At 39.0% G+C, this 118,821-nt stretch overlaps 1 protein-coding gene across 5 annotated transcripts; it reads left to right on the forward strand.

Moving 5' to 3' along the window:
- The first annotated feature begins 43,384 nt into the window (after positions 1 to 43,384).
- NPL (N-acetylneuraminate pyruvate lyase) lies at positions 43,385 to 109,689 on the forward strand. 5 transcript variants are annotated; one of them, XM_007480931.3, is made up of 13 exons: positions 43,672 to 43,810; positions 53,466 to 53,498; positions 53,862 to 53,936; positions 79,013 to 79,086; positions 80,622 to 80,709; positions 91,034 to 91,091; positions 93,787 to 93,862; positions 103,067 to 103,159; positions 105,039 to 105,187; positions 105,334 to 105,380; positions 105,808 to 105,892; positions 107,620 to 107,659; positions 109,378 to 109,689. In XM_007480931.3, the coding sequence occupies exons 3-13, from the start codon at positions 53,869 to 53,871 to the stop codon at positions 109,527 to 109,529; spliced, it is 930 nt and encodes a 309-aa protein (XP_007480993.1). In that variant the 5' UTR covers positions 43,672 to 43,810; positions 53,466 to 53,498; positions 53,862 to 53,868; the 3' UTR covers positions 109,530 to 109,689. The 5 variants fall into 5 exon arrangements, with proteins under 5 accessions (XP_056671606.1, XP_007480992.1, XP_007480991.1 ...); XM_007480929.3 differs by lacking the exon at positions 53,466 to 53,498 and having other exon boundaries at positions 43,407 to 43,810; XM_016429997.2 differs by lacking the exons at positions 43,672 to 43,810; positions 53,466 to 53,498 and adding an exon at positions 46,486 to 46,870.
- The last annotated feature ends 9,132 nt before the right edge of the window (positions 109,690 to 118,821 follow it).

The following is a 118,821-nucleotide window of genomic DNA, read 5'->3' on the forward strand; positions in this document are numbered from 1 at the left end:
CAGAGGATATAAGGCTATTCCCACTCCTAGAGAGTATACAATCCAATGATGGAGATAAGATGCCTATATATAAAAGTAACAAATGACTATAATATAAATAACTATAATATAGCCTATAATAACTATAATATGAAATGTGACAACTATATAACAAAGACACAAAATCTTAAAAGATCCAAGAGAGGGGGCAGCTGGGTAGCTCAGTGGATTGAGAGCCAGGCCCAGAGACGGGAGGTCCTAGGTTCAAATCTGGCCTCAGATACTTCTCAGTTGTGTGACCCTGGACAAGTCACTTAATCCCATTGCCTAGCCCTTACCACTCTTCTGCCTTGGAGCCAATACACAAAATGGAAGATAAGGGTTTAAAAAAAAAATAAAAGAGACAAGAGAAAGATGAGAATATATTAGGTTGGGGAAATGGGAATCTAGAAAGGCTTCATGAAAGAAGTGGTATTTGATCTGAGCCTTGAAGGATATACCTCTTCCTTTCAGGGGATGAAGATAAACAAGAGAGTATTGCAAACATGAAGAATAGTGTGAGAAAAGTAACAGAGGCAGGAAAGCAAAGAACAAGTTTAGGAAATGGTAAATGGATCAGATTGAGCACAAGGCATCTAATGGAGTCCCCAAACAATCTGCAGGGATCTAAAAAACACTATCCACAAGCAGAGGGTAAACTGTGGGAGTAAAAACACCGAGGAAAAGCAACTGCTAAACTACAGGGGTTGAGGGGATATGACTGAGGAGAGACTCTAAACGAACACTCTAATGCAAATACCAACAACATGGAAATGGTCAAGAACACATGTGATACCCAGTGGAATCGCTCATCAGCTATGGGAGAGGTGGGGGCGGGGGGAGGAAAAAAAATGATCTTTGTTTCAAATGAATAATGTTTGGAAATGACCAAATAAAATAATGTTTTTTAAAAAAAGACATCAAATGGAAAAAGTTGTATGAAAAAAAGTTATAATAAGATTGTGAATGGCCTTGAATGCCATGATAAGAAGTTTGGTCAAGAGGGTGCTGGTAAATGTTTAAAGACCCACTTTTAGGGTGAAAAAAATTGTATGCATGACAAACTATTTTTTTTTCCAAAACCTTGCCTTAGTAAGGAAATGTCTAGGAATTGTCCAAACATGACACAGCTAGAAAATGTCTGAAGTCAGATTTTAGATTTTATTTTCTAATCAATAGGGAACCATTGAAAGTTGATGGGTAGGGGAATGATGTGAACTGGACTTTAGAGAAGGGGCTGGATCCAGAACCAGTGGGACAATTTAGGAGTATATTACAATGCAACAGGTGAGGAGAAAGATCCTGAACTATAGTGGGTTATAGAAGGATGGAAAAGAGAGACTATAGAGGAGAAATATTATGTAAAATCAATAGGCAGCAAATTATTCAACATGTGGAATGATGAACAAAGGGGTCAAAGATAAGCCTGACGTTTCTGTCCCGGATGGAGTCATCCACTGAAAAAGAGTCAATTAAATTGGTCTGGTAGCATAAGAGACTTAGAAATTCTTTGGGACAAAAATCTATCATGATGTGTCACGCTATATTTAGAATCTGTGGGAATTTTTCATTTCCTAAGATCGAATTTTTGGAATTGATGCTGAAATCCCAAAGGATAAAATAGAACTGCTGACATCATATTCCGTTCCAGCTGCTAACAAGAAGGAAACTCCAAGATCAAGTGGAAACAATTGATCTGGAACCTCTATCTATTACAGAAATGTGAAAAAGAAAAATTTCTAAATAATAAGAATATATTCCCATCACTGAGGATCTGACAAAGAGCCTCAAAATTTTTCAGCTGAAAGTGACAGCAACACCCCCTGAGTTTTCTTCCAGTCTGAAAAATCCAGTTCCATAAGTGAGTAACTCCACACAGATAGCAGCCGGACAGGACTCAGACATTCTGATTGCACATTGAAAGTAATGTAGTGATGATGAGTTAAACTTGTAAAAATCAGAATTTTCTACATGTATAACTTAAGAGTGAAAGTTAGTGTGATACAGTGGAGAAAGGACTGGCCTTGATGCAAGGGTTGTTGTTTCTTTAAACCCATGTAAGACTTTACATTCATCCCTACTGAATTTCAGCTTCTTAGATCAGGCCCATCATTTTAGTTTTTTGATATATTTTTGGTTACTGACTCAATAGAAGTCAGTTTTCTTCATGGTTAAGGAAGGAGAGGAGTTCACCCAGTGTGTAGGGCAATGAAGGCTTTAGAAAGGAAGATAAATTGGAGGTATAACTTTCAGGAAGAAAGAATGGGAGCATCTCAGTCTTGGGATATATGTGTACATAGTAAGAATTCAATTAATTGAATGAGTGAATGAATGATTGGCTTATGCTTCCTTTTAGACTATTTGGTGCTTTACCATTTATGAGGATTTTTTTTTCCTGATAGCTCACATCATCTTATTAGTTCTGGAATCTTTTCAAGGAGTTTGATAAGAGAGAGGGAAAAAATGGGTAGTCTAGCTAACAAGCAGTATCACTATTGTCCAGACACAAAGCCTGATACATGTAAAGGTTAATTCACTCTAAAAATAGAGAGAATAAAACTAGAGTAGAAGTCTTGTCCCTTCTAATCCAGAGATGCTGCCTAGCTCAGCAAACAGAAAAGTTTCTGGTAAGACATATGCAAGGAAAGTTTTCTAGCTCTTAATACCATAATAGGGGACTGGCTTATTATGAAAGTCCAGACTTTATGAGTCTTACTGCAAGCTCTGCCCAGTGCAATGCCTTATGTGGACTTTGGTGTTCTCTGTCTGCAGATGTGGTAAGGGAAGGATCTGGACTGGCTACTGAAACTGAATGCACCTAAAGAAGACTCCCATAAGGGCAAATGGACCTCTTTCCTATCTAGCTACATTGAAGTGAGGAGGGGGAAAAATCATTATGAGCCTCCAGATGAGGAATGTCCATAGGCCCTCTCTTACCCAGCTCATAGGTCCCAAAAGTATGTAGTCCTTTGTTGCTTCTGGCTTATGTATATATACACATATATATTCTATTAAAAATATTTAAATTTATTTATATTTATTTTATATTATGTAAATTTATATTTATTTTATATATTCTATTTAAAATATTTCTATTTCTTTATATTTATATTATATATTATAGTATCTAGATTTAAATATTTATTTTATATATTCTATTTAAAATATTCTTATTTCTTTATATTTATATTATATATATATTATATATGCATATATAATATATATATAATATTATATATTATATATATAACCTAGAATGGATCAACTCTAAGAGATCATATCCTGATGCAGCAAGGGAGTCACTTACCCAACAGCCATACTATGTTCAGAAGTGAACTTGGCCGAGCAAATGCTTTGTAATAACTACTCTAAGTTTTGCTCCACTTCCCATAGGGCCTGAAGTGTTAATTAATGAAGGAGATGTTTTAGTACTTTGGTTTTAGTAAATATTGCTCTATAAAAACTAATTAATTTAATAATAATGGGTACTCATTACTGCATCAATCAGTGATATTGAGGAAATCCTAAATGTAATTGGAAATGATATTGGAAAGAATACACCAGGGTGGGAGGCTTAAGCAGCTATAAGAAAAAATCTTCATTGCCTCTCATGGTCAATGTGAGTGGGAATTAGGGTAAGGATTTCAACAACTAACAAAGTATAATTAGTATCATATATCAGTTCAAGGACACCTAGGGATCTATCTCTCCTCTATGCATTCTTTACATCTCAAAAAAGGCAATATATGATCAGTATGCACAAAGTCACCAGCCTACTTTAGACCCTCAACATCTTTTACCTGGATTATTTAATAGGCTCCTAGCTGATTTCCCTGCTTCCATCTTCTCCCTCTACAATCCTTCTACCCAAAACTTTACAAAGAATCTTCCTAAAGCACAGGTCTAATCATATCTCTCCTCTTCTTAAAAAACTTTGAAAAACTGTTACTTTCAAAATAAAATACAAATTCCTTAGCCTATTATTTTTTAATCAAGCATTATTTCCTCCCTTCCATATCCCTCCATACTAAAAAGAATAGAGAAATAAAAAGAGGGAGAGAAGGAAGAAGGCAGGGAGGGAAGGAAGCAGAGAGGGAAAGAGAGAGGGATAGGAGGAAGGAAGGAAGGAAGGAAGGAAGGAAGGAAGGAAGGAAGGAAGGAAGGAAGGAAGGAAGGAAGGAAGGAAGGAAGGAAGGAAGGAAGGAAGGAAGGAAGGAAGGGAGGGAGGGAGGAAGGGAAGAAGGGAGGGAAAACTTTTGTAACAAATACACAATCAAGCAAAACAAAGTCTCATATTGTCCATATCCAAAATTGTATGTCTCATTCAACACATGTAAGTCTATTATCTTTCTATTGGGAGAGAGGTTACATTCTTCATCTTTGTTTCTATGGAATAATGGTTGAACATTGTGTTGATTAGAGTTCTTAAGTTTTTCCTCTATTTCACTATCTCTTCCTCTCTTTCTCAACTACTAACCGACCCCTCCCTCCCACCTACTTTTTGTTCTCATAAGCCCTACTTGCAGATCAAACTCTGAATAACTGATAAACCAGTCTCCTCCCTAAAAGAGGGCAAAATTTAATATATGAATAGCCATCCTCCCAAAATAGATAGAATCATAATACAATAGAGCTTAAAGGAATTTTGGAGTTCATCAAGGGGATTTTTTGCATTTATAATGCAAAAGGAGTTTTCCCTTTTTCAAGGATTTCTCCACAGGGATTCCTTAATGTATTTCAAATATGCTTAAAATTTGCACTCAACTTTTCAATAACATATCTCTTGTATCAAGTGAGGTAGAACTATGTTTGGCTATTAAACATCCTTCTCAAAAGGGTTCTTTTTATCTTTCCCTTTCTTTTTCTCGAATGAGAGGAATTCCTATGGTTCAGCATTTTTCTCGTCCAAACCAGTCTTATTTCTACTCAATTTCCCATCATACATTGGTTGAACACAACTGTGCTGGTATGATTTGAAACCTTCCCTGACAGCTGCAACCCACATTAATCTACCCCTTCACTGAGCTCCTATTGTACTTATTGTCTGTACCACACAATTAGCACTTTATTATATACTGTCTTGTTCTCTAATTGTCTGCACCACACAATTTAGCACTTTATTATATACTGTCTTATTCTCTAATTGTTTCTTGTGTTTATGTCTTCTCTTCTCATCTAGATTGCAGAGCTGGTATCTTATCTTCCTTTTATATTCTCCATAGGAACTAGCACAATCCCAAAAGCACAATAAGACCTCAATAAATACTGGCTAGTTCATTGATTGATTGATTTTAAATAGACCCAATAACTTCTAGACAATATTTTTGATGAATTGCAGAAAACTTGTTTGTCACTCCCAACTCTTCCATGGCAATCTTATCTGTATTGTGATTCTGGCAAGTAATATAACTTATGCCTCAGTTTTCCCACAAAACAGGATTAAAATAAGGACAGAACTTTCCATAAGGCACTATTGGCTAGAAGCATCAGCATCTTCATCTAGAGATATTAAATTGTCATTATTAATTCTATTCCTTGTTACCTAAGGAAGAGACAGAAATAAAGACTCTACCCATACCAAAATGTTCTTAGCACCACTTTTTGTGATAGCAAAGAACTGAAGCCAAAATGAGTGCTTATGGTTTTGGAAATATCTGAACAAACAATATTAGATTGGGCAGCAAGATGGTATAATTGAGAGTCTGCCCTCAAGACAGAAAAACCCATCTTCCCGAGTTCAAATTTGGCCTCAGATACTTACTGATTGTATGATCCTGGACAAGTCACTTAACCCTGTTTGCCTCAGTTTCCTCATCTGTAAAATGAACTGGAGAAGGAAATGGTGGACCACTCCAGTATCTTTGCCTAGAAAACCCTAAAAAGGGCCACAAAGAGTCAGACACAACTAGAAATTACTCAACACAATAAAACAACAGTCAAAAGGAGACCAAGTCCAAACTCCAGTATTCCTACAGAGGAAATAGCCCACAGTTGTCATAAGGATAAAAATATTTTTATTTTTATTTATTTATATTTAAAACATAATATTATAGTGCTTTGTAAACCTTAAAGCATGATTTAAGTGCCAGCTATTATTATTATCTGATGTAATATTGTGTACAAGAAGAAATAAGTGTAGACAGAGAGAAACACAGAGACTTGTATGAATCAATGCAAAGTGAAGCAGAACCTGAAGAATAAAATACAAATCACAAACTATAATAACTGCAATAAGGAAAATGAGGAGAACAGTAAAAGGAAGTCAGTCTCTGCTATAATGACCAGTCTCTTTTAAATTCTTTTTTTATTCTAAACTTAACAAATACAAAATAAAGTGGGCATTTCTATATATACAATAGAATATAAAAAGGAAGGAAGGAAACAAGTATTTATTAAGGGTCCAGTTTGTGCCAGGCACTGTGCTTCACAAATATGACCTCATTTGATACTCATGATAACCCTGGCAGGTTGGGTTTTGTTATTATCACCATTTTACACTTAAGATGTAGCATACCCGGCATATTAGCATCTTGAAAGTATGATTGGTGTATTGATATTGTATCTTATGTATTCATATACCAGACTCATGGTCATGTTACTTATTGATTATTATATTGCCAAATCTTCAGTCCAATGGTGAAAAAAGAATTCCTGAGCAGGACATTTGCCACAGGGTCCTAGCTCACACCTTGTTAGACCACATTCCTTTCCAAGTCACATGTTTGATTAACTTCCTCCTTTTTGATCACATGATTGTCAATTGAGCCAATGTTAAAGCCTATACTATGTCACATGTTCATCAGTTACCTCCCACTCCACATTCCTAAAGTCTCCAATAAAAGTTTGAGGGCACATGTGAAGCTCTATCTAAAATCCATCAAAGGAGCACGGCAATATATAGCCAGTATTTTTTAACTCCTTGTCTCTGATTCTTTATTCCTTTGTCTCTCTCTCTCCTCTGTCTATATTCCCTCAGTTTCCAATCTCCTTCTCAGATGTCCACCCACGAGAATGTTAAGATGTAACTACAGGAGGTTACATAAGGAAACAGAGGTTAAGCATACTAGAATCACAACAGAGCATTTCATTGATCAGAATTCTTAAATATTTCTTTTAAAAAACTTTACTTTCTTTCTCAGTAACAATTCTAAAACAGAAGGACAAGGGCTAGGCAAAGGAGATTAAGTGACTTGCCCAAGGTCATACAGCTAGGAAGTGCCTGATGTTAAATTTGAACCCAGGTGCTCCCAACTCTGGTCTAACACTCCATCTACTGTGCTACCTATCAGCCTTTCCTAAATCTTTTCCTTTTGATTTTGCATCAGTTCATTTAAGTCTTCACTGAAATAATTCCTTTTATCACTTATTGTCCAATAATATTCTTTCTTGTTCATATATCATAATTTGTTTAGCCATTCCTCAACTGAAGAGCACCTCCCCCACACACATTAGTTTCAAGTTCTTTGCTGTGATTTTTTTTAAGTCACTATAAATATTTTTAAGCTTTTCCTCATATTTTGATCACTTTTGGGAATTGGCCTGGCAGTGGTATCACTGGATTGGCATGACCAATCTTGGCCCAAAAGAAGGGTGAGACTACAGGGACAGAATATTTCATACTCTCAGATATGGTCTCTGTGGCACTTGCTTTGATTAACTGATTCTCTGTTACAAGTAAGGGCTAGAGGACTGATTTCTAAGATGAGAGCATAGTGAGACCTAGAGGATCCATCAGCTCCTTCATTCAGTGCAGGACTGAATAAGAAAGCTAGGAAGGGGACAGCTGAGTAGCTCAGTGGATTGAGAGCCAGGCCCAGCAATGGGAGGTCCTAGGTTCAAATCTGGCCTCAGACACCTCCCAGCTGTGTTACCCTGGGCAAGTCATTTAACCCCCATTGCCTAGCCCTTACCACTCTTCTGCCTTGGAACCAATACACAGTATTGATTCCAAGACAGATTCCAAGGCAGAAGCCAATGGTTTAAAAAAAAAGAAAGAAAGCTAGGGAAACCTGCAGATCTCTGAGTGGAGACAAGACAAGGGAGGCAGACTGCCCATGGCTCAAAGCAGCCCAGCACCACAACACAAGAGAATGACAGGCCAGCAACCAAGGTCAGACCAGGGGGCCCAGACTACTCCTAGCCAAGCAAGTCACACCAGGAGAATCCACGGAGACAGAGCCAGATGGCACAATTTTGGCATAATTGATATCTGGTTAGCACTTGTCAGGAACACAACAATTTTTGATGGAGAGGACTCCCTGATTCAGGACTATATGGCAGCAGAAGGAGCCAGAAAAGGTCCAATGGCCTAAATCAAGATTTAAGGAGGCAGCTAAGCAACTCAGTGGATAGAGTCCCAGTCCTGCAAATGGGAGTCCTAGGTTCAAATCTGGTCTCAGATACTTCCTGGGCTGTGTGATCCTAGGCAAATCATTGACCTCCATTTGCCTAGTCCTTGTCCTTCTATCTCAGAATTGAGGAAAGAAAGAAAGAAAGAAAGAAAGAAAGAAAGAAAGAAAGAAAGAAAGAAGAAGAAAGAAAAGAAAGAAAGAAAGAAAGAAAGAAAGAAAGAAAGAAAGAAAGAAAGAAAGAAAGAAAGAAAGAAAGAAAGAAAGAAAGAAAGAAAGAAAGAAAGAAAGAAAGAAAGAAAGAAAGAAAGAAAGAAAGAAAGAAGAAAGAAAGAAAGAAGAGGAGGGAGGAGGGAGGGAGGGAGGGAGGGAGGGAGGGAGGGAGGAGGGAGGGAGGGAAGGAAGGAAGGAAAGAAGGAAGGAAGGAAGGAAGGAAGGAAGGAAGGAAGGAAGGAAGGAAGGAAGGAAGGAAGGAAGGAAGGAAGAAGGAAGGAAGGAAGAGGAAGGAAGGAGGAAGGAAGGAAGGAAGGAAGGAAGAGCCCAGACTCTAGAACTCCTACAGAGGGAATAGCTTCAACAGTCACCATATGCAGGATCAAGCAAGAGCAGCCTTTACCATCCAAGAGTATAGGAATGAACAGAGGCTAACCCAAACAAACCCAATACAGAAACTGAGGCTCAATATATGACTAAACATTTTTAAAAGTTGAATATGAGGATAACAATGGGAAGATGGCAGCTTAGAGGCAACAAAAGTTCAGACCTCTGAAAACCCTTCCTCACCAATTAAAAACAAAATGCTTCAAGGTAACTGAAAACCAAATCTAACAACAGGACAGAGCTAGGGAACCCTCCTGCAGGACTCAACTTAAAAGGTATGCCTCCCCCAAAAACCCTGAATTCTAGAACACTTGGATTAAAGGGAAGGAAGAAAGAAGGTTCCAGGACCCCTCCCCCACCAAAAGTGTTGAGCCTCCAATAGTGGCTGAATCTCTAAGTGGGCAAAGGTACTAGTCTAGAGGGAGTACCTTGCTGGCACATCTGTGCAGGCTCAGGGCATTGAACAATGGCAGTAGTGAGGCAACTGTAGAAGTACAGAGTAGGCAACCTAGTTGTAGCCATGACACTTCATCTTAGCCCCTTCTACCCCTTCTCAAGATTTTGGCTTCAGGGCACATTCAGCTCCACAAATCAACTCCACCCACACTCAATCTTATCAAAAGGGAAGATAAGAAGCCTTCAGAGGGTGGAAAACTCAAGCTCTAACACCCCTCCCCATAGACTTCTCTGAGAGCCTCACTGACTAAGCTCCAAGGGCGAGGCTACAACCTTAATAGCAGGGTGGGAAGCCCAGCTCCTTTTCAGCTTCTGCTGCCAGATGGGAAAGATCTGACATCAGGGCTCAACCTGATCAATCAGCAGAGCAGAGAAGAAGCCCCTTCAGGACAGAATAGCCCAAATCCACAGATTCAGCACATAATCAAAGGAGCAAGATTACAGGCAATTACAGGGGATAAAGAAGGAGAAAATATGAGTAAACAACAGGAAAAAAAAAGAAATTACCATCTACAGCTTCTATCCAGGGAATAAATAAAGAGCAATTGAAACAGAAGAGAACCAAGAAACACCAAGCAAAAATACAGAAACTCCCAGGGAATTGGACACAGGCTTTGGAAGAACTCAAGATACAATTTTAAAAAATTAAGAGAGGCTAAAGACAACTGAGAAAAGAACTTAAAAAGCAAAATAAGTCATCTGGAAACAGAAAATAGTATCTTGAAAGCCAAAATTAACCAGCTTGAAAATGAGGAAAAGGGGATGAAAAATGAGGCAAAGAAGATGAAAGATTAGGGAAAGAAAATGAAAGATGACCTCCAAAGAAAATCAGATCAGAAGGAGAAGGATTACCAAAAATCTAGAGATGAAATTCAGTCTTTAAAAACTAGAATACAACAACTAGAAGCAAATTACTTTACAAGGCAGTAAGATTCTATAAAACAAAATCAAAAGAAGAAAAAAAATGAGGAAAATATGAAGCACCTCATTCACAAAACAACAGACCTGGAAAATAGAGCCAGGTGAGATGATTTAAGAATTATTGGAAAAGCATGGCAAAAGGAAAAGCCTAGACATCATTCTACAGGAAATTATCCAAGAAAACTGCCCCAAAATTCTCAAGCAAGAGAGAAAAGTGGAGATTGAAAGAATCCACAGATCACCTCCTGTACTTAATCCCCAACTGACCACACCCAGGAATGTTATAGCCAAATTCAAGAACTGCCAGACCAAGGAAAAAATATTGCAAGCTACTAAGAAGAAGTCATTCAGATACCATGGAACCACAGTGAGGATAACACAGGATCTGGCTACATATACACTGAAGGACTGAAAGGCATGGAATATGATATTCCAGAAAGCAAGGAAAGTAGGTCTACAACCAAGAATCAACTACCCAGCAAAACTGACTATATTCTCACAGGGGAAAGTATGGTCATTCGACAAAATATAAGAATTCCAAGAATTTGCAAAGAAAAGACCAGACCTCAACAGAAAATTTGATGCTCAAGCATAGAACTCAAGAGAATAACCAAAAGGTAATTAAGAAGGGGGGGGGGGTAAAAAACCTTTTTTAAGGGACCCAATTAGTTAAAAGTATTTGTATCCCTATAAGAAAAGAAGATATTGGTAACTCTTAAAAATTGTTATTATCACCTGGGTAGCTAGAAGAATTATACTTAGAGGGAACAAAGACAAACTATATAAGATGAAATTATATATATATATATATATAAGTAGAGGTTAAAAAAGAGATTAATACTAAGAAAAATGGGAAAAGAGACAAAATGGGATAAATGTATATTTCATAAAGAAGCACATGGCGGGAGTGAGGGAGAACACCAATACATTGGAAGGGTAAAGGGGTTGGAGACAGGAAATACTTAATTCTTATGAGCATTGAAATTGACTCAAAGAGGGAAGAACAATCAGATCCATTGGTACAAAAAATTGATTAACACCCTATAGCAGTGGTTCTCAACCTTTCTAATGCAGTGACCCCGCAATACAGTTCCTCATGTTGCAGTAACCCCAAACCAAAAAATTATTTTGGTGGCTACTTCAAAACTGTAATTTTGCTACAGTTATGATTCGGAATGTAAATACCTGATATGCATTATGTATTCTCATTGCTACAAATTGAAAGGTTGAGAACCACTGCCCTATAGAGAAGTAGAAGGGTAATGAAGGGACTGGTGGGGAGGGAAGTAATATAAGGGAGGGAGAGTGGGGAGGAGGATATTTTTAAAAGACCCTAAAGAAAATTAAGAGGGGAATAAAAAGGGGGGAGGGAATCAAAATAAGGTTGGGAATTAGGGGAACTGATTAAAAACAAAATATTGGTGTAGAAGGAAATAGTGAAAGAAGAAAGGACAGGACTGGGAGTGGAAATCAAAATATTGGAAAATACACAGCTGGTAATCATAACTCTGAATGTGAATGGAATGAACTTACCCATTAAACACAAGCAAATAGCAGAGTGGATTAGGAACCAAAATCCTACCATATATTGTCTACAAGAAACACACATCACATGGAAATGGGTTCGAATCAAGAACACATGTGAAACCCAGTGGAATCACGCATCGGCTAATGGGGGGAAGGAAAAGAAAATTATCTTTGTCTCTAATGAAAAATGCTTGGAAATGATCAAATAAAAAATTATTTTAAAAAAAGAAACACACATGAGGTAGGTAAACACATACAGGGTATAAAGATAAGCAGATAGAGCTAAATTTATTGGGCATCAACTGAGAAAAATAAGGCAAGAGTTGCAATCGTGATATCTGGCAAAGCCATAGTAAAAATAGATCCACTTAAAAGACATAGGGAAGGAAATTACATCCTAATAAAAGGCAGTATAGACAATGAGGAAATATCAGTACTCAATTTGATGAATCAAATAGTATAGCATCCAAATTTCTAAAAGAGAAACTACTGGAGCTCAAGGATGAAATAGATAGTAAAACTATACTAATGAGAGACCTAAACCTTCCTCTATCACATCTAAATAAATCAAATCAAAAAATAAATAAGAAAGAGGTAAGAGATGTGAATGAAACCATAGAAAAATTAGAGCTAGTAGATATGTGGAGAACAATGAATAGGGACAAAAAGGAATACACCTTTTCAGCAGCACATGGTACATTCACAAAGATTCACCATGTACTAGGGCATAAAAACATTACAAACAAGTGCAAAAGAGCAGAAATAATAAATGCAACCTAATTAGACAACAATGCAATGAAAACAATAATTAGTAAGGGTACATAGAGAGGCAAATCAAAATTTAATTGGAAATTAAACAATACGATTCTCCAAAATTGGTTTGTTAAAGAAAAAACCATAGAAACAATTAATAATTTCATTAAAGAAAATTACAATGATGAGACATCCTTTCAAAATCTATGGGATTAAGCCAAAGCAGTACTCAGGGGAAAATTTAAATCCTTGAGTTCATATATTAACAAATTAGGGAGGGCAGCGGTCAATGAATTGGACATGCAAATCAAAAAACATGAAAGCAAACAAATTAAAAATCCCCAGAAGAAAACTAAATTAGAGATCCTAAAAATCAAGGGAGAAATTAATAAAATCAAAAGTAAAAGAACTATTGAACTAGTAAATAAGACTAGACGCTGGTGTTTTGAAAAAACAAACAAAATAGACAAAGTACTGATCAATCTAATAAAAAAAAAGGAAAGAAAACCAAATTAACAGTATCATAGATGAAAAGGGAGACCTCACCTCCAATGAAGAGGAAATTAAGGCAATCATTAAAAACTATTTTTCCCAATTATATGGCAATAAATATGCCCATATATGTGATATGGATGAATGTTTACAAAAAATATAAATTGCCTAGATTAACAGAAGAAATAGAATTCTTTTTTTTTTAAACCCTTACCTTCCGTCTTGGAGTCAATACTGTGTATTGGCTCCAAGGCAGAAGAGTGGCAAGGGCTAGGCAATGGGGGTCAAGTGACTTGCCCAGGGTCACAAAGCTAGGAAGTGGCTGAGGCCAGATTTGAACCTAGGACCTCCCATCTCTAGGACTGGCTCTTAATCCACTGAGCTACCCAGCTACCCCCAAGAAATAGAATTCTTAAATAATCCATATCACAAAGAGAAATTGAACAAGCCATCAAAGAACTCCCTAAGAAAAAATCCCCAGTTCCAGATGGATTCACAAGTGAATTCCATCAAACATTCAAAGAACAGTTAATCCCAATACTATACAAACTATTTGACATAATAAGCAAAGAAGGAGTTCTACCAAATTCCTTTTATGACACAAATATGGTACTGATTCCAAAGCCAGGTGAGTCAAAAACAAAGAAAGAAAACTACAGACCAATCATGCAAAAATCTTAAATAGAATATTAGCAAAAAGATTCCAGCAATGGATCACGAAGGTCATTCATTATGATCAAGTGGAATTTATACCAGGAATGCAAGGATGGTTCAATATTAGGAAAACCATCTACATAATTGACCATATCAGCAAGCAAACTGACAAAAATCACACAATTACCTCAATAGATGCAGAAAAAACCTTTGACAAAATACAACACTCATTCCTATTGAAAACACTAGAAAGTATAGAAATACAAGGGCCTTTCCTAAAAATAATAAACAGTATATATCTAAAATGATCAGCAAACATCATCTGTAATGGGGATAAACTAGAAGCCTTCCCAATAAGATCAGGAGTGAAATAAGGATGCCCATTATCAACTCTATTATTTAACATTGTACTAGAAACACTAGCAGTAGCAATTAAAAAAGAAAAAGAAATTGAAGGTATTAAAATTGGCAATGAGGAGACCAAGCTATCACTCTTTGCAGATGATAAGATGGTCTACTTAAATAATCCTAGAGAATCAACTAAAAAGCAGAAATAATCAACAACTTTAACAAAGTTGCAGGTTACAAATTAAACCCATATAAGACATCAGTATTTCTACATATTTCCAGCACATCTCAGCAGCAAGAATTAGCAAGAGAAATTCCATTTAAAATCACCCTAGACAACCCATTTCAGTAGCAAGAATTAGAAAGAGAAATTCCATTTAAAATCACACTAGACAATATAAAATACTTGGGAATCTATGTGCCAAGACAAACACAGGAACTATATTAACACAATTACAAAACACTCTCCACACAATTAAAACCAAATCTAAATAATTAGAAAAATATTCATTGCTCATGGATAGGATGAGCTAACACAATAAAAATGACAATCCTACCCAAAATTATTTACTTATTTAGTGCCATACTCATCAAACTACCAAGAAACTTTTTTACTGAATTAGAAAAAACCATAACAAAGTTCATTTGGAAGAACAAAAGATCAAGGATATCCAGAGAAATCATGAAAAAAAATGTGAAGGAAGGTGGTCTAGCAGTACCTGACCTCAAACTATACTATAAAGCAGTAGTCATCAAAACAACATGGTACTGGCTAAGAGACAGAAAGGAAGATCAGTGGAATAGACTTGGGGTAAGTGACCTCAGCAAGACAATCTATGATAAATCCAAAGATCCCAGCTTTCGAGACAAAAATCCACTATTTGACAAAAACTGCTGGGAAAATTGGAAAACAGTATGGGAGATACTGGGTTTGGATAACATCTCACACCCTACATGAAGATAAACTCAGAATGCATGAATGACTTGAATATAAAGAAGGAAACTATAAGTAAATTAGGTGAACACAGAATAGTATATTTGTCAAATCTTTGAGAAAGGAAAGATCTTAAGACCAAGCAAGAGTTAGAAAAAAATTACAAAATGTAAAATAAATAATTTTGAGTACATCAAATTAAAAAGCTTTGTACAAACAAAACCAACACAACCAAAATTAGAAGGGAAGCAATAACTTGGGTGAAAATCTCCATAATAAAAACCTCTGACAAAGGTCTAATTTCTCAAATTTATAAAGAGCTAAATCAATTATATAAAAAATCAAGCTATTCTACAATTGATAAATGGGTAAGGGACTTGAATGGGCAATTTTCAGATAAAAAAATCAAAACTATTATTAAGCACATGAAAAAGTGTTCTAAATCTCTTATAATCAGAGAAATGCAAATCAAAACAACTCTGAGGTATCACCTCACACCTAGCAGATTGGCTAACATAACAGCTATGGAAAGTAATGAATGCTGGAGGGGATGTGGCAAAGTAGGGACATTAATTCATTGCTAGTGGAGTTGTGAACTGATCCAATCATTCTGGAGGGCAATTTGGAACTATGCCCAAAGGGCAATAAAAGACTGTCTGCCCTTTGATCCAGCCATAGCACTGGTGGGTTGGTACCCCAAAGAGATAATAAGGAAAAAGACTTGTACACGAATATTCATAGCTGTGCTCTTTGTGGTGGCCAAAAATTGGAAAATGAGGGGATGCCCTCTAATTGAGGAATGGTTGAACAAATTGTGGTATATGTTGGTGATGGAACATATTGTGCTCAAAGCAATAATGAACTGGAGAAATTCCATGTGAACTGGAACAACCTTCAGGAAATGATGCAGAGTGAAAGAAGAAGAACTAGGAGAACATTATACACAGAGACTGATGCACTGTGGTATAATCGAATGTAATGGACTTCTCTATTAGTAGCAATGCAATGATTCAGAACAATTTGGAGGGATTTATGAGAAAGAATGCTATCCACATTCAGAGGAAAAACTGTGAGAATAGAAATACAGAAGAAAAACAACTGATTGATCACATGGGCCTATGGGCATATGATTGGAGATATAGACTCTAAATGATCACCCTAGTGTTTGCAAACATCAATAATGTAAAAATGGAGATTTGAACCCCAGACTTCAATCCCCAGAAGTCCTTAGTAGTTCCTAGAATTCCCTAAAATCTCACCTGAGTCCTCACCTGAGCCGAGAACACAATTTGTATTTAAACTGACTCTCTACCTACTTCAGGTCTCTCAGCTTCTGCTTCTAAGCACACGCAGGCAAGATGTGAGTGGCTGTGAATGGGCTCTGTGCCCTAAGCACATGCTTTCTTATTTTGTATTTTCTTTATTTCTTAATTCTAATAATCTTTAATGAACCTCATAAAATATAATACTTTTAGTAGAGAAACTAATTTAATTTTTACAGTTTGGCTAACCACCTTGGTTGTGACGAAATACCCTCAATCTTCTTAACTTTCCTAAATCTTTTCTCTACTGTGACTAAGTTCAGCTTTTAATAGCTACTGCCTAGATTTTTTTTAAGCCACGTTTTTCCAAGGCTTTTTAGCAAGCCTCTTGACTCATATCACTCCTGCCTGCCTGCTTCCTGGATCCTGGCTCCCGGCTCCTGCCTGCTGCCTGCTTGCCACTCACCTGGTCCCAGCCCTGCTCACCCAGCTGCTGCCTGCAATCCGAACCCAGATTGTTCTCCTGGTCCCAACCCGCCTGGCCCCAGCAACTCTGGCCTCCAAGCAAATTGCTCATCACCCCAGACCGAGGACTCATTTCCACCAGCTGGTAAAAAATGGGGGTGATTTTTCTTTAAGTTATGATTAGCCTCCACATGGCAAGGGGCAGGGGATAACAAAGGGGGGAAAAGAGGAGAAAGAAGAGACTTTTCCAAACAGGAACTTACAAGCATGGCTACTTTAAAAATATATCTTTTGACTGTATTGATTCTTTCACTTAACTCACCTGAGAATCAGGGGGAAAATTCAACTCCCTATAATTCTTTAGCAAAATTTGAGATTCCAAAAATCCACCCTTACTATGGGGAGGCAGCTCAATGGCTCAGTGAATTGAGAGCCAGGCCTAGAGACAGGAGGTCCTTGGTTGAAATCTAGCCTCAGACACTTCCTGGCAGTGTGGCCCTGGGCAGGTCATTTAACCCCCATTGCCTACCCCTTACCAATTTTCTGCCTTCTGACAATAGGCATCTAAATTGATAATTAATTTTTAAAAAAAGGAACTTTAAAGATACTGGAGGTTATATATTTTAAGGCTTTTCAGACTCCAATGTTTTATAAAAATTTCTGTATTCTATTGTATTTTACTGATTGTTTTGTTTAAGATTTAATTTTGTGGTTTTAAGTTCATATATTACTGCATTCAATACTATTCTGTTACACTGAATCATTTTAATGTACTGGGTTTTAACTACTGTTATATTCTGTTGTTTTTCCCCTATAACCATACTGAACAAACATTATTGAGTAAGCCCATATAAAAACAGCTTTTCTATTTTTGACTTTGTAAATTGTCACATAAAGGATAGATGGACTCCATCAGAAAATTGCTACAATTGTATAACAACCTTTGGAAAATTTAATGAGCTAAGTATCTCAAATTGATTTTAAGTGTTCTTTAGACATGATTTTTAGAATTTTTTTTAACAATCTCTGGTCATTTTTCCTTCCCCTAACAGGAGGTAAGGCCCATTTTAGTAGCTGAAGTGAAATAAAATTATAATCCCCAACTCCCACATTTATAAAAAATGTGAATGGAACCTGGGAAGTTAATCCCAGGGCATTGTACCCCCAGAAGACTCCCAAAAGAGGAGCATCTCTCATTTATAACTCTTCAGCTCACTTTACAGAGGTTTGAGGGTATAGTTGATTGAACATTTATTTGTATGTATACTTTCATGCCAAGGGGGACTGCCCCCTAACTGGTTTTTTGTCAGTGCGTCTACCAATTATTGGTTTTGTTCTTTTCCTCTTATCCTCAAATTATTGTAATCGTTAAGTTGATTGTATTTTCATGATCCTTTTTGGGGAAACCTTTCCCAATAAGAATCAAATGGGGGAAGGTAAAAATAGAGATATGAACCCCAGATTTCAATTCCCAGAAGTCCTTGGTAGTTCCCAGAATTCCCTAAAATCTCACCTGAGTCCAGAACACAATTTGTATCTAAACTGACTCTGCCTACTTCAGGTCTTCTCTCAGCTTCCGCTTCTAAGCACACGCAGGCAAGATGTGAGTGGCTGTGAATGGGTTCTGTGCCCTAAGCACGTGCTTTCCTATTTTGTATTTTCTTTATTTCTTAATTCTAATAATCTTTTTTTTAAACCCTTACCTTCCATCTTGGAGTCAAAACTGTGTATTGGCTCCAAGGCAGAAGAGTGGTAAGGGCTAGGCAATGGGGGCCAAGTGACTTGCCCAGGGTCACACATCTGGGAAGTGTTTGAGGCCAGATTTGAACCTAGGACCTCCCATCTCTAGGCCTAGCTCTCAATCCACTGAGCTACCCAGCTGCCCCCTCTAATAATCTTTAATGAACCTCATAAAATATAATACTTTTAGTAGAGAAACTAATTTAATTTTTACAATAATATGGAAAAAGGCTTTGATCAAGGACACATGTAAAACCCAGTGGAACTGCACATTGGCTACAGATGGGGAGGGGAGAGAAAGAACATGATTCTTGTAAATAAGGAAAAATATTCTAAATTGACTAAATAAAAAATTTTTTTAAAGTTGAATATGAGGAAGAGATACTCTGGATCAAGAGAAAAATCCAAAAAGTTAAGCAAGAAGAAGAGAATAATTCTCCAAAAGATCAAAGTACAGCTGCAAAGAAAAGAATAACATGGCCACAAGGACAATAACAGCACCTGGAAGAAATTAAGCAAGAAATATAAAATGTAAATTTAGCAGAAATGAGTTAGGGAGGAAGGAATGAAAAAGAGAATGGCTAACTTAGAATAGAAAATGTTAAACTATCCCCAAGAATGAGACTCCTTGAAAATAAGATTAAGACCAAGATTCAAATACTCAAACAAAGAAAGATTCAGTTTAAGTAAAGCCTTCCACATGTATATCCATCACAATTTGATGCAGACAGGAAGGTATCTTTTTCTGGATTCAGAGGGGGTTACTATAAATTTTTTTTCCTCTGCACTAGTAGTGGTCTTCTCATTATTTGGGAGGCAATCCCAAGCAATTAGACTTGAAACTGGAATTGGAACCCTAGCCAGGAGGGTGTCTTGAGAATGTCTCATGGATCTGTATTTGGCCATGGCCTATTTTTTTTTATCATTGGCTTGGCTAAAGGCTTTTAGGTTCAGCCAAACAGAAAGCAATAATTACAGGAGACAATAAGAAATATTAAAACAAAATCAAAAGATTGAAAAAAAAACATAAGAAAATATAAGGTATATACTACCAAGAAGAGACTGAGTGGGGAGGGGAAAGGGGTAGATAACTAATGTAGGAATAACTAATATAAAAACTTAAGGTATCAATAAAACTTATTTTTTAAATAAAATTAAAATCCTTGTTATGTTGTGAGGGACAATACATGCACTTCCAAGAAAACGAGAAAAAGGAAGGGAGGAAGTGATAAAGAAAGGAAATGAGGAACAAAGGAAGGAAGAAAGAAAGGAAGGAAGGAAGGAAGGAAGGAAGGAAGGAAGGAAGGAAGGAAGGAAGGAAGGAAGCAAGGAAGGAAGGAAGGAAGGAAGGAAGGAAGGAAGGAAGGAAGGAAGGAAGGAAGGAAGGAAGGAAGGAAGGAAGGAAGGAAGGAAGTGAAGAAGGAAGTGAGAAGGGAGAGAGGAAGGAAGGGAAGAGAAGAAGCTTGCTGTGTACTTGGAATCAGAGAACCTTGGTTCAAATCCCAATTCTGCCACCTTGGGCAAGAACCTTTCCCTTTATCCAGTCTCAGTTTCTTTGTTTGCAAAATGAAGAAATTGAACTAGATAGATGACTTAGAAGGTCATATCTCACTTAAGGCATTTAATGATTTTTTGCAATATTGCTTTAACAGATTTAGATATTCATACTTGAGGCTTACCAAGGTATTCTTATCATTTTCTTCATTTTTAGGGCATATCAAACCTGTGGTAATAAGTACTGTTATTAACATTAGACAATAATACCTCTTTTGTCTCATGAACTAACTAGCTAAAGAATGCCAATTTAAACTATGACTTACTTTTTGCTGCTCAGTAGGTATAGGGTGATGGTTAACCCAATTCTTTCCCTCTCTGGTCAAAGGGGCAGCTATATTTAGGTGTAACTCTCCTCTTCTCCCCATCATCAGGGTCACTTCAAATAAACAAGGGGAAACTGTTCAGCATACAGCTTTAACAGAATCAAGCAAGGGCCTGTCACTTTTCCCTGTTCTGTAAACATTAGAAGAAATGATAATTGGGTTGGCTACATTTCTCTGAATTTGAGGGAGATGTTCTGTTCTGCTGTACCAACTACTTTTTCCCTAGCATCAATCAATATATTTTTCTATCCTGGATGTAACCTTCTGCCCTTGGGTTCTTCAGCTGACCAGCACCAAGTGAAATGTAGAAAGTCAAATAGTTGTTTCATTGGACACATTCCCAGAGTAGAACTAGCTTAGTCCAGTATGGAGGATCTGGACCAATCCTGGATCATCTCCATTCCCCAGGATTCTGTCATGGCCTGGGGAGATGAATGGTTTAGTAAGACTGAAGATAAAGATTAAGTAAAGCTTTCCATATTTGTACTCATGCTGACATCCATATCAATTTGATGCAGACAAGAGGGAATCTTTTTTGGATTTAGTGGGTATCTCAGTACCAGAAGTGTTCCTTCTTCCTCAAGGTATTGTGGGAAGCAGCCCAATGTAATTGGAATAACCCTAGCCAGTTCCCCAAGGGGGACATCATTAGAAAGAGTCTCAGGGATCTGTGCTTGGCCCTGGGCTAGTCTATGTTTTTAATCAGAGGTTTGTATAAAGGCTTATAAGCTTAGTATAAAAACCATAGCATAATGAATAGAGAGCTACACTTGGAGTCACAAGTACTTAAACTCAAATCCAAGTGGACTGACACTCAGAGAAACTATGTATTCCCTTAACCTTTAGCCCCATACAATTGGAAACATTGACTTGGACAGAAGGCACTTTGTTGGGGCATCAGGGAAAAGGATGCAAACCATAAGATACCATGATAACAGAATTGTAATTGGGAAGAGAAACTCCCTTTCTAAGGCACAGAAGGAGATGACCTCTTGGATGATGGCTGGTAACTGCAGAACAAGGTTTCTAGAAATATAATCCCTGTGATTTGAGCTTTGACATAAATGAAATTGGGAAAGTCACATCCTAGGAAACTGAACAAACAAGAAGTTATGATTGGTGAGCCATTGTCAGCTACTTTCAAAGTTCAAAATCAAGAAAAGACTTGAGGGCCACAGTAGTGAAGAAGAGCAAATGCTTCAATTCCCCCCCCCCAAAAAAAAAAGAAAGAAAGAAAGAAAGAAAACAGAGAAGCAGCTAGGTGGCACAATGGATTGAGTGCCAGGTCTGGAGTCAAGAGAACCTGGGTTTAAATCTGACCTTGGACAGTTCCTACTTATGTGACCCTGGACAAGTCATCTACCCCCATCTGCCTACCCTTACCCTTCTGTCTTAGAGTTGTTAAGTAAGACAGAAAGTAAAGGTTTAAAGAGACTAAGAGAGACAGTCAGAGAGAGAACCCAGAAAAGCAGTGATGAAAAAGAGTCAGCATGCTTCCCTCAAGAACAGGTTGTTCCGAACTCACATTATTTCCTTTTCTTAACAGGGTTACTAAACTGTTAGATGCAGGAAAAGCTGAAGATAAAGTTAGCCTAGATTTTAGGAATCATTTGAAAAAGACTGAGAATGAAATGAAAGTTCGTGCCTATGTTTTCTGAACTGGCTGAATGTCTAGATGCAAAGTCATCTTGGTAGGAAGTCACCAATGCAATCTAAAGGATCTTGATCCTGAGCTATTTGGTTTGGGGTTTGCTTGTTTGAAGTTTGAGGTTATTATTGTTGTTTTATCAATGACTTGAATAAAGACTTGCAAACTCAATGTAAATAACATAGCAGAGTACATAGAGAGCTGGATTTGGAGTGCAGACCAACTCAGCTTCTGTCTTGCTTTAGTTACTAGCTATGAGACTCCTGCAATTAAGCCTCAGTGTCCTCATGTGTAAAGTAATAACAATGACAATAATAGCACCTGCCTACCTCCCACACTTGTTGTGAGAACTGAACGAGATAACCACCGTAAAGCATTTTTATTCTGATTAACACATGGAAGCCAAAAAAGCCAAAGTGATCCTAGGCTGCATTAAAAGAAAGATAATATCCAGTCCTTTTAGCCCTCCTGTACTCTGCCATAGTGAGTTGGTAGTTGTTCTTTGTACTTGAAGAGAACTAAAATGACATCACTGGTGATGTTTTTTGAGCCTCACATAAATTGGATTTAAGAGAAGCATAAGTTGGGCAGTGGTTGGCCTCACTCTCTCTTCCTGGGTCATTGAGGTCCAACAAAAGGCAAGGCAACTGGTAATGGTCCAGGCGCAGTGGAGGACCTTAACTTCTTTGATGTCTGGGTAGAGAGGCTAGGGACTACAAAAATAGAATGTGGTATACATGCTTTTGTTTATATGTGGGTATGAGCATAAGAATGGCAACCACTTATGGGCTGAGAGGGCTAAGGGCATGAAAGGGGGTCTCTCAGCTGTAGATCTATGCCAATATGAAAGTTCAGGTTTAGATCTGGGGGAAACTGACCCCTTGAAGAAGGATCAAGCTATTTTTCTAGCATTCTTGCCCTTCCCCAGAAGCCCAGGAAAAATGACTTAAAGCTGAGGTTTTGTCTTATGTCTAGGGGCTCCCAAAACAAAGAGTAGAAAAATATTCAATGTAAAAAAGTATTATCATTTTTGTCATTATTAATTCATTCATTAATAACATTGTTATAACTGTTATGATCATTAAAATATAAAATATATAATTTTATTAAATTATATAAAATTATATAAATTATAATATATATAAATATAAAAATTCTATAAAAATATATATAATTATATTTTAAAACATTTTTAAAAATCTGGCCTAGGTGATTTCCTCCATGCAAAAGAAATGCTAATCATCATCACAGCATACATTGTAAGGACTTAAAGCAGGATGCCACAACTTATAACTATTATTGCACTCTTCTAAGAGGTTAATAAGACTTAAAAGCATCAGAACACAAGAAGTTTGCAGAACTTCTGAATAGGTATTTTTATATTACTTTTCATCTTTGTACTTTCTCCCTCAGTGCCCATGACATCTGGAGAGCTAAGCACAGGTGTGGGCTCCTCTTTCTATTGTTGGTCATCTCAAATAAATAATGGATATAGAAAGTGCATATCTGGGACCAGCTGAGGATCTAGGACCTTTAAACCTCTCAAACTCACAAGGCTGCCTCCAAGCCTGGCTATATCCATCTGAGAATTGAAATTCAACCACCTATTATATAGGAAATAACAGGACAAAGAAGTGACCAGAAGCCCAGACTCAAGTACTTCTAACAAAGTTCCTGCTCTTGCTGCCTCATGGGAGCAGTCATTCTACTAACTGGGTAGAGAAAGCCAACCCTCCCCAGGACCACTCTTCTCATAAAGTCCTAGATTACAGGAATACCATCTGGAGAATCAAAGAAAGAGAGAGAAACAAAGGGCAACGTCACTTCTTTTTTTTTTTTTAGATTCTCTCTGAGTAAGAGGCTTTTCCTGCTAAGTGGCCAATAAATAGATTGTTGCATTGTCTTAAAACACTAATCCTTGAAAATTGATCCCCAGCTGTTCCCAGAAGTTGTCAGAGGAGCACTGATGCTTGGTCCTTGGGATGATCCCAAAGGGGCATGTGATCCATGGGGTACAATCCCAACTAAATATATGTATGGTATTTACAGACACACATATATGCATATTTGCAATTCTTAGAGTCCCCAGCCCCTCTACCCAAATATGCATGTATGTGTGTGTATGTGTGTATACATACTGACAAATCCCCTCCAAGAATTTAAGCTTCTTGAGACTAGAGACAATTTCATTTGAATCCTTTGTATCCTTAGCACTCAGCACAGAAAGTATCTGGCACATAGTAGGCACTTACAAAATGCTTTTTGATTGATTGATTCAAAAAATTGCAATATGTCTAATTTCTACTATTCTGGAACAATGGTGTGATTTTCAGTTAATAAGTGATTTTTTTAAAAGGGAGATAGAGGGGAAAACTGATTGAAGAAGTCCACCATTTAAATGCAGGATTGGGAGTGGGGAGGTACCTGGCCAGCCCTTTAACATTTACTGTGAACTTCAACAAGTCATTTCCCATCCATAAATCTTTGTTCCATTATCTATGAAATCAGATCTGAAATTCTATCACTAATGTCTTTACATAAGATATAGGAGGAAGTGAATTAAAGAAGGAATTTTCTATGGCTTCACTGACATCTAGTGGTGAATTTCTCTTTTTTGGCTTTTCCAATCTGCAAATCATATTTACAATTCCATAGGTTTCTTTTCTTTTCTTTTCTTTTCTTTTTTTTTACTCCTTACCTTCCATCTTAAAATCAACTGTATATTGGTTCCAAGGCAGAAGAGTGGTAATAGCTAGGCAATGAGGGTTAAATGAATTGCCCAGGGACACACACAGCTAGGAAGTGTCTGAGGCCAAATTTTAATCCAGGATCTCCCATCTCTAGACCTGGCTCTCAATCCACTGAGCTACCTAGCTGTCCCCAACTCCATAAATTTATAAAGTTTTTGGAAATCCTAAGTGCAACTATTATTCTCTCAAATCAGCAGGGCATCATTCAGCAAATTTTAACATTAGAGAAATAGATTTCTAGCAGTACCCTACTCAAAATGATATTTTAGAAACCTAAGGAGAACCATGCCCTTTACACAGGTTTAATTTTCACTTAAACGATAATATATCTTGAAATAGGAAAATTTTACTTCTGTTATCATCAAAGTTACAGATTAGTGAATCATAAGTAATTATAATTAAAATATTGCTCATTTTCTCCTCTTTCTGATTTGCTTCAGAGGATTCTGAATTCCTCATCTTGAAATCTAATCATTTAGGGGCAATCATTTAGGTAGCATAGTGGATTGAGCTTCAGGTCTGGAGCCAAGAGGACCTGAGTTCAAATGTGACCTCAAACACTTTCTACTTGTGTGACTCTGGACAAGTCACTTAACCCTGACTGCCTAACCCTTGCTGCTTTTCTGTCTTAAGATTGATATTAAGACCGAAGATAAGGATTTTTTTTTTTTAAAGAAAAAATATCTAATCATTTGGTACTAAATTTCTCAAGTAATCTGATGTCTCTCAATGGGAAAAGATATTTGCTAAAACAGATATCTTCAGTAATATATACATAGAGCAATTCTTCCTAGTCTTATTCATATCTACTTTCTACTTATCCCTTCATGCCATAACCCAGAAGCATAAGACTTTTTTTAAAATAATGACTTTATTTTTATTTAATGCTATTTCTTTCAATTATCAAACATTTTCTCCTCCCAACTCCTCCCCCAACCCTTGTAATAAATCAATCAAAACAAATCCTTATATTGATCATGTCCAAAAAATAAATATCTGGTTCTTCATTCTGACCATCACCTCTCTGTCAGTAGGTGGGTAACATTCTCATCATCAGTCCTCTGGAACTATGATTGATCATTGTTTGCTCAGGGTTCTTAAATCTTTCAAAATTGTTCATTTTTTTAATAATGTTGATTTTATAGTATAAACTGTTCTCATAATTATGTTCACTTTACTCTGAATTAATCCTTTCAAGTATTCCCAGGTTTCTCAGGAGAGAAACCATCTCTTTCTTCATTTCTTAGAACACAATGCTATTCCCTTTCATTTATATGTCATAATTTGTTCAGCCATTCTTCAATTAATAGGCACTCTCTCCCTTAGTTTCCAATTCTTTTCTCTAATAAAAGAGCTGTTATAAAAGTTTTTGTACACATAGGACCTTTTCCTCTTCCTTTGATCTCTTTTGGGTATAAGTTTAGCGATGGAATCCCTGTGTCAGAGTATAATTCATTGCTTAGTAACTAATGAGGAATACTTCCAAACTGTTTTCCAGAATGGCTGGAATTCACAGCTCTATCAACAGTATATCAATGCACCTTTTATTCTACACCTCCTCCAATATTCATCATTTTATTATATGGGGCCAACTTTGCAAATCCAATAGGTGTTATGTAGAACTTCAGAGTTGTTTTAATTTGTATTTCTCTAATTATTAGTGCTTTTGAGCATTTTTTATATAGCTATAGATAACTTGCATTTCTTCTCAGGAATTGTCTATTCATATTCATTTATCACTTATCAATTGAAGAATGACTCTTATTCTTATAAATTTAACTGCTTTCCTTGTATATTTGAGAAATGAGGCTTTTATCAAAGAATCTTGACACAAAGGATTTTTTTTTAATTTTTTCCCAGTTAACTCTCTTCTAATTTTGGCTGCATTGGAATTATTTGTACAAAAGCATTTATATTTTATGTAATCAGAATTGTCCATTTTTTCTTCTGTGCTCTTCTCCAGCCCTTACATGGTCATGAACTCTTCCCTTATTTATAGATCAGGAAAGTTTCATAAGATATTATTAAGCTATATCTAAAACCATCAATAAGTATCTGCAGTGGGAATAAATTAGAAGCCTTCCCTATAAGATCAAGAGTGAAGCAAGGATGCCCATATTATTTAACCTCCATTATTTACCATTGTACTAAAAACACTAGCAGTAGCAATTAGAGAAGAAAAAGAAATTCAAGGGATTAAGATAGACAATGAGAACACTAAACTATCACTCTTTGCAGATGATATGATGGTCTACTTAAAGAATCCTAGAGAATTAACTAAAAAGCTAATGGAAATCATCAACAACTTTAGCAAAGTTGCAGGATACAAAATAAACCCACATGAATCATTAGCATTTCTATATATTTCCAGCACAATTCAGCAGCAAGAGTTAAAAAGGGAAATTCCATTTAAAATCACCCTAGACAATATAAAATATTTAGAATCTATTTGCCAAGTCAAACATGGGAATTATTTGAAGACAACTACAAAACACTTTCCACACAATTAAAACTAGATCTAAACAATTGGAGAAACATCGATTGCTCATGGGTAGTCAAACTAACATAATAAAAATGAGAATCCTACCCAAATTAATTTACTTATTCAGTCCAATACTTATCAAACTCCCAAGAAACTTTTTACTGAATTAGAAAAACTATAACAAAGTTTATCAAGAGAAATAATGAAAAAATGTGAAAGATGGAGGCTTAACAGTAGTGGATCTTAAACTGTACTATGAAGCAGTGGTCATCAAAACAATATGGTACTGGCTAAAGAAAGGAGGATCAGTGGAATAGGTTTGGGGAAAGTGACCTCAGAAAGACAGTCTATGATAAGCCCAAAGATCCCAGCTTTTGGGACAAGAACCCTGTGTTTGACAAAAACTGCTGGGAAAATTGGAAAACAGTATGGGAGAAATTAAGTATAGATCAACATCTCACACCTTATACCAAGATAAATTCAGAATGGGTAAATGACTTAAATATAAACAAGGAACACAGAATAGTATATCTATCAGATCTTTGAGAAAGGAAAGATGTTAAGACTAAGCAAGAGTTAGAAAAAAATTACAAAATGTAAAATAAATAATTTTGATTACATCAAATTAAAAAGGTTTTGTACAAACAAAACCAATGCAACCAAAATTAGAAGGGAAGCAACAAATTGGGGGAAAATATTTATAACAAAACCTCTGACAGATCTAATTTCTCAAATTTACAAGGCACTAAATCAATTGTACAAAAAATCAAGTCATTCCCCAATTGATAAGTGGACAAGGGACGTGAATAAGCAGTTTCAGATTTAAAAAATCAGAACTATCAATAAGCACATGAAAAGTGTTCTAAGTCTCTTATAATTAGAGAAATGAAAATCAAAACAACTCTGAAGTATCATCTGATACCTACCAGATTGGCCAATATGAAAGCAAAGGAAAGTAATAAATGTTGAAGGAGACATGACAAAATTGGGACACTAATACCCTGCTGATGGAGTTGTGAATTATTCCAACCATTCTGGAGGGCAACTTGAAATTATGTGTAAAGGGCTTTAAATGAATGCTTGCCCTTTGACCCAACCATACCACTGCTGGGCTTGTACCCTAAATAGATAATAAGGAAAAAGACTTGTACAAAAATATTCATAGCCATGCTCTTTGTGGTGGCAAAAAAAAAATTAGAAAAATGAGGGGGTGTCCATCGATTGAGGAATGGCTGAACAAATTGTGGTATCTGTTGGTGATGGAATACTATTGTGCTCAAAGGAATAATGAACTGGAGGAATTCCATGTGAACTGGAATGACCTCCAGGAATTGATGCAGAGTGAAAGGAGCAGAACCAGGAGAACATTGTACACAGAGCCTGAGACACTGTGGCACATTCTAATGTCATAAAGTTCTCTATTAGCAGCAAGGAAATAATTCAGGACAATTCCGAGGGACTTATGAGAAAGAATGCTATCCACATCCAGAGAAAGAACTGCAGGAGCAGAAACACAGAAGAAAGAAATTTCCTTGATCACATGGTTCGATGGGGATATGATTAAGGATGTAGATGTTAGATGTTCACTCTATTGAAAATATTAATAATATGGAAATAGGTCTTGATCAATGATCCTTGTAAAACCCAGTTGAATTATATGTTGGCTATGGGGGTGGGAGGAGGGGAGGGAAAGAACATGAATCTTGTAACCATGGGAAAATATTCTTAATTAATTAATTAATTAAAAATAAAGATATTAAGCTTCAGATGACTGAAGTCATCCAAAGCACTAGTCTTTGGAGATTGTTTTTGGTCTTGACTTTCATCCAACTTCTTAGCTATTCCTCTTGGCTTGGTGTCATCTGCAAACTTCATTAGCATGCCTTTGCCTAAGTGAGAAGGATCTCACAGTGGATCACAGAGCTAAAGCTAGGAAAAAAGTACCTTAGAAACCATCTATTACCTCTCATCTTATAGATGAGAAAACTGTGTTCCAATGGAGTTAAATTGTTTCTTTGAACTCTCACAGCACTGATATAGATGTAGATATAGATATATAACTTATTATTATAGTATTTGAATCATACTACCTGATGTTGTTACTTAATTTCATTTACATAGTTCTACCTCACAGGCCAGGTTATAAATTTCTGAAGGGCAGGATCAAAAAATTTCACTAAGCCGTGAAGAGAAAGCCACAGCTCATTAGCAGCAAACTATAAAGACTGAGTATATATTAATATATATGATCCCTTCTCCAATTAATGAGTTTTTTCCAGAACTCCCATTTTGATGAAGGACCCAGACTAGTCATCCTGCATTATTAAAACTTCATCATTATTTCCCATACCCACCTCCTCTCAATTTTCAACTCCCTTTTATGTATTATTTTTATCCATTAAAATTTAAGTTCCTTGGGGGCAGCTGGGTAGCACAGTGGATTGAGAGTCACTCCTAGAGATGAGAGGTCCTAGGTTCAAATCTGGCCTCAGACACTTCCCAGCTGTGTGACCCTGGGCAAGTCACTTAACTCCCATTGCCTAGCCCTTACCACTCTTCTGCCTTGGAACCAATACATAGTATTGTTCCAAGACAGAAGGTAAGATTTTTTTTAATTTAAAAAAAATACTATGTATTGGTTCCAAGACAGAAGGTAAGATTTTTTTTAATTACGTTCCCTGAGGACAGGAATTATATTTCTTTTTGCTTGTATTTGTATCCCCCAGGATTTTGCACAGTGCTCAGCACATAGTTAGTACTTAATAAATGCTTATTAACTTGAATTGAACAGTTTACTATTGTAATCAAGTAAAAAAGATAGCAAAATTAATCTGATACATTTAATAAAATGTATTAACTGAGCTTCATGATAATTAAGCATAAATGGAAAACTGGGGTTCTTATAAAGATAAATAGATCCACAACAAAGGAAAACCAGGGTGATCAAATCTTACCCACATATTCAAGAGGGGATGCTTGAGGCTGCCAACTCATCTTTTTTTTCCAGATTGCATGTCAGTACAATTTTCAATCATTTTCTGACATTTTGCAATCCACTTTCTCCCCCTTTCTCTCACCATCCACAAAATGGTAGATAATATGACACAGCTCTTACATGTGTAATCACATAATATATATTTTCATGTTCATCGTGTTGTGCAAGAAGACATTTATTGATTATGCTAGAGAAAAATCCATTAAGGAAATAAAGTGAAGAATGGCATACTTCAATCTGCATTCATATTCCATCAATTCCTTCTATGGCCTTTCCCATCATGGATCCCTTGGAGTTGTCCTAGATCCTTGCATTGCTGTTGTCATCCAATGTTGATCATTGTACTTTATTGCTGGTACTGTCTATAATGTTCTCCTGGTTCTTCTCACTTCATGTTGCATCATTTCATATAATTCTTTCTAGGTTTTTTTGTGATCATTTTGTTTGTCATTTCCTATTGCACAACAATCATATACCACAACTTGTTCAGCCATTTCCCAATTGATGGACATTCCTTTGGTTTCTAGTTCTTTGTCACCACAAAAAGCTGCTATAAATGTTTTTGAACATGTAGATCCTTTTTCCCTATCTTTGATCTCTTTGAGATATAGACTTCGTGGTGGTATTTCTGGGTCAAAGAGTATGCACAGTTTATGGCTCTTTGGGCATGATTCCAAATTGTTCTCCAGAATGGTTTTATCAGATCATAGCACCACCAACAGTGAGTGTCCTAATTTTTTCATATCCCCTTCAACATTCATTATTTCCCTTTTTGGTCATATTAGACAATCTGATAGGTGTGAGGTGGTACCTTAGAGTTGTTTTAATTTGCATTTCTCTAATCAACAGTGATTTTGAGCATTTTTTCATACGATTATCAATCATTTTAATTTTTTCATTTGAGAATTGCTTCTGCATATCCTTTGACCACTTGTCAATTAGAGAATGCTTTGTATTCTTATAAATTTGACTCAGTTCTCTAGATAGCTGAGAAATGAGGCCTTTGTCAGAGACACTTACTATAAAAAAAATTTCCTAGTTTTTATTTTCCTTCTAATCTTGGTTATATTGTATTTGTTGTATAAAATCTTTTTAATTTAATGTAGTAAAGGTTATCTATTTTACATCACATAACATTCTCTGTGTCTTATTTGGACATAAATTCTTCCCTTATCCATAGATCTGACAGGTAAACTATTTTATGCTCCTCTAATTTGTTTATGGTTTCACCCTTTATTTTTAAATTATGTATCCATTTTGACTGCCTTGGTATATGGTGTGAGGTGTTAGTCTGTGCCTAGTTTCTGACATACTGTTTTCCAGTTTTACCAGCAGTTGTTAAATAATGATTTCTTCCAAAAGTTTGTCTCTTTGGGTTCTGAGTCTTTTTCTAAATCTCCTGATATAGCCCCAATTGTTGTTGTTTATCCTTCATTTTCAATTTCTAGAAGAAATGATAACATCACTGGTGATGTATTGATCTGTGAGTGAATTGGGTTTAAGTGAAGCTTCATTTTTTCTCCCAGAGTTATCAAAGTCCAATGGTAAGATAAAAGGCAGGACAACTGGTGGTGGCCTAAGATGAAGCAGATAACTTTGGCATCTTCCACATATGACTCATAGCTCATAGCACTTCAGCTGCCTTCCTGGCCACTGGATCAAATTGTTCTCATCAACTCATTTCTACTGGAAGAAGTCTTCCCCTTCTTGAAGCAGACATCCCCCTAACTCACTGATAGATTTGAAACCTGCTGTTACCCTCTACCTAGTTTAATCTTATTTCAGAGACAGTTTTATTGAAGTGTGGCCATTGTGTATGCTACAGTTTCTTGGAACCATAGGTGAGAGTTGAGTAAAATATACCAAAAAGTATACCAAAGATGGAACAGTTCTGAAAAGGGCTTGGCAATGAAGGAGTTGAGTAGATGGCCTTAAGGATTTGGAATGAATGTTGTTTGTAAAACTGCAGGATATACAGCTTCTATTCCAATGATATAGGACAGGTAGATGGCACAGTAGATAGAACACCTGCCCTGACATCAGGAAGACCTGAGTTAATGTCCAGCCTTAGGCACATCATCTGTATGGCCCTGGGCAAATCACTTGACCCTGTTTGCCTCAGTTTCCTCATTTGTAAAAAGATATGGAGAAAGAAATGGTGAAGTGCTCTAGTATCTTTGCCAAGAAAACTCCAAAAGGTATCATGAAGAGTAAGATATAAATGAAAATGACTAAACATTCCAGGGAAACGGGCTATGTGATAAGCTGGATAGAAGAAAGCCTGGGGAGAAGGAGAATCTCTTAAAATAGGGATACAAATAACTACTATTGTACAAATAAGCTGCTTTTGTTTAACTCAATGAGATTGGGTGCCAGGATTTGGGGAGAATATTGGGACAAAATCTTTTGACAGAACTTCACTAGTAGAATTCTTACAAAATCAGTATACCTTCCCTACACAACTAGAAAAAAAAATATTTACAGTGTTTTAGACTGTTCGTTTCACTTTGTGTCAGATCATATAAGTCTTCCAGGTTTTTCTGAAATGATCCTAACTCAGATCTTTCAACTGTACCCCACTAATGAAGAGAGTTTAACCAGAAGTGGCTTAATCAAGTTGACAAAGTTAAAGAATAAGACCTTGACCTTGAAGACATCCCCTTATTCACCCTCACTGAAAAAATGAATTACCTCTCTTTGGCAGAGTATAATAGAGAGTACTCTTGCCCTGAGTTTTTGTTGGTCCATTTAGAATGACTGATTACTATTGATGGAATTAATTCATATGGACCTAAGTTACTCCTTGGATTTGATCTATAAAAGGGAACAAAAGACAAGATTAGAGATCCAAAGAACCTGAATTTAGACAGAGAGCAGACTTAGGTGCCTAAGAGGGAGACTCTACTATCTGAAGAGCTCTCCCACAAAAAGCTCCTCAGCCTCAGAAATGACAATAGCCAGAAGCATCAGTGAAGTGACAAGAACTCCTGAGCAAACAGCCTCCTTGGAAGATGAGAAGTAAGAGTCTTTAGCTTTCATTAACAATTCCTGATCACTCTCTGCTTATTTAGTATTCATGACAAATTCTTGCAGGATTTTGCCATATTTTTCCATTGCCTGCCTGTGCTTAGATTTTCTAAATCTGTCTTCTTAGAATTAAAGTTGTACGATTCCTTCCTTTCTATCCAAGTTGGTGTCTTTAGACAATTTCTCCTTTTCCTCCTCATTGAAATTGTTTCTTTGAGTCTTCAGAATTTCATTCTTGAGAACTTTCCATCCCTAAGTTTCAATAATTTCTTTCCCATCAAACATTTCCTCCTTGTGACTGTTAAGCAAATCCAGAGTAAATGTTCCCCTCATTTCCCCTCCCATTCCTGCATAGGTTCCCCCCAAGACAAGCCACCCCAGGTTCCAGATACTCTATAGATTTGAATATACTTAAAAACCTTAGCACACAAGCCCCTACTGTCTTTCATTTCTCTAGAGAATATAATTCAAAGCAAAGAGAGTTAATGAAATAGCAAAGTAAAAGAAGTAGTTATCTAACATGTCCACCATAAAATTTTCACTCTCCTATAAATACACACCATCATTGTGAAGAGCTAAATACTGTAGGGAACTTGCATTAAAAGAAACATATAAAACATAGGGAACCTAGAACTATTATATGGTATGATCCAGAAATCCAAATTCTATTCTAAGACACTGTCTTCTAAAAAGCAATTCTTAGAGGCAGCTAGGAGGCTTAGTATTTTGAGAACCAGGCTTGGAGATGAGAACTCCTGGGTTCAAATCTAGATCAGATACTTCCCTGAGGTGTGACTGTGGGCAAGTCACTTAACCCCCATTGTCTAGCCTTTACCACTCTTCTGTCTTAGAACCATTTGACAGTATTGATTCTAAGATGGAAGGTAAGGGTTTAAAAAAAATAAAAAGCAATTCTTAAAAATAATTTATATCAGGGCGGCTAGATGGCTCAGTGGATTGAGAGCTAGGCCCAGAGACAGAAGATCCTAAGTTCAAATCTGGCCTCAGACACTTCCTAGCTGTGTGACCCTGGGTAAGTCATTTAACCCTCATTGTCTAGCCTCACTGCTCTTCTGCCTTGGAATCCAATACACATTATTAATTCTAAGATGATAAGTAAGGGTTTTTTTAAAAGAATTGTTGATGTGCATTATGATGTCTTTGAGGCACTAAAAATATCTTACATTGGCTTCTCTCTCATTCATTAAAGATAGATGTCATTCAGTGATGGATGTGTTTTATTATATATAAATTCTTTGAAAACTGATCCCTCATAAATGGTCACTATACATGGTACATAATTTTAAGCATTTATCCATAGTACTATCTCCTCATTAGTAAATTCATTTAGGACACCAAATTTCTTCAATCACCAGGTTTGATTTGGTGAGTATAGAATTGGAGTTGGGAAGAGCATTGAATATTCCAAAAAGAAATTCTGTCCAGTTGGAGAAGTTCGATAAATCCTTATCCATTATAGGGAAAATATTGCCTAAAAAATCAATTATTAAGAATCAGAGCATCCTGTCTCCTGAGATGGAGAGAGGCACTGGAGAAACACCAACGAACTATTATTCATTAGCTTTCTTTTTTTCTAGACTCCATGCAGATCATCAGCCTTCAGTCATGTCAATGTTGAACATATGACAACACAATTGAGTACATATATGACAACACAGCTTGTTTATTCAAAAGAGGTACATCACTGTTGATGTTTGACTTTTCCCAAATTAACTTAGTCACATAACTTTGAGGAACTTGGAATATAATGACAGAGCCAAAAGAAAATGCTGGGATGGGAATATGGAATATCACCAGGATAAAAGTGGAAATGGAAAAATTTGGGAGCAAAATAGGGGAAATTAACTCCATTTAAATCTTTATTGGATCTAATTGGTATTTGGGGATATATGCACAATTTCATATCTGATGTTTTAGAGGGAAATTTTCTAATGGAATAGAACACAATTTAGGTCAAACTATCCAAGGCCCCATTAAGCTTTCATAAAATGCTCTGATCATTAGAATGGATTTGGAAGACATTCTGCTGTCATCATTAATCCATTCCCAAACCATCTCTTATGGTAGGTTACTTCGGCTAACTGCTAATCCTTTCCATTTTAATGTTTATTCTAATTGCCTTCAGTTTTCAGTATTTTTGCTTACCTTGTCCTCATGTTTTAGGGTCATTTCCTATTTGAGACTTGTTTCCCTCCATATATTAAATATAATTTTTCTAATCCTTACCTCCTGTCTTAGAATCAATATTAAGTATTGTCAAATTGTAAAAATTAAGTATTAAGTAAATTGGTAAAAGTGAAGGCTAGGCAATTGGGATTTTGTGACTTGCCCAAGGTTGCACAGCTAAAAGGTAACTGAAGTCAAATTTGAACACAGGATTTCCGGTCTCTAGTCCTGGCTCTCTACCCACTGAGCAACCCAGCTGCCCCAATATAATTTTCTTTTTACCGAAATGTTTGCATAAGTATAATAAATGAACAATATGTTATATAAATAATATCTAAGATGAATTATAATAAATTAATAATATAGAGTATAAATAATAATATAATAAATTGAATGATAAATGTTTGAATAATCCCCAACCTTTCTGGATAATGATTATGAATCACTCATGTGATACACTGTGCTTCCCTGACACAATGTTTTATCTAAAGTAGAAACACAAGATAGCTTTTCAGCATGCTTTCTTTAGAGATGCCACCAGGTGGAACTCTATCCTTGAGCTGCCCCAATAAGCTTACTAGAAGACACAGACGCGTCAGATTTGGCTTTTGTCCTGCGGCTTCCAACTTTGATCTTGTGTAGACTAGGAATGAAATATGAAAACTTCCAAAAATAACTCATAGCTTATGATTCACTTGCCTCATGCCCCAGTTCTCATAAGGATTCTGATCTCCTTCCCAACAATAGATGTACACTATATGTACCTTTATTAATGCAGAAACAAAATTAGCAATGTGGCTTTGACACAGATGATTCTGACTCTCAAAACTATATTTCCAGTCTTAGTATATTTCTCTGGAGCTCCAGACCTACATCACTAACTAAAAATTGGACATTTAAAATTGGACATCCCACAGACATCTCAAACCAAGCATGTCCAAATTAGAAATCGCTATTTTTTCTCCAGACCCACTTCACTTTCAAATTTCCATGTTTCTTTCTTCTCTGCTTCTGACTAGAGTACCACTAGAGGTCCACATTCACATTCTCAGAGTCATTCTTGACTCCTGATTCTCCCTTTCCCTGCTTAACCAATAAAATCATTGTATACCTAAAGCAAGAAGGTATGACATCTAAAAATCTAACTCATCTTACAGATGAGGAAACTGAGGCCTAGAGAGATTAAGTGACTTTTCTAAAGTTGCATAGATTGTAAGCACTAGAGTAAAATCAAGAACTCAGGTCCTCAGTGTCCAGAGTCAGAATGCTTTTCATTATTACAATGGTTCTCAACGTGTGGTCTGGGTTCCTCTGAGGGCCCATGAGTCCCTTTCAGAGGGTCTTTGAGGTCAAAATTATTTTCATATTAACATTTTAATTTCTAATGCAGTAGCTATTACAGATACAATTCTAACATAACTAAAAGGTCTTTGGAGGATTCTTAATAATACTTTAAATTGTAAAAAATCCAAAGACCGAAAGGTTTGAGAGCTACTGCACTATAGCATGCAGCCTCCACTACAAGACATGTCTTGTTGATTCTTCCTCCCCAGCAACTCTTGCATCTGTCCTTCTCTCTACTCACCCAGCCCCTAGGTCAGATTTTTATGACCCTTCACTTGGACAATTACTATTGTAGCTTCCCATGTCTCTTGACCTCCATTTCACCTTCATCACAACTGCCAAAGAGATGTTTAGAGAGCATGGTCTGCCCATGTCTTGTATCTGCTCAATAAATTCCAATTGCTATCTCTTGCCTCTGGGATCAAATATGAATTCCTGTTTGACATTTAAGACCCTTTACAACCTGAAGCCAATCTACCTATCCAGTCTTATCATACTGGAGAATATTAGCATATTATCTCATTATTCCTCACTTGTGACATTTTTACAGCTAATATTTATATAGCACATTGAAATTTGAAATTTGTTATTGTAGTTCAGGCATCTCAGGTGTGTCTGAGCCTTCGTGGTCTCAATTGGGATTTTCTTGGCAAAGATACTGGAATGGTTTGCTATTTCCTTCTCCAGTTCATTTGACAGATGAGGAAACTGAGGCAAACAGGGCAAAATGACTTCCCTACAGTCACACAGGTAGTAAATATCTGAGGTCAGATTTGAACTCAGAAAGAAGAGTCTTCCCAACTCCAAGCCCAGGCCTCTATCCCCTGAGCCACCTTGCTGCCTGAAGTTTGCAAAGCACTTTACAAATATTATCTCATTTGATCCTCACAGCAACCTCATTATCCCCATTTTCAAGTACTATCATTATCTCCATTTTTCAATATGGGGAAACTTGGGCAGACAGAATTGAAGTAGCTTGTCCAAGGTCACCTAGCTAGAAGGTACTTGAGGCTGGATTTGAACTTGGGTCTTTTTGACTCCAAAATGAGATAATATCTCTTAAACAAAGTTTTGATATGGTTTATGTGTCTAGGATATCCCTAAAAAGGGAGTTGCAAAGATATTTTTAAAATTAGGGTTTGCAAAATTATCTACTCTTCCACATACCCACCACTATCATGGACCCACATTCCCACTAATACCACCCACTACAGGGTGAAATGCCCCTGTGGCTTCCAAGGGAAAGAGATGTTTTCCTGGAATTCCTAGTCATTACTCAGATAAGTGCCTTACCCAGGATCACACAGTTAAGTAGCAGAGGCTGGATTTGAACTCAGAAAAATGAGTCTTCCTGACTTCAGGCCTGGAACTAGCTGCCCCAAATAGTTTATGCCTTTTTATAAATTGTTAACTAGAAAGTTACAACACCATTCTGGATTTCTCCTGGAATAGTATGTTTCTATACTTTTGACGTTCTATTATCAAGGAAAGCAGAAAACCCAGTAAAACACTCCATACAAAAGCCAAGAAGCTTAATAGTCTTGGTACCTAATTTTCATTGGCTTTGTCATCTCCAAAGCTATCAACCTATATCTCTTCTACCTTTTCACAGCCAAATTCCTAAAAACATTATCTATCCTTGTTTTGAGCTCCTTATTTATTCTCTACCTTCAAATTTTACTCCAGAAACAGCTAGGTGGCAGAGTATAGAGTGGTTGACCTCAATCAGGAAGATAATTCAAATCTGATCTCTGACACTTAATAGCTGTATAATCCTAGGCAAGTCATTTCACTGCTCTCTGCCTCAGTGTTCTCAGCTGTAAAATGGAGATAATAATGGTATCTATCTCCTAGGGTTGTTGTAAGGACCAACTGAGATAATATTTATAAAACAATTAGCACAATGCCTAGAACATAGGAGATGCTTAATAAAAGCTTGTTTCCTTCTTCCTTCTTCCTTCTCCCTCTCCTTCCTTCCTTCCATCACTTAACTGAATCCTGCTCTCCCCAAGAATACCAACATTCTCTTATATGTCAAATCCAATGACCATTTATCAGTCTTCATACTCCTTGGAATTTTTGACACTGTCTTTCTTCTCTTACTTTCTGCAACACTGCTCTCCACTGGTACTCGTACTTATCTGATAACCCCTTCTTGACTACCTTTGCTGGATTATCAGCCATATCTCACCTATTAACCATGGTCATCCCACTCCCTCCAAGTCTCTGTCCTAGATCTTCTCACTTCCTATACTCTCCTTGGTAATATTATCAACTCACATATATTTGTTTATTACTTCTCTACTGATATTCCCAGATCTATACATCCACCCCTAATCTCTCTGCTAAACTTAATTCCTATATGTACAATTGACTGACCATCATTTGCCTTCGTATCTCATAGGTACCATAAAATCAACATGTTTAAAACCTAACTCAATATCTTTCCTTCAATACCTATCCCTCCATCAAACTTCCTACTTCTGTTGGGGACACCATCATCAAGTTTCTAATGTTTACCTTCCCCAATTTATCTTCCTCACAGCTGTTATGCTGAGATTCTTGAACCACAAGTCCGGCAAATCTAGTTCCCTTCTTTAAAAAATCTTCAATAGTTCCCCATTGCCTCTGGGATAAAATATAAACTTCTCAGACTGGCATTTAAAGACTTTCACAATTCAGTTTTCACCTATCTTTCTGACTGGTTTTATGTTACTCCCCTTCATATATTCTAAGTTTCTATTAAATAAGTATGCTGAGGCAGCTAGGTGACTGGGTGGATAGAAATCCAGGCTTAAAGACAAGAAGTCCTAGGTTGAAACAAGAAGTCCTAGGTTGAAACATGATCTCAGATACTTCCTAGCTGTGTGACCTTGGATAAGTCATTTAACTTCATTGCCTTATCCTTACCACTCTTCTGCCTTGAAACCAATATCAGATCTAAGACAGAAGGTAAGGATTATTTTTTTTAATGGTATGCCAGCTGTTTCCAGGACTGAAGTCTCCAACTCCATCCTCAGTGCCTTTGCATGCATTAGTGATTCCTTGTGCATGGAATGCCCTCTCTCTTTTCATTCACCACTTAGAATTCCTAGCTTCTTTCTAAGCACTAGTCATTTGCTACCTTTTAACAAAGTCTTTTCTGATCCCCTTGGTTTTCCCCTTTCCTCACCCTCTGTTTATTTGTATTCTCTACCTCTTCAAATTGCTCTTTATTACTTTGTATATATTTTGCATTTTCTAACTTGCAACAGTATATGTTGCAAAACTCCCAATATAATGTAAACTCTCTGAGGGCAAGAACTATTTCTTTTTAGTGTCTCCATACTCAGTATCTTGCAAATACTAGTTGTTTAATGAATGTTGTTTAATTTCATTAAAAACAATTTACTTGACCACATCTCTCATTTGGAATTGATTCTCTTCATAGTCCATACAAACTAACAAAAACAGCCCATTGTCAATGATTCAGGAAAAATAAAATACTCATTTTACATCTGAATCCACCACTACTGTCAAATTTGTTAAAAATTCAGGAATCATGAGATAAGTGCTCTTGTGCATTGTATAGCTAAGATCCAATTTTAGAGCAGTCATTCAAATGGAATATTTTAAAATTTAATACTCCTCAGAGATGAAAATCGTGCATTAGTGTGGGGTTTAGACAGGCAACAAGTTTCAGATGAGTGTCCACCATTATTTGTAAAATAATTATCAGCCTCTTCTGTTATTTTAACCTTACAGGAGACTGACTTGCTGATTTGATATTTTTAGTTTGATTCTGTGTCCTAAATATTCCACTGAACATGCATTAATCTATCATTTCTTTTGTTGCTTTTCAAAAAAGAATTTATATTCAGTAACTGAACATTTTCTTTCACATATCTTGTTGGAAGAAAATTTTCACGAACTTCTGAAAACTTTGATCTTGGTAAAATTTATTTAATTCAACTTTTTCTATTCAATGTGATATCCAAATATACCAAAATCTCTTGGGAATTAGTAATCACTGTTCTAGTTTCACCCAAAGGCTGGTTTCATCCTCATTAGGTAAACTACAGAGAAAGATAAGAGAATTAGCAATAGAAAGGACAAAAACAAAAACAAAAGCCATTGAAATATGTATGGGTGTATAATAAGACAGAAGAACAGGTTATGGTCATGTTAATGCCATAGAAGAAATTTACATTTTCTAATATAATACAAGTAACTATACTGAATTTAGGAGAATAGCTTCTAGAAATCCTTGCAACCAGAAACAGAGAAATATCTGTTCTTTCTGCCATGGAGACCTGCTCTCATTTTTCTCCAAAACTTTTCTGTTTTCAGTGTTCTTTGGGATCTTTTGATTAGTACACTTCTCTGTTGTTCAGATTTCAGTGTCCCACTTTTCATTACCCCATTTGGAGTTTTCTTGGCAAAGATACTGGAGAGGTTTGCCATTTCCTTCTCCAGCTTATTATACAGATGAAGAAACTAAGGCAAACAGAGAAGTGACTTGTTCAGGGTCACACAGTAAATATCTGTGGCCAGATTTGAATTCAAGCTGAAGAGTCTTTGTGACTCCAGACCTGACTTTCTATCTACTACATCACCTACTTGCTCTAATCTGACTTTAACATTTTCCTTTTAACATGGCTGTGGGGAGGGATTATTCTAGCTAGTTTCTCTACTACTGGGGGGCAGGGAAGGGGCTCAAGGATAGCCCTCTCCACCTCTCCCCGCCCTCCAAAAAAAGGGCAGCACACTAGTAATGGACCCATTCTCTAACCTTTCAACTTCACATAGTACTTGCAGGGTTCTTATAATGGCCAGAAGTAAATGTAAACCAGGATTGGATTCCAGAGACAAAACCTGAAAACAGGGAAGGAGCAAATATAATGTTCTATTTTTTTAAAGCAGCAGGTGGAAAAATTACCCACTCAATCCCCAGAGAAATAGTGGGGAAAAAATGACTCATCAAGTTGGCAAAGATGATAAAATACAAAAATAGTAAATGTTAGAGGCACTAAGACAAGCAATCTATTATACCATTAGTAGACATGTGAATTGGTCTAACCATTAACCATCTTCAGGGAGAAAAAAATGTGAATTATGTAAGAAAAATTACTTAATGCTCACATCCAGGAATCCCACTAAGTATGTATCCCAAGAAGATTTTTTTAATTAAATTAAATTAAGGGCCTATGTATAAAAATATTTATAGCAGCATTTTTCTGTGCTAGCAAAAAAAAAAAACTTTAAACAAAGTGGATGTCCATGGATTAAGGAATATCTGAACAAATTGCAGCATGTCAATGCTATGGAATATTACTGAACTATAAGAAACCATGAATTTGAGAGATTCAAAAACTATAGAATAACTAAACTGATTTAAGTGAAATAAGCAGAACAAGGAGAACAATATGTACAAGGGATCAAAATGATCAATTATTGGTTCCAACCAGTCTTACCCTTTTATCAATTATCGGTTCTGAGCAATCATTTAGAAGAGAAAATGCAGCTCCTTCTCTAAGTAGAGCTTCAAAATATTGCATACAGCCCAAGTAATTACTATTACTAATAGTTTTGTTTAACTTTGTTAAATGGGCTGACCAGTTGAAGAAAAGGGGAGTGTTTGTATTAAAACACTAGGTATCAATACACTTATCTGATAAACAAATTTAGAAAGAGAAGAAAATGGTGGTTTGTGATAGGGATGGCAAAAACAAAAATTAAAGCCACTGAAATGTGTGTTTGTGTGTATATGTGTGTGTATAATATTGTACACAGCAGAAAAAGGAAGTCCAAAAGAGAACAGACAAGCAGGATTTTTTTAAAGTAATAATATTCTTTTTTCATTTTTTGCCACATGGCTAATATGGAAATGTAGTTCACATGACATTACATGTATACTTGACATATTGTTTGCCTTCTCAATAGAGGAGGGAGAAAATATGGAACTAAAAATTTTATAAAATTAATGTTAAACACATAATGTAATTTTTTTTAATTTTAAAGAAATGTGTGGAAGTGGTGTGAAAAGGAGATTCATGGTCTTATCTACAATCGTCTTTGTGTGCATTTTGCTAGGTATACGGAAATGCTTTTTTCCGCATTTAAATCCAAAATCCTTTCTTATGTTTAAAAACAAAAGGAAGGAAAAAAGGCATAGGTGCCCAGGGCATGCTGGCACTGGGCACCAGAAAGCAAGGAGAAGCAATGCCAGCGGCACCTTGGGATGGTTGCTAGTTCCTAAGAGCCAATTGTGAAAATTGTGGCTCCTGAATGGCAGCAGGAACGAATACTTGCCCGTCTGATTTCATAAATGCCACGAAGGGATGGACTTATTTTTCTGAGTTGTGGTGGACCTCTAGTCATGGGCTATCAGTTGGCTTGGCCCAGTACATAAGAAGCCAAAGTGGTGGGACCAAGCCTGGAAGCCAAAAGAAACATTGGGATAAAAAGAAACGTTGACGCTCGGCAGGGTGGGAACCCGGGCTAAGAGGAGCCTAGCGCAGGATGCCGCGCAGGCGCATTACACTGCTGCATTGACCACCCCATCCCCACTCCACGATTTCGCTATGTTTCCAGTTCTTTGCTGGAGTTGGGGAGACGAGTTGTAACACAAACTGTTGGATTAACATATGGAGACCAGGAGGAATTATTTCGTTTTAAGACCTAGGACTTAATACCACGCCACTCACTTCTCTATTCTCCTCACTCCGTCCGCAACCCTGTCTGTGGGCCTAACCTCGCGGTTAGTCGTTCCAAGAGAAAGGACAGTGGGAACTACGGTTCCCAGCATTCCCCGTGGCCATAGTCCCGTGGCAGCGCGCAGGGTTGGGGCCGGGCCGGGTTGGGCCAGGCCCAGCCGGGCTGGGGTGGCGAATAGCTACAGGCTGATGCGCGAGCGCTGGGAGTCTCTCAGGGGCTGGCTGCTGGGAGCAGAGCTGCGGCGTCCTCAGTTACAGGAGACCAGCTTCGTCCACCAGCGCGGGTGAGGGCAAGCAGATAGACGGCAGTTGCCGCTGGACTGACAGGGACAAATGGAGGGCTGGCAGGGGCGGGGGGGCGGGGTTCCTGGGGCGCACGGGGCGGAGCGGAGAGACAGCAGCTGGGGTGTTAGGTGGTGCCCGCAGAAAGCATACTGGAGGAGGTATGTCACAGGACCTGGGATCGAATCCCGACCAGAGTAAACCGAGCATTATCTGCTGTGTACCTGGCATGGTACAGAGGGCTTAGTTTCCTAATCCATAGAATGGGATGGTCGCATCAGTGGACCTAACCACTAAGGTCCAGCTCCAAATCCAGGATTCTGGGAGCCAAATTAAGTCCAAAAAAATGTTGTGATGTGAGAGATCAGACCCAAGTTTTAGGGACCCAGTTTTTGGCAATGTTGGCATCCTGGTTTGGACTGAGAAATGTCTTGTGTTGTAAATTCTACCTACCCCAGTATCCTCCACTACCCCAGTATCCTCCACTGTAAAATGAAAATAATAATACCACCTGCCAGGTTGTTTGGGGGATCAAATGAAACATCTATAGAGTGTTGTTTTTTTAAATAACTTTTACCTTACTATTTTAATAACCTTACTTTCTGTCTTAGAATCAATGTATTGGTTCCAATCTGTGCATCAGTTCCAAGGCAGAAGAGTGGTAAGGACTAGACAGTAGGGTTTAAGTGACTTGTCTAGTGTCACACTACTAGATAGTATCTGAAGTCATATTTGAACTCTCTAGGCTTGACTCTCAATCCACTGCCTCCTTATAGGGTTTTTAGCACAGTGCCTGATACTATATAAAGGCTAGCTATCATTATTAGGAAATGACACCCTCCTCTAAAATCCTTTTTCCAAGAACCTCTTTAAGAAAGTGTGCAAAAGGTCAAGAACAAAACCAAAAGCTTCAAGTGCATTTGTCCTTATAAAATCTTATATGGTTTTGGGGGAAAATGAATTAAGGTTGGTAACCAGCTTTAAAAGGAAAATGCTTCCCGTGTATTTAAGAGCTTTACTTTTCCTGATCCCTGAAGAAATTAATGACCCAACTAAAGGCCTGTCTTCTTTCTCTCTCCCCTGATAAAATTAGGGTTTTGTTCTCTGTTTGGTCATCTGTGACCACGTGAGTCTCCCTTGAGGGAGAGATCAGAGAAAGATTGAGTAGTTTTAGGAAACCATTTCCTCAAGGGCATTCTTGAAAGTTCTAGGTGATGAAGCAAAAGATTCACTTTTATCTTAAAACATTTTTTCATATTGTATATATGATTTCATAATTATATTGTAAAAATTCCTTCCTCTAAGATCCTTATAAATGTTCCTCTAAAATGTCCTATAAGTTGAAAAGTGATGACAGAGGGCATAAGGGCATTTTGACAGTTTGAACATTTCTCCTTCTAAACTGAAAAAAAAATGCTTAGTTTTAGAAAAAATAATTAAAAAATGGTTTCTGGTAGACTTGTAACTAAAATGCCTAGTAAATATTCATTTATTCTATATACACTTGCCCAAAAAGACTACTTTTCAGTAGCAAATATGTCCCTGAACACTTCACTCTGTGTGTATACATTCCCAACACTTCCACAAGAACTGACAGCCATAATCATAATCTTCCCTCTTATTATTGAGGTCTCAACCTAAATTTGAGTGGCATCCTCCTAGATTCACAGACTATTAAAGCTGGAAAGGTCTTTAGAACTCATCTTGTCCAGAGGTTCTCAAACTTTTTGTTCCTCAGGGCCCTTTTACACTCTTAAAATTATTGAATATCCCCTAAAAAGCTATTGTTTATATGATCTAAAGAAAACCAAGTCAGCTGGATGGCTCAGTGGATATAGTTCATGGACCTAGAATCAGGAAGACCTCTGCCCATAAGCAATGTGACCCTGAGCAAGGCACTTACCCTCTTTCTCAGCCTCAATTTCTTTAGCTGTGAAATGTTGATAGTAATAGCTTCTTCCTCCCAGGGTGTTAGTGAGAATAAAATAAGATACTTGTAAAGTGCTTTGCAATCCTTGAAATACTATGTAAATGCTAGCATTTGTTATTAATTTTTGTTGTTTGTTGTTGAACTTTTTTTTCAGTAATGTCTGACTCTTCAGGACCCCATTTGGGGTTTTCTTAGTAAAGATACTGGAGTGGTTTGCCAATTCCAGCTCATTTAAAGATGAGGAAACTGATGCAAACAGGCTTAAGTGACTTGTCACACAGCTTGTAAGTGAGGCCACATTTGCTCGCAATCTTCCTGACTCCAGGCCTGGAACTCTTTCCACTGGGTCACTTAGCTGCCCTTTGTTATTAATATGAGATGTTAAATTCTAGAACTTTGTAAAGAATTTGTGACAACTAGTGAAGAAATCACAGAATGGTGGGAGATTTCATGGAAAGTATAAGAAAGGAGTGATGATTGCCATAGGGGAAAAGAGGCAACTGGGTTTTTTGTTTGGTTTGGTTTTTTAATCACTCATTAGACTGATGTATCTAAAAGAGAACTTGATTTAGAAAGAGGAGATATATGCATTCTAGTCTAGATTTAGCTAATAATAATCAGCCTCCTGACCTTAGAATTTGACTTTAACTCTCTAAGCCTTTGTTTTCTTCTCTGTAAAATGAAGGAATCAACTAGGTGACCCTCAACGCCCTCTTGAAGCTCTAACATTGAGTCTTTGTTGCTCTGTGGTTTAGAAAAGTTAGCAGGACTAGCTACTTTGAAAAAAAAATGTCTCAGCATAAGGGCAAAAATTAAGAGCAAAACACAGACTTTTAATACATTGATCCCGGTGCCATTAGTGGTACAAAAATTTGTAGGGTTGAAACAAGAAACAATTTTTCAAGGAAGTATATAGTTTTGGGGGTTCAAAAAATCAATGCCCAAAAGAAAACAAAAAACCTAATTCTCCCTAACTGTGAGGAAACTTAGATATTCTCTTATTCTTTGATAGCCAGAGCCTTTTGAGAAAGCCAGCCAATAAATTTTTGATATCTATAAGATTATCTATAGAGCTACTTCCTGTATCCTAAGACTGGAATAGATCCCTCATCTAGATCCAGAACAAATAAGAGTAAGTATACAAGAAAAGACAGCACTGAATTTCTCTTCCTTCCCATGTGAAAATAGCATTACTCTCTAGAAACAAAAAATCAGGTTTGTCTCCCTTGAAAGAGATAACTGTTTGAGAGATGACATGGAGTAGTGAAAAGGGCCCTGAATTTGAAATCAAAAGAGCTGAATTTGAGTCCCAGCTCTTCTTCCCAGTGAGATGGTTAAGGCCTACTCTCTGATGCTCATCCTCCTCATCTAGAAAAAGAGATAATGATTGCACCTCTCTCACAAAGATGATGTGAAGATAAACCCTATAACAGTAAGTCCCTTATAAATCATGAGGATGTGTTTTATTTATTATATCATACAAGGATAGGCTATTCTACTTGTCACCACATCAAAATCTTCCCACTGCATGAATTTTAGAAGTCATTTCCATTTTGTTAAGTCATTTCCACTTTTATAAAGTCTGGGTGGAAACAAATGGACACTTTATCAAACATTTTAGTCATCTTTTCAAAACAAAATGGAGGAGGAGAAAAAGTGGATGATGGGTAGGAAAACCTTAAAGGAAAAAAAGAGGCAAGCATTTAAGTGTTTTCTTTTCACATTTCTTTTCCTATTTTTCAAGGCTGCAACAATTTGGTGGGGTGGTATTGTGAACAGAAAGCCTAGAGCCAGAAATAGACTGGATTTAAATCCTGCCTCAAAACTATCTTAGTTTACCCTTCTGTAAAATGGGAACAAATCCCACATTTCCTACCTCATAGGGTTGCTGTGAGGGTCCAGTGAGATTAATTATGTAAAACACTATATAAGTCTCAGTTATCATCAAAGCTTCATTCAAAAGCTTTTTCAAAACTTGGGAGTGTTCAAAAAGGTTTTTTTTTTTCCCCTGTTTCCTCTTCTCTCACAGATCTTCCTCTTTGACTTGACCCATTCCAACCACCATTAACTATTCTCTGTTCCTTTTTCTTCTTGAGCCTTTTTGCTTTTAGACAAGGTTAGTCATAGGATCTCATTTCAACTCTGTAAGCCTGCTGAGAGATGGTGAGGAATGCTGATTATGTCTGTTTTTTCCTTTCCTGTGCTGCTGTTCACAAAATCAAGATCTCTGAAAACAAATTCTTCACAAAACAACTCAAATGCTTACTAGTTTGAATTTGGATTAACTTCCTGAGCCCAAATATAACAGATTGTTCTTCCTTCCTGTTAAGTAAGTTGAGATTTCATATCTCATTAAGTACCTCTTTTAGGGAGAGAGGAAGAAATGAGTAAAAAGATGAAACTCAAACTTGATCACTCTTAACTACGCCTGGAGGTTTGTTGGAGATTATCAAAACAGTTAAGCAGCTTTAGGGATTAACTATGAATTTGTTATACATAGTGCTTTAGTAATCCTGGAGTATCATGCATAATCTAATGTTCAGTTTGGTTCAGGTAGTTTAATTCCATAAAATGAAATTAAAGCTAATTCAAATTGAGATCTAAACATAGTCTAGTGGAAACACTAGGGAGATAGGAAGGATACTTGGGTTCTAAGTCCAGTTGTACCACTAACTGTTTGACTTTAATCAAGCCTTGTCTCTGTTTTCTCAACTTTAAAATTAAGGGGGCAAGGTAGAGAAAGCCTTTCCTGATCATCTCTAAAGTTCTGGACAGCTCCAAGATTCTTCAGTTCTGTGACTGAATTAGTCATGGAATCTTAAATTTATTTTAACCTTGTTTCCCAGTATTCTCTTCTATGCATTGAGCTCTCAATTCAGAGTCAGATTTTCCTCCTCCTTCATCAGGAGGCAGTTTGGGTAGGGGCAGCTAGGTGACTAAATTGATTGAAAGCCAGGCTTAGAGATGAGATCCTGGGTTCAAATGTGACCTCAGATCCTTCCTAGCTCTATGATGCTGGGCACTTAACCCCCGTTGCCAAGCCTTTACAACTTTTCTGCCTTGGAACCAATATTTAGTATTAATTCTAAGGCAGAAGTTTAAAAAAATTTCACCTCAAGCATTAAGTAGAAAACATTTTGACCAATTTTCATTGGCACAAAGTAGAAACTGTATTTTAGGAATAAGATTCTGAAGTATCATGCCTTTATTTAAAATTTAAATGGCAAAAGAAAATAGGATCACTTGGGTTCATTGCTTATATTTTGTCTACCTTTTTTTTTTAGTTAACACAAATTTTGAAAAAAAAAATGTCTCATGTGACAAGCAGCTTATGTATCCACATACTTCATTATTTCCAGGAATTAAATCATATTCTTTAGAGTAGTTTTGATCAAAATGTTTTCTCTTTGTTTGGAATGGTTCAAATAAAAACAAAAAAGTCTTCATTTTGTATCTGGGATGGTTCCCCTTCTCTTCCACATAAAATAGCAAATCTCTACTAGATTTCAATTTTTATATCTGTGTACAGAGGGAGGGATGACTGTCTGGAAAATAGCCAAAGGAAGGCAAGAATATTTAAGGGCCTTCAGTCCCTGACATAAGGATCACTTGAAGTAACTGGGGAAGAAAAAACTCAGGAGGGATGTGATCCCCATCCCTCAAGTTCTTGAAAGGCTATCATGAAATAGTTTTATCTAGTTCTGCTTAGCCCCAGAAGACAGGTAGGCAGGTAAGGTGGAAATGGCAAAGGCAACTTAGGTTTGACATCAGGATGCCCCATCATTTGAGTTGGCCAGAAATGGGGAAGCAGCCAGGAGCCTACTTGAATGTGTTATAGTGAAAGTTCATTTTCAGGAGTGGTCTGGGGGAAATGGCATAGGCATAGGCTGTACTTTCAAAAGCTTTATTATATAGTTGGAAAGACAAGGTAAATACATATAAAATAGTAAGTGCTAGAATGAATGATGCATATTGGAAGCACTATATGAAGCCAAAACTAGGCTATGAAAGGCTTCATGAAGAAGGCAGCATTTTAAGTGACAACTTTGTTTTATGGAATCTGCCCCCTCTCCACCCAAGTTTGCCCTAATCCTTGAGAACTTGCCTTAAGGGAAGTCCCAGACTCTCCCAAATAGTCCAGAGTTTAGACTGGAATCATCCTTCCCTTGTCTCCATTGTAAGCCAATCAATTGGACCTTCCTGTCCTTTATTTCCCAGAAGGTATATATATAAGACCCCAAGTTCTTCAGCTCATTGAAAAATCCCCTCTTGAGATACTTTTCCCCTGGAGACAGTGTTCCTAGAGTCCCAGAGTTTTGTCTTTGTGTGGTATCTAGCCCTTGACTCTGTATAGGGTTAATTAAAGATGTTCTTTCTAACTACTTTGGTGGTTCTTTGTTTTTCAAGGTTGACATAAATGACTTGAAGAGAAATAAGGTTAGATTATGTGGAAGGAAAACTATCCCAGGCCAGAGAAATTTTATTCTTTTTTTCCCTAAGAACTTAAATCATTTTTTTTTGGCTTGATCTATCATTAGACTAAACTATAGTGAAAGGAATGTGGTTATCTGGTCACCCATGGCTTTGCAAGATGGTAGACATGATAACTTTATTCAATGAGGCCTAGCAGAAATTAAGTTTCAGAGCCCTCAATGTGAACCAATGTTTCTTACATTTAAATTGTACACAAAGGTAAAGCGGTAACTGTAATTAATATTTAACCTAGACTTTATTTTTAATCTTTTAGGCTAAATTTCAAGAAGAAATTAACAAGCTAAATAACTCAGGCAGGAAGAAGATTTTTCACTATTTTCAAATGTGACCTGTAGCCTTTTAACTGTATGCCTATGAAATAAATTTAACCTTTGGCTACCTGCTTAATTTGTTGGGAGAACTACAGGAGGTCCCCTTAAGTAGATGTCCCTTTATTTTCAGAAAGTTTAATGGGGATTTTTTTCTTCATGTCTGCCAAATGTTAACTGATTTTATTTTTCTTGAGTTGCTTAGCACAGATTGCATTGTTATCCCATGATTTGAGGCTCTGAAAATGGCTCACTTGAGTTCATTTCCTGTGGTTTATGCAGCTTTTTGTTTTTTTAAGTAAGTGAACATTTTGGATATTCTAAAAAACATACCATGGCTCATGTCTCAGCAGACTTCAATATTTCAAGGATTTATAATTTCATCAGTGTTGGTTTCTCCCACTGACACAGATTGTAGCCCCTTCCTAACTTAGTAGATAATAACAGCATTTATATAATGCTTTAAGGTTTATAAAGTTCTTTACATATGTTTTCTCATTTGGTTCTATTACTATTCCCATTCTACAGATGAAGAAACTGAGGTTGAAAGAGGTCAAGTGATTTATCCAAGGTCACAGAGCTAATAAGTGACTATGGCTGAACATAAACTCAGATCTCGCCACCAAGTTGGCCTAACTGGGTTTTTGAATGGCAGGCACACATTCCACCACTGGGCCCTTATTTAAAGCCTTTTCATCTTGCTTAGAAGCCAAGGGGGTAGAGAGCCAAGTGTGGAGTCAAATCTGGCCTCAGACACAGCTGGTATGAATTTGGACAAATTACTTAATCCTGTTTGCCTTAGTTTCATCTTCTGTCAAAGGAGCTGGAGAAGGAACTGGCAAACCACTCCTGGAACTTTGCCAGGAAAACCCCAAATGGGATCATGGAGAGCAGAATACACCTGAAGTGACTGGACAACCACATCTTGGTTACACTGACTAGATTCCGTGCTTGCTCTCCCTAGGGTCACCTCCATACCACCAGAGGCACCACAGTAATACTTTAGTAAATAATTCTACTTTCTGTCCAGTACAATTGGGCCAGTTTGACTTCTAAGAGGGTCAAATTAACTCTGTTCTTAGATACTGGACTTCAAAGAGATTGTGGAACATGATATAGTGGCCTGGGAGGCATTCAGATGGAGGCCATGGAACTATCTGAGTGGTAGAGGGAATTCCATTCTGAATAAAATTAACTAGATGCCTCTAAGGTCCCTTTCAGCTTCCTTTGAAGTTATAACTTCCTCCAGTTCTAAGGAAGTAGAGGTTAGTAGATTTTTTTTTAACACTTTTTGTCTTAGAATTGATACTAAGTATTGGTTCCCAGAGCAGAAGAGCAGTAAGGACTAGGCAGTGGGGATGAAGTGACTTACCTAGGGTCATACATCTAGGAAGTGTCAAGAGTCTGGATTTGAACCCAGGACCTCCCATCTCCCAGCCTTCCTCTATTCACTTAGCCACCTAGCTGCCCCTAGGATAGAAGATTTAGGGCTCCAGTACAGCCCCACCCTCCAATAGAAGAGACAGTCCCATGGAGGAAACTGATTTGCTGAAGGTCACATATTGGCAGATACAGTTGGAACCCAGGTAGTTCTACATGGAACCAGTAAGCTTCCTTTCCACTGAATCAAGCCACTGGAATTTTATATTGGTAACATCTCTCTTAAAATGAGACTTTAATTGTACCATTATACAGACAATAATAATTTAGACCGTTTCCTCCAACTTTTATTTTTCAAAGGTGCAAGACTACAAATGTGAACTCTGCATGTGTAAAGTCAGTGTCTAACTTCTTGGGGATGTTTGTTAGTTTTACTTTTTTTCTCTCTTTTTAAAAATGTGTTTTAAAGTACAGCTTTCAGGGGCAAGGAGGAAAGGGATACATTGGGAAACATAGCTAATGTGAAAACATATAAATAAACTTTATATTTTGAAGGATGTTAGATCTCTCTAAAAGTCAAATGAAATACCCATTTTCTACTTTTTCCATACCTGTCAATCTAGACTCATCAAATATGAAATCCTCTGATTTCTCCTCCCCCCAGTCTCCAACCACCTTACCCCAAAAAGAAATACTGTGGCATGGGCTACTACCAAAGTGTTTTCAGTGTTTTGTTTTGATTTGTCTTAATCTTAGAAGAGTTTAACTAGATATTTTGGGAGAAGAAATGATTAAAACTGTGTGCTTTTTGTTTGGTGGGGAAAACATCCCCCCCAGAAAAAGTAACCTTTAAAGTCAAAGAAATGCAGCAGGTTGTGGAAAGACATCTCTCAGTCTCAATTTTCTTCTTATTCCATTTTAAAGGAGATAAAATCTCCTTGTTCACTATCTTGGAGACTTCAGCCCTAGCAGGAAGATCTGGAGAATCTAGCAAAATTCACCAGAATTAAGTCTGACCTTAGGCACCAAGTTTAACAGATTATAACTCCAAGCCTCAGACATTCTCCCAGCCCACCCATCCCCCAGATCATCTGACATAGTCTCCCTATTGCACAACCTCCTAAATCAGGAAAGTGACCAAGCAATATTACTAGAGACCTTTTACCACCCACCCTAAAGTTCTGTAAAGCCTAACATATATGTTTATCTCCCTTGCTTCTGCAGAGTTGCTAGTCACCTGACCACTGCCCATCAGCTGATGATAAAATAAATGTTTTGTTATCTAGTCTAGTCTTTTGATTTCTTGACCTTCAGGCAAACAGACCTAAGGGGGAAGAATTAATATCCAGAAGAATCTTAAGCATTCTGGATTGAGAAATTCCCCCATTGAGAAATTTCATTACCATTCTAAATTCTATGATTCTAAGTGAGGTCCATAATTTGATAATGTTTCCCCTTCTCATGATCAAATTCCAATTCAGTAAACAATAATGCTATGATTTGAGACCTTGCTTGTATCTAATGAGTTCTTTCTTGACCTCCCAGCTGTCACCCTGATGGAATTTTTAGATGATTCAGGTAAGGAGAGGTCCTTCTGGTAATCTTTTTCCAGAATACACTCCCCCTCACCCCTCCAGTGAGAGAGAGAGGAGTGGAAGGGGAGTCAGAGTGTGTGTGTGTATGTGTGTGTGTGTGTGTGTGTGTGTGTGTGTGTGTGTGTGTGTTTACAAAGGTGAGTTTACCTGATGGTCTCCAGGATCTATGATTCCATTTTCTCTTCCCCATTGTATTTTGAGTGGGGACATAGTACGAGTTAATTAACTTGACCTCAAAGCATTCACAAAGTCACCTAGGAGTGGACTTTGCCTGTGAGTTTTGTCATTAACTGGAGCTCTCTGAAGAAGGAGAGGATCTAAGTTGTGTTTTCCTGACTTCTTCCAGCGGTACAATGGCCCTCCCTAAGAAGAAGCTTCAAGGTCTTGTTGCTGCTACTCTCACACCTATGACTGAGACTGGGTAAATATTACTTTGTGACATAAAGGGTTGTTTTTAGAGCCTTCCCGGGATGTTGGTTAACCTGGCACATTTATTAAGTGCTACTGTGTGCCAGGTATTGTCCTAAGCACTGGGATGCCAAAGGTGATGATCCCTACCCTCCAGGAGCTCACCGTCTAATGGGGAAGACAAGTAAACCACTATGTATAAACAAGCTCTATACAGGATAAATAGGAAACAATTAACAAAGGGAAGGCACTAGAATTAAGAGGAGATGGAAAAGACTCCCTGTAGAAGGTGGGATTTTAGATGGGACCTGAAGGAAGTCAGGAGGAGGGAGCATTCTAGGCTTGGGGACAGCCAGAGAGAAGGTCATGAGTTGAGATGGAGTGTCTTGTGTTAGAACAGCCAGGAAGCCAGTGTCACTGGATTAAAGAGTACCTGAGGAATAAAGTCTAAGGACCCAGAATAGTTAGAAGGGGCTAGATTATGAAGGCTGAGAATTATTCACAATGAATCTCCTGGCTGACTCTAGGAGTGCTAAAATGTCAACCAGAGGTAATGACTGAATTGACTATGAATTGGTCTTGCCCCTTTACCAGAAGTGAGGACAGAATTTAAGAGTACTGTCAAATCTAAAGAATGAGAAGCCCAGCCACCCCAACCTCTGGCTGGTGCTGTCTTGGCCCAGTTTCTATGTACTAATGTAATTGGACTACTTAATCATCTCTCCTTCTGTCTCTTATTGGATACACCAGTGCTAAATCTCTGTGCATCCCAGATTATAATCTTGTCTGGATTAAAAGGCCCTTTATTATAACTACTTTAGTAGTTGGTTTATTTTTTTCAAATCAACAAGGGCTGTGAGGCCAGAGGGTTTGTATTTGATCCTGGAGGCAATAGGGAGCCACTGAAGTTGGAGCTAGAGAGATGACATGGTCAGTCCTGAGTTTTAAGAAAATCACTTTAATGCATAAATGGAGGATAGAGAGAAATGGAGAGATCTGAAGGAGGCAGACTGGCCAGTAGGCTACTTCAGTAATCCATACTTGAGTTTAACCTCAGTTAGGATGGTGATAGTGTCAGAGGGGGAAAAAAAGTGTATTAGAGAATGTTGCAAAGGTGAAATCAATAGAACTTGGCAATAGATTGAATATAAATGGTAATAAATCACATAGAGTATCTCTTATCTAGTATTTCTATTGTCTAAATCACTAATCTAGATCCAAAAATGTAACAAGCCATCCTAAACTCTCCTGGCCCAAGTCCAAATTTATAGAATCTCAAATCCTAACCCAGAGAAATATATACATGGTCTTCCTCAGGTCTTATATTGTAGAACCAGACTTTAAAGCCAGGTCCTCTTACATCAAATCTGGCCTCCTTAGTTCATTTTGTAATCTAAGATGAAGTTCATATAGCACCTTAATGTTTGCAAAATACTTTATGATTAGAAATTAACACCCTATTGAGTGCTTCAGATATTATCTGCATTTTACAGTTGAAGAAAGTGAGGCTCAGAGAGGTTAGGTGATTTATTTGTGGAAAGAGGGAAAGAAATGAGCATTTATCACATGCCTACTATTTGCCAGATACTGTGCTAAGAGCCTTACAAATGATCTCATTTGATAATGGTCACCAGGCTAATAAAAAACAAAGACAGGAACAATGGATTGGTGGATCCGTTCTAGATAGCAATTTGGAATTATTCAAGGGGCAAAAAAAATTCTTTCATTGCTTCTGTCTGTTTTTTATTAGCCTGGTGACCATTATAAAATGAATAGGGTCAGGACTATTACATTTCTTTTCCCTTGGTATCCCCTAACTGTTTCAGCTTTATATCTTCAGCATCTATCACATCTATCACAGTGACGTGCACTTGTTTAGGTTATGCTTACTAAGTGCTTAGGATTTGAATTTGACTCCATAAAATCAGAAACCTCCTAGTAACACTTGAGAGGCAGCACCAACATGGGAAGATAGATGGGGAATCAGGAGACCTGAGTTGTAAGCTTAGTTCCACAGTTTAATGGTGCCAGTGAATTTGGGCAAGTTCCTTAACCTCTGAGTCTCTTTTCCTATTTATCAGATGAAGAAATTGAACATCTCCAAGGTCTCTTCCAGCTCTAGATGTGTATGCTTTCTACTGTTCTAATTAGAAATCAATCACATTCTAGCTGTGTGACCCTGGACAGGTCACTTAACCCTACTTGCCCAGCCCTTACCACTCTTCTGTCTTAGAATCACCACTTAGAATCAATTCTAAGACAGAAGATAAGGCTTTTAAAAAAAAAGAAAGAAATCAGTTACATCAAGTCAGTTCTCAGTTTACCTGGATAGCTCAAGTCTTACTCCAGGGCTTCTGGAGCCAAGCTTTGAACACTTTGAACAGCATAATTATGGAAGGGGCCTTAGGAGCCATGCCTCCTGGCCACCTCCTTTTAGTTACTAATATGACTTGCCTCAATTCAGGTGTCTAGTTAGCTTAAAAGCTAACATGCTGTTGGACACACACCACATGTAGGTAAAATTCTTGTTGAGGAGGTGGCATTTCTGTGTCTATGCAGCTGGTTAATACCAAACTTGTCATCTTCTCCACCCTTCCCATGGGTTATATTGATAAAGTCTAAAATCATCCATTTCTCAATGTGTTTAGACCTTTGGTGGGCAGATAAGATAGAAAACATGTGACTGTGGGAATTTACAATTTTTACATCCTGTTTTGGGAGGGAGATCCTTTTTCAAGCTTGAAGAGCTGCATCTGGTGGATGTTACTTTAACCTTTTTCAATTGGCCTCCTTTTAGCCTGGAAACAGCTTTAAAAAATAATTCTTATTTTATTCCTCTTGTGACCTATTGAGAATGTTAGTGTGTTCTTCCACTTCATATGTCCTTAAAGTCACTATATTTCTTCCATGAATTCCCCTCCTTTTATCCCGTACCCAGGGCTCAGCTTTGCTCTCTACAGTCTGCATTTTTTTCCCTTCTACTCCTGATTCATCCTGTCTCCCTCTACTTCTAGCCTTCAGGTTCTTACCCTGGGCTTTGTGAACCTTAAAAAAAAAGTTGATCTTAACCCCCATTGCCTAGCCCTTACTGCTCTTCTGCCTTAGAACTAATACAGAATATTGATTCTAAGATGGAAGGTAAAGGTTTTTAAAAAAATTAACTATTTCAGTATAATTATTTTCCTTCATGATCTTATGTATTTTGTTTTATGTGTTAGAAAACATTATTCTGAGTAGGAATCTGCAGACTTCAGCAGACACTCCTTAAGAGGTCTACGAAACAAAATGACGTGAAGCCATGCTCAGAACAGACCTAAGCAGGTCTAGACAACCTCAGACAGCAACCAGACATTTGTCTACTGCCCAGTGGAAGGAATTTGACCTTTTTATAATTTACCAAGTGATATATTGTCATTTGGCATAGAACATTGTGGTCTCCAAAGAACTGAAAATTAGTATCAGCCAGAGGGTAATGGAGAAACACTGTGGGCAGGAGCAAGCAGCAAAATATCACAAAGAATGAATTATAAAGAATAAAAGTGAAAGAAATCAAAGAAATGCACATTCAAATAAGAAGACTGGGCGATTATGGCTGGCCTTAGTGCTCTTGTTGTTAGAAAGATGTAAGGAAATCCTCCAGCTCATTGAATCCCCCAACACCAAACTTATAGGAGGACATGAACACAGAGACGCAGACTGAGGAAATGTAAATGGGTTTCAATCTGCATCATTGGGATAGAAAACCCCTTTTGAGAATTTAATCCATTTTTTCAATGGCAAGTATGATTTATCTAATGACTCAAGGTGGGGGGAGACAGAGTGAGAGAAAGGGGAGGGAGGGAGGGAAAGAGCTGCCAGTATGAATAATCACTGTTATTAGTGATTCTAGTACATGTTCAACGTGTGTTTCAAGAAGCCCTTGAGTTAGAGTTGAGCTGCACAAGTAACAGAATTTATGTGGCTAGTTTCTAATTAGAAAACATACATATGTATACATGTGCCAAATATATGTGTGCATTTGAGCTAAAAATGGGTATGTGAGCTGACAAGATATTCCTTTTGCAAAGCTTCATTAAAAGTCTACTCTATTTTCTTGAAATCATTACTATCCCTCAAAACCCCTAGGCTGTAGGCACTGCTGTGTTCTCAGTGTTCAGTGGCCAGGTCTCGTTGAGATTGATGAATGTATGTTGACTAACCCTTCTCCAGCTTTGTAAGCCTGCGGAAGAAACTTCTCACAAACTCATCTCCCCTTCCTTTTCCTTCTTTTTCTTTTGTTTTTTTAAACCTTTGCCTTCTAACTTAGAATTGATTTAAAGTATCAATTCCCAGGTAGAAGGGTGGTCACACAGCTCCAAAGTATCTGAGGTCAGATTTTTTTTTTGTTTTATTTTAAACCCTTACCTTCCATCTTAAAATCAATATTGTTTATGGGTTCCAAGGCAGAAGAATGGTAAGAGCTAAGCACAGAGGTTAAGTGACTTGCCCAGGGTCACACTGCCAGGAAATGTCTGAGGCCGGATTTGAACCCCAAACTTCCTGTCTCTGAGCTTGAGATCACATTTGAACTGAGGATCTTCTATCTCTGAGCCTTCCTCTCTTATCCACTGGTAGCCAGCCACCTAGTTGCCCCACTGTTTTCTTCTTAATACCATTTTGCACAGATAAGAAAATGGAGGCTTAGAGAAGGTGGAAGAAAACAAGCATTTAGTAACCACCACTATATGCTAGACATTGTATTAACCACTTTACAAATATTGTCTCTGTATCCTCACAACCACTGTGGGAGGTAGATGCAATTATTATCCCCACTTTACAGTTGAAGAACCTGCAGCAAGCAGAGGTTAAGTGACTTGCCTAGGGTCACAAAGCTAGACAGTGTCTGAGGCTAGATTGGAAGGCAGGGTTCCTTTCTCCAAGCCTTATCATATACTATATACTGCCATGACATCTGGGGAACATTAGCTGATTTTCAGTGTATATTAGAAGGGAACTGGGGGCAGCTGGGTAGCTCAGTGAATTGAGAGCCAAGCTTAGAGATGGGAGGTCCTAGGTTCAAATCTGGCCTCAGACACTTCCTAGCTGTGTGACCCTGGGCAAGTCACTTAACCCCCATTGCCTAGCCCTTAAGATGCTTCTGCCTTGGAAGTTCCAAGACTGAAGGTAAGGGTTTTAATTTAAAAAAAAAAAAAGGAACCAAATTCCTTTAGTAATAACCTCAAAGAACTCATACCTCTATCAGACAGATAAAGAAGCATGTCAGTTGTTAGATCCTAAAGTCCATTGTTGTGACATAATGGAAAGAATGTTAGACAAGGAGTCAGGAAGCCTGAGTTCAAGTTTCACTCAACTACTTACTAACTGTGTGACCTGAAGAAAGTTACTTAATTGCTCTGAGCCTCAGTTTTCTCACCATAAATGAGGTCATTAGAATAGATGGCCATGGAGGGCCCTTCCATGTCTGATATACCATGAATGTCTGACTAATAATTAGATTCCTATAATTGTACTTAATCTTTTTTAACAAGTTTTTTTTTAATCGCCCCTCCCAATTCAAAAAAAGGTAGAAGCCCTTGATTTTCGTTAAATGGTTCTGGATAGTAGAAAATCCCCAGAATTTGGAGAAAAAAGACTGTAGTGTCCAATCCCAGTTTGACCACTTAATGCTGGAGTGGCTCTTTATCTTTCTAGCCTTAGTTTCCTCATCTATAAAATGAAGGAGGATCACACTATATACCATAATAAGTTCCAGTGGATATAGAATTAACATGTATAAGGTCACATCATAAATATATTAGCAGAAAAAGGAAGAAAATGCCTTTAACAATTATGGTTAGGGAAAGAGTTAGGGACTAAACAGGGATAGATAAAATGGACAAATTTGGTTATATAAAAGTCAGATTTTTTTTTGTATCAACAAATCCAATATCACTAAGATTAGAAGGGGAACAATTAACTGTAAATAGATCTTTTCATGAAGTTTCTCTGATAAAAATTTCATTTCCAATTTATATCAGGAGTCAAAGTAAAAGAACCATTCCCCAAGTGATGAATGGTCAAAGGATAAGAACAGGTCATTCTTTTGAGAAGCCAAATTATAACCATATGAAAGAAATGATCCAAATCACAGACAATGAGAGAAATAAAAATAAGAGGAATTCTGAGGTTCCATCTCATACCCATCAGATTAGCAAAATTGCCAAAACAAGGAAAATGCCAAGTATCAGAAGGGCTGACAAGGACAGACACACTAGTGCTCTATTGATAAAGTTGTGAATTTTCTCAGCTATGCTGGAAAGTAAGTCATAAATATGCCCCCAAAGTCACTATACCTGGCATAACTTTCAATCCAGCTATACCCACTACTAGGCCTATAATCCAGAGAGATCAGAGAAGTTGAAGAAGGACCCATAAGTGTAAAAATGCTTATAGCTTCTTCTTTACTGGAAACTAAGGGGGATACCCATCAATTGAGGGAATGACTCTATAATTATTGCTTATGAGTCTAATACAATACTATTATTATACTATTAAAATTATTAAAGGAGCAGTCTCAGAGAAATATGATTAGAACTGATAAAGAGTGAAGTAAGCAGAAAGATGAGAACAACTTATTTTTTTTCCATTTGAATAAGTTTATTTAGTCGATTTAGAACATTATTCCTTGGTTACAATAGTCACATTATTTCCCTCCCTCCCCTTCACCCACGCTTCCTGCAGCCAACACACAATTTCATTGGGTATTACTTGTGTCCTTGATCAGAACCTATTTCCATGTTGTTGTTTACACTAGGATGTTCATTTAGAGCCTACATCCCCAATCTTATCCCTCGACCCATGTATTCAAGCAGTTGTTTTTCTTCCGTGTTTTTACTCCCGAAGTGTTTCCTCTGGATGTGGAGAGTAGTTTTTCTTGTAGGTTCCTCCAAGTTGTTCAGGATCATTGCATTGCCACTAATGGAGAAGTCCATTACATTTGATTGCACCACAGTGTATCAGTATCTGTGTACAATGTTCTCCTGGTTCTGCTCCTCTCGCTCTGCATCAATTCCTGGAGGTTGTTCCAGTCTCCATGGAACTCCTCCACTTTATTATTCCTTTTAGCACAATAGTATTCCATCACCATATACCACAATTTGTTCAGCCATTCCCCAATTGAAGGGCAGCCCCTCATTTTTCAATTTTTTGCCACCACAAAGAGCGCAGCTATGAATATTTTTGTACATGTCTTTTTCCTTATTATCTCTTTGGGGTACAAACCCAGCAGTGCTATGACTGGATCAAAGGGCAGGCAGTCTTTTAGCGCCCTTTGGGCATAGTTCCAAATTACCTTCCAGAATGGTTGGATCAATTCACAACTCCACCAGCAGTGCATTAATGTCCCCACTTTGCCACATCCCCTCCAGCATGCATCACTTTCCTTTGCTGTCATGTTAGCCAATCTGCTAGGTGTGAGGTGATACCTAAGAGTTGTTTTGATTTGCATTTCTCTGATTATAAGAGATTTAGAGCACTTTTTCATGTGTTTATTAAGAGTTTTGATTTCTTCAACTGAAAATTGCCTTTCCATGTCCCTTGCTCATTTATCAATTGGAGAATGGCTTGATTTTTTGTACAACTGGTTTAGTTCTTTATAAATTTGAGTAATTAGACCTTAGTCAGAGGTTTTTGTAATGAAGATTGTTTCCCAATTTGTTGCTTCCCTTCTAATTTTGGATGCATTAGTTTGGTTTTAACAAAACCTTTTTAATTTGATGTAATCAAAATTATTGATTTTACATTTTGTGATTTTTTTTCTAGGTCTTTCTTGGTTTTCAAGTCTTTCTTTTCCCAAAGATCTGACAAGTATACTATTCTGTGTTAGCCTAATTTGCTTATAGTTTCCTTCTTTATATTCAGGTCATTCACCCATTCTGAGTTTATCTTGGTGTAGGGTGTGAGATGTTGATCCAAACCTAATCTCTCCCATACTGTCTTCCAATTTTCCCAGCAGTTTTTATCAAATAGTGGGTTTTGGTCCCCAAAATTGGGATCTTTGGGCTTATCATAGACTGTCTTGCTGAGGTCATTTACCTCAAGTCTATTCCACTGATCCTCCTTTCTACCTGTTAGCCAGTACCAAGTTGTTTTGATGACCACTGCTTTATAGTATGGTTTGAGATCTGGGACTGCAAGTCCTCCTTCCTTTGCATTTTTTTCCTTATGATTTCCCTAGATACCCTTGATCTTTTGCTCTTCCAGATGAACTTTGTCATATTTTTTTCTAATTCAATAAAAAAGTTTTTTGGTAATTCAATGGGTATGGCACTAAATAAGTAAATTAATTTGGGTAGGATTGTCATTTTTTATTATTTATTTATTTATTATGTTAGCTCGTCCCACCCATGAGCAATCAATGTTTTTCCAATTATTTAGATCTAGTTTTAATTGTGTGGAGAGTGTTTTGTAGTTGTGTTCATATAGTTCCTGTGTTTGTCTCAGCAGATAGATTCCTAAGTATTTTATATTGTCTAGGGTGATTTTAAATGGAATTTCTCTTTCTAATTCTTGCTGCTGCAATGGGTTGAAGATATATAGAAATGCTGATGATTTATGCGGGTTTATTTTGCATCCTGCAACTTTGCTAAAATTGTTGATTGTTTTGACTAGCTTTTTGGTTGATTCTCTAGGATTCTTTAAGTAAACCATCATATCATGCCCAAAGAGTGATAACTTGGTCTCCTCATTGCCTATTTTAATACCTTCAATTTCTTTTTCTTCTCTAATTGCTACTGCTAGTGTTTCTAGTACAATGTTAAATAATAGAGGTGATAATGGGCATCCTTGTTTCACTCCTGATCTTATTGGGAAGGCTTCTAGTTTATCCCCATTGCAGATGATGTTTGCTGCTGGTTTTAGATATATTCTGTTTATTATTTTTTAGGAAAGGCCCTTGTATTCCTATACTTTCTAGTGTTTTCAATAGGAATGGGTGTTGTATTTTATCAAAGACTTTTTCTGCGTCTATTGAGATAATCGTGTGATTTTTGTCAGTTTGCTTGTTAACATGGTCAATTATGTGGATGGTTTTCCTAATATTGAACCATTCTTGCATTCCTGGTATGAATCCTACCTGGTCATAGTGAATAACCCTTGTGATGACTTCCTGTGGAGTCTTTTTGCTAGTATCCTATTTAAGATTTTTGCATCTATATTCATTATGGAGATTAGTCTATAGTTTTCTTTCTGTTTTTGACCCACCTGGCTTTGGGATCAGTACCATGCTTGTGTCATAAAATGAATTTGGTAGAACTCCTTCTTTGCTTATTCTGTCAAATAATTTGTATAATATTGAGATTAGCTGTTCTTTGAATGTTTGATAGAATTGATTTGTGAATCCATCTGAAACTGGGGATTTTTTTCTTAGGGAGTTCTTTGATGGCTTGTTCAATTTCTTTTTCTGATATGGGGTTGTTTAGGTAATTTATTTCTTCCTCTGTTAGTCTAGGCAATTTATATTTTTGTAAGTATTCATCCATATCTCCTAGATTGTCATATTTGTTGCCATATAATTGGGTATAATAGTTTTTAATGATTGCCTTAATTTCCTCTTCATTAGAGGTGAGGTGTCCCTTTTCATCTTGGATACTGTCAATTTTTTTTCTTTTCTTTTTTTAATTAGACTAACTAGTACTCTGTCTATTTTATTTCTTTTTTCAAAGTACCAGCTTCTAGTCTTATTTATTAAAACAATAGTTCTTTGACTTTCAGTTTTATTAATTTCTCCTTTGATTTTTAGGGTCTCTAATATGTCTTCATCTGAGGATTTTTAATTTGTTTGCTTTCTAGTTTTTTAATTTGCATGCCCAATTCATTGACCTCTGCCCTTTTTAATTTGTTAATATATGAACTCAAGTATATAAATTTCCCTGAGTACTGCTTTGGCTGGATCCCATAGGTTTTGAAAGGATATCTCATCATTGTCATTTTCTTCAATGAAGTTATTGTTTCTACGATTTGTTCTTTAACCAGTTTTGGAGAATCGTATTGTTTAATTTCCAATTAGTTTTTTATTTACCTCTCCATGTACTCTTACTAATTATTATTTTCATTGCATTGTGATCTGAGAAGGTTGTATTTATTATTTCTGCTCTTTTGCACTTGTTTGCAATGTTTTTATGCCCTAATACATGGTCGATTTTTGTGAATGTACCATGTGCTGCTGAAAAGAAGGTATATTCCTTTTTGTCCCTATTTATTTTTTCTCCACATGTCTACTAACTCTAATTTTTCTAAGATTTCATTCACTTCTCTTACCTCTTTCTTACTTATTTTTTGGTTTGATTTATCGAGTTTGGGTAGAGGAAGGTTCAGGTCTCCCACTAGTATAGTTTTTCTACCTATTTCATCCTTGAGCACCACTAGTTTCTCCTTTAGAAATTTGCATACTATGCTATTTGGTGCATACATGTTGAGTACAGATATTTCCTCATTGTCTATACTGCCTTTTATCAGGATGTAATTACCTTCCCTATCTCTTTTAACTAGATTTATTTATACTTTGGTTTTGTCAGACATCATGATTGCGATTCCTGCCTTCTTTTTATCAGTTGATGCCCAATAGATTTGGCTCCTTTCTCTTACTTACCTTCCTCATGTGTGTTTCTTGTAGACAGCATATGGTAGGGTTTGGGATTCTAATCCACTCTACTATTCGCTTGCATTTTATGGGTGAGTTCATTCCATTCACATTCAGAGTTAATAATTACTAGTGTATATTTCCCAGCATTTTGATTTCTACTCCTGGTCCTGCCTTTTCTTCTTTCATGATTTCCTTCTACACCAATATTTGTTTTTAATCAGTCCCCCTAGTTCCCACCCTTATTTTACTTCACTTTCTACCCCCCCTCCCTTCTTATTCCCCCCTTATCTTCCCTGTAGTCTTTCTAAAATTACTCCCCCACCTTCTCTCTCCCCTGTACTGCTTCCCTCCCCACCAGTCCGTTTGTTACCCTTCTACTCCCCTGTAGGGCGCAAATCTATTCTCTGCCCCAATGGATTGCATTGTTCTTCCCTCTTTGGGTGAATTTCAAATCTCCAACCTCTTTACCCTTCCAGTGTATTGATGTTCTCCCTCCTCCCGCCATGAGCTTCTTTGTGACATAAATTTACCCTCATTTGTTTTTTTCCCATTTCTTTTAGTATTAACCTCTTTTTTTAGTTCTACTTGTGTATATATATATATATATACATATATATGTATATATACACACACATGTATATGTATTTATGCATGCATATATCTATATACCTATTTATGTCTTGTCCTTTCATCCTATACAGTTTGTCACTGTTCCCTCTAAGTGTATTTCTTCTAGCTGCCCAGGTGATAACAGTTTTGAAGAGTTACCAATGACCTCTTTTCTTATAAGGATACATAACATTTTAACTTATTGAGTCTCTTTAAAAAAGGGGGGGGTTGTTTGTTTTCTTTTCTTTTTCTTTTTTCCCCTTTTATTTAATTACCTTTTGATGATTCTCTTGAGTTCTGTGCTTGAGCATTGAATTTTCTGTTCAGGTGTGGTCTTTTCTTTACAAATTCTTGGAATTCTTCTATTTTGTTGAATGACCATACTTTCCCCTGTAAGAATATAGTCAATTTTGCTGGGTAGTTGATTCTTGGTTGTAGACCTACTTTCCTTGCTTTCAGGAATATCATATTCCATTCCTTTCGGTCCTTCAGTGTCGATGCAGCCAGATCCTGTGTTATCATCACTGTGGTTCCATGGTATCTGAATGACTTCTTCTTGGCAGCTTGTAATATCTTTTCTTTGGTCTGATAGTTCTTGAATTTGACTATAACATTCCTGGGTGTGGTCAGTTGGGGATTAAGTACAGGAGATAATCTGTGGATTCTTTCAATATCCACTTTTCCCTCTTGTTCTAGAATATCAGGGTAGTTTTCTTGAATAATTTCCTGTATTATCACGACCAGGCTTTTTCTTTTGTTATAGTCTTCTGGTAGACCAATGATTCTTAAATTGTCTCTCCTCAAATGATTTTCTAAATTGTCTGTTTTGTGAATGAGATGCTTCATATTTTCCTCAATTTTTTTCATTCCTTTGGTTTTGTTTTATAGTGTCCTGCTGCCTTGTGAGGTCACTTAATTCTAGTTGTTGTATTCTGGTTCTTAAAGACTGGATTTCATCTCTGGCTTTTTGGTCATCCTTCTCTTTCTGGTCTGATTTTCTATGGAGGTCATCTTTCATCCTCTTTACCTCATCTTTTATCTCCTTTGCCTCATTTTCCAGCTGGTTGATTTTGGCTTTCAAGATAGTATTTTCTCATTTTAGTTCAAGTGCCTCTGTTTCCAGATGACTTATCTTAGTTTTTAAGTTCTTTCCCCCATTGTCTTCAGCCTCTCTTAATTGTGTTTTGAATTGCATTTTGAGTTCTTCCAAAGCCTGTATCCAATTCACTGGGATTTCTTATTTATCATTTGCTGATCCCTCCCCCTCTGTTTTGTTCGCTGTATAGAAGCTGTCTGTTGTAATTTCTTTCTTCTTTTTCTGTTGTTTGCTCCCCATATTTGTCTGTGCTCTTTCTCCTCTCATTTTCTTGGTTTGGGGGGCTTCTGTCAGTCTCCCCTCTTTGAGCTTTGACAGAAGATCTCTCGGTGCAGTCTCTGGTGGAGGGTTGTTGGGGTTTGAGCTTCCCTGTCCTCTGGAGGCTTTTGATTGGCTTAAAGTCCAGCAGTCAGTGAAGGAGGGGTGTGGAGCCTGGGCTTCCCTGAGTTCTGAAGACTTTTGATGGGATTAAGTTCAGCTGGGTTGGGCTGGGTGTGCTCTGAGACCAAAATCTCCTGGAAGGCTGGAACAATATGGCAGATCTCCACAGCTCTGGCCAGGCAGCCAGCTCTATGCTCCCTCTCCAGCTCCTTCCCTGTTGTCTGTGTTTGACTCTCTGAGCTTGGCATAGCCCTGCATGCAAGGTACACCTTCCAGACCAGTACCTTTGCCCACCCATAGGTTCCTGCTGCCACTGGAGGCTCAGAGCTCTAGGTGGGCAGGGGGAAGGGTCCTTGGACCTTCCTTTTTGCCTTCCCCTTAAACCCGAGTGTTCTCAGATTCCAGCTTTTGGGAGGGGCTTACCTTTGAATTGAGTCCAGCAGGAGGGTTCCTTGGCTATGTCTTGTTGTTAGGTTTGATTTTCAGTCCCCTAGGAGCATTCAGTTTGTGATTGGTAAGGAAAGGAAGGATATTCAGAGGTCTGAACTTCCACTCCTTCTGGGCCACCATCTTGACTCTGCCTCGAAAAACGAGAACAACTTATTGCAACTTTAAAAGACTTAAAAGCCCTGATCAATGAAATGACCAGTCACACTTCAGGGAACTTAGTGAAGAAGTACATCATCCATATTTTGGCAGGTGATAGACTCAAGATGCAGAAGAGACATTTTCTACATTTTCAATGTAGAGATTTGTTTTGCTTAACTATGAAAAAGAACCCCAGAGAGTAAAGAGTGTGAGAAAGAAAGGAAAAAAGAAAAGTAGTCATGGAAGCATTTTTAATGAACAAAAAGAGAACAGAAGGAAAGGTAGAAAGAATTTTTTTAAAGTGACCAACTTTAAAAGTTACATGTTGAATTTATTATATATTTTTAAGAAAAGCAAGCTGTACATTAACAGAGCTGTGGTTTCATTGCAGCCTTCTTTTTCTGTTCTGTGGTGTGTGTGTGTGTGTGTGTGTGTGTGTGTGTGTGTGTGTGTGTGTGTGTGTGTGTGTAAGTGTAAGTGCCTGGTTTGGGAGGATTTTAAAAATTCAGAAAAAAAGCAATTTTTAAAGAAATGGAATGAGGGAAGCTAGATTTAATCCCTTCCAGCTCCAAATACCTTATCCTATGATCAGTTGTCTGCCTAGAAAAATGTTGGATAGTAATGTTGAAGGTTTGAAATGAGGGAGTAGTGATCTAATCATTTCTAACCTCTTCACTCAGTGGGTTGGATGTTAAAAGGTCACTTGAAAACCTCTTCTTTCCCACTTCCCTTCCTTAGTTGCTTTTTGCTTTTAGTGAGAAGCTTGGTTGTGTTTGTGAATGCCAAAATCCTGGTGCCCTTAAGCTCCATGGAGATGGAGCCCCTCCTGCCCTGCTGTATGTTACATAACTTAATAACCCAATTGTCTGGGAAATAAATGACCCCCAGCTCTAGAACAGGACATTTTCTACTTCTGACATTTACTTGTTTTGGTTTTTTTTTGTGGAATTGGTTTTGTGTTGGCTATACAGTTGCAGTTTGAGCAAAAATATAAGCATATTTCAGCTGTTCTTAGGAATGTGATGTGTAAAAGTACAACCTAGAAAAGAAGCAGATTTTTAGGTATTTGTGCCAATTAAGAGAACACCTATTAATTCTGAATGTGGAAACTAAGTCTCTTCTTGTCATTTTCACAGAGAATAGTCACAGGGCCAGGATCGAGGACCAGGAACAACTGGGTTTTTCTCTGAGAAACCACCTTTAAAACAATGTGACTAAAAGGGAAAGGAATCTCATCTGGAAGTCAGGAGACTTGAATCTGGGTTGTCTCCAGGGTTCACCCAGCAGAGATGATATGGATGGTGAATCAGGTCATGTTTCCCCAACCCTTTGTTCTCTTAGCGAGAAAGATATATTTAAACAGAAACGGGGCTGATTTTTATGTATGAATTCAGCTGGAGAATGAAAGATCAAAGACGTCACCCAGCAATGAAATAGAACACAATTGCACATTCATGGGGCATAAGTGTGGTCTGAGAGGGATGGGTGGGCAGGGTTGGTGCCCAGTTACATCCAAACCCTGCGATTCCCTGCAGAGGCTGGCAGAGCTGGCTCTGGATGGCTGCAGCTGAGGTCTCCACTGCTGCTGCTACCAGTAGATTGGTGTATGGTCACTCCCTGTAGTATCATTGAATAGGATGCAGGAAAGAGAGAGCCAGGATGGGGCTAAACTGTGATCATCAACTAGACAGGTACTAGAAATCAAGTCGATCTGAGTCCATATTCAAAGAGGTCAATGTAGATAATATGATAGGACTTGAAGATGGAAGGTTAGTGATCATCCAGGTCAACTCTTTCATTTTACTTCATTTTTTTAACCCACAGCTTCCATTTTATGATCAATACTGTGTATTGGTTCCAAGGCAAAAGAGCAGTAAGGGCTAGGCAATGGGGTTAAGTGACTTGCCCAGGATCACATATCTAGGAAGTGTCTGGAGTAAGATTAGAACTAAGGACCTCTTGTCTCTAGGCCTGGCTCTCCATCCATTAAGCCACCCAGCTGCCCCTTTACCACCTTCATTTTAGTGGTAATGAAATGGTTCCAGAGAGATGAGGAGACCTGCTTGTCACACAAATCAAGCCTTAATTCTAGCCTCCTCCCTCCACTAGACACTGTCTATTTCCAATTTACCCTATAGCTTTATTGAACATAGTTGTTTGCATGCTCTCTCTCTCTCACCATGAGCTCCTTAAGAGGAGAGACTATCTTTTACCTTCTCTTTTTATCCTCGGTGTTCAGCACATTGCCTAGCACATAGAAGGTGCTTAATAAATGACTCTTGGGTTATTTATTCATGTGCTTAATAAACTTTTGTCTAACTGACAGAGCCAGAGTCCAAACTCAAGGCAGCAAAAGCAGGAAGCCATTTATATCGTGCTGTAAGGTTTACAAAGCACTTTACATAGGCTGACCCATTGTATCCTTTTGTTAAGAACTAAGGCAAGCAAAGTATCTAATATAGGAGTTAACAGATTGGAACCCAGGCCAGGAGACTACAGATTACAGAGCTAGAGATTGAGCCAGGCTGACTGGCAACAGAGTATTATCAAAACCCCAGGCCACAGAGATTCAAATAGAGCCTAGTGTCTAATTAATAGTTACAGGGCTCAGCCATAGGTCTCGAAACTTGATTCTGAGCCAGCTCCCTTCAGAGGTACCTTTCAGGCTTCTTGCCCTATGCCGGAGCTAGTCAAGAGTGTTGGAAGGTCTCAGCCTGCAAACGGATACAAGAATGGTGCTTGGCTGCCATAACAAAGCTCTAATATGGAGAATCCCATTGCCTCTTTCAATAAACTTCAAATTTGCCTTAGGTGTCACAGTAGATGGGGAAGTCCTCCACCAAATTCGCATCTATCAGAGAGTCAGTATGGCATAGTGGATCTTGAGTCAAGAAATGGGTTCAAATTCTGTCTCTGGGACCTTGGACAAATGTTGGAATTTCTCAGGATCTCTGTTCCCTTATTAATCAAATGAGAGGGGAGATGGACCAGAGGGTCCTCCAGGTCCCTTCCAGTCCAAGACTACAATCCCATGATTCCCAACCACTGGGCTTCACGTCTTGACTTGAGAAAGTTGGACAGGACAATAAATATTTAGCACAGGTGACTTGTGGAGTTTGGATGAGGGTTTTAGAATTAGAGATCCCGATAGCAGAACTTCCGGTCAAGATGGCAGCTTAGAGGCAGTGAAAGTTCAGACCTCTGAAAACCCTTCCTTACCAATCACAAACTGAATGCTCCCAAGACACCGAAATTCAAACTGAACAGCAGGAAAGACCTGGGGAACCCTCCTCCTGGACCTGGATCAAAAAGTACGGCCCCCCAAAAGCCAGAACCCTAGATCACTCAGATCTAAGGGGTAGGCAGAAGGAAGGTCCCAGGACCCATCCCCCCCAACCCAGAGTGCTGAGCCCACGGCAGCAGCGGGAACCTCAGGGCTGGCAAAAGGGCCTCAGGGCTAGCTATTCTGAAGGACTCACCTTGAAAGCAACCTGAGCCAGTCTCTGGGGAGCCCAACACAGTTGGCAGGGAAACATAGAGAGAAGGGGGAAGCCTGTAGCCCCCTGGCTGGGTCCTTCCATCTGAATCTCAAGGGAGGTTCCAGCTTTAGGGCACCAGCTGAACCCAATCCCATCAGGAGCCCTCAGAGCTCCTGAAAGGATGGAAACCTCAGGGCCGGCAAAGGGATTACTCCGAAGGGCTTACCTTGAAAGCAACCTGAGCCAGTCTCCAGGCATTCAACACAGATTGTGGAGGAGGAAGTTTTTTGGTTCGGGATCACTCGGCCCACACCAGCTGAACCTAATCCCATCAAGAGCCCTCAGAGCCCAGGGAGGCCACGACTCTCCCCCTTTAGAGAACAGAAACCTAGAGGCAGACTCAAGATGGCAGCCTAGAAGGAGCATAGACCTGGCAGCCTGGCCAGAGCTTTGGAAATCCTCCATATTTGCTCCAGCCATCCAGGAAGTTTAGGACTCAGAGCAAACCCAGCCTAACCAAGCTGAACTTAATCCCATCAAAAGTCTCCAGAATGCAGGGAAGCCCAGGCTCCCCACCCATCCTCATTGACTGCTGGACTTTAAGCCAATCAAAAGCCTCCAGAGGACAGGGAAGCACAAACCCCCAACAACCCTCCCCCAGAGACTACACCAAGAGATCTTTTGTTAAAGCTCCAAGAGGGGAGACTGATAGAAGTCCCCAAAAAACAAAAAAAAAATGAGAGGCACAAGAGCACAGACAAATATGGGGAGTAAGAAGGGGTGAATTTGAGCAAACAACAGAAAAAGAAGAAAGAAACTACAATAGACAGCTACTACTCAGCAAATGGAACAGAGGGGGAGATAAACCAGAAACCCCAGCGAATTGGATACAGGCTATGGAAGAACTCAAAACACAACTAAGAGAGGCTGAAGACAATTGGGAAAAGAACTTAAAAATTAAGATAAGTCATCTGGAAACAGAGACACTTGAACTAAAATGAGAAAATAGTGTCTTGAAAGCCAAAATCAACCAGCTGGGAAATGAGGCAAAGGAGATGAAAGATGAAGCAAAGGAGATGAAAGACGAGGTAAAGAGGATGAAAGACGATCTTCAAAGAAAATCAGACCAGAAGGAAAAGGATGACCAAAAAGCCAGAGATGAAATCCAATCTTTAAGAACCAGAATACAACAACTGGAATTAAGTGACCTCACAAGGCAGCAGGACACTATAAAACAAAACAAAAAGAATGAAAAAATTGAGGAAAATATGAAGCATCTCATTCACAAAACAGATGATTTAGAAAATCATTCAAGAAGAGACAATTTAAGAATAATTGGACTACCAGAAGACCACGACAAAAGAAAAAGCCTGGACATAATACTAGAGGAAATTATCCAGGAAAACTGTCCCGAGATCCTAGAACAAGAGGGGAAAGTGGAGATTGAAAGAATCCACAGATCACCCCCTGTATTTAATCCCCAACTGACAACACCAAGAAATGTTATAGCCAAATTCAAAAACAATCAGATGAAAGAAAAGATATTACAAGCTGCCAAGAAGAAGCCATTCAGATACCATGGAAACATAGTGAGGTTAACACCGGATCTGGCTGCATCCACACTGAAGGACCAAAAGGCATGGAATACGATATTCCGGAAAGCAAAGGAACTAGGTTTACAACTAAGAATAAAATACCCATCAAAACTGACTATATTCTTGGTCATTCAACACAACAGAAGAGTTCCAAGCATTCATAAATAAAAGACCAGACCTGAACAGAAAATTTGATGTCCAACCACAGAACTCAAAAGAATCATCAAAAGGTAATTAAAAAAGAGGGAAAAAAACAAAAATTTTTTAAGAGACTCAATAAGTTAAAATGATATGTAGCCCTATAAGAAAAGAGGTCATTGGTAACTCTTAAAAACTGTTGCTATCACCTGAGCAGCTAGAAGAATTACACTCAGAGGGAACAGTGACAAACTGCATAGGATGAAAGGACAAGACATAAATAGGTATATAGATATGGTAGTAGTCTCTTGGTAACCAAGAATGACGATTGTCTTTGTGCCTTATGCACAAAGACACTTGTGTGTGAAAGAGATTTAAGTGGAAGAGTTGGTGCACAGAGACAGTCCCACTCTCTCGGCATTGGAAGCCTGGGTCCAGAGGCACGAAAGGTTGTTACACCTGGAGACTTCCTCAGCTGCATTGGATGGCCGTGTTGTCTTGTGTGCTCCAACACGCCCTAAGCACTCCACAGTGCTTTGCTGTGCCACCATCTCAGCCATTGAACCTTCTTATTGGTTTCTTCCATCTGTTCAGCTGAAGCAGTCTTCACATGCTGGGTGAGCAAAGCCCTGGTTCACCAGGGGTCGACGACCCGATGGCTACCCTCACAAGGTTTAGCCGGTCTGTCGAAGCCGTTGCCCGGGGTGTGGCCGCTACCGCATGCCAGCAGCTACTGGGAGCCACAAGTGAGAGCTGGGTGTCAGGTAGGGGTCAGTGGCTGGAGAGCTGCCCTAGGAGGACTCGATAAGCCCTCCATACCAGAGATACTACCCCTCTCTGAATCCCCCATACACCCATACATAAGTAACTATAAAGGTTAAATTAATCACTAAAAGGTCAAGCAACTTACAAAAGGCAAGCTTAACAAAAGAGGTGTGAAGTTTTAGTCTACCCAGAGAAGGTGAGAACAAAAGAAGATGTGAACTAAGAATGGTCAGTCCTGGGGAAAACGTCTACTGTGATTGGTAGACGTGAAAATTTAGGGGAGGTGACATAAGAGAAATTTCCCTTTAAAAGGAGCTGCATGCATAAATACATATACATGTGTATGTAAATATATATATATATATATATATATATATATATATATATATATATATATATATATATATATATATATACACATGACTAGAGCTAAAAAAAAAAAAAGAAAGAATTAGAGATCCCATAGGCTTTGAGCTGGTCCTCTTTTGTCCATATTGTTTTGTTAATTCCTTTGCTTATATGTGTCTACCTACAAATATCCACTCTGTTTCTGTTGATAAAATGTAAGCTTCTTGACTCCTTGAGAACAGTGGTGACAATTACATTATTTTTGTATCCTCAACACCTAGCACGGCATCTGGCAGAATGTAGGTGCTTAAGAAACACTTGTTGAGGGGCAGCTAGGTAGCAACAGGTTCAAATGTGGCCTCATACACTTCCCAGCTTTGTGAAAAGATATTCAACCTTCATTGCTTAGCCTTTGCCCCTCTGTTGTAGAGTTGTTACTAGGACAGAAAGTAAGGGTTAAAAAAAAAAAAGAAATGTTTGTTGATTAATTAATTGATGAGAGAACATAATCCTCCGATAGGATCAATATAATACTGCTACTGAGAGCAAATTGTTTCTGTCTCTATGTAACCAAAAATAGCTAGATAGCATGACTGACCTCTGTTCCAATCCTATGACATATATTTTTGGAAAAGGTAAAATTTTCTCCAAACTAATAAAGAGATATTAAAAAACCCCAAACTAATAAGAGATGTTGGTTTATGTCCTTTGGAGAATTTACTCTCACAAATCAAAAGTTTTTCTGAAATCTCTCCATCTCTTGCCCCATAATCCTATGTTCTCTCCCAGGGAACATGCTGTTTTATACCCATGGGTGAGATCTTTCATAGCTCAGGAAATCCCCACACTGTATTGGTTAGTGCTCAGGAGAAGGTAGTTCCCTCATGAGTTGAACAGCTTCTATACTAGTTGGAGATACTCATGTGTGTGTGTCTGTCTGTCTATCTGTGTGTGCACATGTACTCTCACATCTATGTCTGTATGAATCTGTTGCTCCCCTTCTGTGAGATTTAAAATAGTGAAGCCCATAAACTGTAGTGAGTTAAATTGGTGGAAGATATAAATTGTGATAGATATAAGAGAGGGTGAGTAAATTTGACCGCAGAAAATATGTTTCACTACAGTGTCTTGGTTTTTAAATCAAATATAAGGTGGTCACCAGGGAAATATTCCCAATTATTCAAATACCCAAGTCAACTGGGTTTTATAGAGATTTTAATTAATACAAATGTGGAATTAAAGAAAAGAGAGAAAGAGAGAAAAAGGAAATAAGTATGAAGGGCCTTAAGCCAACATGGCCTAGACCTGAGTCTTAGGAGAGAGAGATCAGTCAGTCAGTCTTTTAACACTCACCACAAGGTCTGCCTAAGCAAAGATTCTAGTGACACCAGGCCAGCTCCATCTCAGCTGACTTCACCAGAGAGCCTTCCAGCCAGAGACTGTTCCAAAGGGCCTCTCTCCAGAGCCTCCAGAGGGACAGAGTCCCCTTAGAGGAGCTCCAGCGAGACCTCCTTAGAGATTGTCCTCCAAGAGCTTCCCTTCTCCAGAGCCTCTCTCAAGAGATTCTTCCCAAGCGATCCTCATCAGAGATCCTCCAAAAGGATTTCTCCAAAAGGATATCTCCTCAAGAGATTCTGCTTTTTCTTATATAGGTGTTTTTCTCCCATGTCACCTCCCCTAAGTCCCTACATCTACCAATCACTGTAGATGTTTTCCAAAAGACTGCCCATTTTGAATTCACAGCTAAGTAGATTAATCTCTTTAGTAAATCAGAAAAAATGCTGCTGTGTCGACTAATTTCATTAAGAGAAAACCTCTGAGTAAGTTTTCACCTTTTAGGTCTAAGTAGTTTACAAGTTGCCCCACCTTTATAGGCACTTAGCATCCCATTGTATCAATTCATGGCTCAAAGAACTCCTTTCCTTTATAAGTATGGTTTTCAAGTACTTTCATTGTTTAGCAAGGAGTTTTCTGCCCTAAAGCATTCTTAAGTAGGGTAGAATAGAGGTCCTCCCATAGCAAGGAGTTTTCACATTCAAGTAGAGTTCTCACTATCTGGTAGGGAATTATTTCAAGTAGGGAATTGGAGGATTCCTCAATGTGGAGTAAAATTTTTAACATTCATAAGTCTATGAAATTTTAAGGTTTACACTTCCTAGAATGTAGTGCCATGAGCTCATCCATCAACATTCATCACATGGTTATTGTATACTCAGTATTGTTCTAAGTGGAACAAAAAGCCCCAGATAGCATCTGATTAGGGAATATAGTACAATGGAACTGTTCTTGGGTTGTTCTGTACATTGTGCCTGTCAGATTTGTCCTGAGATTGTGTTAGCTTTTTGTTTCCAGGGTTACAGTTGACCCATGGAACTGTAAGTTTACTGAACTTGAATGATTGGTTTCTTGACTACCAGGGTTGGATGCTTCTCATCTCTACCTCTTAGTTTCCTTGGCTTCCTTCAAGACTTAGCACAGGGGCAGCTCAGTGTACTGAGGGCCAGGTCTAGAAACAAGAGGTCCTGGGTTCAAATGTGGCTTCAGATACTTCCTAGCGAGGTGACCCAGGGCAAGTCACTTAACTCGTATAACCAGTACTTAGTATCAATTCTAAGTCAGAGAAGGTAAGGGTTTCAAGGAAAAAAAGATTCAGCACAAGTGCAGTCTTCTGCAGGAGCCATTTCCTAGTCTCCCACCTATTAGAACCTTCCCCTCTTGGGTGATTTTGTATCTGCCTTTTATTTATCTGCTATATGTCAGTTGTCTCCCTCCATTAGAATGAAAGTTCCATGAAGGCAGAGTCGTTTTTTGCCTTTTATTTGTATCCCCAGCATTTATCACAGTGCCTGGCACAATAATAAGTACTTATTAAATGCTCATTGATCCATTGATCATTATGTGCAAAGAATATGGCCTGACCAGCCTGAATATGAAAAAATAGTTGGCAGCCTCTATGGGGTGAATGGCAGGTGGGTTTTTTGGCATCTCTTAATTATGATGGAAATTTTACCTTTAGAGTCATTCCTTTAGGTATTGGATATATCCTCAGGTATTATTTCCATCCAGATGGAAGACAAAAATATGATGCCAAAATGTTCCATGAGGCCATTGGAATAACAAGCTATCATCCAGTAAAAATCTCTAGAGAGGTGGGATACAAAAGCAAATGTATTTTGATGCAAGATAAATGCAAGCATTTATTATGCACCTATTGTGTCAGGCACCATAATAAGCTCAGGAAATTATTGGGATAAAAATCTTTGATAAAGAGAAACTGAGGCACAAAGTGCTGAGCATGATCAATTTATTGGTAGTTTAGTGAGGCCCTTAAGTAGTCTAGTGAGACCCATGGACCCCCTCTCAGAATAATGTTTGAAATGCATGGGATTACAAAGTAAATCAATTTTGTTAAAATACAGTTATCATAATTTTTTAAAACCCACTCTAAGAATGCCTAAGGGCCCTTCTAGCTCTAAATCTATAATAGTACTTCTGATTGCTTTCACCTAGTGCCTTCTCTTTGCTGCCATTGTTTCTCCAATGTAAAGTCCTTCTGTGGAGCCCAGAGAGTTTAGGTGGCAAGAATATTAATTGGGCTAGAAATAACTCCTCTAGGAATCTTTGGCATTGGAAGGTAATTGGCAGTGAGCTAGTACTTTGTATTCTTGCCAGCAAAAAGTTAACCCAGGTTCTACAGACACATGGTTTTCATTTCTTTTCACCCCTTTGTCTCACATGCTACAGAAAACTATTGTGAGATTTGCAAATCACTGTGGTTTTTTTAAGACTAAAGAATGCTTTTGTATTAAAGCTTCTGGTACATCTGTATATACATTCTTTTCAAATTATTAATCTTGTTCAAGCTTTCTATCTCCCCCCCAAGCTGAGCAGAGAGCTTAGCACATAATAGGTGCCTAATAAATGTTTATTAAAGTTGAAGGAAATAAAGATGACTTTCAACCTTTATAAATTGCCATCAATAGTAAAGAGACTCCAAAGCTTTACAGTGTTAAGATTAACCTTTCCAAAGACCCTGTCATACAAAAATGCTGGAAGGAACCTTCATGTTCCACTAGTCTGACCCACTCATTTTACAGATGAAGAAACTATCAGACAAGATGAAGTGACTTTCCAAAGGTCAAACAGCCAAGAAATGGATACTTTTAACAGTTTCAGTGCTAGAAACATATGAAAAGATTATAGTGATTATTTTCAGATGTCACATGAAAGAGGTTTCAGCATAAACTTTTGTAACACCCAAATTTCTCTAAATTATCTAAAAATTTCATTCCCTCCTGACTGGTGAGAGGACAGAGGAGTCAGTTCAAGATTTCAAAATGGACCTGCTTCTTTTTCTCATCTTTCTAGCTTTTTTGTTTTTAAGATTCTTAATGGACAGTCTATTCCATTTCTTTGGGACCAAGAATATCCAAAAACCAAATGTGTATGTATATCTTATGCAACTGGAAAATATATAAACTCAGTGGTTTACACAGTCAACTGAAGAGATTATAGGATCATAGATTGAGAGCTGAGAGAAATCTTAGAGAACATCTAGTCCCATCCTCTTTATTTTACAGCTTAGACTTGTAGGGGCTTCCACAAGGAAGGAAGTAGCAATCAAGATTTGAACTGAGATCCCCTGCCTTGAAATCCAGAATTCTTTCTGCTACCAAGAATGATTTAAATCCTTTTTGCTGCTTTGCTGATTAATTTTTCACAGGTCCTTTGACCATTGCTGAAGTGAGGATGATGAAAATTAATTTTCCCTCTGAAAGGTTGTAAGAACTATTAAGCTAAAAATGTTTTCCCAAATCTGGAGTTCTTAATCCTTTTAATTTTTCAAAAATTATACACTCTAATGAAATCACAAGGTTGAAAAAATTTTTAAACCAGCCCATACATCTTAAATACTTAAAAATTTATTCAACATTTAATTTTACTCTATGTTGTCCTAAAAGAGTCCAAAATCCATAGTGGGGGGTTGCCTGTTCTAATTTTTTCAGTTGTATTTTAGTATGAATTAAGATAAAAATCTCTCTAGGGTCTTTGTAGTTAAAACTTTAGATCTGTTTGTGAATGACAGACTTCTTTGCTAAAGGAATTTTGGTCCTAGTTAGGGGAAGCATAGAAGGAGGGACAATGTGGAAAGGGAAGGAAAGAAGAAACCAGGCAAACTTTTCAATACTATTAACATTATTATTGGCCAAGTAATTAAGTTCTACCACCAAAGACTACATTAGTACTAGGTAATCAGCAGGACAGGAACAGGGACTACTACCCCTGTGATTTCTCTGGAATGGGGAATTCCTTGGTGAGCAGATTCCATCTTCCAACGCAAGTTAGAACCTTCTCTACACCATACACTCTTATGACTTAAGACTTTGGAAATGGAAAACTATCTGGGCATAGAAATTGGAGGTATATATAATATTTACATAAGAACCTTGTTTTCTTCTTGTTTTTCAGGGAAATCAATTTCCCCATTATTAGTCAATATGTGGACTATCTTGTAAATGAACAGGGCGTGAAAAACGTTTTTGGTAAGTCGGCTTACAATCTGGACATTAGTCCAGTTCCCTTCCTGCTGGGGGATCTTGCTCTGATTTCACTGATATAGGGGACTCCTAATGAGAAACTCCCTTTCCCATTATAGCTCATCACCTGTTCTATAGTGTGTAGAGTATCTCCTAGGGAAGCACTGAGTGGTTAAGAACCTTGCCAGTGTCCCAATATATGGAAGAGGTAGGAGTTGAACTCTTGGCTTCCTGATATGGATGCCAGCTTTCTTAGCTGCTACCTCCACACTTCTCCCAACCCCCCTCATTTTACAGATGAGAAAATAAACCCTAGAAGGGATGACTTGCCCAAGTTCACAATTATTTTTGGAAAATCTCAAACTAGAGCCAAGTTTTCCTGCCTTTTTCAAGCAGTGCTCTCTTCCCCATGAAATTATGAACCCCTTGAGAGTAAGGGCTGCCTTTTGTGTTTCTTTATATTTCTAACACTGTCTTTCAGATTGTTCTTACAATAAAAGCTATGACTACAAAGCACAAACTGAAGTGATTTTTTGATCAGGGTACACAAGGTTAGCTGCACAATTTTGGCTCCAAAGCCTCCAAGTCAAGAGCAGTTGAGCCACTGTGCCTGTAGAGTTTGGAGCCTGAAAAATGGAAATCACCATCTAATTTCTCAGGATTCATTTTCTTTCCAAATAGGGTCTGACTTTGTGTCCTACTTGGCTCCTTTTTGCATTTTATTCTTGGTGGTGGTTCTCTAGAATTCAGAGGGGAGGGCATGGCCATTGAAATCATGCTCCAAAGATAATTCACAGTACATGGAGTATCTCTGAGGATTTAGGATAATCCCCAGACCTTAATCAGGACACTTCAAAACCTGGAATGATAGGGAGTTAACCAAGGTAACAACCCCCAAATCATAAAAGATCTCCAATGATTTAACCTCAAACCCCTAGCCACAGAGGGTGGCAGATAAGCCTGACTCCCTCCTGTCCTAGATATACATATCCTTCTTCCTATAGAGTGATTATTCTTTGATTGTCCATGACCTCTTGGAAAATAAAAGACTCTCATTTAGTCCTGGCTATTCCAAAGGACCTCCAAGGCTATAGAATAGGGATAACTACAGTAATCATTTCTAATTGTCATTAGCTTCCACCTCTCATAGCCCATACATAAGAGAAAAAAGGCGAGTTGTGTTGTTGTCCCACCAACGTTCACAGCGAAAGATAGATCTTCCATCTATGGCAGACATCGAGATTCTTTCAACTAAATCTACTTAAAGGAGCCTAGATTTAGGTCATCCTATCCAATCCCTTCATTTTACGTACAGTAAAAGGAGCTGACATTTATATGGTATTTTAAGGCTTTCAAAGCACTTTAGGAATGTTATCCTATTTGAACCTTGTATGGACATTGTAGTTACTGGGGAAGATGAGGGGAGGCATATGCTTTTGGAGGTAGCTGGTTTAACTCTGTGTTTTCCCTTGCATTGTTTGAGGATTGTGTAGAAAGAACCCTGGTTTCTCTGACTGAGCTCTTGTGTTTGTTTGGAACAGTGAATGGTTCAACAGGAGAAGGCCTATCACTGAGTGTTGCAGAGAGGCGACAACTTGCAGAAGAATGGGTGACAAAAGGGAAGGATAAGTAAGTAGTCATCCCATGATCCAAAGGATCATTTGCTAAGTGGTTGTAGAATTTTTCTTTATGTGTAACACATTTTCTTTCTTCATCAGAACTAGTTAAGCACATGGTCATTTGTTGGACAGAGTCGGAGCCCAAATAACACTGAGTCTCCCTTCTTACCCGAAAGGACACCCAGAATACAGATCCCTGAAAAAATCCCTGACTCTTGGATGGTTTCTACCTTGAAAAAAACATTTCTCCCTGGTAGTACTCATCTCACTACCCACTGGTTGAGAAGAGAAAAGAGTAGTTATCCTGCATTTTTTGTCTTGCCCAGAGCCAACAGCAGGAACCTCTACCACTGGACTAGGTTCCAGCTTCCTCTTGCTCATAAAAATACATGAGTCACCAATGTTCTGAAGTAGAAGGACCCTCAGAGGCCATCTGATCCAATCCAGACCTACCTAAGAATTTCCCCTTACAACATACTCAAGTGGACCTAGAGGCTTAGTTTGAACCTCAAGTGAAAAATCCCACTCCTACCTAAACTGAACACTCTAGTTCTGTCTGGCACTAATTCTTAGGAAGATTTTCCTTCAAAGCTTAAATATGGCTCTCTGTGATTTTGATCCATTTCTGGCCCACTGGATTCAGCCAGTCAAATTGCTGTTTCATATAGCATTCTAAATATCTGAAGGAAGCTATCGTGAACCCCCTAAGATTTCAGAGATTGCTTCAACCAGTCTTCACATGGCACAGTCCTATGAAGTCATGGCCCTTCGCCTTCTTGACTGTTCTCCTACAAATTCTTTAGCTAATTAATGCTCTTCCTAAAAAGTGGCTTCCATTACCGAATAGATGTGATCAGACCTAGGCAAGCTACTGTCACTTCCACATTCCTGGACACTAGCCTTTTCTTAACATAGTGTGACTACAACCAATTTTGGTGTTGCCATATCCTATTGCTTTCTACTGAAATTGTAGCACTGTGAAACTCAGGTAGTTTTTTTTTTTCAGATGAACTGTCATAAAGTTGATTTTTTTTAACCCAAAAAGTAATATTTTACATTTATCGCAACTAAATTAAATCTGATTTTATTCAACCCAATATTCTAGACTCTTAAGAATGTTTTTGAATCCTTAGTCTCATCCAATATGTGTTATCCCTCCCCCCAACTTTGTCAGCCAAAAACTTTATAATCAATCAATAAACATTTTTTGAGTGCCTACTATGTGCTAGGCATTGTGGGGATACAAAAACAGGCAAAAAAGAGTCCCTGCTCTCACAGAGCTCACAGTTTAATCTTGCCTACTATTCTTATCCTCATTAGATTATAAATTCCTTGGGGGCAAAGACCATCTTCCTTTTTCTTTTTTGTATCCCTAGTGTTCAGCACAGTGCCTGGAGTATGTATAGTAGGCACTTAAGAAATGTTTATTGACTGTTTACTAATGATTAGCTATGCCTTCATCCAGGTGATTGCTGAAGGTGCTAAACTAAACAGCACAAGACCAAGTACTGAAGGACTCTCCCAAAGACCTCCTCCAAGCTGACTTTGAACTATAAGTTCACACCCTGAATTGTCTTGTAGCTCTAGATCTAAGATCCTCCAGTGATCCCTTAATTCAGTCAACTCTAAATCCCTTCCCATGGGCTGGCATGCATGTTCTCCTTTACACAAGAATAGCAAGTGAGAATTTTGTCCAACATTTTGCTAATCTAGTTCAATTTTTATTCACAGTATTCTGTTTAAAAGAGTATAGGTAACTTGACTTGTTCTTTCTTTAAAAAAAAAACAAAAAACCCTTACCTTCTGTCTTAGTATCAATTCTAAGACAGAAGAGCAGCAAGGACTAGGTAATCAAAATTAAATGACTTGCCTGGGGCCACATTAAGTGTCTGTGGACAAATTTGAACACAGATCCTCCCCACTCCAGGTCTGGTGCTCTAGCTACTATACTACTTAGCTGCTGCCATTTGACCTGTTCTCAGTGAATCCAGGCAATCACTACTTCCTTCTCCATGTTTATTAGGCATCCCTTTAATAACACATTATAATTGCACAGATTTTCAGACTTTTTTTCTGTACTGATCAGTTGATTTTTTCCTTTTTTTGTCTTAAAAATATTATTTCTTATATGGGGTGGCTCTCTGGTGAAAACTGTGATATAAAAATGCTAATGTACATCAATAAAAACTTATTTTAAAATTAAAAAAAAACAAAAATAATGCATAATTAAAAACTTTGGAAAGGAATTATTATTAAGCTCATCATCCTGTCTGTATTCTCTTACTTTTAGAAAACAGGGGCCATTTTGCCTTAAAACATCTCTTACTTAATATGGAAATAGGTTTTGAATAATGATACATGTAAAACCCAGTGGAATTTCTCCTTGGCTCTGGGATGGGGTTGGGGAGAAAAAGAACATAAATCATGGAAAAATATTCTAAATTAATAATTAAATTTTAAAAATTATTTTTAAAAAGAGTAAACATTGAATGTAAAAAAAAAACCAACTACTTCTCCATGATTTCTCAAAGATGCCAGATAATGGTTTAGTAATCACATCCTGCCAGTTCTTTCAGTATTGTGGTATGTAGTTCATCCAGGCTGGTGTACTAGCTTAAATTCACCAAGGACAACTAGATATTCTTTTACTATCTCTCCCTACTTGTCTTGGGTTTCAACTCCCTCTTAGTCATCATTGTTCTGTTCTTTCTAATCCAAAAATTATTCTCTTTGTCAGAAAGAGCAGAAGATTTGAGAACTTTTGCCTTCTTTCTTCCATCTGTTGGGGATCATTCATTTGACCCCACCTACCCAGTGCAGTAGCCCCAGCCCTTCTTTGATCCTCTTTTCCTGAAGATTGTTACCCCTAAGTCACATTTTGTTGTCTTTTGAATCCCTGCCTAGCCTCTGTTCATTTTGACTCTTTGAGCCAGCAGCCATTCAGTTTAGTATTCTTTACACTCTTTATCCTTCAATCTCTTATGCATGTCTTTAAAAAATAAATTCTAAGCTGATTTTTCTTGCTTTTCTTTTCAATGGGTAGGTAGAAGTCGGGGGAAGTTGTAAGGGTTAAGAATGTAGATCTGAAAATAAAATTAAAGAAAAATCTAAACTTAATTATTCTCATTTTTTTCATCCATAAAGTCTCCTTAAATAACTTTCTTCCCCATTGATATAGCTTTCATTCGTGCCTTCAGAATTTCATTCTTGAGAGTTTTCTCTTCTTCTGTAAATCGTCAGGGCAAAGGATCCCACCTATCCTTTCTCAGAGGCTTTAAAATTTTCTCTCCCAAATTTAGAGTGTGTCAGACCATTATGCCTGCCTTTCATCTCCTCTGTCCCAAAGTCACTCCTTGCCAAGGCTCTGTTTTAGCAATTGGTTCTTCCTTTTTAGTGAGAATCAGCACCAGAATAGCAACTCCCTTAGTTATTTCCTCCGCCCTTTTGAGGATGACATGATCCTTACAGCAAGACAAAAAATTATTAGCTGCTCTCCTTTTTGACTGTGGAGGATGATTGAAGTCTTATTCTATCTTGCCTCCATGACAGGCTTGATCTTTTATTTCCACTTGCAAGTTCTGTAGCAGATGGTTGGATGTGACAAATGTGACTTCATAATTAGTGCAAGTCTTGTGATATCCCTGGAAACTTACCATTCCCAGAGCTTTTGATTTGATCAGACATAATCCCTTTGATCCCCTCATTCCCCCTATTGCTGCCTGCTTTGTTGAGTTTGCTTAAGCCCATTCCTTCCACCTCAGAAAGGGCATCCTTTCACTCTGGTGCTGTGTGATAATCTTGAACTTTTTCAGTTCTGCCCTGAATAAAGACTCTTGTCACTAGTTTGGTAGTTTTTATTTTCAGATTGATAGATGGAAGGAGAAGGACTGGAACAGAAGGAAAATAATAATGGCTCACATTTATATGGAGCCTAAAGGTTTTTTTAAGAATTTTCCTCGCAATAATCCCAATGAAGTTATATAAGTATTATTCAAATTTTGCAGATGACAAAAGTGAAGTGGTGTGAAGTTAATTGACTTGTTTATCCTCACCTGGCCAGCAAATGTCTGAGGCAGGATTGAAACTAGCCTTCCTGGGGACAACGAAGTGGCTCAGTGGATAGAGAGCCAGGCCTAGAGACAAGGAGGTGTTGGGTTCAAATCTAATCTCAGATACTTCTAGTTGTGTCACCCTAAACAAATTACTTGCTGCCTCCACTGCCTAGCCCTTACTACTGTTCTGCCTTGGAGCCAATACACAGTATTAATTCTGAAATAGAAGGTAAGGGCTTAAAAACAAAAGAAAGAAAAACCAAACCCTTCCCGACATTAAGTTCCTAACATTAAGCTCTCTTTCCAGTACTCCAGGCTGCTTTTCAAGGGAAGCATAGTATAGTAGAAATCAATCAATGAAGAAGCCATTATTTTTTAGTATATTTATTTGTTTGTTTGTTACATTTTTAAATATCCAGTTAACTCCCTCCCTCTCCTCCCCCATTTAGAGAAGGCATCATTTGACAAATATATATATATATATATATATATATATATATATATACACACACACACACACATATATATAAACTGTATCTTACTTATTTCTCTTTCATTCTTTTTCTGGAGGTGGGCATGGCATCCTTAAAACAATATTTCTAGTTATGAATATAAAGTTCTCTTGGTTCTGCTTGTTTCATTCCTCATAATATCATGTAGGTATTTCCATGTTTTTCCAAAATTAACCTGTTTATTATTTCTTATGGTTAAGTATTCTGTCAACAATCATATGCCACAACTTGTTTAGCCATTCCCCAGTTGCTGGGCATCCCTTCAATGTCCAGTTCTTTGCCAAAAGAGAGCTGCTATAAATATGTTAGAATATATATATAGTTTCTTTTCCACTTTCCTTGATCACTGGAAGAATACACAGTTTTATAATTTTTTGAACATAATTCCAGATTTCTCTCCAGAATGGCTGAATTAGTGGACAGTTTTGTCAGCAGTGCCTTAGTGGTCCTGTTTTTCCTTATAGCCTCCAACATTTGTCATTTTGCCTTTTTTATCATTTTAGCTGCTCTGATAGGTTTAAGATGATATTTTAGAGTTTTGATTTGTATTTCTCTAATCAATGACAAAGAGCATTTTTTCATGTAGTTATAGCTATGATTTCTTCATCTAAAAACTGTTCCTGTCTTTTGATCATTTATCATCTGAGGAATGGCTTATAGTCTTACACATTTGATAGAGTTCTACTTATGTTTTGTGTGTGTATATATGTATGTTAAATTAATAAAGATATTGAGACCTCTATCTGAGAAACTATTTATAAAAATTTTTCCCACTTAATGCTTTCTTTCTAATCTTTGTTTTTTGGTTTTATTTATACAAAAAAATTTCACTTAACATGTTCAAAGTTATTCATTTTACATTTCACAATGCTTTCTAATATTCACAAATCCTTCTATCCACAAATCTAATAGCTATTATGTTGCCTGTTCTTCTGAATTGCATATGGTGTCTCCTTTTATGCCTAGGTCATGTATCTATTTTGATTTTATGTTGGTAAATAATGTAAGATATTGGTCTATATCTAGTTTCTGCCTAACTGCTTTCCAGTTTTCCAAAAACTTTAACTAGATAGTAAATTCTTATTCCAAAACTTGGATCTTTACTTTTGTCAAACACAAGATTACTATAATCTTTTACAACTGTTGTGTGTCTGTTCTGTTCCACCAATGTATGTAATCTTGTGTAATAGCAGCAATGTTCTCTACTAGCAGCAATGCAATGAGCCAGGACAATTCTGAGGGATCTACGAGAAAGAACACTATCCACATCCAGAGGAAGAACTGTGGGAATAGAAACACAGAAGAAAAACAACTGCTTGATCACATGGGTCAAGGGGGATATGATTGGGGATGTAGACTCTACACGATCACCCTAGTGCAAATATCAATAATATGGAAATAGATCTTGATCAATGACACATGTAAAACCCACTGGAATTGTGTATCAACTGGGGGGGGGGGGGAGGGAAGAACATGAATCTTATAACCATGGAAAAATATTCTAAATTAATTAATAAAATTTTCCAAATTTCTATTTCTTAGCCAGTACCAGATAGTTTTGATAATTACTGCTTGATAATATAGTTCAAAATCTGGTGTTGCTAAACCTCCTTCCTTTACATTTTTTTCACTAATTCCTTTAGTATTCTTGACCTTTTGTTTTTCTAAATGAAGTTTGTTACTATTTTTTGTAGTTTATTAAAATAATTATTGGCAATTGGGATAACATTGAATAAGAAGGTGAGTTTAGGTAGGATTATACTTTTAATTATATTGGCTCTGCCTACCTGGGAACAATTAATATTTCTTCAGTTATTTAAATCTGACTTTTTGCATTAAAAATGTTTTATAATTATGTTTATAAGGGCAGGTAGGTAGCTCAGTGGATTGAGAGCCAGACTTGGAGAGAGGAAGTCCTGGGTTCAAATATGACCTTGGGCACTACCCTGGGCAAGTCACTTAACCCCCATTACCTAGCCCTTTCCGCTCTTCTGCCTTGAAATCAATACACAGTAGAGACTCTAAGATGGAAGGTCAGGGTTTAAAAATAAACTGTTGAGGGTGTGGGCAGCATGAGAAAGCCAGGAGACAGAGCTTTGAAGAGGGGATGGTGAGAAGCTGAAGGAGAAGTGAAAGAGGAGACCCTGAGGCCCAGGGAAGGCCTCTAGGAAGAAGTCTGTCTGGGAAGGGCTGCAAGGCTTGCCCCAAGGGAGGCAGGAAGAGGAGGTGGTGTGACCAGGAAAGGAAATCTGCTGTGCCCAGCAGTGTGCTCTGAGGAGAGAGGGAGCGCAAACCTGGGGCTGGGGACGAAGCACTGACCACAGTCCATCAGGCGCAGCTTTTTTATGCACCAGCCTTGGGCCAGGCACAGGGGTACAAACACCCCAACGTCCCCCCCCCACTTCAAGGCGCTTCCCTTCTTTGGGGAAGATGCCAGTTACACATATTTTCTATATAAAATCAATACAAGTGCCTTGGGGGGACAGGAGAGGGAGTAGTAGCCAGGGGTGGGGAGACCAGGGAGAGACAGCAGCAGTGTGAGCTTAGAGGAAGCGGATGGCGGTCTGGGTGGGCCACGTGCAGAGGCCTGACAGGCCAGGGCTCAAGGAGCCGTAGAGCCAGTCTGAAGGGCCTAGAAAGGAGGGGGGTCCAGGCTGTGGGGAAGGCTTAGGATGCCAAGCAGAGAGCCTGTACTTTCTCCTGGGGGAGGCAGTCATGGTAAACTCTTGAGCAAAAAGGGATCCTAGAGAGATTTTTGCGAAGGGATGGGGCGGAGAGAGGGCCCTTCTCTCGGGCCTCCGTTCCCTGACAGTCACCCTCTCTGCATAGGGCCATCCCACAGACCAGAGATGGGTCTGGGGCAGACCAGGCGCCGAGGCTAGAGCAGTCGGTCATAGGCTTCCCCCATGGGAACAGGATTTACACTGCAGCCAGGCCTGGGACACGAGGAGGCCAGCAGCCTCCTCCCCAGAGGAGCCTCCACTCCATCTGGCCCAGCCCAGCGCCTGTTAGATGTTTAATGGGTGGTTGGACTTGCCTGGCCAGGAGCAGAAGAAAATGGGCCACTTGGAAAATTTGCCATCTTTGTGCAGGGCTGTCTGGGGGTGTGGGTATCAGAGGGGATTTACACGCCTGAGGGGCAGGTGGCTAGTGATACACAGACGTGTGCACTTTTGGATGTGAATTCCTGAATATCCATAGAGAAGCAGACGTCCTTATGCACATACCCCGTCTAGACACAGGAGCCTTAACACAGTGCCTGCCCATACTTAATGTGTGTCTGTGGTTATATATTACCAATGATTATGTAAGCTATAGACATAGACTGGATAAAATATTCATATTTTAGATATCCTTGGCGCAGTATCTGCATGTAGCAGGTACTCAGTGTATATGTAATTATATTTGACATATAATTTCTGTATTATCAATTGATTATAGGTACAGGCTGTATATAGACAGACTGGATATAAACACATTCACACACATAGACATGTTGTCTAGATAGACACCCTTAGCCCAATGCCGGCACACAGTAGGTACTTAATATTGCCTGTCACTTATTGACCCGCTATGCCTTGATCCAGGTGATTGACTGATAAATCTAGGGGCCTCCCTCCTTCCTAGCTTTTCCTCATCACAGACGTGCCGAGCGTACCATCAATCCTCTTATCCAAATCTTTGATACAGTATGTTAGCCCAGGGACAGCCTCAGGTCCCTGGATATCTGCCAAGGGGACGATGACCTCATTCTTCAGATGTTGACAGAATTCTATGAAGGCTCAGTAAGATAACAGAAATAATCATTTTAAACCCACTAAACGGCTAGAGGTCGTTTTAAATGTTAAAAATCAATGTTGAAAGGACTTTGAAGACCCAGAAGTATTCTTTTCCTGCTAGTGCCGCTTGTTCCTTGGTGAGACCTTTGGGGAAGGACTGCTGACTGCTGAAAGGTGCTGATATCCTGTGGGACAAGGAAATCGCTTGACATTTCCCGATGGTGAAATTTCCAACATTTATAAGTCTAAGAAATTTTAAGGTTTACACGTGCCACATGAGAAAGTGGGGATATGTTGCCCGGAGAAGAAATGGCTCGGGCAGAGATGACCCTTGTCATCAAGTATCTGAAGAGCCATTCCCTAGACCAGGGGTGGTTGCTCTTACTTGACCCTAAAGGGCAGGACGAGGAGCACTCGGTGGGTGAAAGCTATGAAAGACAAATTTAGACTGGATGTAAGGAAAAAAACCTTTCAGAGGCGGGAGTCTTCCTGCCTCCAGGCCCAGAATTCTATCCACTAGGCCACCCGGCTGCCCTGAGTAGTTTTGCTTCCATACTCAACGCCACGGTCACCCAAACGTGCTTCTGCCAGAACCCTCAGACCTCTTGCTCCTTTGACCATTTTACAAACGTCAGCTGGTGGCGCAGCAGTAGGCCTGGAGTCTGGAACCTATGAGTTCAAATGTGACCTCAGACACTTCCGAGCTATATGATCTTTGGCAGCCCACTCAATCTGTTTCTGCCTTATCAGGGAATATCTGTAAAGCCCTTTTGTAACTTTAAAGCACGAGGAAAACCTCAACCCAACCCTTCCCCAATCTCAGTGGCTGACCATCATTTCTTAAGGAGAATATTAAAGCCATCTGATGTGGCCTCCTTAGACTTTCCTTGATTTTCCAGTCAATAAGGTGCAAAATAGTCATTTAAAGAATCAGTTCCCTATAGCCATTCAATTCCTCTTTCACCACATTCTTCTGAAGTAATCAGAGAGAGACTTCTTCCTTCTCAGCAGATTAAACTTGGGCCTCTTCTCTTAAGCAACTAGCACCCCACTGACTGAAGAAAGGAGCTCTTCCTAGGCTACTGTGGCAAGAGTGGAGCAGGGTACTCTTTCACAACTGATAGTTAAAGACCCATAGGGGGTTCTCCTTCAAGTTAGTAATAAGAGTTCAAATCAGGATAAAATTTTTTTTTAAAACCCTTACCTTCCGTCTTGGAGTCAATACTGTATATTGGCTCCAAGGCAGAAGAGTGGTAAGGGCTAGGCAATGGGGGTCAAGTGACTTGCCCAGGATCACACAGCTGGGAAGTGTCTGAGGCCAGATTTGAACCTAGGACCTCCCGTCTCTAGGGCTAGCTCTCAATCCACTGAGCTACCCAGCTGCCCCCAAAAAATCAGGATAAATTTTAAATGCTTTCAGTATTTCTTAACATGGGAACAGAGGGATCTTTGCTTTCACACCAATGATATCTGGTGTTTGGTATTCTAAGAAATAGACAGGCCACCACTCACAAAAGGATCCAAGTCTTTATCTCCGCTGGTAATTCTGGCTTTCTTCCAGGTCCAATGTCTTGCAAGGCAATGCGTTGTGCCACTCTCTAAGCACTTCCATTTGGCCTTCATAGATACTGTCAATCCACAAGACTTTATTACATGCCTGAGATAAGCCAGGCACAGCCCCAGGTGCTGGGGATACCAAGGAGGGTAGGCAGGCTTCTGGGTTCCATGCAATGGTGGGAGATAATCTGCCCTTCCAACCATCTACAGAACGTCACCATCTTTCTTGGGTTTGGGCTCCTCCCATTACCCTGCTGAACATGGTCCTCACTATTTAAAACCTCTGATATCCATTCCCAGTGGATTCTTGGAAACAGTTATCTCCATAGTCATATGTGCTGTATAGATTTATGTGATTTTATTGTACCCATGGAAACACTGTGCTCCTCTGAGTAACGGCTAAACTTTAATCTCGCTTAATCTTAATTATGCAGGTTGGACCATGTGATTATTCATGTAGGAGCATTAAGCCTGAAAGAATCACAAAGTCTGGTATGTATGCAGAGTGTCCAGGGATCTGGGGCAAATCACAATGTGTCAGCCTTCTCCCACCTTTTTATAAAGGGGAAATCTATCATGTAACCTTGGAAAACTTATGGAAATTTGTTACTACATGTAATTGGTAAAATAAAATATCTTCATAATTTAAAAAAGTATACAAGGAAATCTGCTTAAAACAAATATCAAGAACAGTATTTGTTAATGAAATAATAATAATAGTAACAGTAATAGCTAGCATTTACTTTGTACTTTTAAGATTTGAAATGCACTTTACAATTATTATCTCATTTGACTCTCATGATAATCCTGGGAGGTTGGTACATTATTATCCTCATTTTACAGATGAGGAAGGCAAGGCCAAAAGAGGTTAAGTGACTGACCCAGACTGATACAGCAAAGACATGTCTGAAGCATGATTCAAACCCAGGGCATAAATCTTGGACCAAAGCAGGTAGAAAGGAAGAAGCACTGACTTGGAGTCAGAGCATCCAAGCTCAAATCCCAAATCTATTTCTTCCTCTAGAACTTCAGATAATTCACTCTTATCTATAATTCAGTTTCCTCATCTATAAAATAAGAGGATTGGACTCATTGACTTAAGCTTCTCAAGATCATAAATCAAGAACTAGAAGCAACTTTGAAAGCCATCAAGCCTAACCCCTTCTTTTTATAGATGAAGAAATGGAGGCATAGAACACTGACTTGCTCAAAGTTACACAAATGAATACGTTTCAGGGGTAAGATTTGAACTCATGACCTCAGGCTCTAGAACCAGCTGTAGAATTCCCTTGTTTGACTGCTAAAAATCAAAGGGAGGGGGAAAAACATTACAAGAATATGGCACCTGCCAGGCAAATGAGGAAAGAGGACATTTCACCACTTCTCTGAATTTTCTCACATGTAATTTATAATTGCCCTTGATCTCTGTGTAATTTAAAATCTTTACATAGGATTAGTTCCCCATGCACATGAGAGGCACTAGCTCTAGTAAATGACCAGAGTGAACTAAGCATCCCACAGTTCCTCTGCAGACACGAGTTCTGATTAATGCCAGGTGGATGGCCCTCACACTCTCCAATCCAACAGGCATGTATTCATGGAGCCTCTGTAGAGAGGCTGGAAGAAGAGATGGGATTCTGAAGTGCTCTACCATCAGGAAGCCTTTATTCAGTGTCTCCTTTACGCCAGGCTCTGTCCTAGGGGCTGGGGCTTCCAAGAAAGGCAGGAGGAGCTCATCTGCACCCCGACATTGTCTACAGACAGAGCCCTGGAGAGGATGAGCAGAAGGAGGATCAGGAGAGGTGTCCTAGAGGAGCTGGGAGTGATTGCTGGGAGCCAGGGGTAGGCTTGCCCTTCCTCTGGGCCAGTGGGGCAGTTGCTATTTTGCACAAAATAGGGGAGTTGGGGGGAGGGTTCCTTGCCCCAAAGGTTCTTGATCTTCTTTACATCTGAACAAGGGGCCCTATCTGGTAAGCCCAGTCTTTCCTTCAGTGCTCCTTTCAGAACCAAACTCCTCTGTCTCCTTGGAATTGTTCCATTCAACTGGCACCTCTCTTAGACCAAAGCTCAGTTAAGGTTTCAGGTCTTATTTTATTCCCTGGGTGGAAGGGATTTTCTCAGATCTCTTATGCCTTCCACTAGGAAAAGAATTAAGAGACTCTGGAATAATAATCCACAACAACAATACTAATACCTAACATTTATTTATATGGCACTTACCACATGCCAAACACTGAAGTAAAGGCTTGACAATTATTCTCTTCTGGGGTCCTTATAACATCCCTGTGCATTTGCAAAGTTTGCAGCTGGGAAACTAAGGTAGACAGGCTAAGAGACTTGTGGGTCACATACCTGGAAAGCTCCTGAGGCTGCATTTGAATTCAGATCTTCCTGACTCCAGGCCAGGTATTCAACATTGGGGCTGTCCTAGCAGGGAATTTTGAAAGGTTATGACATTTCTGTCCCCCCCCCCCCCAGCCTTCATTTCCCTCCTCCCTTTCTTTGGCTTCTCTCTGTATCTGTCAAGCAGAAGGCATTGTTCTGGGCCCTGAGTTATAAAGACAGAAAAATGGCCTCTACCATGGAGGTGTTTACATTTTCTGGACTAAAGAAAAGCCTTGAGAAGAATGAGATCACCATAAAACCCTTCCCTGGAACCCATAATTTTCATTGGCAAATCATTGTTAGAAGGTTCAGGGATTTTTGTTGGCAACACCTGCTATAGCAGGACTTGTATATAATAAATCCTTTCTCAGAATAATATTTTTAAATGTGAAAATAAAATATATAACATTACAAAGAAAACCAAAGTTTAACAAAAAATTAAATGTCAAATTTTTCCCCATCCTCCCCCACCTCCCAAATCCCTGGCAGATCTTTTCATTTAAGAACAGTAGGGAACAGCTAGGTAGCTCAGAGGATCAAGAGGCAGGCCTGGAAACAAGAGGTCCTGGGTTCAAATCAGGTCTCAGTTACTTCCTAGCTGTGTGACCCTGGGCAATTCATCCTTACTGCTCTTCTACCTTGGACCCAATACTTAGTATTGATTCTAGGGCTGAAGGTACAGGTTGTTGTTGGGGGTTTTTTTTTTAAACCACTGGGGTGTATGAATATAATTTTTAGGATTATAAATAAACAGATGATTATGGCCAACCTAAACATACTTTATTCCTTCCTCCCTTTCCAGGCTCAGCATGCAGCAGAAATAGGAGCTGATGGTATTGCTGTCATTGCCCCTTTCTTTTTCAAATCAATGAACAAAGGTGAGTGGGCTGTAAGCCTAAGGTGTTAGTTACATTGAAATAAAAAAAAAAATAGAATATCACAGACAAAGGATTTATTTAGCAGTTGCCAAACAAACCAGGTCCAAGGCTCTAGGGAGCCAAGAACCCAGAGCTTGAGTCTTTACTCAATTAATAGACAGTTTAGAGGGAACTGAAAAACAGGATGAAAGAGTTTCTTAATGGAGGAGAGGATCTAGAGACAGTAAGGAAATATTGAGGAAATGTTAAGAGTTGAGACTGAATATATTTTTTAGTGGTCACCAGGGATTTAAACTCTAAATACCAATGAAATACTCAAGTCAGAATGGAATTTTATGGTGGTTTATTTACAATAGAAGGAAGAAATTAAGAATGAGGAAGAGAGAGAAAAAGGGAAGATCTGCTCCGGCCTGGTCTGAGCCAGGGGGAATTAAGAGGCCTCAGCCAAGGGGCCTTCCCTGAAGATTAAATCTAGCTCTGCTTCCAGCCACGAGGCCTCCTCCAAGATGAGGGGCCTCCTTGGAGGCTGGTGCCTTCAGAAGGTCTAGGGAAAGGGGAGTCAACCTTATCACTCACCAAGTGTTCCTTTTAGGGAAGCTGTCTAAGGTCCCATGCTTGAGCTCCAAGTCAAGTTCTACCGCCAAAGATCACAAAAAGTCCCTCTCACTGGAAGTGATGTGAAATATAAAGGCAGTTCTTTACATCATTCCCTGTGTCTCACATGTACCAATGGTGTCTTAAACTTGGCTTTGGACAGCCCAGGGGGGGTCAGTCAGTTGTTCTAATTTGTCACTTGCTAGCACACATGGGTCATAGACCATCCTCCCCCACAGTTAATCCTTAAGTGGGAATGTATACATTCCTGGTTTCTAGAATTCTAAAGTCTAAGCAGGGTGGAGTTAATCTAAAATTCACAGAAAGAAAGAAAAAGAGATTGTTTTGTGACATTCTTTAAGTTGGGTGTCTCTTGGGAGAGGGGAGTAATCTTGTCACTTGTCCAAATTCAAGTGACTTTGAGACTTAATTTCACAAGATGGTGTTTAAAGGCAAAATGGAATCACTAATGCTATGTCTATATTACCAAGGCCACTTGAGATCAGCATAACCCACTTCCTCCTTCCCCTGCCCCCAAAATGCTCAGTTCAATGTTTTCCTGGATGAAGGCTTAGATCACACAATTATTCCATTTGCAGATAGGCAATCAGTAATCAAGCATTTATTAATTGCTTTCCTATGTGCCGGGCATTGCTCTTAATTTCTGGAGATACACAGAAAGACAGAAACACATTCCCTGCCCTCAAGGAGCTCCCAGTCTGAAAGGGGAGACAACATTCAAATAACTATTCAAGAAATATACACTGTAAATGGAAGGTAATCTGAAAGGGAAGGGGGACAAGAAGGAGGACCTGTAGAAAGGATTGGTCTAGACCTCCTAAAGAAGATGAGAGGGATTTAGCAGCCTTGAAGGAAGCCAGGAAGTGAGGAGATGGAGATGGGAAGGAATAGCTTTCTATGCTAGAGGGTAGCCATTGGAGAGGCACAGACAGAGGAGGGTCTTGGGTGAGGGCCAGTCAGGAGGCCAGTGCAGCAGAATCTGAGAGGGCTTAATGGGAGTAAGATATGAGAAGACTAGAAGAAAGGTCAAAGGGAGCCATATAATAGAGGGCTTTGGATGCTACGTACAAGACTTCCTGCTTGACCCTGAAGGGTTTAGGGAGCCATAGGAATTTATTGAGGTGAGACAAAGTCCCCCACAGTTTGTTAAGTGGGTGCCACCGAATTGTTTTTTAGGAGCAGGAAGGGACTTGAGGCAGCCAGGCATAAGGCTTTTTCAGTAGTCAAGGCACCAAGATGGTGGATGTGTGAATAGAGGAAAGACAACCTGTACAACAAATGTTGTGAAAGTGGATGCAAAGTGATGTTCTCAGAAGGACAAAAATAGAGACTAAATCTAACAGGGAAAAATATAAAACCTTGAACTTTAATGAAAAAAAAAATCATCTGCACAGCTATAAGGGTTATATGTAGCTTAGTAACTCTGAGAGTAGTTCCAGAGTGTTTTCCAAAATGGCCCAGACCAATTCATAGTATTGTGCCTCTCCAACCCCCTCCACCATTCATCATTTTCTGTTTGGTCAATTTTGCCAGTCTGATGGGTCTGAAGTAGAACCTCAAACTTCCTCTAACTTGAATTTCTCAAATTATGAGTGATTTGGAGCATTTAAAAAAAAAAATATGGCAATAGATGAGCTTGAGTTTCTTCTTTTGATACTTTAAAATTTGCAAAGTGTTTTATGTACATTGTTTCTTTGGAACATGACAGTAGTCCTGCAGAATGGCTATTCCAGCTATTGTCTTTTTGTTTGACAGATGAAGTGCCAGTCAGAGCTTGTGAGTGTCCTTGGCTTTCCAGACTCTAAACCCAAAACTTTATCTACCATCCATGCTGACTCATGAAACAGCATGTTCTTCACAACACCCCAGTGGGGAAAGTGGGATGAGTAGCACAGTCCAGGTTTTATAAATGGAGATAATGAGGCTCAGGGGCAGCACAATAAACATCCTGTTAAGCTCTGGTGATACAGATAGAAAAAGAAGTTAGTCCTTGCTCTCAAAGAACTCAAAGTCTAATTGGAGAAGACTACACATGCAAGAAAGATTGACAAAGCATGTGTATAGCGTGTGTGGGTAGACACACACACATACTTACATCTATATGTATACTCAAAACAAATACAAAGGTATTTGTGCACTAGCAACTAGAGAATCAGTAAAGGCTTCTTTACATTGAAGCTAGCATTTGAACCCTGCTTTAAAAGATAATCAGAGGAAGCAGCCAGATGGCTCAGTGCTTTGAGAGCAAGACCTTGAGACTGGAGGTCCCAGGTTGAAATTTGGCCTCAAACACTTCCCAGTTCTGTGACCCTGGGCAAGTTACTTAACCCCCACTGCCTAGCCCTTACCATTCTTCTGCCTTGGACTTGATATTTATATCAATTCTAATATAGAAGATAAGGGGTTTCTTTTTTAAGAGAAAGAAGGAAGGAAAGAAGGACTCAGGATTCAAGAAGCAGGTGCAAGGAGGGAAGGAGGGAATTGGGGACAACCAGTCAGTATAAAGGAATGAAAGCAAGAGATGGACTGTTATGCATGAGTAAGAGCAAGGCTTGTTTGAGAATGGAAAGAATATGAAGGGTCATAAAATAACTAGAAATAAAATTCAATGCTAGATTGTGGGGCGCTTTAAATTCCAGGCAGAGGAGTTTGTATTCCATCCTGGAGATAATAGGGAGCCAATGGAATTTATTTAGTAGGAGATTGAGATAGTTGTACCCATGCTTTAGGAAAATCACTTGGATGGCAATTTGGAGGGGGGAGACTTAAAATAATAAAGATATAAAGGAAGTGGTGGCCTGTGAAGAAAGAGAAGGGGTCAAATGGCAAAGGGATTATTTGAGGTAGAAGCATCAAGATTTGGCAACAGACTAGATATGTAAGGTGAGAAAGAATCAGAACTTGATTTTTGAAGACTAAACATTTGAACCTGGAAAGATAGAAAAATAATGGTGTCCTCAAAAAATATATAGATTTGGTGGTTATGAGAGTCTTGGAAAAAGTAATAAATTCTGTTTGGGGCATGTTATGTTTGAGATATTTCAAATACATCCAGTTTGAAATGTCCAGTGAGCAGCGGATAACAAGCCTTGGCTTTCCTGACTCCAACAGTTTATCTCCTATCCATGCTGCTTTACGAAACAGCACATTCAGATTTCTCTATATATGTTTGAAAGTCATCTACATAGAGGTAAACTAAACCCATAGGAGCTGATTAGCTTACCAAGAGAGTTTATAGAGAGAAGGCAGCCTAGGACAGAGCCTTGAAGTGCATTCACAGTTAAGAGACCAGATATGAATAAGGAGCTTAATAATGTCACAAAAAACTCAGAGAATAAAGCTATTTGAGAGAGAACAATCCATTGGATCAAACAACATAAAGATCAAGAAAAGGGAAGCCTGAAAAAAAGACCATCAAATTAAGAGACATTTGGTAATTTGGGAGAAAACAGTTTGAAATTTGGAACTACCTGTAAAAAGGGTTGAAGGGTGAAAAGAGAGGAAGTGGAGGCAATGGGTGTCTGCACATTTTTCTAGGAATTTGGTAGAGAAGATGTTGGACAATAGCTTGAGGGAATGCTATGGTCTAGTGACATTTTTTTTTTCCAGAGGAAACATTTGGACGTATTTGAAGGCAGAAAGGAAGAAACCAGTAGTTAGGAGGAAATCAAAGATTAGAAAGAAGGGATGATGAAAGGGGCAATGTGAATAGCTTCAGTTTTCTCAGAAAGTGGCTAACTAAGCACAAGATGTAGAAGGAAAAATCATCTACTCATGAATTTTACCTAATGTCAAATGTCAAAGACATTAAATATATGAATGTCTACATAGAGAGAAGTTTCCTGACTTTGACATAATGTGTGTCACCTTGGACAAGTCATGTAACCTCTTGACCTCAGTTTCCTAATCTGTAAAATGAGAAAGTTAAACTAGAAAATCCCAGAGATCCCAGCTCTAGATCTTTGAATTATAAGGTTCTGACTGACCAAAGTCCTCCTATTAAATTAGAAAACACCTTCCCACTCAAGTAGTTTCCAACTCACATTTCATAGTAATTGTGAAACCAAAGATCAAATTCCACAGCATGGATAAAAACAAAAGTATATTGTTTCAGTTAGGACTTTTAGAATTACTCAACAAAGAAGTCAGTTGCTATAGGCACCCACATCTTTGAAGATGAAGTGTTTAGTAACTAAAGCCTCCCTTCCTCTTGTTGTGTGGTCAGTGGTAAACAAAAGAGATACCTCTCCTTTTATTTATTTTTTTGGCTAAGAAAAAGATATCCTACTCTTAGTTAGGACACCATAAACACCCTTAATGATCTAGCTACTTGTTCTGCCTTTTTTGGGTCATTAAGTACACTCTTAATTAGCTCTTTATTCAACAGAGACTAGAACTGTAGACCAGAACACTTTTATACTCTTAATTCTCAGTTTTTATAGTACAGCTAAAGTCTCTATGCTTTTATGGGAGGAAATAAAAAGCTCAGTTGGAGATATATTTGGTTAGAGGTGCCCAGGAGAGATGTCAGATAGACTATTATAGATTCATGTGGTTAGCATGTGGGAAATCTAGACTAGAGATACAGATTTAGAGGTCATTGGGAGAGAGGTGATAGTTGAAGCTGCAGAAATGAAAGAGATTGCAAAAGAAGAGAAGAGGACCAAGAACAGATCATTGATTAGAATACCCAGGTTAAGGGATCAAGAAGGGATAAAGAGGCAGCAAAGGAGAAAATGAAGAAAAGGAGAAATGGGAGGCACAAGCTGTCCATGAAGCTAAAGGCGGAAAGAGTATCCAGTAGAAGACAGTGGCCAACTGTCAAAAGTTGTAGAGTTCCAGCAGTCTTGGGACTGGAAAAAAGGCTACTGGACTGACCATTAGGACCTGGTCATTGGTGACCTAGAGTGATTAGTTTCAGTAGAACAGTGGTAATAGAAGCCAAATAACCAGGACTTGAAAAGAGTAGTGAGAAATGGAGCTGTAGAGTTAAAACATTACCTTGAAGAAAGATGAATTATACATAATTTTCTATAAATGTTCATACGTAATAGAATATAAAACATGAGTTTCATGAAGGCTCAACACAATAGCACAATACCTGGCACATTCTAACTGCTTGGTCAAGTCTCATCAAATGGATGAATAAAAATACCATGTTCCTAGAACAGATAAAAAGTCAGTCTCACCCTGAGTCTCCCATTTATAAAATGAAGAGTTTGAACTAGATAGCCAAGACCTCCCAAGTCATATCCAACAGCACGGAAACATGCAGCAACTTTGTTGCTGCAAAAATGTTGGGATTTCCTGAAATGTTGTCATTGAATTCTGTGTTTGGGGATTTGTAAGTCCAAATTCCACAACTGATAATAACAAACATATATCACCGAAGTCCAGTCCATGAAAGGGATTAAGCATAAAGCTACTATTAACCTAAACCTGCTCCTCCCTAAGCACCCCCTTTTTTTGGTCAAGAACACCGAGGTCTTCTGGTTACTTTTAGTTACTCTAGTTTGAAAGCATGGGGTCATCCCAATGCCACACTTACTATCACGCCAGCTGTCCAACGAGTGACCAAGCCAGGTCACTCCTCCCTTCCCATCATCTCTCATGTCTTTGACTTCTGCTCCCTGCAACATGGCCACCACCCTTGTTCATTCCCTCCTCACGCTGATTGTTGCATAGCCCCCTGGTATGAACCTATGGCATACATGGCAGAGGGGCACTCAGAACCTGCTCTGTGACCACACACGCCTTTGCCCAAGCCCAGAGCCAGAGTTCATTACCAGAAAGCCAGAGGACCACAGGGCCACAATGCTCCCCTCCCCTTCTCCATGCAATTTGTAATTTTGTCTGTAAAAGATTTGCCATCCCTGCACTAGTCTATATTCTTTTTTAACCTTTACTTTCTGTACAACGCTGAAACAAAAACCAGAGCTAGATAAACAGTGTTAAGTGACTCGTCCAGCATCATACAGCCAAGAAACATCGGCGCCCTATCCACTGTGCCACCTCACTGCCCCTGCACTTATCTCTTAATTGGCCTTCCTGCCTTCTGTCTGTCTCCTCTTGGGGGTCTATCCTCCATACAGTGGCCAAAATGAGTTTTCTATGGCACAGGGTTAATTAACTAGGTCATTCCCCTATTCAGTAGACTCCAGCGGTTCCCCTTAATCTCAAGGATCATATAAAACTCCTCCGTTTGGTGTTTCAGGCCCTCTATGACTCTGTCCCAATGGACCCTCCTAACCATATTCTACTTGACCCTCCATGCATTTTACAGTCCAGCCAGACTGACTCTGTTGTCCCCCATAAATACCATTCTCTCTCTCCTGGGGCCTTTTGTCTGGCATTGCCACCTCACCTCCACCTTAAGTGCCATCTCCTACAGAAGTCCTCTCCTTAGCCTCCTCACCAGTGCTCCCTCCCCCAGTTATCTGGTGTTAACATTCTGTAAACTCATCTATATGTATGGTTTCCCCAACAGAACATAAGTTTTTAAGGACATGGACTGCTTGGGGGTTTTTTTGTATTTGTAAACTCAAAGCAGTTAACATGGTGGTGCATTGATAATTGCTTGTGATTCATATTTATGCTATTTTTATCAACCCTCTCTGAAAGCAGAATTTTAGGCATCTATCCCTTATACAATAATCTCAGTTACCACTCAGCCTTATTCAAATATAGAAATTTTAAACCTTTCAATGTTTCATGGATCTCTTTAGCAATCTGGTGAAGCCTGTGAGCTTTCTCCAAATAATTTATATAGATAATATATATTATGTATGTATGTATGCACTACATGTATGTATATACTAAAAAAGTATATTTTTTAAACTCACACTTGAAGAAAATAACAACTTTTATTTAGAGGTTAATAAAAAATGAAGATGTCAATTTTTTTTCCCCATCAAAGTTCATAGACCACCTCCTGCCCTGAAATTTTTTCTGCAGATCCCTTGGGGTTCTGTGAACCATATGCAAAAAAAACCCAGTTCTAAAGCAAGTCTATTCCCTGTCTTATTGGCCCCATTCTGCTGTAGCCCCACCAAATGGGCTTCTTATATTTACAAAACATGCTAGAGGAAATGTCCTAAAATGTGCTGAGGCTGGTACCAGCTCTTTACAGCAGCCCAGGGCAGTAGGATGTCAGTTAGATTATACCCTATAAAAAAAAATATGGGTTCTTTGAGCAAGAAAACAGAAAAAGATCCTGACCTGGTACCAGAAGTGACAATGAGGATGTAGATCAGAAGTTTCTGCTTCAGAACTAAAGAAGCCATTATTTTCTTTGTTTTTTTTTTTAAACCCTTACCTTCCATCTTAGAATCAATACTGTGTATTGGTTCCAAGGCAGAAGAGCCTGAAGGGCTAGGTAATGGGGGTCAAGTGACTTGTCCAGGGTCACACAGCTAGGAAGTGTCTGACACCAGATCTGAACCCTGAACCTCCTGTCTCTAGGCCTAACTCTCTATCCCCTGAGCCACCCAGATGCCTCCAAGAAAGCCGTTGTTAGCAGATTTCTATTTAGTTCTTACATTCTATGGAAGATTCATGAGTAGCCCCACTAATGACAGATCAAAACCTCTTGTTCCTTGGGAAGTGATTCTTCATGATCTATTGCAGCAAAAAATATCCATGAGCTAGTGGCCAGTCCTTCAGTATAAGTGCCTCCAAACTAGGACAACTGAACCAGTGTTGAGGAATCCGAGTAGGCAGAGCAGTGGGCAAGGCTCAGCCATTCAATACCTGCAGGAACTCAGGGGTGTTATCTGACCTCCCTGCTCCCCATTTCCTCATCTATAAATGAAGAGGTTGGGCTGTGCAGCCTCTGCAGCCTGTCCTGGCCCTGGACCTATAATTACCCTGGATCAGGGGACAGGCACTTCCTGGGGTCTGTCTCCAAGGCCACTGGGCTTACTGGCACCTGCCAAAGCTAGTGCTCTGCTTACGTAGTTTCTGATGACTCAGCATCGTCTTCATGCTTTGATGGAGCTCAATGAAAGGCTTTGGTGAAGAGTATACTTCTTTGTTTATATGCATATGATTTATAGAGAAATACACATGTATGTAGTTTTATCTGTATTTTTCATACACACATCACTGATATACCTCTCTCTGAAGCCTTCTTTATAACAAATCAAAACAACTATTTAAAAAAAAAACAGTTGAGCAGACAGTGTTACGGGGTAACTAGGTGGCACAGTGGATAGTATGTCAGGTCTGAAATTGGGAGGTCCTAGATTCAAATGTGACCTCAACCACTCTCTAGATGAGTGGCCCTGGGCAAGTCACTTAACTCAATGTACGTAGCCCTTGCCCTTCTGTCCTAGAGTTGATGCTAGGATAGAAAATAATGGTTTGGGGGGGGGGCAAACCTTGCCAGCCTAACAACAGCAAATGACTATATATCTAACATTCAATATACATAGTCCTTTACCTCTCTACTGAGAAGAAGAAAGGATTTTCTTCTTTAGTTCTCTTAAAATAATTCTGGTTATTACGTTGGTCAGCATTCCTCTACCTTTCCATGTTTTCATTTACATTAAGTCTGTGATTACTTCAATTTGTTTTATCACTTTGTTTCAGATGGCCTGATTGCATTTCTAAAAGAAGTGGCTACTGCTGCCCCCAAGGTGCCATTTTATTACTATCATATTCCTGCTTTGACAGGAATAAAAAGTGAGTACTTTTTTCTTTGTTTCTTTTCTTCAGCCCCTCGCTCTCTCTCCCATTAATTGCTCCTTCTTACTGTAATGACCCCCTGACCCAAAGGGCTGCAGTGCTCCTTCTTCTGAGAGCTCCCAGGTCTGAGCTGTCAGGGATCAGTTCCAGAGTCAGGGGTTTTCTACTTGCTCCTGACTCATTATGCCTCCACCTCAGAGGATAACTCTGAATATAGTCTCTCAAACAAAGCTTAGGTTTTGCACATCTAAGATCTCCCCAAAGGAAATTAATAAGAGTTCCTTCTGGAAATACAGAGATCAGGACCACTCTCTCCTTTCACCTCAGCTTAAAACACAAAAGGCTAGGCTTAAAACATGAAGGAGTAACCCATAACTCCTGTTAGGATCTTCCAAGTGCTTGATATTTAATATCCAAACATGAAACATGTGGTAAACTGTTAAATGAGCCTTCTTCCTTCACCTGAATTCTGCACTGTCTCAACAGTTCGCTCAGCATCCCTGTATTCTGCCAAGGCAGGAGATGGATTAGGTTCATCTTCCAACAGTGGTCCTCTGTCCTTCAAGAAGTATGGTGGTAGCTGTAGGGAGTCACTTCTGTGAGGACAGAAGGACTGGGAAGATCACAAGTCCCTTTTTCAGAGGAAAGGAAGAAAAAGTGAGGCCAGAAATCATTGCGTTCTTTAAAGTAGACTTTTATACTTTATTGCCTCAAAGAGGCAGCCCCTCACATGGGCAAGATGCACATGAGAGTCAGTAAGAAACCACGGGGGCTCCTAGGGGCTTAGTGTATAGTCTAAAAACGGGAAGTCCTAGGTTCAAATTTGACCTCAGACCTTGGAACCAATATTTAGTATCAATTCTAATACAGAAGATCAGAGGCTAACACACACACACACACACACACACACACACACACACACACACACACACACACATATGCATGCAGCCCTCAGGTTGAACATGCTGTGAATATGTTTCTCCAGAGGAAGCCTGGGTGCTGACTTGCACTCCATGGGAAGGTTCAACCACCTTGACATTAGAAAGGGAAGCCCAGAATATGGTAAATGAGGCAGTTCCTCTTGATCTAATTATTCTCAACAGTGATCCAAGACAAATGCCAGAGAATCGTGATGAAAACTGCCTTCTGCCTCCAGACAAAGAACTAGTTGGGGTCTGAATGTAGATCAAAATATGCTCTATTTTGCCTCCTTTCATATTTTTTTTGAGATCTCTTACACAAGATGACCAGTGTGGAAAAATGTTTTACATGATTGCACCTGTAAAATCTATATCAGACTATTTACTATCTCAGGGAGAGGGAAAATTGGGAAGAAGAGAATTTGGAACTCAAAATTAAAAAAAATTAATGTTAAAATTATTTTTACATTTAATTGAGGAAAAAAATTTTTTAATTTTAAAAAGTTTTTCTTCTACACCCTCTGCTGCTTCTTCACCTCTATCTGTTACCATTATTGGAATATATTCGCACTGGTTTAGATATTTAAGGACAAGGAAAGAATCCTATCAATCTTTAGTCAATTAAGCTGAAAAATAATAGTTCTACAAAAATATGTTGGTAGCAGGATGAAGATTTGGGAACGTAATTTTCCACATCCAGAGAACCTTCAGATGGCTTCTTTGATTTGCCTGCTACTTAACTATACTTGTTATGAGACTGTTTGTAAATGAAAATACACCAGGGCCTCGTTGCCATGGTGATGGCTCTCCAATTGACTCTCAGTCTGAACAGGGCAGCCCTAGTGCCAAACTATGAGAGAGGGAGCCAGAGCAGGGATACATGGGACTGCCATTGTAAGAAGGCTTTTTCATCACTAAAAGGATGTGGATTAATGAGCAATCTTTGTTCTGAATAGTTCGTGCTGAAGAGCTGCTGGACGGGATTCAAGATCAAATTCCCACCTTTCAAGGGTTGAAGTTCAGCGATGTAGATCTCTTAGACTTTGGACAGTGTGTGGATCAGAACAGTCATCGGCAGTTCGCTCTCCTTTTTGGGGTAGATGAGGTAATTGTTCTCCCTCTTTTGTCAGGAGCCCCAAGTCCAGAACATAGGCTGCCCATAGCATTCTCCTTGGCCAGAGTAAGGAGGAGGAGGGATGCTGTGAGGGGCATGCTATATAAAAGTCCATGCTTTTCATCTTTTTCTGATAGCAACTGCTGAGTGGCCTGGCCATGGGAGCAACTGGAGCCATTGGCAGGTAATGGCTGTCTTTTGTGTGGTGTTATGCCCTAGGCAGTTACTGGTGACACTTGGTCCTGTCCCACTATGGCCCCTTCACCTCTCTGGCTTCTTTCATTCCCTATCACCCCATCATCCCTTCTTCTTCCCCAACTTTCCCATTCTCTCTTTTTGCTTTTTTCCTTTTCTTTTCCTCTTCCTCCCTCATGGGAGTTCCTAGCACTTAAAACTAAAGAAGTGACCAGCCCCCCAGAAAACAGCTTCTAAAGATCTACTTCCCCTTTTACGTCGCTGGGGGAGGAGCTATAGTGTATGTGTATGTGTGAGTGAATGTCTGTGCGTACAAGTGTGCAATCATAGCTGTGTAGAATAAACATTGTAAACCACAGAGGCACCTCTTCTCATTGTAGTTCCTGAATCATTGGTACTCTTTATTTTCTTGGCAGCACCTACAACTACCTGGGCAAAAAAACAAACCAGATGTTGGAAGCTTTTGAGCGCCAGGACCTTCCCTTAGCCTTGAACTATCAGGTATAGCCCTGTCTTCTCTCCACATAAAACCTGGCCTTATTTTTTCCCTCCTCCAAACTCGTCAGCCCTGTGCTAGGTAGTCTCATTAGTTTTCTGTCTCCTTTCATCCCTCTCTATTCCACTTCCTCCTTTCTTATTCCCAGAAAAAGCCCATCCCCCCAAGTGTATCAGTTGCCTTTTTATCTTCTCTTTGTTGTCTATAAAACTCAATACCTCAAATCCATTGTGTCCTCTCCAGGTCTAAATTGTCCCCTTTGAGAAAACTTTCAGTTTCTCTTTATGGAAGGCATTGTCTATTATTTTTCACTACAGATTGTAAAATATTTTTTATTTTATAAAAAAAAAAATAGGGTGTCAGAGAATCACTGCCCTAAAGGCACTTATTTGTTGAATTGTAAAAGACCTGGGGGAAATACTGAGAGCTGGTAACATGAGCCACTCTGACTGAGAAGCGGAGGTAGACTAAATGGTCCCTAAGAAACAACCCCAGATGCTAACCTATATGCCAGTTAAAGAAAATGCATTTCTATGAAATAGAGAAACAGCCCAAACTGCCTACTGGTAAAGCACTTTATGCAAATTGAAGAGGACAAAGAAACAGGAAAAGAAGAGCTTTTAAGAGTCCCAAAGTCACAGAAATCTCCAGTAGGGGCAAAAAACAGATTTCTGGCAGATTGGTATGGAACCCACAGGCTAAGGGTAGCCTCTTTAGCTCCTTCGTTCTCATTTTCAAAAGTTTATCTTTAGTTCCTTCACTAAAGGCTTGCTTTGACTTCGGGGAAGCCCAGCAGTGGCCAGGGAGTCTCTCCAGGACCCTAGCCCTGCCAGGATCAGAGAGGCTTGGGGCCAGAAGATTGACCCTTCTCTGTCAGTGAGAGCACAGGCCCATCCCTCGGCCCTGGCATCCCACGTCACAGCCCTTCAGCCAGAATCCAAGGCCACTGGCACAATTTCCTCATGTTTCCAGCTTTGCTAGGCCCCTCTCTACCTAAATATTTTAATTATCAACTAACTCCTCAGTTGTTATGGGACAGCTGGGTGGCCTGGAGTCAAGAAGTTAGGAGTAATGTTAATTCAACTCGGACAAGTCACTTAACTTCTGTGTGCCTCCAATTCTTCTATAAAAACAGGGATAATAATAACACCGCCTTTACAGAGTTGTTGTGAGAATAAAATGAGAAAATATTTGTAAGTGCTTTGCAAACCGTAAGGCACAATATACTTATGGATAGAAATAGAAAAACATTAACAGGTATATTGTATATATATATTTATGCACCGGTCCATACACATTTTTTTCATACCTCACCGTATGTGTATAAGCCATCTAAGCTCTAGGGGCAACGAACCCTCTACCCTATTTTTTCAATCCTTACCTTCTGCCTTAGAATAGATACTAGGGATCTCTTCCAAGACAGAAGAGCAATAAGGGCTGAGCATTTGAGGTTAAGTGACTTGCCCAGGGTCACAAGTTAGGAAGTATCTGAAACCCAGTTCGAATCCAGGACTTCCCAGCTCCAGACCTGACTCTCCATCCACCCAGTCACCAGCTGCCCCTGTACCCTGCTCTTAATTCCACCACTTCGTGTCTCTTGTTCTTCGTTTTGACTTTCAAAAGCAAAGACAAATACAATATCTAATCTTAGGATTCTAGCAATGTGACAGCCCTCTGATACAGGCAGCTCACATCCCGTCACTCATACTAATGTTTTTTATCCTTTTTTCAGTTTTACATCCAGAGATTTATGAACTATGTGATCAAACTGGGTAAGTACAAGACCTTTCTTCCATTTCCTGTGTCATTAGGGGGCAGAGGTAGAAAATACCTCCCTGACTTCCGCGAAGTTTGTAAAATGCTCCGCGTTGAAGGTTTTGGAAAAGAAGTTTCCGTCCCGTCATCCTTGTGCTTATCCCGTCCCCGTCCCTGTCCCCGGGACTGCCTTCTGAGGCAGCTACAGCTCTAGTCTGCCCTCCTCGCCTTCTCAAGTCGGTCCCTGCTGGGTGCCTGTCACCGCCCACCAGGCACAGAGAAGAGCCCTGGCTGCTGCCTCGGGGAACGCCAGCCAATGGGGAGCTGGTCCGATAGATGACATCTGCAGGATCAGTGGGAGGGAAGCCCCGGAGGGAGGGCGCCGGTGCGGCCCTCAGGGCGGATCAGGAAGGACTACTTGTAACGGGGACCCCCACAGCTTAGTGGGTGGGAGAAGGTGAGGCTCCTGGAAGCCGCCATACCCGAAGGAGTCCGGGCCTAGGGTGATGGTGGCCCGCTCATTGTTAGAGAAGGGAGTCTTCACAGGAGTCTGTGAAGGCCGAATGGGCTGGATTGGGGAATTAGTCAGATATTGGGGAGAAAAAGTCAGGTGTGGGGATGACTCCGGGTGGGACGCCTGCATAACTGGGAGAATAGTGGTGTCCTTGGTGAGAGCAGGTTGTTTGGGGGAAGAGAGGAGTTTGGGATCTCCGTGGGACCTCCCATGCTGGACATCCATTAGGCAGCTGAAGATGTAGTCGGGTGGTCGGGACAGGGCTGAGGGCCGAGTTTTCATCAGTGATCGGGGAATCCCTGGGCCTTTGTGGGCCTCCCCTGGGCCCCGCAGCTTTTCCTCTCCAGGCACTCCCCTCCCAGGCGATCCCTACAGGAGCTCGCACATGCTGCGAAGGACGGCAAAATGAGGTAGCGAGTCTCTCTCCCTCTTTAGCACATTCTGTAGGCCTGGCTCTTGCCAAGTCCTAAGAATACAAAGACCAGAAAAAGAACAAGTTTTTCCCCCTCAAGAAGAGAAACGGCGTGCAGGGTGGCGCAGAGGAAATAAGAATATAAACTAAAATATAAAAAGTAAATTCCTGGGAGCTGGGCGGTCGGCTTGGGCCTCTGGGCTCTGCATCCTCCGCGCACAGCTTATGCAGGGCCGGGACTTAGTGGGGCGCAAGCCGAATGCCCTCCGATGAGTCGTGCCTCCATTTAAAGTGTATGCCGAAAACATTCTTCACACTAACCTTTCCTGCTGTAGGGCAGCTTGCCCGCTTGAACTACAGTCTCTGGCCCCCTATTCTGGCTGATCTTTAAAGCCACAGAAGGTGAGAGCTGAGAGAGCTCACAAGATCGACCAGTCCCTCAGCCCAGCTGTGGACCTCACATGCTGGCTGCCGTGTACCCCAGGCCCTCTCTTCTAAGGTCCACAGGTACTTCAGCCACTCCCACCACACGGTCTCTAGCGGCCACTCTCCATGGGGGTGTCTTCGTGGTCCAGTGAAAAGAGCATCTGGTTTTAGTTGAAAAGACGCAGGTTGGGGGGGGGGGGGGAAAGACGCAGGTTCAAATCCCTCCTCCATCACTTATGCTACCTGTGTGACCCTGGACAAGTTACTTCCCCCATCTGCCAATGAAGTGGCCCAAGGTTTCCTCTTCCTCTAAACCAGAGGTGCAGTGAGCGTGGCTCTCTAGAGAAGGAGGGAGCTAACCATGGCTTTCCTTCCTTGCCCAGGTCTCGGAGTTGCACAGACAAAAGCCATCATGACTCTTGTCTCTGGGATCCAGATGGGTCCACCTCGGCTGCCCCTGCAGAGAGCCTCCGAGGAATTTACTCTTGGTGCCGAGGCCAAGCTGAAGAGCCTGGAAAGCCATTGCTTCCCCTGACTCCAAGGGCTGAGCAGCCAGGGACAGCACCGCCAGAGTGTCTGATGAGACCCAGCCTGGTGAAATTGCATTTCTCAGGGAATTTTGTAATCAACCTGCACTAAACACTATTTTTAGAAGGAATTCTATGCCAATGGATCAATCAAGTATTTGAAACCAACTCGGAGGCTCAGAGTGATGTTTTATTCCATGGGTGGGGACAGGAGGGCCTTGGGGACCTACCTCCTGGGAGGGAATGTGGGACGGCATCAGCACCCTTAGCTGCCCTCCGCAGGGGGCGCTTCTCTCCGTGGCCTGGGAGGTTCTGGCTTTTCTCCTGCTTGCTCTCCAGCACCATCTTTCTACCTCCTCTGAAGGTAAACGCTGGACGTTCTTTACACCTGTTGGCCTGGCAGGACAAGCCTCAACTTTTCACAAACCGCGTGGGAGGGACGCAGCCAGCATGGCTTGGGGGGAGGAGGGGGAGATGGGGGAGTAGAGGGGTTCGAGACAGCAGAGTCCTGCTGTCAAGCCAATCAGTAAGTGGTCATGACGTGAAGCCTCGCCGGAATCCAGGATTCGAAGGTTCCTCTTTGGTAAATGAGCGGAACTGCGCCTACCTCCCGCACAGGTTATTCCGTAACCTTTTAAAAGTGCTTTCTGAATGGAAGTGTATGAAGCAGGAGGCCTTGTTGGAGGGCTCGGGGAAGGCATTCATTCCTCCCAGCCTGTCCATGTCCGCCGAGTGCCTCCTGATTCTCCTTTAACTCATCTGGTAATATAGAGAATCATCATTGCCCGGAATTCTTATTGTTGATTCAGCGCTGCCAGCGCTGCGCTGGGCTGGGCACGGCACCAGAGAGGCGGCCTGGAGTTTCCAGGCTCCCCTAGGCAGAAACACTCCAAGGCACTCCTGCCCTTTCCACTTCCAGAAAAAGGCCAGAGCTGGGGAATTGATGGGAATTGATGATCATTGGTCACCCGGTTATCCACGCTCCCTTTTGACCCAGATTGCTTTTGCCTTCAGGTTTAATTGGGGTGGGCTGGGGTCGAGTAGAGGAAGAATTCGGAACACATCCATCCCTCACTTGAGTGTTACAGAAACATTCCTTGGGTTCTTCCTCCTTGGTCCTAGACCTGGTTTTACCAGTAACCATGCAACTCGAAGAGACTGCTGACCTTAAAGGCAGGAAGACCCAAGTTCAAATGGTGCCTCAGAGACTGTGTGACAGGACAAATCGCGGTACCTCTGCCTGCCTCCCTTTCTTCATCTGTAAAATGATGGCTCCATCCCTGAGTTGTTGTGAGGATCAAATGAGATAATACATATACAAGGCTTTGCAAACCTTAACGTGCTATAGTATATAAATGCCACCTATGAGGATGATGATGATGACCCCTTGATAATTATATCAGCTCCTTTCCATCATCAGGAATAGCCCAAAGAGCTCTCTGCAGGACTCCCACCTGGTTTCTGTTTCTAGTCTGGGCAATCCTCAACAGTTCCTCCGTGTCTAAGCAAGTGAGGAGAAAAGAGCCTGAAATGATCATTTTAATTGACATTTGTAGAGTTTGGAAGCTCAGAGGTTAAAGGATAGTAAGGTGTTACCTTAACATAACTGGGACGCGGGTGACCAAGGCTAGTGGAAAGCCTGAAGCACCTAAAAAGCCTGTGAAACACTGTGAAAAACAGTGTTTTAAATTTCAAATACCAATAAGTCCTATGTATACCACACTTTAGGGCATAGAAAGGATTTTCCTACTGTTCCGGGGTGAGCGGGGAAGTACAAGATTCACTCTCCCCATTGTACAGGTGAAGAAACTGAGATTTTATCACCCTGGCCAGGCCCATTGCTGGAGAGTGTCGGACCTGAGATTCTGGTCCAATCAGTCCAAGTATGTCAAGCGTCTGAGCCAAAGGGAAAGGAAATAAGCCGGTGCACATCACCACCACCAAGGGCTTGCTCCCATGGCTTAGGACCTCGAGGATCAAAGACAGGAGTGAGGCTGGCAGAGGGATAGCCCGAGGGCTCCACTTAAAACAAAAATGGGGGAAAGCGGTGCCTTTATGGAGGCTGGAATATAAAGTGGAAAAATACAGCCTCTCCTCAAAGAGCTTAAAATGGAGCTGAAAGACAAGGCAGGAGCCCCGTACACAAAATAGAGCGCGGAGGGCACGCGAACACGGCAACAGAACAAGAACGCATCAACTCCGGTCAGGGAGGATGGGCCAGGGGAGCCCAGGGTGCAGGACCAGCTGCGAGGGGAGTGCTGGGGCGGAGAAGGGAGAGAAGCCAAGCCTGAGGGATGCCGTAGGGAGGGAGGATAGCCGGAGCATGGGAACCTGGAGGAGCCGCATCCCTGCAGGAAGGGAAAGAGGCACTTCTAGAGCGAGGAAGGACACACTGCACACGCACCAGTGCTGTACCCGCTCCCCGAGGTGGCAAGGGGAGGGATGAAGGGATGAGGAGAGGAAAGGGGAGGGGAAGGGAAAATAGGGAGGGGGTGCTGACATCAGAGCTTTGTTCCAGGAGCTTGGGCGCTGAAGGAGGAGGACAGAAAGGGAAGGACCAGGAATATGGCTGCTGAGTGGGCGGTGCCCCACCCCCAGTCCCATCCAGCCTTATCTACCCGCTTTCAAAGTGGCTTTGAAAACCTTCTAATCTGGCCCTCCTTTGCACCCCGCTCTAATACTACCCTCTCTCTCGAACACACACAGACCCCAGCCGCACCCAGCACACTCAAGGCTGTCTGTACCGTTGTCCATGTGCACACTGGTGCCTGTGCTGGGCAGTTTCTCTGTTTGTCTCTGATGCCTAAAATGCTCTCCCTGGGAGTTGGACTGCATGGTCTTAGACTTCTGTCAATTCCATCTCTTTATCTACAACCATAAGATCTTATTAAGTGTCTGTGGTGTGGAAGACTGGGAAGGAGAGAATAAGAAGACAAGAAAGGAAATCATCCATCTGGGACATCCATTTTATGGTGGAAATGCACAGGTAAATGTAAAGCATATCCAAATAGTTTCAATGGAGAGAGTCAGAGAAAGCAGTCACCCACACCAGTGAGCTATGATCTCAAGGGAGAGGGAAGGGCAATGAATTATTAAACACCTTCTATGTACCAGGCACTATGCTAGGGACAGGATATGAAAAAAGACGAAAGTCAGTCCCTGCCCTCAAGAAACTAATGGAGGAGACAACAAGCAAACAAATATGTACAAACAAGCTCTATAGAGGATAAATAGTAGTAGATAATGAACAGGGAGAAGAAACTAAAATTAAGTGAAATTAGGAAAGGCTTCCTGTGGAAGATGGGATTTTAGTTAGGGTTTAGGAAGCCAAGGACAGCAATAGGTAGAGATGAGGAGGGAGAGCATTTTAAGCATCAGAGACAAACAGAGAAAATACCTGAAGCTGAAAATCTTGTTCCTGGAAGAAAAAGAGGTCAGTGTCACTGGATCAGAGTACATGACAGAATAAGGGGCAGAGAATAAAATATGATAGATCCCAGATTTTGAGACAAGAACCCACTATTTGACAAAAACTGCTAGGAAAATTGGAAAACAGTATGGGAGAGATTACATTTAGATCAGCATCTCATACCCTATACCAAGATAAATTCAGAATGAGTAAACAACTCTTTATAAGAGGAAAATTATAAGTAAATTAGTTGAACATAGAATAGTTTACCTGTCAGATCTTTAGGAAAGGAAAGAATTTAAGACCAAACAAGAGATAGAATATTACAAAATATAAAATAAAAAATGTTGATTACTTAAATTAAAAGGGTTTTGTACAAACGAAAGCAATGCAACCAAAATTAGAAAGGAATCAACAAATTGGGGGGGGGAGAATCTTTATAACAAAAACCTCTGCCCAAGGTGTAATTTCTCACATTTATAAGGAGCTAATTGTATAAGTTGTATATTAAAAAAAAAAAAGCCATTCCCCAATCGATAAATGGACAAGGGACATGAATAGGTGGGTTTCAGATAAAGAAATCAATAAGCACATGAAAAAGTGCTCTAAATCTCTTAAAATTAGAGAAATTCAAATTAAAACAAATCTGAGGTACTACCTCACACCTAGCAGATTGGCCAAAATGGCAGCAAAGGAAAGTAATAAATGTTAGAGAGGATATGGCAAAACTGGGACATTAATGCATTGCTGGTGGAGTTGTGAATTGATCCAACCATTCTGGAGGGCAATTTGGAACTATGCCCAAAGGGCTTTAAAAGACTGCCTGCCTGCCTGCCCATTCCACTGCTGGGTTTATAACCCAAAAAGATCATAGGGAAAAAGACTTATACAAGAATATTTATAGCTGCACTCTGTGTGGTGGCAAAAAATCGGAAAATCGGGGGATGCCTTCCGATTGGGGAATGGTATATGTTGGTGATGGAATACTATTGTGCTAAAAGGAATAATGAACTGGAGGAGTTCCATGTGAACTGGAACAACCTCCAGGAATTGATGCAGAGTGAAAGGAGCAGAACCAGGAGAACATTGTATACAGAAACGGATACATTGTGGTACAATTGAGCATGATAGGGTTCTCTACTAGCAGCAAAGCAAGACCTAGGACAATCCAGAGGAATTTATGAGAAAGAATGCTATTCACATCTGGAGAAAGAACTGTGGGAGCAGAAACGCAGAAGAAAAACATGATTGATCAAGTACTTCGATGGGGATAGGATTGGGGTTTTGATATTAAAAGATCGCTCTCCTGCAGATATGAATAACACGGAAATAGGTTTTGAACAAGGATACATGTATAACCCAGTGGAACTGCTTGTCAGTGCTGGAAGCTGGGAGGGCAGAGCTGGGGGCGGGGTCATGAATCATGTAACCATGGAAAAATATTCTGAATAAAAAAGGGGAAAAATCATCAGCATAGAAATGGTAATTCAATCTCTGGGAGCTGATGAGATCCCCAAATAAAGTAGTGTAGAGGGAGAAGAAAAGAAAGCCCAGCCCCAAACTCCGTGGGACACCTGTGGTTAAAGAGAATGACCTGGATGAGGGTCCAGCAAAGGAAACTGAGGAGTGGTCAGATAAGTAGGAGAATCAAGAAAGAGTGATGTCCTGAAAACATAGAGAAAAGAAAGTATCAAGAAGAGGCATCAATGTCAAAGTCTGCAGAGAAGGCAAGGAGAATAAGGATTGGGAAAAGGCTATTCATTGGATTTGACAACTAAAAGATCATTGGTAACTTCGGAGAGCATTTTGGTGGAATAATGATGTTGGAAGCCAGATTGTAAGAGATTAAGAGGAAAATGTGAGGAATGGAAGTGGAGGTATCTATTGTAGAAAATCTTTTCAAGAAATTGAGTCACAAAGGGCAGAACAGACAGAATCGAGTGAGGATGGTGGAGACATGGATGTGTTGAAGGCAGGAGGCAAGGAGCCAGTAGACAGGTCTTATGTGAGAGGTATCTAGCACCCAAGTTTTCAAGGAAACTAGACAATACAGGAAACAGAGATGAGAAGGTAATGTATGGGAGATCATTTGTACAAAGGCATCAGAGAGAGGAGATGGACTATTACGAACAAAGAAGACTTTGATTGGAATAAGGAAGTCACGAAGGGAATAACATGAAAAAGGTAGCTAGCTGGGTAACATAATTATGAGGATTTTAAATGCTAGACATAGGATTTTGAATTTTTTCTAGACAATTAGGATCCATTGAGGATTTTCAAGTGGAGGGGTGGCATAGTCAGATCTGCATTTAGGGATTTCAGTTTGATGGCTATGTAAAGGAGGGATTGGAGAGGAAAGCTTGGAGAAAAAAGATCAGTTGGGAAGCTATTGCAAAAGTCCAGATTACAAAAAATAAAATCCTCTGTTTAGAGTTCAAGCCCCAACATAATTTAGCTCCCTTCTGCCTTTTCAGTCTTCTACTTGCCACATACGATGTACTCTGAAAACTAGTTTCCCTCAAAACACACTTCAAGTGTCACCTCCTATTTGAGACATGTATTATTCCCTCAACTAACTAGAAAACCATCTCTCTTGAAAGTACTTTGTATGTTATATAAATTGTAGAGGGCTTTGAGTGCTAGTAGAATACTTTTGGATCTTAAATACTTTTCCAATATCCCCAGGCAGTTAAGTTGAGCAGTGGTTAGAGCACTGGGCCTGAAGTCCAGAAAAAGCTAATGTCAAAATCCTCAGACTCTTACTAATTGTGTGACAATGAGTAAGTCACTTAACCTCTGTTTGGCTCAGTTTCCTCGTCTATAAAATGAGGATAACAACAGCTCTTACCTCATAAAGTTATGGTAAAAATGAAACGAGATATTGGTAAGTGCTTAACACACTACATGGTCCATAGCAGGTACTATATAAATACTTATTCTTTTCCCCTTTCATTTTCGAGTTCCTAGCTCCTTGATCATTTTTGTGGCCCCCATTAACTGCCATGATACTCTTACACGTAATAGGTGCCTAATAAATGTATATTTTAACACACTTCATTTTTAGCAAGTTTTCATTGATATCTTCTGTTTCTTACATCACCATATTTAACTCGTTCCCCTCTCTTTTTCCCTCCCAGAAAGCCACCCCATTAAAAAAAAATTGTATTTTTAAAGAAATAGAAAATGAGTACAACCGATCACTACATTGAAAAAAATCCAAAAAGTTTTTCCTTTCTATATCTGGGCTCACCATGTCCTACGCCCCCAGGGTAAGGGCAGCTGTCAACACGATAAGTTCTTGAAGGGGCACCAGCTGGTGTCTAAGGAAGGGCCCTGGAGCCCGCTGGGGACACAGGGAAAAGGGCCCCTGCACCGACTTCAGTCCTGAGAATAACACGTGAAACAATTAGAATAAGTTCAATTCAAAACTTTACTTTGACTTATGGGGAAGAGAAGAGAGGAAATGAGAGCTGACCCACACGCTAACCCAGAGCATGACTTACCTAAGGACAAGGCAGCATTAGGGAGCCCCGAGATACACAGACACAAACCTGGCCATTTAGTAGGAAGCTGCACCCTAGCTGGAAGGAAGAACGTGATCCAAAGTGCCCAGCTGAGAATGAGCTTCTCATTCTCCCCTTCTAAGTGGCCTCCTCCAAGCTAATTGATCTGCATGTCAAGGAACAAGGCAAAATATTATTTCTGGAGTTTGTAATAAGGGAGGAAAAAAACAAACTGGTGGTAGAAAAAATATTATTTAGGTGACACAATTGTATCTTCCTTCAAAAAATATTGTCAGTGTCTTTCCATGAGTATATTCTATAAACTTACAGCTTCCTTTAAGGAGAAACTCAAAACCATTAGACCTAAATAATAACTCTAATAGAATAATGGCTTCCATCATAGATTCTTTAAGCTACAGCCTCCTTTTTTAGGAGTGACTGTCATGGTGCCAAGACCACAAGGTCCAATATTATAACAAAGAACGTCTACTTTGTTTCAATTCTTTGCTATTTAAAAAAAGCACTGCCATAAATATTTTGGTATATATAAGAACTTTCTCCTTATTAATTCTCCTTATTAATAACTTATTTGGCACATCAACCCAGTAATGGATCTTTGGTTCTGTTTTATTTGCATAATTTTAAACTGCTTTCCAAAATGGTTATATTATTTCACAGCTCTACCAACAATGTAATCCTTCCAATATTGACTATTGACATTTCTGCTCATTTGTAGGGTGTGAATTTTTAATTTATAAATTTATAATTTATAAATATAAATGTATATATAATTTATATTATAATTATAAAATTTTAATTTATAAATTTATATATAACATATTGTTTTATATATTTACATATATAAATTTTTATTTTGTAAATATAAAATATAAATAAAATAAATAAATATAAAATATAAAGGTAAAAACTTCATAGTTATTTTTATTTCATTTCTCTTATTACTAGTGATTTAGAGGAGTATTTTATATGGCTTGTGAACACTTTGCAATTCTTGTGAGAACTCTGTTCATAGTCTATGACCACTTATCTATTGGGGAATGGCTATTATATATATGTATCTACATACACACATACATATATATATATCATAAAGCAGTAGCCATAAAAACTATCTGGTATTGTATCCTACATGAATTAATTTTATCTATGTTTTTCAGTTTGATGTAATCAAAGTTATCTATTTTATCATTTATAATTGCCACTCCCTTGTATGGTTAAAAATATAGCTCCTACCCATTTCTGTGAGAGATATATTTCTCTTCTAATTTTTTTTAAAGTAGGGCCTTCAATATTAAGGGCATGTAACCATTTCGAATGCATTGTGGAATATAGTGTGCATACTGGTCCAAATCTAATTTCTGCCATACTATTTTCCAGTTTTCTCAGAACTTTTTATCAAATTGGGATTTTTTTCCTAGGTAATTATTGTATTCATTTTTTTAAACTCTAAATTATTGAGTTCTATTGTTTCTGGTTCTCCCCTATCTAGACTACTCCATTTATCTATCTCTTTTTAAACTAATACCAGATAGTTTTGATGACTACTGTTTTATGATAAAGTTTGGGATCTTGGAAGTTCTATTTCTCCTTCATCCCTTTCATCATTTCCCTTGATAGTCTATTTTTTTTGTTTCTTTCAAATGAATATTTTATTATTAGTTTTATAGTTTTATAAAATATCCCCTTGCTGACTTGATTGGTATAGCATTAAAAGTATAAGATTAATTTTGGTAGTATTATGATTTATTATATTAGCTGGCCTTAGTCATAAGCCTTGAATATTCCTCCAGCTTTTTAAGTTGTTCTTTATTTCTTTAAGCAGAATTTTGTAACTGAATCATTTATGTGCCTAAGAGGTCAATCTCCAGATAATTAATGCATTTTGTAGTTATTAGGAATGGGGTTTCTCTATTATTGTTTCTTGGGTTTTTGTTATTATTATATAGAATTGCCGCTGATTTTTGAGGGTTTATTTTGAGTGTGCAATCTTCTGGAAGCTATCCATTTTCTCAGTATTTTTGCTGATTTGGTAGGATTGTCCAAGTAAGTCATCATATCATATCATTGCCAAAGAAGGATAGTTTTATCTTCTCTTTGTCTATCTCTATGCCATTAAATTTCTCGTCCTATTGTTGTGTCTCATAAAAGGATTCTTGTAGGGTTCTTTCTCAATTTTTGAGAATAACTCAAGTATGAATACCAATTTTTCTTTAAAAGTTTGATTTCTCCTGTGAGACCATCAGGACCAGGAATTTTTTTTTTCATTAGTAGTTCTTTTACAACTAGATCTATTTCCTTTTGTGAGATGGAGTTATTTAAGATCTCTATCTGGTATTCTGAGAGTTTGGGATTTTTATATTTTTGAAG

This window comes from Monodelphis domestica, chromosome 2, assembly GCF_027887165.1.
Source record: "Monodelphis domestica isolate mMonDom1 chromosome 2, mMonDom1.pri, whole genome shotgun sequence".
In the NCBI taxonomy this organism is placed as follows: Eukaryota; Metazoa; Chordata; class Mammalia; order Didelphimorphia; family Didelphidae; genus Monodelphis; species Monodelphis domestica.

Excerpts from the sequence above, each read along its gene's own strand:
- NPL (XM_056815628.1), top strand. The coding sequence starts at position 43,716 with ATGCGCGAGCGCTGGGAGTCTCTCAGGGGCTGGCTGCTGGGAGCAGAG. Across the intron at positions 79,087-80,621 it reads GGGCGTGAAAAACGTTTTTG|TGAATGGTTCAACAGGAGAA; the intron begins GTAAGTCGGCTT and ends TGTTTGGAACAG. Across the intron at positions 105,381-105,807 it reads GCAACTGGAGCCATTGGCAG|CACCTACAACTACCTGGGCA; the intron begins GTAATGGCTGTC and ends TTTTCTTGGCAG.